Raw genomic sequence first — 144,179 nt, forward strand, 5'->3', positions numbered from 1 at the left:
GCCTCATTTCCAAAATATATAGAGAATTGACTCAAATCTATAAGAATACAAGTCATTCTCTAATTGATAAATGGTCAAAGGATATGAGCAGTTTTCAGATAAAGAAATTAAAAGCATTTCTAGTTATATGAAAAAATGCTCTAAATCACTATTAATCAGAGAAATGCAAATTAAGACAATTCTGAGATACCACTACACACCTGTCAGATTGGCTAAGATGACAGGAAAAGATAATGAGCAATGTTGGAGGGGATGTGGAAAAACTGGGACACTGATACATTGTTGGTGGAGTTGTGAAAGAATCCAGCCATTCTGGAGAGCAATCTGGAATTATGCCCAAAAAGTTATCAAACTGTGCCTACCCTTTGACCAGCAGTGTTACTACTGGGCTTATATCCCAAAGAGATCTTAAAAAAGGGAAAGGGACCTGTATGTGCAAGAATGTTTGTGGCAGCCCTCTTTGAAGTGGCCAGAAACTGGAAAGCACATGGATGCCCATCAATGGAGAAGGGCTAAATAAATTGTGGTATATGAATATTATGGAATATTATTGTTCTGTAAGAAATGACCAACAGGAGGAATACAGAGAAGCTTGGAGAGACTTACATGAACTGATGCTGAGTGAAATGAGCAGAATCTGGAGATCATTGTATACTTCAACCACAATACTATATGATGATCAATTCTGATGGACGTGGCCCTCTTCAACAATGAGATGAACCAAATTAGTTCCAATAGAGCAGTAATGAACTGAACCAGCTACACCCAGGGAAAGAACTCTGGGAGATGACTATGAACCACTACATAGAATTCCCAATCCCTCTATTTTTGTCCGCCTGCATTTTGGATTTCCTTCACAGGCTAAATGTACACTATTTCAAAGTCCAATTCTTTTTGTTCAGGAATACAACTGTTTGGTTGTGTATACATATATTGTATTTAATTTATACTCTTAACATATTTAACATGTATTGGTTGACCTGCCATCTGGCGGGGGAGGGGGGGGAAGGAGGGGAAAAATTGGAAAAAAAAAAAGTTTTGGCAATTGTCAACATTGTAAAATTACCCATGCAAGTATCTGGTAAATAAAAACTATTATTATTTAAAAAAAGAAAGAAAGAAAGAAAGAAAATAAAAACCTTCAATAAAAAAGTGAATATAACATGTGTTGATTATATTCAATCTCCATAGTTCTCTCTCTGGATGCAGATAGCACTTTTCATGCAAAGTTTATTGGAATTGCCTTGGATCACTGAATCAAGCCTTTCATTGTTGATCATCACACATTCTTGTCATTATTGTGTACAATGTATTCCGGGTTCTGCTTGTTTTGCTCAGCATCAGTTCATGTAGATCTTTCCAGGCCTTTCTAAAATCAGCTTGTTCATCATTTTTACAGAACAATAATATTTCATTACTTTCATATACCCTAACTTATCCAACCATTCCCCAATTAATGAGCATCTACTCATTTTTCAATTCCTTGCCCTCACAAAAAACATTTTTGCACATGTGAGTCCTTTTCCTTCTTTTATGATTTCCTTGGGATATAAGCCCAGTAGAGACACTGCTGGATGAAAAGATATGCAGTTTTATATCCCTTTGGGCATAGTTCCAAATTGCTCTCCAGAATGATTGGATCATTTCATAACTTCAACAATACATTAGTGCCTCAATTTTCCCACATCCCCTCCAGCTTTTATTATCTTTTCCTGTCATTTTAGCCAATCTGAGAAGTGAGAGGTAATACCTTAGAGGGTTTTTTAAAAATTTGCATTTCTCCTCGGCATTTTTATATATCACTAACAAAATGCAACAGCAAGAGATACAAAGAGAAATTCCATTCCAAACAAATGTTGAGAGTATAAAATATTTGGGAATCCATCTACCAAAGAAAAGTCAGGAATTATATGAAAAAAATTACAAAACACTTGCCACAAAAATAAAATCAGATTTAAATAATTGGAAAGACATTCAGTGCTCTTGGATAGGCCGAGCGAATATAATAAAGATGACAATACTCCCCAAACTAATCTATTTATTTAGTGCTATACCAATCAGACTCCCAAGAAACTATTTTAATGACCTAGAAAAAATAACAACAAAATTCATATGGAAGAATAAAAGGTCAAGAATTGCAAGGGAACTAATGAAAAAAAACTCAGAGGAAGGTGGTCTAAGTGTACCTGATTTAAAGCTATATTATAAAGCAACAGTCACCAAAACCATTTGGTATTGGCTAAGAAATAGACTAGTTGATCAGTGGCATAGGTTAGGTTCACAGGACAAGATAGTGAATAAAAATAGCAATCTAATCTTTGACAAACCCAAAGATCCCAAATTTTGGGATAAGAATTCATTATTTGGGAAAATATTTTTAAAAACAAAGGTTCTGACAAAGGTCTCATTTCCAAAATATATAGAGAACTGACCATAATTTATAAGAAACCGAACCATTCTCCAATTGATAAATGGTCAAAGGATATGAACAGACAATTCTCAGATGATGAAATTGAAACTATATCCACTCACATGAAAGAGTGTTCCAAATCACTACTGATCAGAGAAATGCAAATTAAGACCACTCTGAGATACCACTACACACCTGTCAGATTGGCTAAGATGACAGGAACAAATAATGACAAATGTTGGAGGGGATGTGGGGAAACTGGGACACTAATACATTGCTGGTGGAGTTGTGAAAGAATCCAGCCATTCTGGAGAGCAATCTGGAATTATGCCCAAAAAGTTATCAAACTGTGCATACCCTTTGACCCAGCAGCGCTACTACTGGGATTATATCCCAAAGAAATACTAAAGAGCGGAAAGAGACATATATGTGCCAAAATGTTTGTGGCAGCTCTTTTTGTTGTAGCTAGAAACTGGAAGATGAATGGATGTCCATCAGTTGGAGAATGGTTGGGTAAATTGTGGTATATGAAGGTTATGGAATATTATTGCTCTGTAAGAAATGACCAGCAGGAGGAATATAGAGAGGCCTGGAGAGACTTAAATCAACTGATGCTGAGTGAAATGAGCAGAACCAGAAGATCACTGTATACTTCAACAACAATACTGTATGAGGATGTATTCTGATGGAAGTGGAAATCTTCAACATAAAGAAGATCCAACTCACTTCCAGTTGATCAATGATGGACAGAGGTAGATACACTCAGAGAAGAAACACTGGGAGGGGAATGTAAATTGTTAGCACTACAATCTGTCTGCCCAGGTTGCATGTACCTTCGGATTCTAATGTTTATTGTGCAACAAGAAAATGATATTCGCACACATGTATTGTACCTGGACTATATTGTAACACATGTAAAATGTATGGTATTGCCTGTCGTCGGGGGGAGGGAATAGAGGGAGGGGGGGTAATTTGGAAAAATGAATACAAGGGATAATATTATAAAATATATATATATAATAAAAAAAAATAAAAAAAAATTTGCATTTCTTTAATCAATAGAGATTTAGGACATTTTTTCATATGACTAGAGATGGCTTTAATTTCTTCATCTGAAAATCGTTCATATCCTTTGACTATGAATTTGGGAATAACTTGTATTCTTATAAATTTGACATAGTTCTTTATATATTTTAGAAATGAGACCTTTATCATAAACACTGAATAGAAATTTTCCTAGTTTTGTGCTTCCCTTTTAATCATGTTTATGTGAGTTTTGTTTGTGTATTGAATCATTGTATTGCTGAGAATACCTAAATCATTCATAGTTGATCATGTTATGATATTGCTATTGTTTTGTGCACAATACATTTCGTTTTGCTTCAGCTCATGGAAGTCTATTTAAGTTCTTCTGAGAGCATCTTGTTTATCATTTTTTATAGCACATATACCATCATAATGGTAATACACATATTACAATTTATTTTAAGAAGGCTGATAACATACATTATATATATATACATATATGCATATATGTATATATATATATATAATAAGTAAATAGATTGATCTTAATAAGGCTTTAATGTTTTCTTTTATTTCTTCTGGGTCTTTTATGTCAAAATTTCCATTGAGTTTTGGTCTTTTTTGTTACAAATGTATGAAAGTCATTTAGTTCATCAACTATCTTTTTTTCCTCCCATTCAGGATTATACTCAATTTTGCTGGGCAAATTATTTATTCTTGGATGCTGACTCCAGGTCTTTTTAATCATATCTGTCACCTCAAACATTGGCACAAATTCAAAGCCCTGAACAATATTCGTCATGCTCCCTGTTGCCACTGTCTTGTCCTAGTTTCAGCCCCAGGCCAAGGTATGTTTAGATAAAATAGTAGACAGAGAGTTGGATCTGCTGTCAGAAAGACCTGAATTTAAAGTCTGACATCAGATGTTTACGAGTTGTGTGATCCTGAGCAAATCATGTTTAATTCTCTCAGAGCTGGTTTTCTCATCCATGAAACAGGGGTAATGACGGTGCTTACTTCACAGAGTTGTTGGTTTGGGGTGTGCTGGGACAGCTCTGCTAGAGCTGACTTTTAGAGATAATTGTTAAGTTTTCAGTGTTAGCAATTGCAACCTGAAAATTGACAAATGCTGCTCTTCCTCGCTGCCTTTCTCCCCTTCCTCTCTCTTCCCTTTCTCCTTTCCTTTCCTTCCCTCCCCCTCTCTCTGTCTTTTTCTCTGTCAGTCTATGTGCTATAAGAAAGAAAGAACATCATAATAACATATCATAATCTGTTCAGCCATTCTCCCAACTTCTCTTTTAAACTACCTTAGTAATAATAATAGTCCTTTCTTCCTTCCTTCCTTCCTTCCTTCCTTCCTTCCTTCCTTCCTTCCTTCCTTCCTTCCTTCCTTCCTTCCTTCCTTCCTTCCTTCCTTCCTTCCTTCCTTCCTTCCTTCCTTCCTTCCTTCCTTCCTTCCTTCCTTCCTTCCTTCCTTCCTTCCTTCCTTCCTTCCATATCACACTCTTACCTGAAGGTGCTCTTCCCCAAAGAAAGTAATGTTTTTTTTGTTTTTGTTTTTGTTTTTGATTGCTGAAATCTTCCAATGTATCTTGAAATTTACTGGCTACATTTTTTTCTTAAGGACTATGTCTTAAATCCACATCATTCTGGCTCTCATTAATTGGTCAACAATAGGTCCCAGGCCAAGCTTAGGATTGGCTTATGAATCTGATTGATTCAGAGTGAATGTAAATAGCAATAATTTCTGTTTTGGCCAGAAACCCTGAGGATCCTTCCCTCCCAGATTTTTTTATTGACTAGGTAAAAGAGGCCTTTTTTGGGGGCTTTATTTATTTAGACTTTTTCACTAAAGGGGCATTGTCTTAGATGAACTGAGATCTGGGAAAAACCTTAGCTTAAACAGGCCCAGATCTCCTACTATGTCAGGGGCCATCCCAGTTATCCTAATCTATATTTTACCACTGGACTCAGAGGGCTCTGGAGGGGATGAGACTGGTGACTTTGCATGGTTCATTCTTACTCAAACCCACTTCATTTACATGTCATGGTATCACATCCCTAACATCATAGTTCTCTTCAAGAATGAATGTTCTTGAATGCTAACAACAACAACAATCCAAGTCTACCACATTCATCCTAAAGTTCAGACTTTGCACCCCAAGTCAAGGTGACTTTGGAGCACGAATGTTCCTGTCCCACTTTGAAGAATGGGGAGCTGTGCAACTAAAAGGCCAGATTCCTCATGTAAGATACATTACACAAAGTATCAGATAAAGAGAATGTTGGCTAACTCCCCTGGCTTTTTTCCACAACTTTTAGGAAAACCAGATTAATGGGTAATAAGCTGCTCTATCTTAGATCAACCTGGCCTGTTGTGAGAAAGGGGAGAAACTGGTTAGTTAGGAGGCAGAAAAGCATCTTCATGGCCTACTGTTTGATCCTGACATTCTTGTAAGTGTCATCCACCAGAGCTTGAAGTGGGCTACCTCCTGAAATGGCCAGTCCATGACAGACTGTATTGGGGTTAATTGGGGGAATTTGTTCATGAGATCAAGTTCCTGGCACAGGAGAGCAGTAGTAGATCTCTACATCACCCTTAGGTCAGGTCGGATATCATATGAAAACAGAATAAAGAAGGCATGGGACCAGGGATGGACTGGGGACATATCCCATGGGATAAATAAGGTTACATCAGCTGCAGAGTCTTGTTTTCCCATTCTGGCTTTCCCTGTACATCCACCCCCTTACTCATACATTCTTTCCAGCAGCATCTTCTGCAAAGTTCCCTGAGTGATGTAGAAGTGGTTTGGTTAACATGGAGGTGTCAATGAACAATCCACTACAAGCACACATAAGAAATTACTAAAACAGCATAACCATCAAGAGAATTACCACAATTGTCACAATTCCTTTCACCCGGGGTCAAAGTAGTCAATGGCATGTGGTGATTAGTAAGAAAAGTGGATTTCTGAAGTTATTACAGGTTAGCTAGAATTCCGAACTAAGTTCAGAGACAAAAACATGGCTTGGGCAATTTTCCAACTTAATGGGGGTGATACAAAAATAGAACCAAATATAAAGTGAATTAGCATCATTTGACTGCCTCAATTTAACCCTTTTTGTCAATGAGAGATCTGTTGCTATTTTCCCTGATAATGTATGAACAAAAAGACTGACCAATCACAGTAAAAATGCCTAATGACAGGAAGAAGGTCTAAGATCATGGACTAATTTTAGGCACTAAATTTACATGACATCAAAGTAACTGAGAGAACTCAGATATATAGTAAAATAAAAAAATACAAAGTAATACAATAATAACCATTAACATTTACATCAAGTCTTTTTTTATTTTAGTAATCTACTCCCAATGTCAATTTAATCAACACATTTCATCTCCTATCTCAGATGTCCCATGCAGATGTCTAGTCTTTAAAAACATCTCTAGGACTTACGTGAACTGATGCTGAGTGAAATGAACAGAACCAGGAGATCACTGTACACTTCAACAACAATACTGTATGAGGATGTATTCTGATGGAAGTGGAAATTTTCAACATAAAGAAGATCCAACTCACTTCCAGTTGATCAATGATGGACAGAAACAGCCACACCCAGAGAAGGAACACTGGGAATTGAATGTAAACTGTTTGCACTACTGTCTATCTACCCAGGTTACTTATACCTTCGGAATCCAATACTTACCGTGCAACAAGAAAATTGGATTTACACACATATATTGTATCTAGGTTATACTGTAACACATTTAATATATATGGGATTGCCTGTCATCTAGGGGAGGGAGTAGAGGAAGGGAGGGAGGGAGGGAGGGGAAAATTTGGAAAAATGAATACAAGGGATAATGTTGCAAAAAAAAATTACTCATGCATATGTACTGTCAAAAATTATTATTATAAAATTAACAAAAAAAAATCTCTAGGACATTCTGCAATAGGTCTTGTTCTTGGGACAACTCTCCTTTTTGGTAGATTTGCTTCTCTGGTTCTAAGTTGGCTGTAGATACTCCTTAGATATTCTTGTCAAAATGTTTTATAAAACATATCTCAATGAAAGTTGGTACAGCTTTCCAATAACTAATTCATGTGGTAAAAACTAACTCAAACATTGTTCTCATCTTATCAACAATAGTTATAAGAAAAATATCAAACTAGAGACTTATGGTTCACTTGAAATCTCAAAGAATTTAAGTTTTTACACCCCATTAGAATCATATATATTTGATATATATTATTGTCTGATCTTGTTGCTTTCTCAAAATTTTCCCATTCCAATTAATTCCAATTCCTTTAGGAGGACCAGATGCTATTAAAGACTTAATCCTATATATGAAAGTATCTTTGCAAATAGATGCTTTCTACCCCTAGGTTCAATGGTTACACAAATGAATTTACTTATAAGAGGCTGACTTTACTCCAATTGTAACAAAAGTACTTAGAAGGGGATGTGTGGATACACTAAATAATAAATTCCCAGTTAAATATAGACAAGGGTATATAGCAAATGAATTGTCTGTAGTAAAACATGTTCACTTTGTTCACTATATCCAAATGAAATAGACATTACCCAACATTATTCTTCAATAGGATCACTGATTAGAATAAAATTCAATTCCTTAAAACAAAGCAGATGTTTCTTACTTTAACCTCATACATCAATAAGTTTATATCTTTGTTTCACAAGTTTTTAATTTTTAAAATTTTTGTCCAACTACCCCCATAGCATTCTGAAAGAATGAGATACTTCAGGAAGTTAATTTTATATACACGACTATTTAACACTAGTTACAGGCAAATGACAAGTCCAAGTACTAATTTGCTTAGTTGTTTGAGATGTGGAGTGGCTATACATTCAGACTAAAATTAGTAAATTCTTACATAATAGCATTGTGCTCCTATTTTCTACTGACCAGCTGCCCTGATGATAGAAATATGTTATAAAAGGAAAAAGTAGAGACATGATTGTAACAGCATCCAAACAAATCCTCCAGGCCTAAGACTAAGGGCACAGAATGACTCAGCTCATGTATTCCAGGATGAAGAGCATCCTTAACTCCAACTGATTTCAGGTAAGAGTCACAGCTGAGTTTTTGGTCCAGCCCATCATACAGCAAAAGTTCTGTCTCTTTTATTGCCAGACTTTTGATTAATCAGGTGGGAAATATTCCAATTCAAAATAAGTGATCCAATGGGGAAACTGAGTCAAGAGGATCCTACTCTGGGCAATGCTAAGGTCATCCCCTCATTCTTTTCCCCAAGTTCACATTCCCTCTGAATAACTTTTAGCAAGTCTCTCAAATGGGGGATTTCTAATTTAATAATCCATCAGAAAAATAAAAATAAATTTTAAAAAATCCATCAGACAATTATATCTGAATTCAAAACTCAGAATGATATCCATTACAGTCTCAAAAAATTTTACCTCAAATAGCAAGTTTCACTAATCATAATGTAGGGCTAGACACAAGTATTATAATTCTCATGGTGTTGCACTAAGCAATTAAAATTTATTAGGAATCTGTCTTTTTCTCTCTTACACACACAAGTTTTTACTTAACATCTTATTCTTTCTTTTCCTACTCAAGTTTAAACTCATCCTGGTGTAAAGAACATAGAAATCACTTCTGTATTATAAACAAACTTGTAAATTCTCAGTAACCTAATTTGTTGGGTTTTTTTTTTATTATTAGCAAATAGGTCTTGTTTTGTGATATTTCTTGGGTAATATTTATCTCTCCAACTCAAGAGTTGTCAGAGCTAGTCTTGGTATCTTATTTGCCATTTGCCTCCCCTTCACTAACAGCTGCTTTAGAGTCCATGACCCCATGAGCATCCATTAGAAATTGGACCATATCATTATTGCCTTTCCCATGGTCCACATTTTGGTGAGGAATAACCAGTTTTGATTGCCAGTCTTTGCAGTTCTAGGCTGGATTCACCTGCTAGTCCTTTCTTGGGATGATGGAAGGCAGCGCCATTGGCAGGGGTTGGGAGCTTTGGCCAGGATCTTACAAACCATTCCCTCTCATCAGTGGTACATCACTAGGGGTTTGCTTGTGTAGTTGATGATATCCTTAAGCGGGAGGAACCCACAGCTGTTTGAACTTTGACCATTTTGGACCATTCTTTAAGAAGGGGTTGACAGAGCAGGGAGTCCATTGTCTGGTACCAACTGGAGTTTCTTCCTGGGAACAAATCCTTCTGGAAGCTTAGATCTATGATTTGGTAGCAGATATGACCAGTGAGCTGCCTTTTCCCATTCTTCCACTTTCTGATGCTCTTCCAAGCATAGACCTGTCACTCTCCAGGGCAGAATTCCTCCATGGGAGCGAATAAACTGACCAGCAGGAGGCCCATGGAATTACACTTGTCTTTCAGATTCCAATAGATAGGGCCCTGCCCAGAGGGCAGGCTCTGTTGACACTTGGGAAGTTTCCATGATTCAGCCTTTAATAATAGCTGTCTTCCCTTATTGGAGACCCTGGATCAGAGACCAAGTGTAATCAACCTGAGTAGACCCCTCGAGGAAACCTTGGAGCAGCTGCCCATATCCAGATACCAGTACTCTGAGGGTGGCCATTGTGAAATTCACCTTGTTTCATAACTCAAACAAGTTCTTTCATGGGGCTGATGACCTTGCCCAGACATGATTTCAAGAAACCTGGAAAATTTACAAATGAGGGGATTCTACAAGGTCTTTTCTATGTACCTTTTCCCACAAAGTAATTTTTTTTCCCCATAATTTTTTCCAATCTCCATTGAATCTAATCACTCAGTAATGCCTCTGATTGACAGTATTTTTCCCAAGCTACTGCAGCTCATTTATCTGGAAGTTTTCAGAAGGGCTCTGGTTTGCTCTTTCTGCTCCCTTAAATAAGTTTCTCTTTTTGTAGAGAGGAAATAAGATAGTTCTTTAAATTTAAAATGAACAGACCCTACAACACATAAGGTAGGGGTCATATAATTTACAGCAAAATTTATTTTGTTTTTTTTGTTTTTTGTTTTTTTTTATTAAAGCTGTTTATTTTCAAAGCATGCACAGATAATTCTCAATTTTCACCCTTGCAAAACCTTGTGTTCCAACTTTTTTTTCCCCTTCTATTTCATGCACCTCTTCTCCAAGACAATATCCAATATATGTTAACATGTGCATTCTTCTATATATATTTCCACAATTATAATTCTGCACAGGAAAAATCAGATCAAAAAGAAAAAATGAGAAAGAAAACAAAATGCAAGCAAACAACAATTAAAAAAGTGAAAATTTTATGTTGTGAGCCACACTAAGTTCCCACAGTCCTCTCTCTGGGTACAAATGGATCTCTCCATCACAAGACCATTGGAACTAGCCTGAATCACCTCACTGTTTAAGAGTCATGTTTGTCAGAATTGATCATTGTGCAATCTTGCTGTTACAGCAAAATGTCTAATTTCAAGTCATACCAACTTTAAAAATTTTTCAACTGATCTCATTTTAACTTTAGTTTGTAAGATTCCTTTAAGTATTTAATCAGCTCTTCCAATCAAATTCAAATACTTTTTGATTGTTTCTTGATGTACACAAACTGTGTGTGTGTGAGAGAGAGGAGAGGAGAGAGAAAGAGAGAGACAGAGAGAGACAGAGAGAGGCAGAGAGAGAGAGAGAGAGAGACAGAGAGAGAGAGAGAGAGAGAGAGAGAGAGAGAGAGAGAGAGAGAGAGAGAGGCACAGAGAGAGAGACAGAGAGACAGAGAGAAACAGAGAGAGGACAGAGAGAAGAGAGAGAGAGAGAGAGAGGAGAGAGAGAGAGAGAGAGAGAGAGAGAGAGAGAGAGAGAGAGAGAGAGAGAGAGAGAGAGAGAGAGAGAGGGTGGGAGGGAGAGGGGGAGGAGGAGGGAGGGAAAGGGGGAGGGGGAGAGGGGGAGAAGGGGAGGGGGGGAGAGGGGAGAGAGAGACTGAGACTCTCTCTCTCTTGAACTTTGGTGTGAAAACTTGGGAACTCCCTCAGAGAAGCTCTCCCCAGAGACCTGCCCTAGGCAATTAATATAAGTGATTTCATTCTGTTATCTGGGTGGGACTGGTTGAGTCCAGGACCATTCCTACTTAACCCCAGCTGGAGATTCCAAATTTACTGAGTGGAGATTAGTCCAGGGACACTCATTCAATTCCAAGATTCTCTAATCTGATTCCAACCTAAACTGTTCCCAGTCCCCACTAAGAGCTACCCATATAACAAGTTTCTTCAGCTTAATCCCTTGCAGAGGGCTAAAAGCAGGAATCGAACCAAGGAACCTCTCTCTCTCTCTCCCCTTGCCATAGCTGTGACCCTCTGCTCGCTGAGAAGACATTCTCTTTCCGTGCTATTCCCTTTTTATTTCTCTCACCTATTTCCCTAACAGGACCCTACCCATTCTTTACCTCTCTGTTGGATTTCTCTGCTAGATCTTTACTTCTCTGTCGGGACCCTACCCTTAAGAAAGTCAGCCTGTAAAAGCTGACTTCTCAGTTCTAATAATAAATTCTTTTGCCAGTTTAACTTTTGGGTTTGTAAATTCACGTATGAAGGACCTGTGCCAACCAGAATGGGGTTCCCACAACTCCCTGCCCTGAGCCAAACCCCATCAGTTTTTGGTTCCCTGATTGGGAATCAAGAGGAGTGGATCTCAGTTGGTTCCCTGACTGAACCCTGAAATCTGGACAAAGTAAAAAAAAAAATCTTTTCCCCCCCTTATTCTGTAATGGATACCCAAACACCCTGGGTAGGTTGTTGAAGTCCCAGGTTTGAGCAGAATTCACTGGGGACGTTTCCTTGGAATTCCTATGTTCTGACAAAAGGTCTACTTTTTGTTGCTCTCTATCTCTAGAGATATCTAGAAATGGATGATGTGCTATAGAATTTGGGGAAAACTAAAGCTTTTTCCTTTCAGAAATGAGACAGAACACCTCTGCTTCTAAAAAAAAAAAAAAAAAAAATTCTTCCTTAAGTAGCTTGAGGAAAACCTCAACACTTGAAAGCTTAAGATGCCAATTAGATTTGCTGGAAGGGAATCAGACTCCCTCCATCTGGCCCTTCTAGAGACAAAGGAGCCTTCTTTTGTATGTCACTGCAATCCTAAATCCCTTTTTCTCTCACCTGAGCTGAATCCTGGAACTTCCAAGGATTCTGATTTTAAGCTCTGCCCTCTTGCAGAAACTGCCAAGACAAAGCTCGCAGACACAAAGCTCCCCGAGACTGAGGAGAAAACCTGGCTATTCCGGGGATCCCAACCAACTCTTTGAGGGGTCCAAGGCCAACACTTGGGGGATAAACGGAGGAAACCAGAGGAGCCAATTTTGGGCCCTCATGTTTCTCCTACTGTGTTGTTACAAACGGCTGTTGGCTCTTTAACTCTCTCTCACCTGAACTAAAACCTGAGACTCCCAGTTCTTTTCTTCTCCTCAGGCAACTTCTGCCTCCTGAGAAAGGCACTCAGAGCAGAGGTGCCTCTTTAATGCAAATCCCTCCCAGACTGAGGCTGGGAACCCTAGAGGTTCCTGCAGTAGGTATTATGGAATGTGTCCGAGGAGACTCCAGGCCCTGTCCTGAGTTTGAGCAGGCGGAGCACTGGAGGGGTGCCTGTCCAGTAAGACAGTCAGCACCTGGTGGGCCCCCCGACAACATTCTGCCTTCTGGCAGGAATCTGGGGTTTGGTCAAGTTCTCCCTTGTTCCATCAGCCGGACACCTGGCAGCTGGTAAAATGGGTGGGGTTTCTTCACTCTCTGGCACTCTGGTCTCTCCACCCCTCCCCCATAGAGTGGGGATGGGAGGGAGGGGGAGTCAGGATTTTGAGATCTCTCTTCTGCCTAAACCAGCTTGGTGATTTTATGGTGAGATTGAGGAGCCAATTCTCTTCTCAGACTTTCAAAAAGGAATTTTTTTTTAAAGCACAAACTTTTAGAGACAGTTAAGAGTTTTGGAGAAACTTAACTGCATTCTTATCTCGATCTGCAGCTCTGGCCAGCAGGGCCTCGGCCATCCTCCAGACCCTGCCCCACAACAGAGGGCAGTGGCTGTTTTTAATTGAAGAAGCTTCAAAATAAACCCTGGGATAGCCATTAACCCCGGGGTTGAGAGCATTTTTAAAGGCTAAAGACATCAGTGGCTTAGTAGGAAACCTAATTGACACCCTACACTCTAGGCTACTTAACACTTTTACTATAGAGAGAACTTTTTGCTCCCAGCATTTTCTCTCCTACTTTTCTTTGGCTTTCTATACCCCTGCCAGCAATTAACTCCTTAACTACCTTCAGCTGGGGAGCTCTGTGGGCAGTGGGGGCATTCAGCATTGTCAGATGGGCTGTCAGCATTCTTAAAGGCAGCCCACAGACAGGACCTGATGCGTTCCCTACAAAAGGCCCCGTTCCTGAATGTCACCATCCCCTCGCTGGATAACGCCCCACTTTTAATCTGCTCCCGAGATCTGTTTTCTCTAGGCTTCAAGCTTCGGATTCTCAACTGCCCTTCAGCCTGGAGAACATGGGACGACTGACTGGCACAAACACCCCTTAAATACCCTGCTGCTGTTTTCAGACCTCACACCTCCCCTCCTGGCATGAACCCCAAAGGAACTAGGGACATCTCTATGACACTCTCCAACTCAAAGAAGTTATGGAAGTTCACCCTTTATCTCAAATGAATTTGGGGTGACTGCTTCAGGGGGGAAATGATGAGAGGGGAGCCCCAAAACTCTCACTGTCTCGGACTTTGGTGGGAAGCTTGGGAAACTCCCTCAGAGAAGCTCTCCCCTGAGAGTCCTGCCCCAGGGAATCAAGACAAAGTGGTTTCATTCTGTTATCTGGGTGGGATTGGTTGAGTGCAGGACACATCCTACTTATCCCCAGCTTGAGTTCTAGATATCGAATGCTATTGAGTTGGAGATTAGTCCAGGGACACTCATTCCAAGATTCTCTATTCTGATTCCAGTTCAAACTGCTCCCAGCCCCCACCAAGAGCTGCCCATATAACAAGCTGCCTTCAGCTCAATCCCTTGCAGAGGACCTAATTATGCCAGGGAAAACTTTCTCTCCCCTTGGCATAGCTGCCACCTTCTGCCAACTGAAAAGGCATTCTCCTTCAGCGTTACTCCCTCTTTATCTCTCTCACACCTATTTCCCTAACAGGACCCTATTGGCCTCTCTGTGGGGATTACTCTGCTAGATCTTTACTTTTCTGTCGGGACCTGCCACTAAGGAAGTCAGCCTGCAACATCTGCCTTCTCAGTTCTAATAATAAACTTCTTTTGCCAGTTTAACTTTTCGGGTCATTTATGAAGGACCTGCCCCAACCAGAAGGGGGTTCCCACAACTCCCTGCCCTGCACCCAACCTCATCATGTGTGTATGTGTGTGTGTGAACAGGAAAGACATTAATTAATAATAGGCAGGCAGTTTCTAAGAATCAGATTTGTTCCAAAGAACAAGCTTTTCCCCCTTTCCCCTCCATTCACTTTGAAATTTCTCAGACCAGTCCCTAAATCTGCCTCTTGGTAATCATGCAAATACAGGCCATTTCCTGCTAGAGCTTCAGATTACAGGGCTAGTTTATTTTCATCCCCCTCTTAGAGTCCATGAAACTTGTTTTCAGTCCCCAAATCCTTTAAAACCTTCAAATCCTCTGTTCAGTTAGTGCAAACAGAATATTACTTTCTTACCTTTCTATCCATTCTCTTCTCATCCCTAGTGCTTAAATTCTCTCATATATATATCCTTCTAGTGGACATTTAAAAACTGCACGTAACATTCTGATCCAACTCTTTTGCTTTCTTTTACCAATCATATCCCAAATAATCTTCATTTGGTATTTTCCCTTTTTCTCTTGTCTACTTCTCCGATATCAATCAGGAAGGGAAACAGACAGACACAGACTCCATTTCTATGTCTTCTGTACCATCCTCTGAATCTTCACCTTTATTGCTGTCCTCCCAGAAGTGTCTTGCCTTAGCATTCCATTTTTGGAATTTTACAATTACTCATACCTGCAGTCAGGACAGTTTGCTCCCTCCCAGGTGAGTAAAATAACAGGAAAAGGTTTCTAACACTTCACTTTCAGCTTCTGACCTATACTTGGCAGCTCAACACAGACCATCACAGTAGCCAGCCAAAGGAGCAACACACCATCTGCTCTCCTAGCTAATGTGAGACACTCTAAATTTTTTTTTTAGGTTAAACATTTTCAATTCTTCTAAACATATTTCCATATTTGTCCTGCTACCCAGGAAAAACCAAATAAAAAGGGAAAAAACACAAGAAAGAAAAAAAAAACTACTAACGACAAAGGTGAAATGTGCTTTAATTCTCTCTCTGGATGCAGATGGCTCTCTCCATCCCAAGTCTATTGGAATTGTCTTGAATCACTCCATCACAGTTGATCATCACATAATCTTGTTTCTGAGATACTCCAATTCTTTCATGAAGCAGCACAAGCCAAACTACAGTTTTCCAGGAGTTCTGAACTCACCTAGTCAGCACAGCTGGGATTAGCTCAGCCGTTGGGCCATCCCTCCGCCCATGCCCCACTTGGAGATTCCCCCTGGGCCCAGGGCAGGTGTGGCGCACTCCTCTGTCTAAGGATCTGGGGACCAGCCCTGGGATTATCCCTGGGTAAGGTCTCTCCCTCTAGCCCCATTTCTTTGATATGACTACATCAATTGTGTGTATAAAAACCGTCTGAAAGAACAGTCTGTAACAGAAAGCAGAGCAGTCCAGCCCAGAATGGAAGTAAAAAGATTTTAAGGGGATTTCTTGGGGGAATTTACTCATAAAATCTAGTCGTTGGTATGGGAAGGCCAGGTAGGATATTATACAGAAACAGAACATAAAGCATGATACCAGGGATGGATCAGGGGCTCATGCAAGGGTATTTGAGCTTCTTTGCTGTGTATATAAAAGGGAATTTGCATTAACTGTGGAGCCATAGGTCAGCTTTTCAAACTCCGACTCCCACTGGGTACTTCCTTTTATGTTATAATTGGGATGAGTGAGGGTGTTCCTGGGTATCTTCGCCTGTCTAGGGTCAGAACTAATGGTGTGCCAGAAGCCACAAAGAGCCCACCAGGAGGGCTGGAGAAAGGCTACTCAAGACCTGAGCTAAGAGTAAGTCTACTATCCTCAGAGACCAAGGTGATGTGGGGGAGAGTCTTGGGGGACAAATTTGAATAAAATATCTTTTTGTAAAAGTGAACTGACGTTAACTAGTGAAACAGAACTGGGGTGCTTGTCATTTGTACCGATTAGTGGAGGAACACAGCCAATGGGGACTGTAGCTGATGATAGTAGTGATGAGAGATTCACAAATCTCTCAAAAAACCCTAAAACCCTTAGGGGGGGAGAGGTGGCAGCCTGGCTCTAGAATGATGTTTTAAGAAAAAGAAAATAGAAGGGGACACATAAGCTATAATATTACTGCTACTATATTGCTAAAAATCAATATACATTTTAAAAAATGTAAATAGTTGGATTTGTGTAAGCTTTTGTTTGTTTGCTGGAATGTTTACTTTGAGGACAAAGCCTGGTCTTAGTTATATTTTATTTTCTCAGTTTATTAATTGTCAGCTACAGGGCAGGCAAGTCAAGCCAAGTTTTCAAGATTTTCAGATTCTCAGGTATCCTGAAAAAAATATCTTTCTCAAATTCCAATTGGTTCAAGCCCCTACCAGCTAGGTCCCCCTCTTTCTAGTGGCCTAATGACTATCCCCCCAGTTCCAGTTAGCCACTTAACATTGAAAAGCTTTTATAAAGGAATACTTACTACAAAGATATAGGTAAACAAAATTTTCCCCAACATTGCAGAGACATGCTTTACCCTATAATGTGTCGGTCTATTGGAGTGGGATTGGGAAAGATGAGGCTCAAAAATTTAGTTCAATTCCAATTTAGCAATGGTCCTATTAATTTCTTTTTTCTTTCTTTTCTTTTCTTTTTTTTTTTTTTTTTTGGCTGAGGCAATCGAGGTTAAGTGACTTGCCCAGGGTCATAGAGTTAAGAAGTGTTAAGTGTCTGAGACCAGGCTTCAGGGCTGGTGCTCTATCCACTGCGCCACCTAGCCGCCCACTGGTCCTACTAATTTCAAGTTCAAAACTGGCATCTTTGCCAGCTTCTGCTGGGCTGAAGTTCTGGACCCTTGTGGCTCAGGGCATTGCTACTGGCTGACTGAAACACTCACCCTGGATTCCTGGACTGCTAGATCCTCAGGGCTTCCACTTCTGGTCCAGATCAGAGCCGGGTCTCTCTGAACATGGAATGAGAAAGGGCAGAGGTCCAGGCCCATTTCTTAGGGCCCAAATGGCCTCAGGAAGATGGAGGCCCTCAGCCCTTCCCTCTTATTACATGGTATCACCTGTCATTATTGCATCTTTTACTCTCAGCTGCAAAGGCTGAAGGTGATCTGGCTCAGGATATGTTCCTCTCAATTTCACAGAGAGTTAACATGGAATATCTGTGCATGTTCCAGTTCTCGTGATTCTTTTGGAAGCGGGTCTCTAGCATCCTCCACGTGGATGACTCCATATTAACTGATGATCACATATGTATATATATGTGTATTAATTGGCTTATTTTTTAGTTGCTTAGTTATGTCTTTTTTTTTTTAGGCTGGGTTAAGTGACTTATCCAGGGTCACACAGCTAGGACGTGTTAAGTGTCTGAGGCTTCATTTGATCTCCAGTCCTCCTGACTTCAGGGTTTGGTGCTCTACCCACTGCAGCACCTAGCTGCCCATGTCTGTTTTTTTTTATGACCATATCCAGAGTTTTCTCAGCAGAGATTCTACAGTCATTTGCCATTTCCTTCTCCAGTTCTTTATAGATAGGGAAACTAAGGCAATCAGGGTTAAGTGAGTTGCCTAGAGTCACACAGCAGGGAAGTGTTTGGGGCTGGATTTGAACTCTGTCTTCTTGGCTCCAGCAGGTGTAACATGCCCTCCTGGCAGTTACAATTACCAGTCTGTCCTAGGCCCAACAGAGTACCTTTGACCACTGACCTTTGCAGTGTCAACTCTACCCGCCTCGCCTCCTCTGAGGCCTTCAAAGATCTCTGCCCACGATTTCTTGAATAGTAGTTTAATAACCGGTAGCGCGCTCAAGAACAGCCACGTGTAATCTTAAAAGCCTTTATTATACCTACTCACATAATGCCCTGACTGATGCCCTGACTTGTTGGTTCCCGAGTGAACACCTGGTCAGAAGACCCCCGTGTTCACTACCAAAATCCTTACCTCTTTTGGCTACCTATCTCAGCTTGGCCACCCAGGCTAGGAAGCCAGGGTAAAGAGCGCCAGGTTAAAGAGGGCGACTGCTGCCTGCAGTGGGCTTACATAGGGCCTGTGAGGTCACACACACAGCCAATCAGCGAGAGAGTCACCCATTACAAAGCTATCTCAACGTGGCCAGGATCCCGCCCAAGGGCAGTCCTAATATCCACAGAGAATACTTCTGGGCCACTCAAATCTCCTGTTGCGCTGTGGCCGCCCATTTAAAGGGCCCTTACAAGTACCAGTGCTCTATCCCCTGGGTCACCTAGCTGTCTTAATCTGCTGACAGATTGATGTCTTTTGTGTAATAATCATATGGTGGAGACATGAATTCTTCAATTTAGGGACACAGGATGTCTGGCTGTTTCATGAGCAAGATACTCCGGCTCTCAGCTCTGGGCATTTTCTCTGGCTGTCCTCCACACTTAGTATGCTCTCTCTTACTGACCTCCCTGATTTCCTTTAAGTCCCAGTTAAAATTCCATGTTTTAAAGGAAGCCTTCTCTAAACTCTTTTAATTCTAGACCTTCTCTATGTTAATCATTTCTGATTTATCTAGTAGATAGCTTGCTTTGTATATATTTGTTTGCATCTTGTCTTTCCCCTTTAATTTTAAGCTCCTTGAGGGCAAGGATTCTTTTTTAGCACTTTTTGAATCCTTGGAGTTAAGCATAGTGCCTGATGTTTAATAAATGTTGACTGATTGAATGATTGGTGAGAAGGAAAAATTGTTCTAGTTCAGATTAAGCTATTACCCCTCTGGATTGATGAAGAATTTCTCTCCTCACTACCAGCCATCAGAAGTGGCTTTCATCCTGAATCTCTCTCCTCTGAAAAATGTAGTATACCCCCAGATCTTAAATCTCTGCTATAGATATAATCCTAATACTACAGAAATTTATTGGAAAAAAGAACAAAGATATGCTCATCACTCAGGCATATGTCCTCCTCCTTCCCACAAAAGTGGAAATCGGTCTCTTCAGGTTATATCGTTCTAAATATCCAGTTATACTTTTTCTCCTTGTGTCTTATTACTTGGTGTCCTCATACTGAGATTAAATGGATTCTGTGCCATGTTTTATTGGTCCTATTTAAAGTTAATTGATTTTGTCCTGGAACTGCCTTAGTCATGATTCTTTTTCTTTGAACTTTGTGCAGAAATTCAGCTGGCCTGTAATGAGTTAAGTAGAGAAACCGGTTCTCCTGTTAATCACTGTTGTGTTCTTGCCTCAAGGAAATCTGCTGTCCCTGAGGGATGTGGGTGGACATGAAGGAGTCTGCCCTTCGAGGTGCCGCTCACAGAAGTCTCTAAAACAAACACACCTTTCTTGGTTAGGAAGGGGCTGTTGTTAGCCCTTCATTCCCAAACTCCAGCCAGCCATATGGTCTGCCAGGTCTCACCTAGGAAACCAGTCACACGGTATTCGAGATGTTCCTGACCCCACCTACCCTATTCTGTATTCTCCCAAAAAGCATAAAAGGAGAGCTGTCCTTGCTGGGGGGGCATTGGCAAATCATCAACCCCTTCATTAGGGCTTGTGTTGTTAACAAACTATTACATCACTTGGAGAATTTGTGCCCCAGTCTACTTTATAGAGCTTCACTTGTGGCAGTAGAGACCTACCTGTATTATCTCCTTCCATTAGAAACATGCTCCTTGTTTTTCTGTTTGTATCTTCAGGCCATAGTATAATGTTTTGCATGTAGTAAATAAATTTCTTTTTCACTTTTTATTCATATATGAGAGGGGGAATAAATAATTATTATGGACTAGGTACAAAAACTGTACTCAATACTTGGCACATTAGTCCATCTGATCCTGTTCTGGGATGTAGATGCTATTATCTCCATTCTATAGTTGAAAAACTAAGTCATACAGAAGTTAAGATACTAGACCAGATTCATGTAGGGTCAGGTAGTGACAGAGCGTCTGAGGCTAGATTTGAACACGGGACTTTAGGCCAGTGCTGCATCTGTTGCCCCACCTCCCTGCTTCCTGTCTATCTTTGATGATATCCTTGTCTACAGCTTATCACCCCTTGTATACCCCCATCTTCCTCTCCACTGCACTTTGAGGGACCTTCCATTTCAGTTCTCCAGAGACTATTGAAGATAGTCTGGTTGACAAAAATCAAGGGACCAATGCAGGTAGATGGATGTGATCTAGTGGTGAGACACTGGCAACAACTGCTTAGGATGGCAGACGGTGACCGGAATCATTGAGAGTACCCCAATTCAGAGAATGTTGGTGACATTGTTGCCCCCCCAAACTTTCACTGGCTCAGATTAAAAAGTGACTGGGGAATAGTTAACACAATAAATAAAAACACAATAGGACATAGTGTTAATGTTTCTTCCCTAAGTCAACATGCTGCCAGCAGGGCATTATCTGATTCTAGTTGCCCTTGTTTTTATTCGACTTTGGTGCCCTAATGACATTACATTTGATTCACTAGAAATATATTGGAGTATTTCCACCTTCTAGTATGTTGCATATAGTAAGTGCTTAATATTTGTTGAGCTGAATTTAATTAAATTAGGATCCTAATATAAATTAGGATTGGATTTCTTAATCACAAAATATTAATTTTATAAATTTTTAAGTATAATTAGAGAAAATGCCCAAATTGAGAAATGGAGCATCATGTTTAAGGAAAAGCAAGGAAGCCAATTTCACTGGACAGAAGACTTTGTATTGGGGGAGGTATATGGAATAGGTGGTTTTTTTAGGGGTCAGGTTATGAAGGGTTTGGACATCAGTATGGTGACTATGTGAGTAGAAAGGAGGACATTTATGATATCAACATTTCAGGTGTGATGGAAAGAGACCTGGACTGGGTGTCAAAAGTCTGAGATTTGATTCCATCACTTAGTAAAATTAAGGTCTCCGTCTGCACCAAAGCTAGAGGATAATAGCTTAATTTCAACCAGCATAACTTCCCCTTGCCACTATATTATTACATAGTTCAGAAAGAACTCCCTTTTTTCCTGTCAGATGCTTATGTGATGAATTTCTGCATGTCCACATGTTTAGAGGTAGATGGCACAGTGGATAGAGAGCCAGACCCGGAGAAAGACAACTTGATAAGTTCAAATCTGGCCTGTGACTCTGGACAAGTCACTTCACTTGGTTTGCCTGTTTTGTTATCAACAAAATGAGCTGGAGAAGGAAAGGTGAGCTGTTTCAGAATCTTTGCCAAAAAAAGGGAGTCCCAAAGAATCAGACTCCACTGAAATGAAGAACACAACCACAATGGATTTAAGATCTATCTCAGTAATGACATTGTGTTTCTTTATTCATGCCCCAAAGGGGAAGGTAAAAGAATTTCAGTGTTGGACAAGAGGGAAACATGGATCTTTGGGTTCTTCTCAGGCAGTGTACAGATTCTGGGATCAAACAAATAGAAGTAATTTTTGGGAGCACAAGTTTGTGAGTGGGGCCAGTTCCTTTGTCTGGGAGGAACTTCCCCTCTATAAAGATTATTTTCCTATTGGCCTGGTTAACTGGAGAGGCCGTGAGCCCTATTAGCTTTATGCAGAGGCTCCCTCTAAGGAGCAGGTTGGAGAAGCAGAGAGGGCAGCAGTCAGAGGGTTGAGTTTGGAGTCAGGAGAACACCTTCAAGACCAGATCCAGCCTTGACACTGACTAGCTGGGACCCTGGGCAGTTCACTTAACTCAGTTTGCCCCAGTTTTGCCATTTGCAAAACGAGCTGGGGAAGGAAATGGCAAACTTATTCAGGGTCTCTGCCCAGAAAATCCCAAGTGGAGTCAGAGTCAGACAGCTGGGAGAGGACTGCATGAGAACTAAGCTCACCTCAAATCCCAGTAACTAGCAGTTTTACCCAAAAATGCATCTGCAAAGGAACAAGACCAGCAGCCTTAACCTACATTCTGTTCTACCCTGTCCTCCCCACTCCCCCTGGTTTTCCCTTTCTCTTTTCTTCTCTATTCCTCTCTTTCATTCTCTTTTCTCATTGTGGTAGCCTGAATGCAAACTAATATCTGTAGCAGGGACACAAATTTGATTTTGAGACAAAAAACTTCTGTGTGGATGTGATTGTTTTCAAGGCTTCAGTTATCATAGTTGTAAATGAATTAAAATAGATTGAAACTCAATGATTCAATGTTAATGGATGAATGACTTCCAACATTAAATCTATGGTCCTATAATCCTATGAACTAGAATAAAGCCCAGTTGTTACATGAACTTTTTTTTTTTTTTTTTTTTTTTGCTGAGGCAATTAGGGTTAGGTGATTTGCCCAGGGTCACACAGCCAGGAAGTGTTAAGTGTCTGAGACCAGATTTGAAGTCAGATCCTCCTGACTTCAGGGCTGGTGCTCTATCCACTGTGCCACCTAGCTGCCCCATGAAATAGGGAGCTTGGAAAGAGGCTTGGAAAACTAATGGATTTGACTAATGCATCTCACAGAAAATATTAACTAGTATGTTAACTCCCTGAAAAACAATGTTTATTGTGTTTTTTGAAGATGGCCAACATAGATATTTGTTTTGCTTAATTACACATATTTATTATGAAGGTTTTGCTTTTAGTTATTTTCCAATGAGAGGGGTGGAAAGAGAAAAACATCAAATTTTGTTAACTGGAAAAAAAAAATCAAGAGAAAAAAAGATGTCTGCACTGATTGTCCTCATTTTCTCTCATCTCCCTTTTCACTTTTGCAATCTGGGTTTCTGATTTCATCACTTATGCTATTGAACCTGTACTCTCCAAAGTCACCAAATTACCAAATTGAGACCTTTTCTCAGTCCTGACCCCCCCCCTTTTTTTTTTAAACTTCTCTGCAACATTTGACACTTCCCAAATTCTGCTACCTTTGCAGTAAGAGCATGGTGGAGCAAATCAAACCTTACACATTGACTAGCTGTAAAACTGTGCACATCACTTAACGTTTGCTTGCCTCTATAACCCCAACTATAAACTAGTTACAATAACAGCCACTTCCAGAATTGTGAAAATCAAAGGGAATTTCACACAGGTGCTTTATGAATGTTCCCTTCCTCACATTCCCCTTTGGTCCACTGGTGACATTTACACTTCTCTTTTGACTTGTCTGGCTGCTCCAATACTCCCCACCATGCATTTCTTCATAGAATTTCTCTCCCACATGTATTCTCAACATACGTTACCTCACCCCCTCTTTTACCTATCTCTGATAGGATGTTACAGAAGGTATACAAATCCAGTCACATTTAGGTCATAGATCTCATTTCACAGTCTTATTGATAACTGAGAAGTCAATTTGTCTCCTTAACTTAGGTTCATCCTGTCATTACCATATTATTCTAGACAACTGAGATCAGGGACTTTTTAAAGTGGGGAGCCCTCAACAGCAATTCTCCTACACCATAGTTTCTCTATGGTAGCTAGCTTGGTGGACACCTACAGGCAACTTTCTTCTTACCTGAGCCGCCTCAGGATTTCAAGCTGTAGGACACAGGGACGAGGTAGTATTGGGTTAGCAGAAGGGAGGGGATGGAGAGACTTGACAGACTATGGTTAGAGAGGGGAATTTTAGCGCTTAACCTCTGTGGAGGTTAAGTAATAGTGAGAACTAAGAGTTAAAGACTGTTTGGCTAAGGCAGCTAAAGGGTGTTGAAGAGACTAATGAACTAGGAAGTCCAGGATACATCAACATGAATAGTGAAGCCTTCAAATGTGAGGGTAGAAGTTGAGGTGAAGAGAACCAAATGCTATTAGATCATCTTTGGGGGAAGGCAGTGCTTTAAGTCTCCAGGGCTTAGTACAGTCTTTGACACATAGTAAATACCATATCAATCTCAGAAATTTTGTATAATTGATGGGAGAATGAGTTTTATATTTGAATGTCAATAGTGGAATGAATGACATATAAGATACCCATATCATTATATTTATTGCAATTCCAAACCCAAAGAAGGGCAAACAGACAATCCTCTGTTCTATTTCCAAATACTGAAAAGTTTTTTCTATTGCAGTGTGATATACCTCAGGTTAACTACTCAAAAGAGACTGTGTTCAACTCAATAAGTTTCTATACAATCCATTTATTTGAAATGCCAACTATATGTAGGATAAAGTCAGTGTTACATGCTTTTCAGTAACAGTAGAAAAATAGAACCAGTGAAAACCTTTGTACAACTGTAATGGTACTCAAAAGAGAAATGTATTGTTTTACAATGCATCACACAGACTGGAATTCAAGTTTGAAGGTACCTAAATAAAAATACTATATATATATATATATATGTATATTTTAAAAAAACACTATGTACAATTGAAGCGTAAACAAGTTTTACAAAGTACTGGTTATGCAGGTTGTAGAAAACACTTGCATAGGACATGAAATCGGTTTAAGAAAATTTTCTGAGCCTTTAACATTGAAGGCACTTGACTTTATACCAGTAACAGCACAACACCAAGAAATGCAGTATTGTAGAATATCCCACCTCTCAGAAATATAGGTGGGTTACTATATGCCAACTGTAGATTTACCTTCTTGATCTTTCAGGTACCCCACATCCATGGGCAGGTTTTCCCACCACCTGCACATTTTGAAACAGATACACGGTCATGAACAGCCACACAAATGATGTTTCCACATCATGTCTAATCTCTTAAAAAGAACCACATAAAGACAAGCAATTACTTTCAAGAATTTTCAAGACAAATAGAATACTTAATAAGTATCCTTTCTATTACAAGGGCCACAGCATCATACTATTCAGATTATGGAATAAATGACAGGATTTTTTTTTGGGGGGAGGAAGGGGTTGAGGGGAACAAAGGGAAAAATCAATTAAGGGCTTGCCAATACAAAAATTATAAAATAACTAGTGTTATCTATGGGACAGAAATGATAGTTACAACTTCAGAAAAAAGTTATTCTTAGGCCATTAACAAAATAAGAAAAATACTTTTAAGCAGTGTGTACTCTAACCACTTTCATGTATATTTGTGATGAGATTTTAAAATAATTAGTAAACCATGAAGAAGGGAAATTAGCACCCATCATGCTACTTTGTTTAAAAAAAAAAAAAAAAGAAAGAAAAAGAAAAAAAGAAAACAAGCCTTTCTCCTTTTGAAATCAATATTAGATTGAAATCTTAGAATTCCTAAGCCATTTCATGAGTGCTTCAGGAAACACAAATTTCTCTCTTCTTTGCTTCCCTAAATGGGTAAACTTAAATTTCTTCTGTAATTAAAGTTTAATAAAGAATAGTTATTAAGCAAACTGAATTCTGTGTCTTTGGAGATTGAGGTATTAAGAGATTTATTAACCTAAGTTTCTGTAGATGGATAATGTCTCTCCCTCCTCCTCATTACAATGTTTCCAGTTTATACAAATACTGTGCCCACTCAAACTTTAGTGTAAAACCTCTCCAATAAAACAAAAAGAAAATCCTACAAAAGAGCACTATGATAATAAAAAGTGAACAAAAACTCCAGGAAACTCATACTACAAGAATTTCAATTGTTTGGCAAAGTTTCACACATAATTTCTACAAAATGACTTAATTACAAAGAGCTCCTAGCAAAGCCCTTAATGTGTAAGTGATAAATGAAGTGTTGCAATAGTTTAGACCCAAGATTTACTTAGGGAAAGCTTATGGGCATAGTGTGAAGACTATATTATGCCAAAGGTTTAAAAATATTAAGTTCCACAGACAATTTTTATGCCACCATACATTGCCATTTACCCCTAATGATTGTTTAATAAAATTACAAAATTAAACTAAGAAGGAAACAAATACTAACAGCACTTTCAGGAAGGTAGTATTTTTTTCTTCCACAATGAGAGCAACTCTAGTTGTTTACCCATTCTTTAACATGCTATGAATATTGAAAATGGAGATTGTCTGATCGGCCGATTGTCTTATGAAGATCTGTATTTTTGTGATTTGGTTATTTCAAAATGCTTTTGTATCATATAAAAATACCACTGTCTGTGGCCCTTAAATATACACTGTTTTTCAAAAGCAATCTTTTGCAGTAATCTCATTTATCTTATCACAGCATACAAAGATTTAATAGTTGTGTTCAAAAGCCATTGGCACACAGCTATTCAATTTATTCTACAAATTACATACCATAAAATACAGCAAGATAACTGATAATTAATCTAATAAGACACATGCATCACAGACATAGTATCCTTCTGCATGTTATATCACTCTATAGTACCATACACTAAAGCGGTTTTTCCCCATATGAATATTTTAGTCAGTTATTCAAACTAATTCTTAGCTGAAAATGTATATTTTTTAAAAAGTAAATCAAATATTGAGCAGTGGTCATTTCAAAATAACTTGGGTGATGTGAAAATAAATTTGTATTAAAAGAGAATGTGCAGGTTTCTGTATTAGCCAAAATAATACATAATCTGAACGGAGATAAGATAAAAAAAAAACAAAAACAAAAACAAACAAAAAAACAAAACAAAACAACAACAACAACAATAACAACAAACCATCAGGGAAATGGAACTATCATTTGCATTACCAGTACAACTCGGGTCTGATTCAGAGCAGCTACTAATAATTGTATCCAACTGATTAATGTCAATATATATGAATATACACTAGAGAATAGACTGGAATCACTAACTCCTGTTTTTTGATTAAAGCCAGACTTGTTGTTAGACCTCTAAAGATTATATCATCTACTACATGGTTTAGACCCTTAAGACAATTAACTGTTCTAATTATGTAAAAAAAAAAAAAAAAAAAAAAAAAGCCTGTAAGGCAATGAGTAGGTCTACTTTATAAGTAGGTTAGTGTTTCCCCTGGACCTCTCAAATGAAATATATAACATGACTTAAATCAAAACTTAATAGGAGTAGTCAACTAGACAGAAAAACAACTTGGCAGCGTTTTAACTGGGTATAGTATAAGCACGTGTTCCTGTCTTTGTGACTATCTAATGTTAGCATTAAAAAATGTCAAGAGATATTCCTGAGTGTACATCCACAGGGTATAGCAGGAAAAAATCTGCAGGAAGAACTACAGTTAATCAGGAAAAATCAGAGCTGTTGTCACCCAATAAAAATGTATGTACTTAAAAGTGCATGTAAGTCATTTACATGGTAGCTTGTAAAGGCCTCCTAGCCCTGCATAGTTTAAGAGTGAGTGTGAATGAGTGGATTCATATTTATAACATATTATATGATGGAATATTCAGGAAGCCTCTTTTATTTATCCAAATATTACTGCTGGATATGTGTATGTGTGAAATACAAAACTGACACAAATAATGTTGAAGAATTGATTAAAAAACAAAACAAAACAAAAAAACCCTAAAATACCAGTTTATTTACATGGAAGGTTAGGGGGAAAAAACAGTCCTTAGCTCATGTACTGCTCTTCCTAGGGAGAGGATCTTAAAATATCCTATGTGCTGCAATAGTTTGGTAAATGTCCAAACCAGCATCCCCAGAGGAGTTCAAGTAGGACATGTAGTGTGTGATTTTTTTCTTTTTTTTTTCCTTTTTTTTTTTTTTTTTTTGGTGATTTAAAGCATTATGCATCACACAATTTCCTTCACATGACATCAAAATTCATTAGACATACATTAAAAACATTTAAAAGTACAATATGCTTATAAACATCAAATGACATCCTTAAGACTGAAGCCCTTTTATTTGTTCCCCATTAGGCAGCAAGACCACTGAAGGCAATAAGCAATCATCTCACCCCTCTCAGCTGAAGAATTTGCGCTCAGAATCAGAAATCTCGTTAGCAGCGTCTCATGTTAATCTGACAATTTCAATGTTTCAAAATTGGAAGGACTTTGATTTGATTAAGACCCTATTTAGTGAATTTCTCACCTATTACTTGAATTTACAGCAATTCAAACTTACGCATTCACACAGCAAATAAATTAATAGTTTTAGATTGGGCAAGAAAAAAGCTTTTTTTCTTCAGCATTCTTCACTAAACCAGAAAACTTCAGGACCCTAGGTGGACACTAGCTAGAGATACTAGCTCCCACGACTTATTTAAAAAAGGATGACAACAGATTCTTTTAGCAGAGACTGACCAGGCAGATTTCTGAACTAAAACTACTACTAAAAAGAGAGGAGCATTTTGATGTGCTGTTCTTTGGAATTCCTATAATTAAAAAATAAACACATTATAACTATTTCATAAGAAAATACATTTCAGTGTGCAACCCATTGCACATGGAAATTGGTAGGTGAAAGGTAAAATGCAAAAGAAATATGAAAATACAGTCCTTTAAATGTGGCAATAAAGTTTAACATGGTGATACAAAAATTAACATGAGTAAAATAAATGTACAGGTGCAAAAACTCTATCAATTTGTTTTTAAAAAAGTGCCAGCTTGGTTTCTCTTAAAAGGCTTCCTCAACACAACTGCTCAAAACACAAAATAAAACCAGATGCAGCATTTATAAAAACAAACAAACCCTCATAGCATGCTATGTCTAATCAAGATTGTATATACAAAATCTTGAGCAAAATAAAGTGAAACTGAGTTATCTGCTGGCTTAAGAAACTTGTCTGAAAGTTGTCTGGTTGTGTCATAAAATGGGATATTTCACATCTCAGGCACAGACCATTTGGAGGTTACTTTTAGAGAGCAGACTTTTTGTATAAAAAGTCTGGTTTGCTTGGAGACCTCCTTCCTCTGCTTACTGAATCTTCCCTTTCCAACTCTGTATTTCTCTGGGCTCCATGTTCCAAGGACTCACTGTCTGCCAGTCTCCTCCTGGACCTCTCTTCTGGAGTTTCAGAGCTACATGCAGAGAGTGAAGTTCTATTAGAAGTAAGCCCATATGTCAAATCAGTTTCCATTTTTGTTCGTCCCCTGACATGAGCTGGACCATTACTTGGATTTTCCTGGACAGCTAATGCCAAATCCAACCGTTGGGGTGGTTGCTCTACAACATCAAGATGTACTGGCTCATTCTTTTGTCTCTGTTGATGCCCATCTTGAGAAAGCATATATTCTCTCCTAGTTTCTTCTTGCTTTTTAGGGGAGATCTGGTTAGGTAGATATGCTGACTTTAAGCCACTTGGTGATGCCTTACTGTGGCTATATAAATCTGGACCAAAATATACACCTTGAGGAGGTGAAGGGGTGTGCCTGGTAGGAGCTGGAGTAGAAGGTCTGCAAGCAGCATTTGAGAAATCATAGAAATCGGGGTATTCTTGTTGATTGTCTCTAACATCCGTTTTCTGTTCTAGTGTGTGTTTCTTTCGAGAAGTGTTCATGTGCCTCTGCTGGATACATGCTATGTGCTGGGGAGGTCCCGGTCCTACCTCGGGCACTGGCTGGCTAAGCTCAGTGTCAGCAGCCAGTTCAGGCAGTCTCCTGTCCTTGAGAGAGAGCGTCGACACGCCCATGGCGATATCTGGCATCAGCTCATTGAGCATCGGCTGAGTGCACTGAAGGAAAGAGCAAGAAAAAGCCCAAAGAAACAATCCCATTAGAACTAATCTTAGTGATGGTAGACACTTCATTTAAGCTGTCTATATATTTCAATTTCTTTTTCTGTAAAATGGGAAACTTGGCTTAAATGACCTCTAGGGTTTTTTTCCAATTCTAAGATTCAACAATTTATATTCTACTATTCAAATTTATTCAATTTTATGACATTGATGGAAAAATGGGATTTGAATTAACTTGTGAAACTTAATTATGATTCTATGTTCTAGAAAGAATGACTTAAATATAGTAGAATTCTTTTATAGGTTTAGAACTGGGAGGAAGACTGATACATTACAAGCTAATCATATTGTATCATGTTTTTTCTGTGTGTAGTTTTCTTTTATAGGGCAGAGAATCATATTTTTTATCCACTAAATATTCTAATTAAATTTGTAAGCCTAATAGTGAGCCACGTTATGATGTGGTATTCTATCAAATATATTTATAACCACCTCTTTAAATAAATTTTACTGATAATGTGGCAGTAAAAGTCAATACTTAGAAAAGTTTTCCAAGTTTTCCTTATCATATGACCTTTTAAAGTAAAATCAATTAGACTATTACAGTACAAAATTTTAAAAGGTCTCATTTTTCTCAAAACCTCTGACAGTCTCAATTACTTTAAATTTTCAAAGCAAATTGATCATGCTGATGAAAAAAGCATGCCTGAGGATTTAGATGTTTTAGAAGGAACAGTTAAGAGAAAGTAAGGTCTTTTGGACAAAGAATCAAAGACATATATTTTAAATTAATCTTAAATCACATCCTTCTGAAGTGTAAGTAGAGAATAGATTAAATTGTGCTTAAAGACCTTAAGGAAATAAAAATTTTAAAGTGCAAACGAACAGATTATTAAAAAAAAAAAAAAAAAAAAGCAATTTTTGCTCCTTCTAGGTCAAACTGTAAAACTTACTTTTCTTTAAATAGGAGCAGGAAACTAATGACCCTCTTCTAACTAAATGCATCTTATTTTCCTCTCTTATTTTTCCTTTTCTTCCTTCTTTACCCATTTCCTTTCTCTTCTTCTTCCTCTCCCTACTAGCACTTCTGAGCACAGTGTTAGCCTACTAAGGGTCTCAGAAGGACTGTTAGCATTTTTTACATCTACCCTTCAGGACGTTATTTAACATGACTCACCACTTGCTTCTCAGCTGTCATCACTGTTGTGGATGCAGTGACTGTTTGTCTCCCTGATCCTGTATTGTTAGTGCAGTCGGGTGGTTCAGCTTTGACACCAGGTAAATAGACTGGGGGAGGAACAGCTTTGGGAGCTGTTCTTGTATGAAACAGCGAATGGTTGCAAGGATAAGAAAAAGAACGTGAAGGATGTTGACTGGGGGCTCTTTGCTTCCAACCAACTTTGAACTGGCTGTGAAGTGGAGTAGCTGGAGGATGGTAGGGGGGTGGTGGAGGAGGCAAGGGTGGATGAAAGGCCACAAAATTGTCTAGATCTGTAAACATGGTTTCTGCAGTGGGAGTACTGTTAACTCGACATCGCCCAGACTGTTTCACAGTCAATAGTGGACTTTCATCCCCAAAACGTTCATCAGGAAAAAACTTGTGAGGATTCTACAAAAGAAAAAAAAAAAAAAGCCAAAAAATTTCTGGTAATTACTAGACTTCTTAAATAGCTTTATACATCAAATTATAAAAATAAACAACTTAAGGACATTTATTAGGCACTAATAGAAACACAAATCAAAAAGCACAAAACTATCATAAAACAAGCAAAACAAAACAAAAAGATTTTCTAGGTCAAAACCCTAAGAAAAAGTATCAAAAGGAGGTGTATAAAGGGACATTGTGTGGCAGGATACTCAACTCCTCCTCTCCCCACAAGGTCAATTATACTGAATATTTTGGTAAGCAAGCCAGCTGTTTTGTTGTAGTTGCAAGATCATAAAAGAATGCTGAATCATTAAAAAACAAGCAGTTTGCATTCCAATATAATCTTTGCAAAGATAACAAGACTAAGATAGTACAAAGTTATAGTAAAGAAAAGCACAAAATGAAGAATGTCCCTAAAACTCTCTTTAAACTGAGCACTCTGACATATATACTTCAGAATGACATAAGAAAAACACAAATATGTTATTTGCTACCAAGTTCTTTAACTGGTTTGAACTAATATTTTGATAAAGTATAGGAATGCTGCTCTTCCGAATTTATTTTTTAAAATTTCCAGTGTACAACTTTTGTTAAAGTTTCACAGACAAATATTAACAGACTATGTCATTAAATGAACAGGAAACCATAGAGCACATTTAAGATAAAGCACAGACCCTCCAAAAGAAATAAGGAGAATGAGATGTAACTACAATGGAAAGGGAGAATGTGAGCAGACTAATAATATTTATGCACAGGGGAAACTCACTGACCAACTTAGGTACTGAAAAAGCCTGGTGTTGGCAAGAGTGATTTCAAATATGATTCAGATACTAGCTTTGTCATCTTTGCATAGTCATATAACCTCAACTGTGAAATGGCAAAAATATTAGGCATTTCTATCAGAACCAAATGAGACAAAATTTGAAAAGTGTTTAGCACAGTGTCTGGCACAAACATAAACAGAAGACAGAAGCAAAAGTGAACGTAAAAGTGTAACACTGAGAACATTTAGAATAGAGTTAAGAATGCTGAAATTCGGAGGAAGGGGAAAAAATGTTAAAGGTGGTACTGGGGAAAGGATCAAAGAAAGAACTACTTAGCATTTAACGTCTTTTATTTTTCTCTACCAAGTAGGTTGAGCTTTATATTGGAAATGATAAAACAAAAGTAGTTTACCAGGTCCAGTGTTTTGAAAGCCAGTAATTATGACTGCTGAGCCACTGTCAGAGACCTCTCAAAGAATTGTGGAGGAAGGACCACAGGACAGAAAGGCAGATGTCTCAAAAAAGAAGAGTATGTACTCTGTAAACTACAAGCTAGACATCTTGACTTTAATTCTCAGCAAAGCTAAAAGTACAGTGAGTGAATATCAAAAAAAGGCAATAGTAACCAGAAAGAGCTTCATCAAGACTGGATCAAGCTAGACTAACCTGATTTTCTTTTTTGACAATGTTACCAGACTGGAAATGTTAAAGATATAGTTAACCAATGTTTTAGAAAAGCATTAAACAAAGTCTCAGAGGGAGATGTGGGGCTAACACAACAATAGAGCAAGATGGAGTCAGAACTGAATAGTTATATTAATGAAATGAAGTCACTAGTAGAATATTTCTAGAATTTGTGCACAATCCTATATTGTTTAATAATTTTACTACTAACATGCATAAAGGAATAGAAGGCATTCTTTCAATTTTGCTTAATAATACAAAGTTAGAAAGAAACTAATACATTGGATGACAGATTCAGGATCCAAAATGATCTTGAAAGGTTTAGGATCTTATGTTCCAAGGTTATTGTAAGAATAAAGTGACGTAATATTTGAAAGCTATATAAATACAAATGATTATTTTAACCCTTTTTAGCTTGATAGAACCTTTTGAAGCTTGAAATTCAATAGCATTATTCTTGAGATTTCAGGTAAATCTCCAAAGCAAAATCACCCCACAAATGAGGACGCAGTGGCAGTTTCAATTGTTGTCTTTTAGGTAAATTAATAACTTTGCTGCAGTTAGCTATGATATCTTTATTCTACCACATGACAGAAAAAACATATAAAAACTATGGTTTTCTAGGAAGGCTGCCTGAAACTTATACAATAATTACCATAGTTTCCTATTTTAAAAAATAACTAAGATATTGCTTTCTACCTGCAAAAGCTCTGCAGCAGCATCTGCGAGACCAAACTCTCGCAATACTCTAATCTGAATTTCATAACTGACAGTAGCGCCTTCTCCACAGTTTAGAGCATATGCTCTTTGCACTTGCTCAGTGTGACGTAATTCCTGCAGACGTTTGACCATCTCTTTCATAACAAGGAGACGAGGAACTGAAAACAGAAGAAAATTGGCATAATAGTCACATATTTTACATGAATTCTCCATTCAAAAAACAGCCAAATCTGATTATATTTTGTCACTTACAGTAGGTAAAAAAATCAAACAAGTATTTTTTTTTAATGTGGATTTACTTCTTGAGCAAATACACACACACACACATATGTATATATATTTTGGAAAATGGCTTCTTAATTGTGGTATTACTTGTCCAATCAAAACATTATAGTTAGATTCTCATTAGTGTGAATAATGAATCTTGGGAAGTGGTCACATTATTCAAATTTGCCCCATATGTTTTCATTGATCTAGAACCATTAAAATACTTTACATAATTGTAACTTTGAATAATGTGAATTCAAATACATGAGACTACTTCAGAGGATTCAGGATTCATATGAATCAGAATCTAGTTGGGTTTTTTTTGGGGGGGCCAACTTCTAATTATATGTTTTTATTAAAATGTGAAATACATGAACAATTAATTTCTGGGTCCAGTTCTACATCTATGATTCCATGAGTTATGATTTTATAACTCATGCCAAACAATTACCATGATTATATCTGTCCTATAAAGAATATAAAATTTTAAAAATAGATTTGGTTATGAATCAGGCCTTAAAATAAATAGGTATACTCACAGCTGTAGAACTACCATTCTACAAATGAATACCAAATGTCACTTGATCCCCCAAAGAATGTAAGCTCTTTGAGCTAGGGACAGTTTTGGTTGTTCCTTTTATTTTCATAGAAAATAACAATATCTGACACAATGCAGGAACATTATAGATGTTTGAGCACCTAAATATTTATGGAAGCCAACAACAATACAAAGGAAATTTGTATAGTTTAAGAAACATAAATGAGTTTCAAAACTAGTTTGGATAAACTTATAATTCCAGGGAATAAAAGTATATGCTGTCACAGCTAATTGGATGGAACATCTATCAATGTATGGAAACTTTATGTGCCTAGGAATATATTCTTTTGATTGACATCCTGGATATATTAATACAACTGTAATTAACTTCTGTTAACAGAAGTTATGTGCCAAAGATAAAAGCAACTTGAGCCCTCCCCATGATAGGTAAAACAAATGACAAACCCCAAACCAATGACCTGAAGCATCCCAATTCCTAAACTCCCTCAGTATTCTCCTCTTACTTTTCACCCTCCTAGCAGCAGACTATGTACTAGCAGATCCTAGGATCTGACATAAGCCTACATCAACACCCATCCCTGCACCCCATTTTCCCCTTCCTCTTTCTAAGGTCAGTCTTGAGTTTTAAAAGTGGGCAATTTCACTAAGGTTAACAAAATTCATGCTAAAATTAAAATTGGGTAAAGGACAGAATAGAAATAAACAAATAAGTTACATATAAACAGTGACGTGTAAAAGCTTTACCTGGAATTTCATTGGCTACAACTGAAGGAGGACTGGACTGGTTACTGCTTATTTGCTGGTGACTGATCATATGACAACACTGTGGTACTGCATTGTTTACCATATAAAGTGTGTCAGGAACATTGGACATTCTAACCATCCGTAATCGAACAAGATCTGTCTGTTCCACCATCATTTCATCTAGTACTGACTGAAATAAATCATTCAAAATGAATCAGAATTAATCGAAACATTATCATCACTTAAAAAAAAAAATCATTTTCTGGCAGGTAATTACCCCAGTTATATAAAAAAGGTAAAAAATTATTTTTAGTTTACAAAGTTTAACAACTTTACTAAAAGGTGAAACCAGCCCAATTTCTTTCATTTTAAAATAAATCTTTTATATTGGCTTAGAGAATAAAATTTTAATTCTATTTTTTCTTCAAAGACGAGCTATAACTTGAGAATTTGAATACCAATTAATGAAGGAATAAAAATAAAATTAATGAATAGGATGTATAATAAAAATAGGATCAATCATATTTTTCTTCCTCCTTCCCTTTCCCCACTCCCTCCCCTAGCCAGCAAGTAATCCGACATAGGTTAAACATCTGCAATTCTTCTAAACATATTTCCATATTTATTGTGCTGCACAAGAAAAGTCAGATCACAAAGGAAAAAAAAAATCAAGCAAGCAAAGAACAACAAAAAAGGTGACAATACTACATTGTGATCCACATTCAATTCTCACAATTCTCTCTCTGGATGCAGATGGCTCTCTCCATCCTAAATCTATTAATTGACTTGAATCACCTCATAGTTGAAAAGAGCTAAGTGCATTTGATAATAGATTTAGACCTAAATGTAAATTTAGAGGCTCCCTAATCTTCAGCCCCTTCATTTTCTTTCCTTTCCTTTCTGAGGCAATTGGGGTTAAGTGACTTGCTCAGGGTCACACAGCAAGGAATGCCTGAGGCCAGATTTAAACTAAGATCCTCCTGACTTCAGGGCTATTGCTCAATCCACTGCGCCACCTAGATGCCCCAAATCCCTTCATTTTCTAGATGAGAAAGCTGAGGTTCTGAAAGATTGATTGATTTGCGCCACACAAGAAATAAGTGATACAGCCAGGATAAAAAGCCACACAGCCTTTGACTCCAAATGTAAAATGGTTTCCAATATCATTGCACTACCTATAATTTGTCAAATGGAAATTCTCTTGTCTCTTTTGATAATATAATGCTAATTAATACGTATTGAGAATGATTTTTTATAAAAACACAAAAAATGTACTCCCAAATATAGTAGTATACTTTTGTACTTTGATTTAGAAGGCTTAATGACTAATATTTAGAGGTAAAACTTAGTCCATGTTTTCTATTCATTAGTTATTTCATTTTATTTTTTATTATATTTTGTCTATAACAACTACTAATAAACTGAAATTCTTTCCTAATTTGAGTACTTATTTTGGGAATAAGTGATGGGGGTTGAGGCCCCTTTAAGATTCCTTTCTGAGTTCCAACCCCATCCCATGGCTGAAGAAGCTAGAACTCTAGATTCACAAATCCTGGTCAAAAAGCACCCTTTTTGAATTCCAATGATATCCGGGCTCCGACTGGATCTGAGCTAACCAGCCCCCACTATCTGCTCAGGTTTCCTCAACCCCCACAAACAGCTTCTTCCTTATCTAAAAACTCATTGAATTCTATTCAATGCTAATACCCTGGCCCAAACTAGCCAGGAACATGGGGCTCCACCCACCTTCAAGATTATAAAAAGGGAAACCCTTCAAGTCCACTCTTTGCAGGAACCCCCCCAAACATGGTATCCTTCCTGCCATGTAAGGGTTCCTGTCCGCCCAGCAACCACCTCTAGCGTTGGCGTCTTTCTACCTTTATCCTTTACTTCCAAAACTCAAATAAATCTTTTTTTATCAATCTAGGTTTTCGGGCCTGTAAATTCCTTTACAGGGGACTCTGCGCCGTCACTAGACATCATTTAATTATGTATCCTTGCGCCAAACCAAAAGGGGTTCCTCCCCTTTCCTAATTCTCATCATAAGGAATTACCAGTAGCTTGCTTTTTAAGGAAAACTTCACAGACAAGTATTAGCAATATATTTCTAAGTTTAACAAAGGAGAACATACTGAATAGGGAACCTGCTTCAGAATTAGGAAGACCTAGGTTCAAATACCATCTCTGATCCATGGTGACTATGTGATTCTCAGGAAGCCACTTACCTTCTTTGAACCTTAGGCAACTCTTTTTTTTCTTTTTAATTTAAATTAAAGCTTTTTAGTTTCAAAACATATGCAAGGATAATTTTTAATATTCATCCTTGCAATATTCCAAATTTTTTCCCCTTCCTTTTCCCCACTCCTTCCCCTAGATGGCAAATAATTCAATATATGTTAAACATATGCAATTCTTTTATCCATATTTCTACAATTATTGTACTGCACAAGAAATATCAGATCAAAACGGGAAAAAAATGAGAAAGAAAACAAACTTAAGTAACTCAAGTCTATGTAAGCTTCACAGAAAGGGGAAGAAAGATTTGCACTAGTGGAAAAAAGTTCTTCACTGGGAGTTCTCTATACTAATTAGTGAAATTACATGTACAATTTTTCAAAAAGAAACATTTTCTCTACTTTTGCATACTAAAAGACAAAAGAACTTTCTTAAAATTTAATTTTCTTAAAGACAACAAATTTACAAAGTAACTAGAGTTGTAATTAGAAAAAATGGTTTTTGAAAAATCACCCAAGTATTTATAAAAGCCTAATAGATTAAACTTTTAAAATTAAATATTTCTACAAAGATTTTCATTACCTTTGCTTCATCAACATAAGGAGAGAATAGTCTTGGTCGAACATATATTCCAGCATTTTTTTGTCGTAACCATGCATTTGACTTTCCACCTTCAGCTGTAGGTAACATATCTGATGGAGGAGTACTAATCAAGCTTCTCTTCAGCTTTTTAAAAAGAAAATTAGAGACTTCGATAAATTACAGATACTGTAAACATACTATATTAACTGTTTTTGAACTACCGAAATGATTCAATATTCAACCACGTATATTTAAAAATATTTTTTAATAAGCAAAGGATACAGGTTAAAAAACAAACATATCCCAAAACAGTTCTTTGGACCTTTGTTTTTTCCTTCAAATAAGAAGGGAGCATACTTTTAAAATGAAAGAAGTAAACTCTTAAGCAAAAAATGAACTGGAATAACAAATAGAATTTAATTGATACTCACTTTTTTTTTTTTTAAATGAATCATGAATAAACCCAAAATTTCTGTTTAAAAAAATATTGAATTGATTTTTGTAACTAAAAACAAATCTATTCGATTAAACTATCAGAAGTTTCTGAACCAAAATATAATTCTATCTGGTTTCAGTCTGATTTAAACAAACAAATCCTCTGCTCCTCCAACCTTACTAAGGAGTCTTTGTAAAATATGAGTTTTCTTTCTTTAGTTTAATTAATTTTTTTAAAAACAAAAATTAATTATCTTTCCCTTCCACACTCCTCTCCTCCAAACAGGATTAAAGAAGAAAAAGAAATCATTGTACTATAAATGCATAAATTTTTATTTATTTCAAAACTTGAAAATGTTTTCTAAGCCATAAAGCACCACAAATTGGGTGGTGGTAGTAATAGTAGATATATAATAAATAACAACTGATATTTAGGTATGACTTTCCAGGTTAGGTCAAGTTTTAGTATTCATTAATTTTGAATTGAGAGCATCTCAGAAATCATCTAGTCAATTCCTACATCCTTCTTAAAAATAATTTATTTAATATTTCCTCCCTCAGTTAACATTCAAAAGAAAAAGAAAATTTTTTTACATTTGTTTTTAAATTTTTTGAGTTCTAGATTCTTTCCCTTATCCCTACCCCCAATTAAGAAACCACTTGTGAAGTTATGCAAAACATTTCCATAAAAGTCAAGTTATGGGAAATAACCATAGATCTTCCACACTAATTAAAATAAAAAAACCTCAAGAAAAAAAAAAAAATCTGTATTCTGACACAATTAATTCCTTCTTTGGGTAAGAATAGGATTTTTCACTATAAGTTCTTCAGAATAATCATGGATTATTATACTACTGAGAACAGCAAAAATCATTTACAGCTGGTCATTCCAGAACACTGCTATTACTTTGTATATAGTATATTTCACTTAGCTTGAGCTCATGGAGGACTTTCCAGGGTTTTTTGTTGTTTGTTTTCTTCTGAGAGCATCCTGCTCATCATTTCGAACAGAAGAATAATTTTCCATCATAAACACACATTACAGTTTACTGAACTATTCCCCAATTGATGGGCATCCCTTAATCTCTAATTCTTCTGCCTTGAGAAAAGAGTCGCCATGAACATTTTTTGTACATATAGGAAATTTTCCTTTTTTTTTTTGCATCTCTTTTGATATTCATGTCAAGTAGTAGCCTTATTAGGTCAAAGAATATGCATTAATTTATAGCCCCTGGGCAGAGATCATATCTTTTGATCATTTATCAACTGGGGCCTTGGCTCTTATTTTTTTTTTTTTTTTTTTTACAAATCTGACTCAGTTCCTTCAATTCAACTACATCTTCAGATAAGAAAATTGTGGTACAGAAAAGGAAAGTGATTCCTTCAAAATTAGAGTCAATTAACAGTCAGGATAAAAACTTTTATCTTCTTATACAGAATTAAAATTTTAAATTAGAGACAAAAATGGTAATAACATTTCTTTCATTTTTTAAACTGATCTTACTCATTCTTGAATTAGAACTTGAACCTTAATATACCATAATACATTTATATACAACATAAAGCATATTCAAGTTGTATTTTAATTGATTATACTAAAACCTATGATCCATAGGAGTAAGAAGAAACAACACACACACACTTTTTCCCCCTGCCAATGAATGGATCAAGAAGAAGAAAACTGACTTACTGCATCACTCAGGACTTCACTGTTCATAGGTAAAATATGTTCAATTCGGACAAAGGGTAATAGAGAAGAAAGTATTTCTCTAAGTTCCTCAATGTCTAGGTCTCGCCTCTTCACACCTCTCTTATTCACACTATGAGCAGTACCACTTATTAAGTTCGGTTCTGTAGGAAAGAGAGAGGAAGAAAATTAAAGTAGTATTAAAGTAAATCAAGGTTTTCAAAAGGTGAGATTTATATCTTTTCTAGGGCTTTTATGAAAGAACATAACTTTTAAAAAAAGTACAATGAAGTTTTTAATTTACAAAAAAAAAGTTAAATACAAAGCACCACAAGATGTTAACACATGTTAGCACAAAGAGAAAACTTAATGTGAATAGTAAAAACTTAAAAGTTCATTTTATATTTTATGCAGATTTTGTTTCTTTGTTTTCATTTAGGAAAATAAAGGGCTCTATCAATATAAAAAGAGAAAGAAAAACCAGGTTAGAGTTTTCTCTTCCCCAATGCCCATTTCTGTATCTGAGTTTTACTGAAATGGAAACATCATGGTATGTTTAAATTACTTGAGAATAGAGATAATTGTGTAACCAGCATCTAGCTCAGTGTCTGACACTAGGTAGGTGTTTAATAAGATGCTTTGGATACTGTACATGTACGAAAATAATTCTTAATTTGCCATCACTAATAAATATTTAATATTAGTAAGATATACATTAACCACTTGTGCCAACTGGAACAAAAACGTCTTTATTGATACCCCAAATCATTAGACATGAATCTCAAAATGTTTATAGGATCTCATTTCTCAAACTTTAAACTATCTATTACTCTAAATTGTTCCTTCTTTCAAGTTGTCTATGACACCACCATTCATTCACTGTTTCTAAATTTGGGGTTATTTGACTCTTTAATTTTCAGATGGAAAAATAACTTCTAATGATTTCAATTTTGTAACGTTACAATTTGTCTCACTGCTACCCCCTAAGAAAGGTTTTCAGTCTCGAGTTCCAAAAGGGTCCATTGTCTCTATTGTTACCATTCTTCTTACCATCTATACTACAAATTCCTGAGGCATTACCATTTAGTCTATCATTGCAGTTACAGGACATTCCTGGGCAGTGCCATCAGCCCTGTTGTACCTTCCTCTATATATTATTTCCCTAAAATTAAATATAAATTCCCTAAAAGCAGGAGCATAGCTTTTCTATTTACACCTCAAGTATGGTAGGAGATATATTAAACTCTATTCCCAAGAAAGTTAGGCTAGTTTTTCCTTAACAACCTTTTTCTTTGAAACCATTCATCAGTTTCAAGGGGATAAGGATACTGATTGCTTAAGTACTAAACAGTTATAAGGAGCTCCAGGAAATCTTAGATGTTTGCTAAAATTATGAGAGGCAACTTAGGCAAACTCAATGGAATCAATTTGAGATATTCTAAATGTATATCCTTTTTGAACGCTATTCTTTTACTATGGTTAAGTAAATCTCCTTTTCTTAACTATCAAATGTCCAGTTTTGTTCCAATATCAAATATAAACTACCAGTAAGTTCTGAACAGTAGGCACATTAATACTTAATAAATGCATTTTTTTCTTTCTGCAAATTACTCCCAGAAGCTTTTTCTTAAAGAAAAACAAACAAAAAACTAAAAAACCCACCAAACAAACAAAATAGATTTGGTTATGTATCTCCTGTGCTAAAAAATATTCGGTGCCTGTTATTGCTATTCAAGTAGTCGAGCACAAGCTCTTTTGCCTGGTATTCAAATCTTTCCACAATATGAAAAAATCTTATTAGCCTTTCTAGTCTCACCCCATATTACCACCCGACACATTTTGTTCCAATCAGACGCTTCAAGACATAAACTATTCTCATACAGTCCATGTCTTAGCTCATACTGTTCATCTATTTATTCCTGCTCCCTTACTTTCAGCTACGGATATTATCCATTTTTAAAAGATGCCCTCAAATACTCTCTCCCCCAGGAAACATTCCCTGCCCCAGAAATCATGCAGCACTGTTCTGGAATTTTTAATGTATTTATTGGAAAGTTAGAGATATATAAATATCTCTTTTTCCTACTAAGCTAAAAGCTCCTTTAATGACAGAAATGATATCTTAGTTGAACTTTGTTATCTCCACTAGTGCATAGCATAGTGATCTACAGATCACAGATACTTAATGTAAAATGTGAATATTATTTTATGAACAGAACTCTTTGTTTTATAAAACAGGATATGGAATGCCAATTTTATCTAGTTAGGAAAAAAAGGTTGCTCTTTCCTCATCATAAGAAAATGGGTATTCCATGAATACCTGAGGTTACAAAATTCAAGGGAGGTTAAAAAAAAAAATGAGGCAACAAATTTGGGAAACTTTGTGTTTTTAATCTACAAGCATGCTTTTTCTTTTCTTTTGCTGAGGCAATTGGGGTTAAGTGACTTGCCCAGGGTCACATAACCAGAAAGTATTAAGTGTCTGAGGTCAGACTTAAACTCAGGTCTTTCTGATTTCAGGGCTTGGTGTCTATCCACTGCGCCACCTCGATGGCCTGGATGTGCCTCCCCTCCCCCCTGCCCCAAAAGGGGAAATATTAATTAATAGGATCTTTGCCTCTCAAGGTTTTGGCAAATAGTAAAATCGTATTTTATTAGTATGTTGGATAACTATGAGAGGCATTTTTTTCTTAAGAATCCTTAATATGAAATTGTGGCAAGTAATCTAGCGAATGTTTTTTGGGGGAGGTGTAGGAGTGGGGAAGAAAGAGAGGTTTGCTGAATTTTGACCTAATCCAGATCCTGGTAGTTATTATTTACTAATACTCAGAACACTTTTCCTCTTTTCTCAACAACTTCACTGCGTGATTCAGTTTTCCTCTCTACTCCAACTCCTTCTCTCATTCTAATGGACATTTATCTACCCTATCTGTTCTAATGTTCTTTAACATACAATTTATTCAACATTTCACCTATTCCATTTTAGCAATATACACACAGGGATGGGTCATACCCTTGACTTTGCCTTCACTCATGAGTGTTTATGTTCTTATTCACTAAGTCTGAATTTCCATTATATCTTCATAATCTTTTGATATCTCCCTGACCCATTCCTTCCAAATCTACTTATGACCCTTAAAGTGACCCCTCTAACTCCCATCACTGTACTAGGCTTTCACTACTACTCTGACTAGCCCTTTCCAGACTTGACTTTTAGAGAAATTAGTTCAATTCTAAAGTCCTTGATTCCTTTGTCCTGTTGCTGCTGATCATGTCTTGTCAGGCCCCAAACTTGGATTATTTCTGCTGTCTTTCTCCTTTGCTTTTACTTCTACCATACTAAAAGGGAGAAAGTCAAAAAACTTCTGAATGGGCCCACTATAATTTTATGCTAGCTAATCTCAAATGGGATCTGACTTCAACAAAACAATCCTACTGCTCTTGTAACAGATTCCTTTAAATATCTCTTTCCTTTGTGATTATTTTAGGTTTGTCTGTTGTCCTTCTAATTTTTAAAATGAACATGTGGTTTATTAAACGTCTTTTTTTCTTTTGTTAATGTATGCTTATATGGATGTGATTTTTTTCCCCTCCTAGCATTGCTTTAGCATGCTAGAAATTTTAGTATGTTCTCTTTGGTATTAGTATTTTCTTTCACACAATTAGTTTCTATGATTTGTTCCTTGACTCACTCATTAGATTTCATTGTTAAGTCTTCATTTGGGTTTATGTTTTTTATGTGTTTCCTAAACTGATTATCCTTTTTATTGTGTTAGGCTTGGTAAAGGAAGTATTTACTATACCTGTTTTTTTTAGTCTGTTTGCAGCATTTTTGCATCTTGCTGGGTAATCAATTTTTACAAAAGTCTGACATGGTGCCAAGGAATATGTGTGTTTTTTTAACAGTCCCATTTAGAAGATGCCATAGGTATTTTGGCTCTAGCTTCTCCAGCCATTTGTTTAATTCTGTATTTTCATTAATTTTTCTGCTAGATTTATCCAAAACTAAGGACAATGAAATCTCTTGATATTATTCTATTAATAGTCTTCTTGTAGAGTTCAGTTAATTTTTTTCTTAATAAATTTAGAAATTAAGACATTTGCAGCATTTAAGTTTAATATTGCTTTTGTTGTCTATGGTTCCTTTCACCATAATTTAGTTTCCTTTTATATTAATGTGGTGAATGACTTATTTTTGCTTTGACTGAAAGAGGATGGCAACTTGTTTTTCTGGAGTTACCTGATCTAGAGTAATTTTTTCCTTTATCTTCTCAATTTTATTCTGTGTATTTATAGGGTGACTTTTTTTTGTTTATTGTTTTTTCTAAGCAACAGACTTGTAAAATTTACTTACTCTTGTTTTATTCAATTGTTTTTAAGCCCATTCACATTTAAAATTATGAGTTAGGTTTGTATTTTACATTATTTGTATTAGCTCTCCCCTGCTCCCTTTCCCCCCCAAATAAGTTATTTTTGTTTTTTCTCTTATTTTAGTTCAATCTACTTTAAGGCAACCTTATTCCCAAAACGTCTCTCCCCCACAACTTTACCCATTTTCCCCTCCCTATTTGTTACCCCTCTTTCCTAAGCATAACTCGACTCTTATTTTCTTTTGATCTAATTATTTAATTCTTCCTTTTTTTCCCATTTAAGTTAAGAAGTGAAGTAAAATGCTTCCTTTCAACTTGCTTTAGGCTTTTAAAATTTTCATTTTCTGCATGTTTTTTCCTCAAAAAAATTTTTTCTCCACTTTTTTCTAAAAAGGATTCCCCTCCCCCCTCATTATTTTTATTATTTAGCTTCCCTTTTAGTCTATGCTTTTAATTTTTGATTTATGGCCTTTATACTTACCTTGGTCCTTCTTCAGTCTCTATTACTCATGGAATTAAAGCTTCTGAGGTATCTATTTTGGGTTTCTTCTTCTACACAAAGTTTCTATGTTATTGCCTTGTAATCCTTCCCTTTACCCGCTTGTTCTTTTTTTCTGTTGTGCCTCACTCTAAGAGATACAATTCCTGCAGGTGACAGAGAGAATATTGCCTCATGGTAGGAGTTTTTCCTATATCTCTAATTGTGCAGTTTATTAATTAACCTTTGCCCTCTCTATGGTAATTCCCCCCCCACCCCCCCATGCCATGAATTCACTTGCTTTGGTACATGGCCTTCCCTTCTTCTGTGTGTCAGCTGTCTCAAGAATTTTAATTCCTCTTTTCCTGAGGTAGCATGGATGGTTTAAGGACTAAATCGCAACAGATTATACCCATTTATAGAATATCTCTTTATAGGAGTATTTATCAGTGATATGTCCTTTCACTACTGAAACAAGATTTCATGATTTCTTTCTGTTTCCCTCCCCATCCATTTTCCGGTAGGTTCTCTTCTTCTTGACTGACTGTAGGAGTTATTTTCTGTTGTTAATCTTTTACTTGATGATTATGGTACATCATAAATTTCCCCTCTATCTTTTTTTTTTCTCCTCCTCACTTTTATGTGCCATTTGATTCTATAATTTGAGCCTCATGAACAATAGTTCACCTGTAGGTGAGAGTGTTTTAAGGATCAGCCCATGTGTCAGACTTGTTTCTATATTATTACTTGTGTACTGATTTTTTCCCCCACCCATATCTCCTCATGTAATTTTAGAAAGAAATCTCTTAATGCTATCTCTGTTGTTATCTTCTTGTATTTAAATGCTGGATTTGTTTACCTTTTAAAATATTTCTATCTCCTGGAATAATTGCAAAGCAAAAAATCTGTTCAGGTCTGATTTTCTTTCTAGGAAGAAAAAATTAAAAATCTTTTATCATTAATGGTTAAGCCACCCTAGATAACATTTTGAGGTCCTTTGCTCTTCTGAACATATTACTATATTCCATCCTGCAGTTTCTGATGAGTACAGAACAATTTTGTGATATTTGAATTTCTTTTATATTTGAAGAGCTTCTTCCTGCTTGTTTGCTGAATTTATTATCATGAAATTGTTAAATTTAACCATTTTGTGTTTTGGAGTTTAGAACATAAGTATTTTTCTTTTTTTCTAGAGGTAATCTGTGAATTCTTTCATTTGGCATTCTTTTCTATATTCAAAAATATTTTCTTATGGAGTTGAGGATGGGTTTTTTTGGTTTTTTTTGACTCAATCATATTTTTCTGAAAAATTGATTTAAAATCCTTAAATTATTTCTAAACACATCCTTGTTTGAATCAGTTTTTACTTGTATGGAGATGATGTTTTCTTCTAACATTATTGCCTTTTTCCTTTATTTATTCCAGATTGTCCTTTACTTCCCAAGCAATTATTATCTCTTTTGTTCCTGTGGTGAGATGACACACTGGATTCAAAATTTTCTATTCTGCCATTTCTCCCCCGCCCTGCTCTGTAGTTCATAAAATTCTGCTTTCCCAATTTTATTTATTTTTTAAATCATTCTGGAACACACTGTTGTGGTTCCATTCTCTGTTGGGAATACACAGGGTTCTATGTCTCATTAGGTATTGATTAATTTTCCTTTGTTTTGATATATTTAGTCATAGATGCATGGACTTTTTTACCTGATTCCCTTTTGTTATCTTCTCTGTTGATTTACATTATGAGATTGGGCCTGATGGACTGGAGCCCACTATGATAGCCATTATGATGGTCTCCCCTTAACAAAAGCTGTAAGTTTATAGAACATATTCATGAAAAAAATAGACAATAATATTTTTCAAAGGTTAGTACAGCTGTGTCCCCTTAATAACATTGTCAACTACTAGTTTGTTTTTCTTCCTGATAATAAAGCCCTAAAATATTTTCTCCTATTGATATGGACAGTGGCTAACTGCAAGGGGAATACCCAGAATCAAAGTTTAAGAACCCAGTCTTGGAACCCATGTTGGAGCACACTCTCCTCCCTCAGTGGGAGCATAACTTCCTGCTGGAGTTGATGAATGGACCTATGTCTCTAAGTTGCTCAATGCAGTGCTACCCTTACATGAGTTGTATTCTGTTAGTGTCTATGTCTGAGTTATATACGGAATTCCCCCCCCCTTTTTTTTTTCCCCTTTCCACTCTTCTCCATTTTCTGGAAAAAAAAAATTGCATTGAACTGATTCTCATTATTTCAAATATACTCAGCACTTAAATTAATTAAAAGATTGTTTTCCCCAATGTCTCTAATGTATCCATGGGTTTCTCCTTAGACATAAACTGGATACCTGGACAAGGATTTACACCTATTGACAGCTGCACTCACAACACTGAGGGAATATGATAGTGTAAGCCCAATCATAAAAAGCAAAGATTAGTAGGAGAACTCTATGTCTTTCAGGAGGGACTTCTTTATGCCAGAAGACTGTTACAAAAGTTTATTTGTATGCTCAAGATCTTTAGCAAAGATTTCCTTTTGAGAATTGGTAATTTTAGTTTCTTCCCCCTTCTTATATTCCCTTATTGCTCACTTTCAGACTACTTTCCCTTTAACACAGGTTTCCTTGAGAAGCTATCTTATACTTTTTTTTTTTTTTTTTTTTTTTTTTTGCCATAAGGCAACTCACATTTCAGTAGCCTGTCTGTCCCAACTGACTTCTGGGAGGGGGAGGGACACACACAACTGGCCACAGCTAGATAGTGGTCATTCTTCCTCAGGCATGATGCAGTGTCACATAGTTCCCCTCATTCCCTCTCCTGTATCCTCCCATACTTCTCTCTGTTCCTCAGTTTTGTCTTTTATATCACACTTCTAGCCTGGATAAGCTTCTGCTTGTTTTTCCAAACTCTAGGGGTAGAGGTAGAGTTGATTTCTTTTGTAAACATATGGGTTGATTTGTGCAGCTCTGCACAAAGTCAGATCTAGAAAAATGTCTAGTACTCCATCTTATTGGTCATGTGACTGACTCCTCAATCCCACCTAAAACAACAGTTGTTCCAAACCTTTACTTGTCTTCCTAAGCTTTCCATGACACGATTATCTTCTGTCTACTGAAAAATTTACTGTATACTGTACTGAAAAAATTAAGGCTACCTACCTATCCTCTTTCATGATTTCATTAGTTCCAATGAGTTTAACCATCTTCTCTCTGCAGGTGATTAACAAGATAAAGATCTATCTTGAATTTCTCTCCTCAGGTCCAATTCCAAATCACCCAAATCACCAAGTGCTTGAAATGGATATTTTGATGTATCTCAAACCCAATATATCCTTAATAGATTATGCTCTACCCTCAAACTCCCCTTCCCAACCTCCTATTACTTTTGAGGATATTACCACCCTTTTTTTGTTGTGCTCAGTTGTTTTAGTTGTATCCAACTCTTCAGTGACCCCATTTACGGTTTTCTTGGCAAATATACAGAAGTAGATTGACATTTCCTTCTCTAGCTCATTTTTATAGATGAGGAACTGAGGCAGACAGGCTTAGTGACTTGTTCAAGGTCACATTGCTGTTAAGTATCTAAGACCAGATGTGAATTCAGGAGGAAGAGTTTTCCTTATTTCAAATCCACTGCCCCATATAGCTGTCCTTACCATTCTTTTAGTCACCAAGTTTTGCAATTTTGGTATAATTTATGACTTTTCTCTCTTGATCACTCCAGATATTCAATCAGCTGTGAAATCTTGAACATTCTTTCTCTACATTATATCTCACATACTTCAGGAGTATGTTCTTACTTCTCAGGGTGGGAGTGGGGATAAGGGAATGGAAATGCATGAATACACTTTTAAGTTTAAACTAAACTATTATTTTCTCTATCATTTTCTTAAAACAATGAACAAAACACTAAATCATATCCTTACTTGTAGTTTTTGCTGATTTCCTTGTCTAAATGTTTACATTGAAAATTTAACAAATAAGTCTTTTGTGAACCAGTATGAGCTGGTTCCAATGTACCTTTCTCTTAAATAATGTAATTATAGCTAATATTAACATAATCACCACCCTAGTTTTGGTCCCTAGACACTTATCCTTTGTTTGGATGTACAGTTTTGTGATGACCTTCCTCCTCAAGGGACTCTCCACTTTTCCACACAGCTGCCAAGGTGGTTTTTCTAATGTGGTCTGATCCTCTTCACTCAATCTCTATCTTTATATTGGATGTTTCCTGTGCCTAGAATTTTCTGCCTCCTAATCTCTGATTTATAAAATTTCTTGTTTCTGTAAGACCTAGGTCAAAAGCCATAACCTCTAGGATACTTTTCCTGGTTCCCCCACCCTTTCTAAGGTCACCTTTCACCTTTCATAAGGTTATGCTTTCTTTATCTTGTATGTTCTGATTTATATATGTTGTCTCTGCTGCTGTAATGTAAGATCCTTGAAGGTAGGAACTGTATTTGCTGTTTCTTGTTTTTGTTTAAGCACAGTGTCTGGATATATATGTATTTAACAATACTTGTTTATTTGTCTAAGAGATTACACGTGGGATACTACTTGCTTTAAAGGTGAATTAACAGATATGAGACTCAGTTTCAAATATTCAGAAAATGTTGACTATACATAGGTGATTACTTTTAAATCACTCTAGAATATTCTCACAGTATATCTGAACAAGGAAATCAATAATTACTTGATCAAGAGGATATATAGAACTATATACAATAAACTCATAACTTGTCAATTACTAAATATAGCTTACCAACCTGCCCATCACTGAAAACAAAATAAATTCCTCTATTTTCTGACAAATTCTTTGTAATGGACAAATATATTAGTACCTATATCAAAGATTGATATAAAGCATTAAATGTCAGTATACTTCTGAAAAGAACAATAGTTATTTTATCAGCATATTTTCTCAAAAATAACAAATAAACAAAACCAAGAAACCTCTTACCTCTGTCTGCAATTCTTTTCATCAACTGATGCTCGCCCCATTTAATAAGATATTTAAGGATATCTTGTTCACTTGCCTACAATGCAAATATATAGAGTATTTTCATCTAAGTGAATTTCCTTAAGAAATATCCTTTCTACCCTTTTATGACATACTATACTATTGCAGAAAAAAAGAAATGAACAAAAAGTCAAAATTAAAACAAAGATAAAACAAACATTTTGAGAAAATAAAATCAATTCCAGAAAACAAATGTATAGAGAGTAGAAGAAAAATGGTCCACATAGCCAGTCACAGTTTTAACTGTTACTGGTGACTTTACTTTTTTCATCTTCAGTAGCAGAGACTACATTCCAAAAAGGCATCCTAATATGATAATTGGTAAAAGGTTCTTCACGTACTGGATGTTTAACAGGTGTAAGGGGCCTTTAAATGGGTGCCACAGCGCATGGGGAGATTGAGGCCCAGAAGTAATTTCTGTGGATATTAGGACTGCCCTTGGGCGGGATCCTGGCCATATTGAGATAGCTTCGTAATGGGTGACTCTCTCGCTGATTGGCTGTGTGTGTGACCTCACAGGCCCTATGTAAGTCCACTGCAGGCAGCAAGCGCTCTCTTTAATCTGACGCTCTTCACCCTGGCTTCCTAGCCTGGGTGGCCAAGCCAAGATGGATAGCCAAAAGAGGTAAGGGTTTTGGTAGTGAACACGTGGGTCTTCTGACCAGGTGTTCACTAGGGAACCAACAAGTCAGGGCATCAGTTAGGGCATTATGTGAGTAGGTATAATAAAGGCTTTTAAGATTACACGTGGTTGTTCTTGAGTGCGCTACGGGTTATTAAGCTATAGATTCAAGAGATTGTGGCCAGAGACCTTAGAAGGCCTCAGAGGAGGCAAGCCGGGTAGAGTTCACACTGCAAAGGACAGTGGTCAAAGGTACTCTGGTGGGTCTAGGAGAGAATAGTAATTGTAACTGCCAGGAGAGCACGTTACAAACAGGAATGTACCAAAGTTGTATGATTTATTAAAAGTTCAAACTATTTCCCAATTTCTGTACTTTTTAGGAAAAGCGACCCATTCCAAGATCAACTATCAAGAATAACAGACTATTCTTACCTCTGACATACCTGCATGCCATTTGTACAAAGTATCAATGGATCAAGAACAGTGATCCTCAAACTTTTTAAATAAGGGGGCCAGTTCATTGTCCCTCAAACTATTGGAGGGCCGGACTATAGTAAAAACAAAAACTCACACTCTGTCTCCGTCCCTCAGCCCATTTGCCATAACCCAGCGGGCCGCATAAATGTCCTCAGTGGGCTGCATCTGGCCTGTGGGCCGTAGTTTGAGAACCCCTGATCAAGAAGTTACTGAGCAGAATTTTCAATATGCAGATATGGGGCACAAATAATGAATGACAGATTCAAGACCACTGAATAGTTGACTAACAAGGCAATTTTATAGACTGAGTATAAATATACAGCAAAAACTCCCAGAGAGTTTACTATAAAATTTCAATAAAATTAGTAAAACTAGTTAGCAATACAATGAAATGGTATGTATGTACTGCCAATATTAGATAGGGTACAAGGAAAAATAAAAATTTGAATATTTGTTTAATCATTACCTACATGGATAAGAAAATTTTGTTAATAATACAAACTAAAAGAATTAGTAAGATAAGGCAGGGCAAAATGAAATTTGTTTATTTTAGCAAACTAGAATGTATTGGGAATTTCTGGTATTAATTGATTTGGTCACCTTTATCTATCCTAAACCAATAACAATCATATAATTAAGCCTAAATCTTTCTACTGTCTTAATCCTGGTAATTTATGCTACTGAAAAAAAATTTCTACATTATTCTAAAAATAGGAAATTGCTGGGTATGTAGAGCAATAATTGAGTACTACAATTCCTTTTAGGGTTACATTGATCAGATATGTTTCTATGCACAAGGCTTTCCTTTAGCAATAGAAAAAATACTCTCCTCTTTTGTAAAAATTTGCTAAGGGTATCTTTGTTAGTTAATGATAGCTTGTGGTGCAGAGAATATCTAGACAATATTCTAATCCAGGCCTTGCCACAAAGCAAAACATTTTACTTTTCTAGGCTTCTTTTTCCTATCTTCAAAACAAGGATGGTTGGACTAGACTGTTTTTCTAGTCCTAAAATTCTAGTTATTGCAGGAGAATGAAATTAGGTAGGGTAGGACAGTTTCTGAAGTGAAATTTATAATGGTAAGAGAATAATTAATTACCTGTAAGTAGTCAGATTGGATAGCAGTCAGAAGATGGTCTTTATTGAGTTCATAAAAAACATCCGAAGTCATGACTTGAATAAATTCCTCACAGAGGAAATGTAAAGCTTGTCTGTGCACCCACTTAGAGCCATAAGGATGAGAACTCCACTTGAGGATAGCAATTAAGGTATCTAATGAGATGCTCTCAGCAATAATATCCTCACAGCCTAAAAGAAAATGTAAATATTTATTACTGATCATAACTATACTGGTATTATATATAAAAAATACAACCTTTAGAACTGATAATAGCACATAAAACAAAAAGTATCAATTAAACTGAGTAGATTTCATTGCTTTAAAATGATCAGAAAAGTTTATCTTGTTCAAAAGAAAACAAAAGAGGGAAGAGAAGAATAATATTTTGTATCAAGAAGGTAATCTCCTATCTGGAAGTTCACAGATCTGAGGGCAAAGCATATCATAAAGTATTTAACAAAAATAAATTAGCCTATTGGGAACATACTTCAGAGTGTTTGGTTATTAAGAGAAAATAGATGATACTTTATATAAAGGAAATCTTGGGGAAAAAAGGATCACATCTACAACAACTGGAGGAAGATAAAAACTGAGCATGATCAACTACATATGCATATACCTTAGTTTTTAAGAAAGATCTCAAAAAGTTCTGAAAAACAGGTTAAGACCTCTGATTCAAAGACTTATTTTAATTTAAAATATTCACTAAATGCCTTCTTTGTGCAAAAATGCAGTACAAATGCTACAATGAAGAATATATTATCCCTGTTTTCAATAGGTCTATAATCCAGTAGAGTTGGTAAAGATAATATTTACAACACAAGAATAAAATATATGCTATTAAAAGATACAAAGTACAGTTTTCTAGAAATTTATAAGACAGACTGTTTCCAGCTGGTGGGAGGAGGTCACATCAAGTTTTAGGAAAGATTAGATATTTAGGTTTTGAAGATTTTATAGGCAGAGATGGGAGAAAAGAATGATAAGAACAAAGGCACAGAGCACATGCCTGAAAGCCACTGAATGATCATTTGTGAAAAGCATATGCTCTATCTTGCTCAGGGATTAGTGTGAGATAAAGCTGGAAAGGCAGAATGGAAACAGAGTCATGGGCAGAATGGAAACAGAGTCATGAGGTAATGATTTCACTTTTGGGGATGTTGGCTTTCTTGACTGTTCATCATTTACAATCCTCCATCTGCAGCTCCTAGGCCTTCCCTCACTTTTAGGCTCAGTTTAAATGCCTGAAGCTTTTCATGACTCATACAACAGCAGGCTTGTAATCTCCCTCTGACCCCCAATTGCTATGTGTGTGTATTTACATATGTGTATACTGTACATATTTCAGCCAGTAAATAAGCTGTTAGGGCAGGGACTGTTTTCATTTTTATCTTTATATCATTTATGTCTAGCATATGGTCTGAAATGTAATTAGCACTTTAAAAATGCCTGTTATTTTTATTATCTTATATTTATATTTTATTATATATTATTTTAAAAATGCTAGTTGTCTGAATGGGAAGCTACTGAATTTTTTTTCTAGCATGGATTTAAAAAAAAAAAAAAATCATCCCAGAACATTGCTATTACTTTGTATACAATACATTTAATTTTGCTCAAGTTCAGGGAGAACTTTCCAGGTTTTTCTGAGAGTACCTTGCTCTTCATTTCCCATAGAATAACAATGCATTATAATCACATAAGACAATTTATCCAGTCATTTCCCAATTGATAGGTATCCCCTTAATTTCCAAAATTTGCCCTGAGAACTGCTACATATGCATATCCTTTTTCTTAAAAAACAAAAACAACCCCCCCAAAAAAAACCCAACAACACTTTTTTGGGATTCATAACTAATAGTGGTATTGTTAGGTCAAAGGATATGCATTATTTTATGAGTCCTTTGGGCTTAGTTAATAACTCTTGATCAATTATCAGTTGGGGCTTATTTGACTCAGTTCCCTCTATGTTTGAAAAATGAGACCTTATTGAGAAACTTGCTTTAATTTTTTTTTTTTGTTACAATTGCTACTTAGTATTCGTTTTTGCAATATTTTCTGTTCCAAATTTTTCTCCCTTCCTACCCTCCTCTCTTCTGATGAAGTTAGACAATTCGATGTAGTTAATATATTAAGCCACTAAATTTATTGAGAAGGCTATCAAAATGAGGGCATCAGGAACAGTAAAGAAGGGACAAAGGCAAAAGAAAATTTGGAGAGAAAATCTGAGACAGTGACAAAATGAATTGAGGATGAAATAAGATGAAATAAGTCAAAGACAAATTTAAGCTTTAAGACTGGATATCTGGGGGCAGCAAGGTAGTGCAGTGGATAGAGCACCAGCCTTGAATTCAGGAGGACCTGAGTTCAAATCTGGTCTCAGACACTTAACACTTCCTAGCTGTGTAACCCTAGGCAAGTCACTTAACCCTAGCCTCAAAAAAAAAAAAAAAAAAAGAGACTGGATATCTGGCATCACTGACAAAAATAGAAAAGATATGAGAAAGAGCTAGTTTGGGATGAGGAAAGGAGAAATATGACATTGGAAATGCTAGTGGGAAAGTCAAATTCAGTCGTCCTGCTAAAAATACAGAACTTGGAGCAGCTAGGATAGATCACTGGCCTGAAGATGGAAGGGAGCTGAGTTAAAATCTGGCCTCAGACACTTCCTAGCTGTGTGACTCTGGGCAAGTCAATTAATCCCAATTGCCTCTGGAAATAAATAAATTAAAAAAAAAAATGCAGGACTAGAGCTCGGAAAAATAGGTTGGTATAACAGACAGTTAAGAGGCAATTGGAAATAAGGAAAGAGCTAAATAAACAAATCTGAAAATTATCTGCACAGAGATAACTGAATAGCTAGGAGCTAATAATATTACTAAGGGAGAGTGTGAAATAGAAACAAAGCTTTGGCAAAAACACCCATAGGTATAAGGCAGGATCTAGTAAAGGAATGGTCATACAGAAGGAGAACCAGATGAGGGAATCCAGAAGTGGTTTAAAACTGTTAATAGAAATATGGAGATAAGAAGCCAACAAAAGGACTGCAGAATATTAATAAGGTATAGCACAGCAAATCAGTTGAGATTCCATCCAGCAATGATGAGCAAAAAAAAAGAGGAGTATATACAAGACTGGGTAAAGGCAAGATAAGAGAAAATAAAAGGGTGAGGGATTCTATAATAGTAGTAAGTACATCCTGGAAATGATTATGGAATCTCTAAGCTGGACAGCAATAAAGAAATGAAGAACTAGAAAGAAGCTAAAAGACTGGAGAATATAATATAATAAAAACAAAGGTTCAGCAGCAATGGCAACCCCCCGGCCCTTCACAACATGGAGGCTGTGATTAGAAAAAGGAATGAGATCTTGGGATTGAAGAGCTGATCATTAGGTCCAAAGTCATGGTTAAGTTAGGTAGAAGAAATAAAATTAAGGAGGTTCAGGATTTAGGGCATTAGAAGAGACCCATCAACAAGGATGCTATAGTCAAAAAAAACAAAACACTACCAAAAAAGACTGCAAGCAATAAGATCTAGAGAGGAAGACTAAATTAGATGATAAAATATATAATTTGGATTTGGAAGTCTACATATCAAGATATACAAGAACTATATGAGAATCTAACAATGAAATATTTTACAGAAATAAAGACTGAAATAATAAGCAGAAATATTAATTGTTCATGGCTATATCGAGCTAATAAAATAAAAATTATGATACTCTCTAAATTAACTTATTCATTCAGTGCTGTAACAGCTTGGCCAAGGATTTTTTTTTTTTAAATGGAGATAGAAAAAAATCAAGTTTAATAAGAGGATCTAAAGGTCAAGAATTTTAAAGCAAGCAATGAAAAAAAGGAGAGAAAAGAAAGCTAGCAGCCCTAGTTTTCAACTACTCATCTTCTGAAAGAGTTGATGGATCTCAAATAAAGAATGGAATATTATACACCTTTTAGGCATAATCAAAGTGAACATTTGTTTTGCTGGATTATGTTTTTGTTCAAATTGAGAGTATAACCAACTTAAATTTAAGACTAAGAAAATGACCAAAAAGATCACAAAGAGAGCAGACTCTACAGTGTAGCATGACACATCTAGGTTTTGGACATGGCCAATGTGGAAATTTTTTTTTGCTTGACTGTGCTTTTTTCCCCCTCCCCCAATGAGAGAAGAGAAAGAGAAAATACTTTTGTTAATTAAAAAAACAAAACAAAACAAAACAAAACAAAAGCTAGAGCTAGATATCTAAGGGTTTAAATGCCAGAAAAATTTTAATTTTATCCCAGACACAAAAAAACCTCAAGAGCCACCAAAGATTCATAGGGAGACAAGTGAAATAGTCCTTAAAGAGAGGGACTGTTTTATATTTTCATGTATTTCTATCACCTAACTGGTAAGCACTTTACAAATGCTTGTTGATTGAGCAGATTTGGTCTGATGTAATGAAAAAATCTACTAACAAGCAGATATATTCAACAATACCCCTCTCAAAAGATACCTCTAAGCAAAAGTGACGTGACTAACTTACGGGGGATATTGTAGAGAAGGTTCCTGGTTCAGATGTAGGTGCAATAAATAGCTTGTGAGGACCCTTATAATGATAACATTCTATGGTTCTATGAATGTAAGCAATTAACAATCTAGTCAAGGAATATATCAAGAGATAAAATGAAATAAGCTTTATCAAAAAAGGAGGCTCAAATGTTCAAGCACGGTTGACTGATAATGTATTAGTGATGCTTTAGTTATTTCTGTTGCCGGGGGCAATTTCAAAGATCCCTTACTGTTCTAAGAAAAACAAAATTAGACTTACATAGGACATTAATCTATAATATTAGCTAAAATGCTTAGGAACAGATTATTAATACAATTTGCAGGTCACTTGCCATGCAGATTTGTTAAGTTATGACTACAAAAACTATTTCCTTAATCATTTTGTCAATAATGTGACAACAGATTGAAATGATTAAATTACTACTTCCTAGGCTAGGCTACTCTTCAGACAAAAGATATCACTAGGCTCAACTTTAGGCCATTCCACCTTAATAGAATCTAAGAGAGGTTAGGCTCTGGTCTAATAGCTTTCGTATCTTAATATAACATTGGAATAGTACTTAATGGAAGGAAGAGATGACACATATACATAAAAAAAAAAAAAAGATAATACAATGCCCAAATTATATATGTCAAATGAGGAACTGTGAAGAGGTATTTAATTTTTAACTACTGTTTTATAATCTTTAGTTCTGACATTTGGTTGTGGCTCAAGATCATATTGTCTCTCTTGGAATCCCTGTTACTGTGTTAACCTGGGGGAAACCACCTGAGGCAGATTCAAATGAATACACATGTTCTCAACTATTATAGGAATACGAACACAGAAATGTGAATTGTTTAAGTAAGGAATATCACCAGATAAGAACACTGACTGTTCTTGACAATTGTGGCTTTTAATGACACAATAGCAAAATGAACATGTTTGAGTCAGTCCCAGTTCTTTAAATCAGAAGAAAACAGCTTAGCAGAGAGATGGGCAATATAGAACTATCATAATGAATTGAGGCAAAACATATACCTTTTTTTTTTCATTTGCTATACTTGATAATTGTTGGTTTACCTATTTACATATATAAATGTATTTATTTAAAATTTTAGGTAACTTATTGATCTGAAAAAATTTGATAATTTCTGTAAATTTCCCCTTATTTAAGAACTTCATTTTAACAAAGAAAAAGTTTAGTAAAAATAATCAGTACATTGATTGCAAAGAACAATGTATACAATGTATACAACATTCTGTCCTAGAAGACTCTTGCACTTCTGCCAAGGCATGTTTTATTGTCTTCCTTCATGGCACTCTTACAGTGTGGCATAGAGAACAATATGCATATTGTTCTCTTGCTTCTGCTTAATTAATTCTGTACCTACTGACAATACATTTTCCTGCTTCTTTGCAATCCTAAAGCTCAACACTTCTTATTGCACAATATATCCTGTTGATTAATGCATCAATTCAGCCATTCACCAACAAATGGTTGGCTGTTTAATTTCTAATTCTTCACTAACATAAAAAGTGCTACTATGAATATATAAGACCTTTGTTTCTTTTTACATGTTTATAGGAAACATACCTCAGAGTGAAATAGTCCAAGTTTAGTCACTTTTTTAAAAATCGTAATCTCAAATTGGCATCCAGAATAGATGAACCATTTCACAGCCCCACAGACAAAAGGAATGAGTGTGTCTGTCTTCACATAGGCTCAATCTTACCTGACTATTTCTGGTTTTGGATTCTCTTTACCAATTTGCATTATATAACATGAGATCTCAGAGCTGCTTTAGTCTGTATTCCTTTAGTTATTAGTAATTTGGGGCATGCTTTTATGTAGTCACTTATGATGTTAAATTCTTTTGAAGAGTATATAAACTCCTTCTTATTTCTGATAATCTCTTGGAGAATACTTTTGTTTATAAATTTGTGCCAATTGCATATATACGTATAATCATGCGCTCTCTCTCTCTCACACACAATTTTATTTTAATCATCCAAGATCCATCTCACTTTCCTATCTCTATACTCTATTTGTACTTGAGAAAATAAAAGCAAAACCCTTCACCAAAATGTCAACTTTGTTTCCACATATATATTGCTCATTGTTTTCTGGGCCTTCACCTTTTTTCCATCAGGCAATGGGTAGCATTTAATTGGTATTTCAGTATGAAAGTATTCCATCACATTTATATACTGTAATTTATTCATCAATTCTCCAATTTATGGGCACCCCTCAGATTCTCAGTTTGCTACCTCAAAAAAGAAATACAAATACTTCTGAACATTGATTTGTTTAGGATTAATCCCTCTTTTAATCTACTATCCTTCTAATTCCTTTTTCTATTTCTTTTTGAATAAAATATACTTTTGTACCTGTGTGTGTGTTTATGTAATTTTCCTTCTTTTGACCAATTCAGATTAGTGAGGTTCAAGGGTCAGCTACTCCCTGATACATCCTCCTCATTAGCTTACAAATGTACTTGTGTACTCTTGATTATATGAGAAAATTTTTCCCAATCTTCCTTTTGCCCCATCTCTAGTATATTCCTTTCCTTAAGAGCATCAAGGCATAACAGGATTTCCCTCTATGAACCCTGATAACATTAGAATGTAAGCAGTTAGTTTATCTTTGCTTGGTTCTCTACCTTGCTTCATTTGTATCTATTTTAATATGTTTCTCTTTCTTCTTGCGTTTCAACTTCAATGTTTTTCCACAGCTCTGTTCTTTTTTATTCTGTAGTCTGGTTGTTCTGGTTGTAGTCTGTTGTAGTCAAGCTGTTCTTGGATGTAAACCTATGTATTTTGCTCTCTGGAAGATCATATTCTAAGTATTTCACTCCCTTATAATGGTTACTGCTAAATCAAGAGTGATCCTGACTATACCTATTAGCAATTATTTTAGATTTTATTCTCCTCCACCCTAGTCTTTTAACTGTGTCCATAACATTACTTGTTGTCCTATGGAGTCATTGGTTTCTCTAATTATCAGGGAGTTGTGTTATTTGGACAAAGTTTTATATGCCTTGTGCCAAGCTATTAATTCCCTTTTCAACTTTTTCTTCCATAAATCTAATTTATTTTTCTAATATCATAATTTTATTATATATTTATTATACTATATATTACATAACAATATATATTTTTATTTTATAAAAACATTTTAAAACCTCTTTTTGAATTATTGTTTCATTATCTTCCAGGTATTCAGGTTTTAAGTTTGTTTCCAACTTGTATTTTTCTCTAAGTACTGTTTATTGATATTTTGAAGTCATTTTCTTTTCTTCTTCTTCTTCTTTTTTTTTTTGATTAAGGCAATTGGGGTTAAGGGACTTGCCCAGGGTCACACAGTTAATTAGATTTGAACTCAGGTCCTCCTGACTTTAGGGCTGGTATTCTATACACTGTGCCACCTAGCTGTCCTGAAGTCATTTTCTTCTTTGTAGTTGTATCATTTTTCAATTAGTTTTTTGTTTCATTTTTTTCCTGATTACATATGTATGTTCATTTTTTAAAAAAAATGTATTTATGAATGTTGGGAGAAAAAAAATCAGAACAACATGACAGAGAAAAATAAAAGTGAATCATAGCACGTGTTGATTCAATCTCTATAGTTCTCTCTCAGGATACAGATGATGTTTTCTACATAAAGTTTATTGGGATTGCCTTGGATGACTGAATCACTGGGAAAAAACAAATCTGTCATTGTTGATCACTGCACAATCTTGCTGTTACTGTGCACATTATATTCCTGGTTCTGCTTGTTTCACTCAGCATCAGTTCGTGTAAATCTTTTAGGCCTTTCTAAAATCAGCTTGCTCATAACACTAATATTCCATTACTTTCGCATGGCCATTCAGCCAGTGTGAAGGAGTTTTTAATTTTAAAATTAATTTAATTTTTAATTTTAAAAGCACTATGTGGAGAGGAACCCACTACAATGCTTCCCCATCACTTAACCATCCAAATATTCCCCCCCCCCACTCGTATCCTTTTCTAGTTCTACTTTCACTGATTTTGTTTGTGCAAAATCTTTTTTATCTTAGATAACTGGAAAATCTGCATTTTTTCTTTTATGATCAATTTTTTTTTATTGAGAACTAGTGATAAAGTTCTAATTTGTGACAATGTTTTAACTAAATGTGGACCATTAAAATTATTTTAAGATAAATGCCACATTAATGTTTCTATCTGTTTCACTTTATCTAATTATATGCACATATAAGCAGTTACTACTCAATGGGAAAGGTTTTGAGTATGAGTCTCACGATGAATATTTTTCTGTTATCTTAAGACTGGCCTAGTTAAAGTCCAGAAAGTTTTATCACTAAAAAACTGAATATCAAGTGACAATTAATTGGAAGTATAACGAATGAAGACTATGTTTCCTAGGTCATGAAGAAGAGGATGGTGATCAACAGGCTTTCCCACTGATAAAATCAAGACTTCTTGAAGTAAATAAAAATACTGATAATCTCCAAACAAAAAGTTTTCTTAATCATTAATTACGAATAGATGAAGATAGAGGAGTAAGATGTAACCTAGGATTCATCCATTCCTTACTACTTCCAAAAAAAAAAAAAAAAAAAAAAAAAAAAAGGGAAAAAAATAAATCCCACTAGCAAGTGTCTAGCAAGTAAGAGGAACTTAATAAATACTTGTTGGACTGATTGATTTTCTCTGTAGCAGTATATAACTTAAAAGGTTACCATTAGTACCTCAAAATCCATCATTTGAGAAAGCATCAAAAGTTAATAGGGTAACTAAAAAACAAAATGAAAATAAATTCTATGATAGTGGGGGGGGGGGGAAATGCCTAAAATAAGTAGGGTAGCTATATGTTGAGAATATAGATATGCAATACACAGCTCTCACATTCAACTGTTATCCATATAATGTTAATAGAATTAAAGAAATGACTCCATCAAGAAAAAGAGAAAAAAAAAGAGTTGAGAGTATACCTGCACTACATACAAGATTTCAAAAGTAGGCTTTTTCTTTATGGTTAGAAATAGATACTTAAGACCAAGACCTATTTTCTGCAATTGGAAAACTTTTTTCTTATAGGATCACAAACAAATCCACGATGATCACTCTCTTCACTATTATGTTATAAAGTTTTATAAATGCAAATTATAGGATCAGAACAAAACAATGAAATTTAAGATACAAACAATGGCAAAGAAGAGATAATACAGTGGGAAGAGTGGGAACAAATAAGTAACTTTGGAGTTAGAGGACCTGGGTTTTGTATATTATTTCTGATACTATCAGTGTGACCTTAGGCAAGTTGCTTTTTCTAATTGGGACTCAGTTTTTTCATGATATAAGAGGATTTAATGGCCTCTGAGATCCTTGATTTTATTATTTTACAAAATGATATAGTAAGAAAACTCCAGAGAACTAGAAAATATTTCTTGTCTTTAGAGAACATGATAAGATTTGGAATAGGCAATTCTGGTTTGAGGATCATGTTTCTTAATTTTATTCTTATTTCCCAATTTCTGTGATCCTTCTTTGGTCTCTTTGTAAAGTCCACTAGATTTCTAATTACAGAAACAAATATGTTGAATTTTGAGTTCTGCTTAAAGTCCTTATAGATTTTATTTAAATTTCTCCATTAGTTTTTGCCTCATCATTTTTAACTTAGATTTCTACAATAAACTCATAATTGCCTTCAATCTATTCTATCCGACTTCCAAATTGATAACCCTAATATATTCACATGACGAGTCTTTTTCCTTCAAAAGAAACTCCTTCTTACCTCTAAAACAAAATTCAAAATCCTGCACTTGTTATTTTACAATTCAGATCTTATTACAATGGAACACATCATACATTCCATACTCCAGACATCAAGCATATCATGCTTGCCGGCTCCCATTCTGCCTTTGAACATTCCATAACTGGTACGTCTTTCCTCTTTACCTCTGTATTTTTTAATACCTAACTCCCTTTAAATTTCAGCGTAAATAGTACCTTTTATATGAAACCTTTTTTGATATTCCAGGTGTTTGTGTTCTCTTTTTCTACTCAGGAATTACTTTATATACATACATACACATAACACATTCATACCATACCCCTCTAAATATTTACATTCTTGAAAGCAGGGTCTATTTGGAATTGAGCTAAATGTGACAATTCTGGGAAATTTTCTTTTACTTTTTCTTGAAATAGGGTATCTATGTTATTTTATCCTCTCTTCCTATCTCCCAAATTTTCTGGAATTTCAGTAAACTTGGGATTATCATATTGTGACCTGTCTTTTCAGATTTGCTTCGTGTGTGTGTTTATTTGGCCTATAATTTAAAGAAAACTGTGAACTTGACAAACAAGCAACTGTTAACATTTCCATGTACAAAGTAGAACAGAAAAATGATCTCAACCTCTATCATGCACAGCTTTACAAAAAAGGAGAATACAATAAATTTAACATAGTAGTATTAATGCTGCATAGTTTACAAATGTTAGATTAATATCTTTTTTTTGGGACAATGTCATCATCATTACTGTTCTCCAAGTTAGGCATAATTTCTCCTATTCTCTTTTCTAGCATCTCCCCAACAAATGAATGATTCATGATCAATTTTCTAGGGTTGTGATTGGTCAGTGTATTGTTCAGTCTTCTTAATTTTCAATTCACGTTCTCTGATGTGGGCCTGTGATTTCATTGGAAGAAACTCTTACTGAAGAACTTCCTCTGACCAACGTAGATCAGGTTTTGCTTTGCAACTTATAATCTTACTAAGCCAAACTGCCTTGTCTTTATGTTTTCCAAGAGATATGCAGAAGAATGACTCAAGTCTATATTTCAGTTGTGCATTATATGTTTTTTATTAGGGGATATGGGTGTGTGACACACATATGTAAATAGGTTAACTTATATATACATATCAAACTAAATCTCTTCCTATTCTAAGGAGGGGTAATATGTTAGAGAACAAGAAGTCACTAAATATAGGATGGGAGTAGAGGGGTAGAGTTCCACAGAAAGGGAATAAAAGTTCTTAAAAAAAAAACAACAAAAAAAAAAAAACAGGAAAGCTGGGGGCCCTAAAGGCAAACTCCATGAGTTTGTTAAAACAATTACTCTGTCATTCATGAATATTTACTTTCATTATCTTAGGATAATAGTTTCTGATCTTGATGTAGCAACAAGTCCCTCCATAAAATAACATGAAATAATATAAATAATTGCTATGTTGTGTTCATTGTTTCATTGTTACTAGATCAATCTAATCTATCTTCTCCAATGTAATCAATTTAGAACTGAAAAGATTTGAGATCCAGAGACTTTAAATGACTTTGCTTAAGATTACATGGAAAGTAACTGGTAGAGCCAGGATCTGAATGGTGGTTTTCTGACCCCATATATTCTTTCCTATGTACAATACTGCCCTCCTGAGATAAAGGAGGAAACCTTCAGGGAGTCACTCTGTTACTTAAAAACAGGGATGAGGTAGAAAGAGGCATGGGGCTGGCTTTCTGGTATTCTGTCTAGCCCTGTGATGTGAAGGAGGTTGTCTCTGGTGCTTACTAGCTGCCTCAGAGAATGTGCACTGGGAATAGCATGTTACTCTGGCCCTTCATTTTGTAGAGAAATACTGGTTATAGGAAACAGGTAGGACTGCTATAAGTGACCCCCTCCCATAGCTGGAATGCCCCAATCCTTTCCTCTTGCAGCTAAGGTCTCTAAAGAGAAAGGCAAAAGAAATGACAGCTTAAATCATGAGAATGGGCTCACTAAATGAAGAATAAAAGAGTAAAAATACTCTAGGCTAAGATCCACTATGTAAACAATCATGGAAGAAGGTACGTATGTGTGTATAATATTTTTAATCTATAGATGGAATAAACACACAGAAAAAAATCAGATGTAATAGAATTAAGTATGCAAAGGAAAGAGGCATCATAGTAGAATGGAAAACTGGATGTGGGATTTCAGAAATTTTAGTTAAGTTCCAGGTCTCCTATCCACTGCTTTTTTCTCACATATTAAGGTTAAGATAATAATATTTGCACTTACTTGTATAGTACTGATATGTGATCACTAAGAAAATAAATATAAATAATTTTGCAGCATTAAAGGACCATACAAATGTGTTTCAGGTGAAGAACTTTTTCTTTATGCAAAGAAGCTGCATAAAGGACATCATCAGAGAAATGTATGACTGAAAAAAAAAAGTTGGACCCACCAAATGGCAGGAGTGATATATATTCCCACCTTCCTGAACTGTGGTTCACAACCCCAAATCAGGTCTTATAACTGAATGTGGGAGTTGTAAAATTATGATTATCAGTAAAGGTTTGATTTGCATACCTATTTTATATACCCAGTAAAAATTTCTAAGGCAAAAAGAGGTCACAGATGGAAAAAAATTCAAGTAGCTTTTGGTACTACCTGTGTGACTATAGGCAAATGCCTTAACTTCCCTGGGCTGCCTCTTCTGAAAAAATGAAATTACTGTACTAAGTTTTCTCCGAGATTCTTTCCAGCTCTACATCTACAATACTTACTACAAAAAATAATTAGAAGGCAATCTAGAGAAGGGGTAGGAATTAGAAGCTGAGAGGATAGGAAAAGGCTGCAGTCAGATAGTTACATAAACTAAGTTCAAGATTCTAGGAGGAATAGGTGAGGGTAACATGCAGCCCACCATGAGGGGCAGCCCATACAAAGGCAGGGAGAAAGGAAATGAAAATGTACCAAGAACAGCATGAGTCTCAGTTTGTAGAATATGTGAAGGAAATTATTTTATAATAAAATTGAAAAGATAACGTGCAACCTGATGGAGAAAGGCTTTAAATGTTAAAAGTATTTGTATTTAATCCTGAAGGTAAAAGGGAGATTGTGAACCAGGGCATGGGTGATCTGAATGCAAAGAAGGTAATGGATGCAAGCAAGGGATTTTGTGGAGGGAGATTTGACAACTAATTTAAAGTAGGCAAAATGGAGAGTGAGGAGTCAAGTTTATGAATCCTAGTACTAGAAAGATGCCCTCAATAGAAAGCAGGAAATGATCAATAGAGAAAAAGCACTAGAATTATGAAGAATCAGAAAAGGCTTCTTATAGAAAGTAAGATTTTAGCTCGGACTTAAAGGAAGCCAGAGACAGAGAGAAAAAGAGAGAGGATATTATAGGCATGGGGGACAGCCAGAGAAAATAGTTGGTATTGAGAGATGAGAGGCCAGACTTTAGTCTAGAAGCGAGGGAATGGCTAAGATTTAAGGCAGACTAAAGAGGTAGGAAGAAAATATGGTATGAAAAGCTTTTAATACTAAGCAGGGGTTTTGTATTTGATCGTGGAGGTAATAAGAGGCTGAAGTTATCGAGTAGGAGGATGATAAGATTCTATCTGTGCTTTAAGAAAATCACCTGAGTGGCTGAAGGGAGGATGAACTGGAATGAGGAGAGACTTTGTGGCTGGCAGACTAATCAGCTGTCTATTGTAAGGTTTGAGGAGATTGTCTATCCTGGTGTGGAAGCAGTATTAGAAGAGAGAAGGGAGCATTACCAAGAGATGCTATAAAGGTTATATAGACAGGTCTTGGCAACCTATTGAATATGGGGAAGGGAAAACAGGGGTGCACTAGTGAGACAGTAAAGAGTTTAGGATGACACCAAGATTGTGAGTCTGAGTTCTGAAGAAGAATGGTAATACCTTTATAAAGTAATAAGAAAATGGAAGGGGGGAAGGTTTAGAGGGAAAGAAAATGAGTTCAGTTTTAGACTTTTTTTGGGGGGCTTAATTGGGTTAAGTGACTTGCCCAGGATCACACAGCTAGGAAGTGTTAAGTGTCTGAGACCAGATTTGAACTCAGCTCCTCCTGACTTCAGGGCTGGTGCTCTATCCATTGCACTACCTAGCTGCCCCCTGGACATTTTGAATTTAAAATGTCTACAAGGTATCCAGTTCCATATGTCTAGTCAAAAAGAGGGAAGCTTAAAAGAATGATGGATTTGGGGAATGATGATCAGTTCCGTTTTGGACTTGCTGCATTTGAGATGTCTATAGGACATCTTTTCTGTGTCTGATAATTTCTCTCTACAACTGATGTAGGAGCTCAGTAGAAAGACCAAGGTCATTTATGTTTGAGAGCACATCCTTAATCAACCACCTCTGAAAGTTGGACTTTCAAATTCAAGCAACTATAAGTCAAACTATAAATAGCCTTGGGCATGATTTAATAGTAATGTGAGAATTAGTCTCAGATTTTACTTGCAAACAAGTATCTAGCAAGTGATTACAAGCTATGAGAATTTTGTTAGAATAGAATTGCTTACTAATATCAGAGCATCTTAATTATTTCAGTTTAGTATAAACTTTAAAGTGTTATGTAAAAGTCATCTGTTATTGATTACACTTTTCAATTCTTTGTCAAAATGTTACTGACATATGGCTTTACAGTGGTTTGCAACATTATGTCCAGTTTTATTAACTCATTTTAATTCTTTATTTGGTGCTATTCTGGTGATTGTAATGGTCTACTTTAGTTTGTATCATTGAATTTTAAAAAAAATGATTGCTATACTATTCATAACAAAATTCCTAGAACTTATTTTTAAATATTGTTGCAATTTTAGAATAGTCTAAACAATATTGGTTTGATTGCACTGTTAAATGAGTTGGTTTTAATTAAAATTCTCTTAGTGTTGAGTTTAAATAGTAAGGGGAAAAGCCTGCATTGTTATTTTTAAAGTGCCCTTATGGAAAATAATAGCTGTTAATAATAACATGATTATTATTTATAAAAAAAAAAAGACTAAGGCAGAATATAATGTGCGTATGAGTACATCTACACAAAGATAATTAGACTCATGAGAATTACTGAAGATACCAAAACAGAGTGTGTAGAAGAGGGTCCCAGATAGAAGTCTAGGGCTCTATCCACAGATAAAGTGTGAGATAGAAAAGAGAAATCAGCATTATAAAAACTCAAGATAAGAAAGAAATTCAGGAGAATAAGATAGTCAATGACATCAAATAATAAACAGAAGGATTAAGGAATAACTCTGAAGAGTGCAATTTTGTACCCACAGTCTCCCATATTCTATCATATCTTTGTATTCCCAAAGGCTTCCTTCCCACACTACTTCTTCCTTTTCTCTGCCTATTGTAGTCTTTCTCTTAAAAAGTCCAGCTCTGGAGCAGCTAAGTGATGCAGTGGATAGAGCATCAGTCCTGAAGTCAGGAGGACTTGAGTTCAAATCTAGCTTCAGAGACTTAACACTTCCTATGTGACCTTAAGCAAGTCACTTAATCCCAATTGCTTCCCAAGACGGGGGAATTGGGGTGGGAGTGGAGGGGGGGAGAAGGATAAAGAGAAGATCAAGCACCAAATCTCTGTCTTACAAGAACTCTGCTCTCCCTAGCTAAAAGTGATCTCTGTCCTTATCATCACATGATTTTAGATTATACTTATTTAAGTACAAATCATAGAATCACAGAATTTCAGGTTTGGAAGCAACCTCAGAGATCACCTAATTCAATTGGGACCCAAAAGTGTTTACTCTGTTACATATCTAGGCATAGTATTTAGCCAGTTTTATATACTTCTTATGGAAATTAGGGTGTTTGAAGGAGAAGCCAATTTTATTTTTCATTTTTGAATCTTAGTTTTTCAATAGAGTTTAAATATTTCCTATGCTAATCTTATATGACTTTCTACTACATCTCCCTTGCAAATAAATATGTTTTACTGTAGGCAAAAATAAGCAACTTCAGCTAAGCAGATCTTAGTTGTAGTCAATTTTGTCACTGCAAATTTTTATCTCTCTGGCCTTGTGAATTTTTAAAAAACTATCATACTTAGCTATCCCCATGTCATGGTTACAAAGCAGCATGGTCACTCTATTATAAAGACAAAAAATATAACAAAAGACATTAGAGGAAATTATTTTTTTAGCATCTTGCAACAAGGTTATGCATAATGCTTATCTTTACCTACTTTAGTTCATTTTAGTTTTGTCATTTGATTTGGAAATTATTTCATTTCTAATCACAATTAAAAGCAGAAACAATCCAGATTTCTTTTGAATGCTAGCATTCATCTTGAGTAAGAAAACAAGGGCAGATTTTATTTTTATTTTGTTCTTAGAATGAGGGGGTTTTGTCTACTATATTTCTTTATTTTTTATTATTTCTTCCTTTATTTCTACAATTCTTCTCTCTCTGTCTCTCCCATCATAAGCCTTCAATTTTTATTTATTTTAGGAGATATGGGAAAGAAATGACAAAATAATGAATCCTGATAATTTGTAGAAGAACAGGATTAACAGTAATTCTAAATAACATGCAGCACTGTGAAGTCCGAATTACCTCCCTGTTGACTTCAGGATCAGCAAAAGTCCTTGGTCTTTAGGGGGAGAAGTAAAGGAGATGGACGAAACTGCCACATGCTCTTCTGATCTCCCTTCTCGTTCTCTTCTAAAGTGACTCTGGCTTGTCTTACTCCACCCCCTAATCCTCCTACAATTATCTGTATACACCATGGGTATGTCTAAAAACACTAGTTACAAAAATCAGACACATAACATTCAGCATTTGTATCAAATAAAATTTAACACTAAAGCCAAATGTGATGACCACAGCATTGCTCAACATTGATGCTATACTATGAATTTTCTAAAGATAATGTTTAAATTTAGATTTATGTTTAAAGGGGTATAAAAGCTTTTACTAAGCAATGCCACTAGTTGGGGTTGTTTTTTTCCAAAGAGATTTTTTTTTTTTTAAGGACCTATATGTGCAAAAAATATTTACAGCACCTATTTTAATGGTGGCAAAAAGTTGGAAATCCATCAATGGAGAAATGGATGAACAAGTTGTATATAATTGTGATGGAATACTATTGGTATATAAGAAATGATGAGCAGAATGCTCTTAGAAAAATCTGTAAAGATTTACATGAACTGATGCAAAATAAAATAAGCAGAATCAGGAGAACACTGTATACAGCAACAACAATTTTGTATGATGATTAATGGGGAATGATTTAGCGATTCTTAGCAATGCAATGATCTAAGAGAAGTGAAGGACTGATGATGAAAAATGCTATATCCATCTCTACAGAAAGAAGTGATAAGAGTCTAAATGTGATTGAAGCATACCCTCTCTTTACTTTACTTTTCTTGTTTTGTTTTGTTTTTTTGGTCTGTGCTTTCTTTCACAAGATACCTAACATGGAAATGTTTTACATGACCGCATATGTATAACCATATCAAATTGCTTAAACTTTCTTAATGAAGGGAAAAGATGAGAGGAAGAGGAGAAAATTTGGAATTAAAAAAAAAAAAAAAAAGTTAAATAGCTTTTTTTACATGTATTTGGGTAAAAATAAAGTATCAAGTCATTAAAAAAGATGTTTCAAATGTGGCCTCAGACACTTAACACTTCTTAGCTGTGCGACCCTGGGCAAGTCACTTAACCCCAATTGCCTCAGCAAAAATAAACAAACAAAATAAATAAATGAATAAAAAAATATAACACTGAATTGAATTCAGACAGCTTTCTTTCATATAAATCATTTTGGATCCATCCCCTCATTTAAAGTCCTATTCTGATGTCTCAATCTGGGATAGATATGATCCTGGGCTGCAAAGGGCTGAAACTCAATGTACTGGGGTAAGACAATCCAGCATTTGAGGTTAATTACTGATTGGACAATACTGTATAAGAATATGCTTGGAAAATGATCCCATCCATTATCCTGTGCTGGCCCAATCGTTTGGTGTATACAGATAAATGTGGGAGGGGCTAGAGGTGCAGTGAGAGTAGCCAGGGTCACTTCTGCAAGAGACACAAAGAGGTGAGGTTGCAGAGATCCCACATGTCCACTCTCTTCACTTCTACCGCTGAAGACCAAGAATAAAGACTTTTGCTTATCCTGACTCCTGCTGATTCTGAGGTGTCTGGGGTCCTAACGCAGTCGCCACACTAGGTGGTCAAAAGTTGACAGGTTTGGTCATATTTGTAGAAAGGCTTGAATTTGACTAAAGCACAGCCAAATGTCTGTCATTCAAGAAGCAGGGTGGCTAGTATCAGAAAATCTAATTCTGTAAGTTGACCATTTGGCAATGAAATTTTTTTTTTGGCTATAGCAATTTCTTAAGATCTCCTAAGACCAAAGGGGGGGTGGGGGGTGGGGCGGGCTGGGATCCATATTGGCAGTAGGAATGCTCCCAATGATAATGATAAAGTCATGAAACTTTCAATGCATGCCTAAAAATAAATTAAATTCATATCCATTTAGAAAAATATTGTTTACATTCTCATAGGCACAACAAACCAATGATTTGCAGAATCAGCAAAACATTGTGTTTAAGTTAATCAGAAGAAAGTGTGGAATCTTCTGTTTGACTTAAAACACAATGAATTGCTGATTCTGCAAATCTGCTGTTCCTGAGAATGTAAGCTTCTAGGCTCTAGAGTAGTTATTTTTAAAAGTATTTTACTGAGTTAGTTTCACTAACTCAGAGTATAGTTTCTATACTCTATATTGCTTTAATGCCTTAGTGTTTTGAGTATACCTTAATAAAAGGGATTTATAGTTAAGAGGGAAAATAGATCTAATATAATGACAAAATTCTCTTATAATAACATGGCTAATAGCTAACAGTTATATAGTGATTTAGGATCTACAAAGTGATCTTATTTATCTCCAAAACAATTCTGAGGGATTTTAGATTTAATACTATCTTCATTTTACAGATGAGAATATTGAGGCAGAGAGAGGATAAATGACCTGTATGCCACAGAGCTATTTAGTTACTTGAAGGCAGGTCTTCTTGACTCCCAAAGTTGATAGTTCTATTCATGTAGTCCATGTAAGTAATTTTAAAATAAACATGCTTATATTAGGGAGAATGGTCAAAAATATTTGGGACGCATGAGTTTGGAATCTTGAGAAGTTAACTGATTTGCCCAGTATCATACAGTCAGTATATGTCAGAAGTGAGGATTGGATTAAAGGCTTTCTAGTTCTAAGGCCACCTTTCTATACTCTGTTATTTCTCATTTTAGAGAAAAACAAATGAAAAAAGATAAAGGAAATAATTTTACCTAATACCAAAGCTTACATTAAATAAAATATAAAAATGAGTGACATTTATGATAAATACATATAAATAAATAAAAGTAATATAAAATACTTTACATCAGAATACACACACATACACGCATAGTTGATATTCTGGTGCTTCCTCTGCAGAGCTGGGTATTTTAGCACTTTTGTGATGGCTCTCTCACTCCCCAACCACTGCAGCTTACTTAGTTAAGGTGATCTAATGTTTAATACATCTATTTTCTTAAAATGGATCATATTGGTATGTTTAGGGAAAGGATATCAGAAAGAAACAATTCAGTTTCTCAAAATATTAAAAGGTAATCCAAAGGAAGAAAAAAGCTTTTGACTGAATAACTACCATTTTTCATTCAGCAAATCTTGTAATAGTGAAAAAAAAAAATTTCAGTAAAATTCATCATTAAAAAAATTTTCACTTTTATGATACTATCAGATGAATATCTTTAAAACTGTTGCATGTAAAATGTAAAGTATGTAAAATCTTACATAAAAGATGGAACTTAAAAGTCTTGTAAAATCAAGCTTTTCATTCTATTACACATCTTTTAAATGTACTTGTTATTTAATCTACTTTAAGAAAATGTGAAAACATACTAGTGAGTTTTCACAGACAGCTTAAGTAAATGTCCTATGATTTGGTATTTTCCCCAGGGGGGGTGTGGGGAAATCAAGAATAAGTTTTTTGCATGTTGTAAAAAATCATCACAGCTATTGGGGAGTTAAAAGGGGAGGGTGATAATGATGAAGGGTAAAGAAAAAAACAAATGACAACTACCTATCCTTAAAAAAACAAAAACAAAAAACCCCCACCTCAAATAAAAAAAGCAGCAGTCCATGGGAATTATATTACATATACAATAAAGAAAATTGGAAGATATGTGTACAAAACAGAAACACCCGAAATTGTTGAAATAGCAGTCAAGATTTTAAGACTATCCATTAGTGTTATATCTTAGTTTGCTATATGCTAAGACATTAAATACCCCAGTTGAAACAAAAAGAAAATAAAGGAATTATTAAATAAATAAAGGAAAAATAATATAAAAATATAAATACAATAAATAAAACACATATAAATATAATAAAATAATAAATAAATAATAAAATTATAAATGAAAATAATATACATATATATATATAAAGAAAATAAAGGAATTATTAAATAAAGGAATTATCAAGGGTCCTTGGTCAAAACATTTACCAAGTGCTGTAGCTAAGTTACAATTTTATTTTAAATATTATTGTAATTTGAGACTTTTTCTCATTTTTGAAAATAGCAAATTGTAAATGTAAAAATATTTTGGTTTTACTCTTTTATTTATCTGAAAGACTCTAGAAATTTAATACTTTTATCTTTCTGATAATGATAGAAACCAAGTTTTCTTACTGTGCCTGTGATTCCCAATTTTATTTTATGGTAGAATCTACTGAAGTAACTTTTTGCTGAAGAATTAAAAAAAATACTGTTCTATATTCCTCTGAAATAGAAACATTTCAGTACTGATAAAGCTTTAATTTCAGGAAACTTCAAAATATCACATAAATTGTGGAAAGTTAAAAAAAAAAATGTTACTTTTAAAGCTAATAATAATAATGAAAATTAAAATACTTATATTTTAAGCCTATCCATGAACAAACTTGCTTATCTACTTTTATTTTTTCAAAATTTTAAGTCCTTTTAAGGGGGATAACTTTTTTCCTAGTGTTACTGATATCATATAACATCAGAGCTGGAAATGACTCTGGAGAACAATATAATCCAACATACTTACAAGAGGAATCCCATATCCAAAAATGCCTGATAAGAAGTCATTGTCCGTCTGCTTGAAGACTCATTATTTATAGAAGATCTCATATGTTATACCTAGCTTCTAAACAATTTGTAGTTGTTAGAAATGCTTACTCTTATGGAGACAAAATTAGCCTGTCAACAACTGCCAACCACTGCTCCTAGTTCCTATTTAGGGCATTTCATCTCAATTTTGTTCGTGCATAATAACTTGTCAGCATAATATGATTATTCCTATTTAAGAACTCAAAATAGCCTAATTTTAATAATGTCCTTTCATTACCAATCTTACCACAAAATTTATTTATAATCTCTTAAATTTATGATGGCAAATTTGATCTTATTTAAACCTCTGCTTCTTTAGTGCTCTCCCACAGATGTCAACTAGAGCGGTTTTCAACTTTTCCAAATACTACATGGTTAAGGACATATATCTAATCTTTTTTGAAATTCAAGACACTCTAAGTTCTATGGAATGGCATCAAGTTTTTATTTTCCTTCATCTATTCATATATAGAACTAAAAATTTTAACAACATATCATAAACTTTCATTCAAAATCCTTTTGGTATAGATAAAAGATGGCGGATACTTCTAGTATGGCCCTTTGTCCATAGCAGGTGTTCAAATAAATACTTAATCAACAAGATAATTTTTTTTGAAAATTAAGTTTAAACTTTAGGTTAGATTGGTTCTAATTATTATAAATTAATCTGTAACACTAGACTGGATCAAGATATTCCCTTAAAAAGATACATTAAGTAATGATTTAGCTTAAAATATAAACAGGTAAGGGCCACAGACATGTTCAAGAAGTACTATAACAAGTTTTTGGATCTCTGGATATGCTGTACTTCAGCTTTCTTTTGAAGCTAAATATTCCCCACTGCTTAGTAACTGACACTTTAGAAAGTGTACCTAGCGCCCCACTCAGCCTTCAGACTACTTCAGATGACAGTCAATAATAGATGACCAGACAAGTATGTCCCAAACAATTTCCTGAACTATAGAGTTCAATATCTAAATAAGAAAGAAAAACACATGGAACTACTGAGTCTGCCACAAATCCTTATTTCAAGGAATATTTATGGAAAATTAAATATTTCATACCTTGTGCAAGCATGTTAAATTCCAAGAACAGTGCTATGTGATAAAGTTCCATTGCTTCTTCAGCCCTAGTCAAATTTGGCTTTCCTGCTACCAGAGCCTGAACTTCACTCAGACTCCCCACAGAAGGGCTGCAGTGCAAAACTGAGAGGTCAACTACATCAGTATACATACAGTTTAAAATAACTTTAGCATATTTTTTTGGTATGATGGACTCATCTAGTATAATTCTAGTGGGAGTCCGCAACGTTCGGTCTGTAATTTCTTCACCAGTCCGTATCCTCCTTTGTAATAAATTTCGAAAAAATGGGGACCGTGCTGAAATAACAGCCTTGTGAGCTCTAAGTTCTTCATCTAAACAGTTCTGATTTCCAACAAAAGCTTCAACTAGTTCAGAGTCTGACGAAAAACTGAGGACCACATCATAGTAACACATATAATCAAACAGTCCACGCATATCTACATCAAGGGAATTCGGTGTTCCAAATTCTTCGGTGAGCTGCACTAGAATATCGACATTCTGAAATCTTGAGTCCTCTACTCCAAATTCTCCTGTGTAGAGATAGTGTAACAAGGCAGAGAACATGGGCATATCTATACCTGCTGTATTGATGTCCATTATTATCTCTGCTCCATACTCTGGGGAGGAAGAAAGCAGGGTCTTAAAGAATGGACACCTTGCTGCTAAAATGGCCCGGTGTACAGGAAAGCAAGTTTCTTGAAATATTAAGTCTACATCTGTACAATACTTGTACTCATAAAGATCAGCCATATCTTTTTGCAGTGTTCGAGCTTCTGGACGGGCCAAGCTGGCTTGCAGAGAAAGCTCCTTTAAGGCTGACGTTCCCTCATATTCCTCTACTAATGCATTGACATCTCTTACATCCCACCCTGATAGGAGTTCTCGCATCTGCTTAGCGTGGTCAGCAGAGCGACTGGATTTCCGACGTTTAATAAATTTCTTCTTGAGGGTGGCAAGGCCAGAAGTTTTCTTTTTCTTGTCTTGTGGCTTCTCATGGCCATGGTCAAGACTATATAATTTTGATTCGCATCCATAGCCTTGATGAGAATAGGATGATGTTCCTAAAGCAGAAAATGAATAATTAATGAAAACTGTCTTCCTCTTTCTTTTCAATAGACTTTTCGATTATCTTTCATAATAGAATTCAAATTCCTTAAAAGCAAAAATTTTTTTTTTTTAAATTTTAAAAAGGAAACCAATTTTGGATTTAGTAGTAGCACAGTGGTATTTTTTTGGGGGGAGAATGTATAATTCACTTTCTACCTCTTTTGTAAGGCAGTAGTGATATCTTTTATTCAATAAATCAACATATTTCCTAATCTGTGGGCAGATACTATTGGGTTGACTTTCAAGGATCCTGATTATATTTTAAATTTAAAATTTAAACAGCTCTACAATGTGCAACTAGTAAAGAGTTCATTTGTGGGGTCATGTATATGTAGATAACATAACCAAGTTTATTTATACCATTTTAACCATTAACAGAGATTTTCACAGTATAAATGTGGCAATGATGACTTGCAATTGCAGTGAAAATAATCAAAATGAACGGCCAGCTATGCTGTAGCAGTCTAGTTAGTGTAAAAATTATACAGACCAAAGAAACCTCATTCTTGAAAAAACAAAACAAAACAATCAAGAAGACTTTTTAAAATATTCAAACCTCATCTATTAGTCTCTGCTAAAAACAGTTCTACTAAATTCACTAAAGAACACTGTTAGAAAAAATTGATGAAGTTACCTATAAATGTTTGTTGGGCCTGTGAATTTCCCCCTACCCTTGGGGAACACGAATGGGGATAGTTAGATGCATTAGCACCCATTTTCTTCAGTCACTCAGGCATTTCACCTGCTGGCTCTTCAGAGGACAATCCCACAATCCATTTTGAGCCTTCAACCCTGGATCCAAAAGTCTCTTTTCATCCATTTCTTAAAATCAAACAAAAAGCATTACATTCATTTTTACAAAAGTATATTTAAAATTGCACTTGAGAGAAAATATAAACATTTGCTGGAAAAAATGCATAAAGTTGCAAGTACCTGTACTTGGGAACAAATTATGTGTATATAATTTATAGTATAGTTACAGCATTATAATATAGAAAAGGCCTAGAAGCTAAAAACAAATATATAAGTAAATCAAAGTGATAAGTTGTTGCTAACTGCATTTTTTAAAGTTACAAAACAAATGAATGTTAAGTTAGTGAAAGAGTAATGAGTTAAACTTGTATGGATGCATTTGAAATTTCAGGAAAAAATTTTACTTGATCTAAAAATAAATAAATAAATAAAAATTTATACGGCTGTATAGAAAAATGTTCCCTAAAGTCCTATGGCCCCCCAACTGAAAACATTATAATTCCAAGCAATAAGGAAAATGCTTAAGAATTTCTAGCCATAAATAAAATTTAAGTATTAATAATAGATTTTCATATACACATTTATGTTTAAAATAATTCTTCATTTATGTCTTTAGGCTTTTTATTAGAAGAATTCAGGAAAGTAAACAATATTCAAGAGGGAATTTTGAACTTCTGAACTCTTTGTGTTACAGATGTTCTATAAGAAATCCTATGCTTTTAAAACCTATGATTTTACTGATGCAGATGCTTCTTCCAGAGAAAGATTACAAAAACTCTATGTTTGGGCAGTCAGCTGCTCTTTGAAGTTAGTTAGACGCAGAAATTTGAGCCTCTCTAATTTAGCTAGGATGCTCTTCATAGAATTAATAAGTCTTGTCTCCAAAGCCTTTCCAGAGTTGGTTGGATAGCTGTCAAGAACCTGCGGTCTATTCCACATGACATCTAAATAGGATTTTAGAGACTATCAACAGCATATATTTATAATGCTTAATAATTATATAATTATCCCCACTTTACATAAATATACATAACATTATATATGTATATTTTAAATTAGGAGTACTTAGATATTTATATTCTTCTAAGTTATTAAGGTGATTTGTCTCAAAGGGATGCTATTCCTGGGAAATAGAATGCATTTTTCTTGATAGGACTACTATTTCCCTCAGTACCCATGTTGCTATTTCTAGAATTATTTTCAATTTTTCTTTTGCTATTCATATCTAATTAGTTGCAAATAATGATGATGATCATCTTCTTTCCCTTCTTAACGCCACCACTTAGAATCCTTGGCTCCTCTCAAGGTTCAGTCCAAGTACCAGCTCTCATGGGAGAATTCCTGCAGTTGTCAATGCTGTTTCAAATTTACTTTTTGTTTAATGTATATATTTTAACATATGCTATTTCCCCATAATAGATTATAAGTATTTTGAGGGCTAGGACTATTGCTTTTGTAACCTCACTGACACAGTTCCTGGCACATAATAGGCCATTAATAAATGCCCATGGAGTTGAAGTAAATTAACAATCACAAAAGCTGATTACATATACATATAATTACAAATTTTTGTGGAAAGCTATTATTCCCATTTTAAAAATAAGGAAACTAATACTCAAAGAAATTAAATGAGTAGTCGATGCTTACATAGCTAGTAAATGTCAGTCAGAATTTGAACAAACTTTTCTCACTTTAAACTAAGGGCTATGATACAATGTTGCATACTTATATCCATCTAAATATACTGGTGAGTTTAGAGAATATTAAGGCTAATTCTTTCCCCAAAACACAAGGAAGCTGGCTCCAAGACTTGATGGGCTTAAAGTTTAGGCTCAAAATAAAGCTAGGCAGAAGTTGAGGAAGATTCCTGTTGCCTAAGGATATAAAAAAGACCAAACCAAGTACAGAGTGCCCTTCAGATTTGGCAGATATTTCAGAATTGTCATTTGCCATATTCTGCTCTGCTAATCAGATACATTTCTATTTGGAGATTAAGGAGGATTTGCCTAACCAAATCAAATGCTAGTATCACTATTAAGTATCTTTTCATGCTATGGCTAAGTAAGCTTCCTTTTTGAACTACTAAACATTTTATATCTTTTTTTTTTTTTTAAAATTAATTTTGAAACTGAACTTCCAGAATACTGTTTCAGGTTTGGCCTTCTACCCATATCATGAGGATGACTGCTATATCCCAATGGCCTTCTCTTAATTCATGACTCTTCTGACACCTTGATACTATTGACTGCCTTCTTTTCCTAAACAGCCTCTCCCTTCTAGTTTTCCCCTGCTTCATTCCTGTTTCTTTCTCTGGACTTCAAAATTACACCCTTATTGCGGTTCTCACCTTGGAATGTTCTCTTCGCAAGGCTTGCTTCCTTTCTCCTATTGGTGGCCTGAAGCCTCCATTTTGTGAAGGGAACCAACCTAGATTGCTTTCATTCCACTGCTGGCCCTATTCTGGACTTTTTCTGGACCTTGAAATCATATTCCTCCTGACCATGCCTTCATTCCTTTTTCTCTTTTCAAGTTTCTTTTTGCCTATATTGGTATCCTTAGCACTTAACCAGTCTTGGCACATAGTAATATAATATCCTTTCTTCATGAGACACTAATTCTAATTCTCTTTCCAATTTTCCTTTGTTATATCTTTACTGATGTTATACTCAAAATCATGGTTATCTTCTAAGAATCAGTCTTGGGCCTTCTAATTTTGTCATTCTACATTACCTTGCTAAGTGATCTTATCTTTTCTCAGAAGTTCAATGAACATTTCTCTGACTTAGCCAGGAAGATATTTCAAACTTAATATGATCAAAACTGGATTCATATTCATTTACTCTCTTTTCACAACTTTTTAAATATTACAACTTTCAAAGTCACTCAGGTTTGCAAAATCGGCCTCTCACTTACCCTATATAGTCAGTCTGTTGTCACATTTTTTCATTTCTACCTTCACGAGATTCCTAGTATATGCTTCCTTATCTCCATTCATAATAGCCTCTACTAGGGTAGAGTCAAAATGTCAAAATAATCTTCCCATTTCACTCTTCCTTTTCTAGGAGAAAGGACAAACAACAATGTCACCCTACTACTCAATAAATTTCAGTAACTATCTATTACTTCCAAGATCAAATATAAAGTCCACTATTGGGCATTTAAAGTTTTTTATAAGCTGGTTCTTCCTACCGTTCCCATCTTCTTATACTTTATTTCTCTTCATTCAATCTATAATTCAGTTTCAACATTTTGTTGAGTCTACCTTTGATCACCTTTTATATTCATTTCTTTCCACTCACATGGCATCACATTTTATTTCAAGTTATCTCATTTCTTGCCTAGACTATTTCATTAGCCACCTAATTGATCTCCTTGTCCTTCCTCATCCATTTTTCAAACAGCTGCCAAATTGATATTCCCAAAGCACAGATCTTTGTCATTTCTTTGCTCAAAAAGCTTCAGTAGCTTCTCTACTGATTCAAAGATAAAATGAAAACTCCTCTGGCAATTCAAGTTATTTACAATCTTAACTCCAATTCATCTTTAGGCTGATTACACATTACTTCCTTCCATGATCTATCCAAGTCGGTCTATTTGCTATTCCTTGCATATGATACCCATTCTCCTAATATAGTTAGTGCCTTTTACAGGCTATCCTCCATGCTTGGAATATTCTTCTCACATCTGCCTATTGAAGGAAGAAGGAAGAAAACAAGCATGTGTTAAGTGCTAACTATATGAAAGGTACTGAACTGAGTGTTTTAATATTGCTTGATTTGATCTTCTTAGCTTTAGGAGGCAGGTGCTATTATTATCCCTAATTTTATGGTTAATTAAAATGAAGCAGGCAGAAGTTAAACTACTTACCTTAAATTGTACAGTAAGTATCTGAGATTTGATTTGAATTCAGGTCTTCTTAAATGTTAACTTAATCAGCCTCTATCCATTTTATCTCAAAATCTCTAATTCCCCGGAGATTCCTGATCCTTCCAATTGTTTAATTCTCAGACCTGCATACTTCCCCAGACTTCCACTCACAATTACTTTCTGTATATATTTTATTTGTACATTTGGTTTATACCATACTAGGGCGAGGATCTTTCCTTTTTTTTGTTTTTTTATTCCTAGTGTCTAGCTGAGTGTAACTGCTCTATTGAATACAGGCTGAACCAAAATGAATACACATAGCATGCAAGACTGAGGCAAAGTATTGAGGGAGCTGTCTATAGAATGGAGGCAAGTTGGATTAGACATAAAACTGGGCTTCTCCCTCCAAGAATTCTCAATTCCCACAAAAAAAAAAAAAAAAAAAAAAAAAAAAAAAAAATTCACTAAAGCTTTGCATATTTCACACCACAGTATCTCTACATATGTTGAATTAATTCAAAACTTTTTTTTAACTTACACCACACACGCAAAATTTCACATTATATCTTTGTCAGAGGAAATCTTGTAATATACATAAAAAGGATTCCTTGCCCTTTCCCCCATAATTCCAAATATAAAAGAATGTCTTACTACTTTCTGGCTGTATTCAAAATTTGAAAAAGAAAAATGAAAGGTTTGTGAGAAACAGAATTCGGTCAATGTTTGTAGACATTGTAGACATGAGAAATGCATCACAATTACTTTTCAGGAATACAAGTAACCTAGTAACCCAGAAATGGCAGTATGACAAATAGAATTTCATTTATTCAGCAAAATATGACTGAGTTCCTACTATTTGAAAACTACTTGCTACTAGGAATGAGAAAGATTTAAAATCATTAAGATGTAATTAGTATCCACAAGTTTGCTATGCAGGAAAGATACTTTATGGAACAAATAAAATATAATAAAAAATAAAGTGTGACATAAAGTACCATAAGAAAGTAAGGTCAAGTTCTATTAAGGGGAAAATTTGAGCTTCATGATAGACATAGAATTTGAACCAGATTTAAAGAATGAGTCCTCATTTTAATAGACAGCAAGCATTTTAAAAAGGCTTTATCATCCCAGTGATAAAGGGATTAGAGTTGAAAGAACAGAGAGAATGATATAAGCTAGGCAAACAAGTTTAGGTTATCTCCTTAAACAAGCTGAGTGCATTTTGGCTGAGACAAAACAGTTACTTCAGGGAATTTTTTGTTTTATTATTTTTGTTTTGGGAGAGTAAAGGAAGAATGTGAGAATATACTCTTTTGTAGTAAAAAGTGAAAGAGCTTGTAGGAGACAAAGAGAAAGCAAAGATGTTAAAAGGGATAGGCATAAGAAGAAAACAGAAGTTTTCAGATGTGAAGGAGGTGAGCTAAGAGAGAATATATCAAATCAGAGGATCAAAATTTAGAGCTAGAGATCATCTAGTCCAACATCTTCACTTTAGGGATCAAGAAACCCAAGGCCTAATTCTTTTAAATAACATAAGGCCATGTAGGGAGTGAATAGCAGAGCTAGAATTTAAACCCAGATTTTCTGGGTCCAAAGACCAAAGTCTGTCTACTATATAGCCTTTCTAAATACCAATATTCTTAGGAAGATTATCAATTGAGGTTGGGAACTGGCAGGTTAAGATTTAGAAATGAATAGGTTATGGAACTTCTATTGAGGCTTATGCAACAGAGAATATGGAACTTCTCAGATAACTCAGGACGAATAGAAGTGTGCCACAGTTCTTTAAGAATGTCTAGAATGGAACCAGCTACAACCACCAAAAGAACTCTAGGAGATGACTATGAACCACTACATAAAATTCCCAATCCCTCCAATTTTGTCCGCCTGCATTTTGAATTTCCTTCACAGGCTAATTGTACACTATTTCAAAGTCCGATTCTTTTTGCACAGCAAAACAAATGTTTGGACATGTATACATATATTAAATTTAATTTATAATTTAACATATTTAACATGTATTAGTCAACCTGCCATCTGGGAGGGGGGAAGGAGGGGAAAAATTAGAACAAAAGGTTTGACAATTGTCAATGTTGTAAAATTACCCATGCATATATCTGGTAAATAAAAACTATTAAAAAAAATTTAACTCAGGCAGTTACAAAATTGGAAGTAAAATCATTTAAATAGTAATGCTTTGTGGAAAAGCAGATTTTTCATCTTCTTACATATCAAAGGATTTCTCTCCTTTCACCCAAATGGTACTGATTTTGGTTCATTTATTTGCTTTGTCTTTTATTCATTTAGCAAATATTAAATATTCACTATGTATAAAACTTTAAAAAACTGTTAAATCTAGAATATGTTGATACTGGTAACAAATAAGCTCTACAACAAAAGTTTACAGCTATATTAGGGGGGGGAAAGTATCAAAAGAGACTATTAGGATGAAAGGGACAATGATAACAAAAGGGAAGACAAAACTATTAATTTTGCTATCTATTTTCTCCTGTAACTGACTTAACTTCTCTTAAAAATTTGGATGCTATACCCTTTGACCCAGCAGTGTTACTACTCAGCTTATACCCCAAAGAGATCTTAAAGAAGGGAAAGGGACCTGTATGTGCAAGAATGTTTGTGGCAGCCCTCTTTGTAGTGGTCAGAAACTGGAAACTAAGTGGATGCCCATCAACTGGAGAATGGCTGAATAAATTGTGGTATATGAATGCTATGGAATATTATTGTTCTGTAAGAAATGACCAGCAAGATGATTTCAGAAAGGCCTGGAGAGACTGACATGAACTGATGCTGAGGGAAGTGAGCAGGACTAGGAGATCGTTGTATACTTCAACAACAATACTGTATGATGATCAATTCTGATGGATGTGGCCATTTTCAACAATGAGATGAACCAAATCAGTTCCAATAGAGCAGTAATGAACTGAACCAGCTACATAGAATTCCCAATCCATCTATTTTTGTCCACCTACATTTTTTATTTCCTTCACAGGGTAATTGTACACTAATTCAAAGTCCGATTCTTTTTGTACAGCAAAATAACTGTATGGACAAGTATACTTATATTGTATTTAACTTATACTTTAATATATTTAACATGTATTGGTCAACCTGCCATCAGAGGGAAGGGGTGGGGAGTAAGAGGGAAAAAGTTGGAACAAAATGTTTTGCAATGGTCAATGCTGAAAAATTACCCATGCATATGTCTTTTAAATAAAAAGCTATTAAAAAAAATCTGCCCATATCTATGGGAAACAGAAGCAAAGTAAAAATAGAAAGACTCCACCATAAGTCACTGTATTAAAGAAATTCCAAATTGAAAATGCCCAGGAACAGCAGGGACAAAATCCAGCGGTTCTAGTTCAAAGAATAAAATTGTATAAAGTCAGGAAAAAAAAGTTCAAGTATCAAGAACCACTATCAAAATTATAGTACAAGACTACGATTATAATACTGAAGGAAATCTTAGAATATACAAACAAGACAAAAGCGAAAAGAAAAAGGCTCACAACCAAGAAATATCTATCTTGGAAAACTACAGGGGGGGAAAAACAAAGGAATTAATGAAAGGCTTACATTCTAATCTCTTTAATTTGAGGGAGAATATAAAGAGCCCCTTCAAAACTCCATTCTTCAAAGATCATAGAATCCTTGAAATGAGGGCCTGGGTATAGTTTTGTTCTATTTTGTTAGTTTTAAAAGAGGAAATAAAAAGCAATACACTGGATAAGGAAGAACTTAGCTATAATTAAGGTGCACCAGAAGACTAGCATATAAACATGGAGAAGGATTCATACTAGACTAAATAATGATTGAGAAATTTAAAGAAGAACTGAAGTAAAAGTGAGAATAGATCTGTACAAAAAAGGTCTGGGGGAGTAGTGGTGACCATTAGACAGGGAATGGATTAAATAACTATGGTATATGAACTTACTTTATTGATAGATTACTTCAAAGAAATCTTTGTAGTATGATACCAATGCCAAGTTTAGTGAGCAGAATCTGGAAAAACAAGTTTTACAAGGCTAAAAACACTAAGTAAAAACAATTCTGAAAGACTTAACGAACTCTTATAAACACAATGACCAATGACTCCAGAGGAATTAGGATTAAGAATGTTATTCACATCCTAAGAGAGAAGTGATAGATTTAAAATGCAGAAAAAACACATCCATACAATCACTATGTTAGTTTTGCTTATTTGTTTGAAGGGTTGTTTCTACCAAATCCCCCTTTCAGTTTTTAATTAAAGGAAGTTAAAGAGGAGGACTAGTAATAGTGGTGACCAAAAAATGACTACTAAAACACTTTTTTAAAATCATAGGAAAACAGAAGGAAGTTGCCAAGATCTCACAGCTGTTCATGGTAAGGCTGAGGCTCAAAACCCAACCTTGATTACAAGTTTTTGGTTTTTTCAATGATATCACAACATTGTGTTCTTTCTCTGTTCTTTAGATCTACTATTTTATACTGATGATTATCTCAAAAACAAATCAAGCCAATGTAATTAATAAAATAATTCATAATTACTTAACAAGGTTATATAGAAAGTACTTCAAAAACCTAAAAGCACAAACACATGAAAACAGTTTCTGCTCAACTATATTATTTGGTTTTTCTAACACCTTTAATTCTTTTTAGAGGTACAATTCAGCAGAACTGAAGATGTAAAAGTCATTTCTAAAAAGAGAAAATGTGCTAAATATAAGAAGCTATTAGCAAATACTTCCTCTGAGTTGAGTTACTGCACTCTCAGCTTGAGTGTGCCATATATCATTACATATAATTCTGTCTGTTTTATGAATCATTATTTCTTATGAAATCCTTGAAGCTGAGGCTATCATTTCTTCTATGCACTTAATCATATTATCATTTGTATTTTAGTCACTTATATACATATATTTTCTCCAATACTTAAATACATTTATCAACTACTCTGTGAGTGATACATATAAAACTCAAATAAGTGTTCTGTTTCAATGTTCTAGGAGTCAAATCAGAGAGCACATGAAGTTCTATGCTAACCTGCCCTTTATCAATTATACATGGAAGTAGGCAATTTACCCATTCGGCAATCTCTTTAGTATAAGTAACTATTTTAAAAGGATTACACTCATGGATCAAAGACTGTCATTTTTCACAGGAGATACATCTCCTGTGTCCAGCATAAAGTCTCATAGTAGCCACTAATTAAATATTAGAGGAACAAACTCTACATATATTTGTTGTAGTTCCTATTATAATATAATTTTGCCATTTAGTGATGGTTTTATTCTTTACTTTATCTCTTTATTTACTCTTTATCTTTTTTGTCTGGCACATAGTAGATTCTAAATAAATATTTGTTTGACTGATAGGTTACTGTCAGAATCAAATGAGGGAACATATATTTGCAAATTATAAAGAGGTATATCACTTTAAGTTACTATTAACCTTGAGAGGGACATCTTGAATTCTTGTTTTTAGCTCTTTTGATATATAAGTTTAAGTTTTTGTGTCATATCTCACCCACCAGAACCTTATGTCCCTTCTTCTCTAGGCAAAGCTTCAAAAAGAGCCTTGTACATAGTAGGTACACAAATATTTGTTCATTTGGATCTGCAAATATTTATTATAAAATGAAAATATAATTTATAATTATATCTCATTGCTTTCTTTCCCTCCACTTTTCCTTATAATTTTCCACTTTGTGAAATATTATTTCTGCTACTTCCCTTAAATGACTTGAAAAGGTTAAACTAATGCTTTGGCTGGAGGTTATTTTATAATTTCTAATACTTGGGAAAGCTCCTAGAAATTTAGGGACTGGAGAATACCTATCTTTTCAATGTTTTTTCTGTCCCCTAATTTATAATTTATTTTCATTTGTGGGTTAATGAAAAGTTTTATAAAGGCTTTTATCAAGGCAAATAAACATGACATTTCAAAAAACGAATTCTTAGAATGTATGTCATAGTATGTAAGTTTTCTTGTCTTAACTTTTTATGTCTCATGTTCTTCACATTAAATAACAATGTTGGGATAAAAAGATGATCTTGAAGGCATTATGATTTCTAAATTTCTTTGGGAAAAATTTTTAAAATTTGAGTAAAATTTTGGTAGGTCTTTTTTGAGGAGTAGGGAAATTTACTAAAATTTTTCTTATTTTGAATAATGACATATTTCCATTTTAATAGTGCAAACAAAAAGGGGGAAATTAGGAAAAAATGGTAAGAAAGACTAACTACTGCCTGAAAAATCATAAATTCTGGACTTTTCAACTAAAACTCTTTATGTTAAAGGGGTACAAAGAATTCATATAAATTTTTAACTCTCTCCTACCTCTTACATTTCAGAGTAGTGTGAAAGAATAGGGATTAGCTAAAAAGCTGGTAGCAGGAATTGTTTTAACTAGATAAAAATGTAGAAGACCTAGAAAAGGCACAAATAATTCATTTGATTTCTAATTAATCAAGAAAAAACTAAGCAACTTTTGTATACTTTTCAATTCAGGTTAAGATTTTATATGATTTATCCATATAAGATGAGATGCCTTTTAAGCTGTCATTCTGGCAAAAGAATTATTTAATAAGGCCTATTCACATTTTATATTTGCCTGGTGATGAGAAGGTATAGGCAAGCTGTGTGTATCATTAAATAACACAAAGCTAAAAAGGCAGAAGTGCATGTGGGTAGGGATGACGTTCAGGGGATACTTGTGACTATGCAATATCCATCAGGCTTGCATCATTCTTTATTTTCTACATTTACTATTTTTCTAAAGATTCTTTTCCTGCTTCTGACTTCTAATGCAAGAAAGACCATGCTCTCCTCTACCCCCAGGACTCTTCTTCATCACTGAACAATTGGAACTGGTCTGAATCATCTCATTGTTGAAGAGAGCCATGTCTCCGAATTGATCCTCATATAGTCTTGTTGTTGCCATCTATAATGATCTGGTTCTGCTCATTTCACTTAGCATCAGTTCATGTCAGTCTCTCCAGGCCTCTCTGAAATCATCCTGCTGCTTGTTTCTTATAGAACAATAGTATTCCATAATATTCATATACCATAATTTATTTAGCCATTCTCCAACTGATGGTCATCCACTCAGTTTCCAGTTTCTGGCCACTACAAAAAGGGCTGCCATAAACATTTTTGCACACGTGGGTCCCTTTCCCTTCTTTAAGATCTCTTTGGGATATAAGCCCAGTAGAATGTGTGCCTCTTATTCTAAGGAAAATAAATGCTCTATGGTTAAGGAAAAAAAGGGAGGGGCAGTAGATAGAGCACTAGCTCTGGAATCAGAAGGAACTGAGTTCAAATTGGCCTCAGACACTTGACACTTTCTAGCTCTGTGACTGGACAAGTCACTTAACCCCAACTGTTTCAAAAAGAAGAAAAAGAGGGAAAAAGAAAGAAAGAATAAAAAAGTAAAGAGATATTTATTCTCAAAGGGTTGAAAACTTTTGAAAATACTTTGGCCACAATAATCTTAGAAAGGGACATAGGTAGATTCCAGCTATAAACTACTATTGACAATCCTGAAAAACTCATCATTCTCTTCCATAAAATGTTCTGCTTAAACTAAAGTTCCAATGTTTAATCTTAGCCATAAAAAATAATAATAATAAAAAATTGGGGGGACAATTTTAGAGTATTAATAATTTTAAAGCCAAATGAAAAATTCTATAATGTCAAAAATTCAAACGCTAAATATATGGATCTAAGTAAGTGGTAAGAAAGAAGTTGACTGGTGGAAGAGAATGATAGAAGAGCATACAATACACAGAAGCAAATAAGCATAGTAACTTTGTGTTTGACAAATCCAAAGAATTCAACTATTTGAGGTAAGAACTCAATTTGCAACAAAACTAGTAGGAAACCTGGAAAATCTGGCAGAAACTAGGTTTAGATTAACACCTCACACTGTGTACCAAGATAAGCTCACAGTGAGTACCTGACAAAGAATGACATTATAAGCAATTAGTGAAGCATGAAAGAAATAACTTATCACATCTATAACTACAGGAAGAATTCATGACCAAATAAGAGATAGGCAGGTTCCCTAAAACTAAAACCGATAATTCTGATTATTTAATATTAGAATTTTGTGTGTGTGTGTGTGTGCGCAAACAAAGCCAAAATTAGAACAAAAGCAGAGAACTGGGAGAAAAAAAATCTTTTATAGCAAAATTTCTGATAAAGTTTTCATTTCTCAAATAAATAGAAACTAAACCAAATTTAAAGAAATGTCATTACCTAATTAATAAATGTTCAAAGGGTATGAACAATCTGAAATAGAATGAAAGCTATCAACAGTTAAAAAAATGCTCTACAATTTGGAACTATGCCCAAAAAGTTGTCAAACTGTGCATACCCTTTGACCCAGCATTGCTGTTATTGGGATTATATCCCAAAGAAATACTAAAGAGTGGAAAGGGACCTGTATGTGCCAAAATGTTTGTGGCAGCTCTTTTTGTTGTAGTTAGAAACTGGAAGTTGAATGGATGTCCATCAATTGGAGAATGGTTGGGTAAATTGTGGTATATGAAGGTTATGGAATATTATTGCTCTGTAAGAAATGATCAGCAGGAAGAATACAGAGAGGCTTGGAGAGACTTAAATCAACTGTTGCTGAGTGAAATGAGCAGAACCAGAAGATCACTATACACTTCAACAACAATACTGTATGAGGATGTATTCTGATGGAAGTAGAAATCTTCAACAAAAAGAAGATCCAACTCACTTCCAGTTGATCAATGATGGACAAAAATAACTACACCCAGAGAAGGAACACTGGGAAGCGAATGTAAATTGTTAGCACTACTGTCTATCTACCCAGGTTACTTATACCTTTGGAAGCTAATAATTAATGTGCAACAAGAAAATGATATTTACACACATATATTGTATCTAGGTTATATTGTAACACATGTAAAATGTATGGGATTACCTGCCATGGGGGGGGGGAGGGGAGGGAGTGGAGGGAGGGAGGGGATATTTTGGAAAAATGAATTAAAAAAAATAAAAAATAAACAAAAAAAAAATGCTCTAAATCATTAATAATTAGAGAAATGAAAATTAAAACAATTATTCCAGCTCATCATACTTATTTGATTGGCTAACATGACAGTAAAGGAAAATGGCAAATGCTAGAGAGGGTGTAGAATAACTGAAACACTCATGCCCTGCTAGTGGAACTGTGCACTATTCTAACTATTCTAGACAACAATTTGGAACTACATCCAAAGGCCTCTATAACTATGCATGTGCCCTTTGATGCAATGGATGCTGCTCCTAGATCAAACTCAAAGGGAAAAGATCCATATATAAAAAAACAAAAAACAAAAGAAAATATTTATAGCAGTTCTTTTTCTGGTGGCAAAAACTGAAAATTAAGGAGATATTTGTCAACTGGAGTATGACTGAACAAGTTGTGGCATATGAATACTGTAACACTATTTTGTTGTATGAAAAAATGAAGGGGATGATTTCAGAAAGAAATATTAAACTGATGCAAAGTGAAGTGAGCAAAACTAAGAGAACACTAAACAATAACAGGAATGCTATAATGATAATCAATTGTGAAAGACTTAGCTACTTTGATCAATACAATACAGGATAAACAGTATGCAAAACTTGTAGTAGAAAATGTTTTAAAGCAATTCCAGATAATTTTATTTTCCTCCCCAATAAATAACCTATCTGTACTTAGTATCAGATCAAGTGCTAACTTAATCTTATTTTTAAATTGAAAATTAAATTAGATACTAAGAGCTCATGACTTTTTTATTATAAATGTGAGAATTAAAGTAATTCTTCAAATAAATGAATAATTTTTGATAAAAAAATATAGGGATACTCTTTTCTAACATATGCTAAACTTTAAAATGTGAATTCTCAACACAAACTTCCATTAGCATATATTTACAAAATGATCCAACTTTATGTCAATAAGGTAAGGAAAAAAGCTGATTTTGTTCATTTTACTACCTATACATACTGTCATTAAGAGCTCCTCTGCTTTTTTAGGACTCAAGATATAGGCCAAGTACTTCTTGTTTCCAAAGCTATAAAATACAATCGCTGTAATATATCAAAATCCTAAAAAACTGAAAATGGTTATTTTAGGATCATAAAGGTAGAAGGGAACAATCAAGAATTGTCTAGTTCAATCCCTTTATGAAGAAAGAAACAAACTGAGATTTGAAAAGTAAGATGACTTGCTCAAAGTCAAACAAGTAGTAGAACTGGGTAATGAATCCACTGTTCATAGCACTATCATTTTTCCCTCACTTAAAAAAACCCCCCAAAATTCTTAAGTCAACTTGGATTTATTAAGTATATAAGTGCTAAATGCTAGGGATACAAAGAAGAAAAAAACAGTTCATAAGAGCTCAGATCAATGGGAAGACAGACACGCCCACAGGCAAACACACAGACACATACATGCACACGATTATGTGAATGATAGATTGGGGGCAATCTCAGAGGCAAGTCACAAAGATTAAAGAGGACTGGGAAAAGCTCAGAAATACTGTATATATTTTGAGCAAGTCAATACTCCTTCAGTTTTTCAGATAACTAAAAACTATTTGCCTGAATATCTGGCTTTAAGTGGACAGATTTGAGAAAAAATATTGTTAAGAGGAAAAACATTTTCAAATTCTATAGAATAGTAGATTTTACTTATTTTGGACCTAAAAGCATTCTCATTCAGGAAATTAATATTATACTAGTCTTAAAGGCCAGAAAACTTATGGGACATGAACAAAATTTTTCCCCTTTGCTCTTTCCCTAAATATAATGTTACTTCATTTTATTAATTCTTCTGAGGTAACATTATAACAAATACACAAAAATTTTAGTTCCCGATTTTTTTCTTTGAAACTTATAAAGTGGTGGCAGCTAGGTGGCGCAGTGAATACAGCACCAGCCCTGAAGTCAGGAGGACCTTAGTTCAAATGTGAGGCAGACACTTAACACTTCTCACTTCCTAGCTATGTGACCCTGGGCTAGTCACTTAACCCAATTGCCTGGGGGGGAGGGGGGGAAAGAATAACTCCCCCCCAAACCTCTCCAAACCCAAAAAGACTTACAAAGTGAAAAGACAAATTATAACTTTATAATGTCATTGTTAATAGCCCTTTATACCAATTTCTAAGATGGAAAGCTAGAGCAACAACAGCCCTGAATAAGAACAATTACTTTTCAAGTTGTATCTTATTTCCAGTATCTGTATTCTTTTGGGTATCAAATATTAATGAACTATAAATGATCTTTAAATGAATGGAAAAATATGGAATGTCCCCTAAATTTTTCTAGCAAAACCAATGAAGCAAGTTTCAAATTTGTCTTAAAAAAAAAAAAAAAAAAAAAAAAAAAAAAAAAAAAAAAACCCATCTGAAAAAATTAGGTTTTATATGGAGGCATAATGTCAATTATTTTAAAGTTTAGTTCACTGTTTAGTTTGGAAAAGGAAAAAGCAAGAATATGTTATCTTTTGCAATTACAGCAAACACATGGGACAGATGGGTAATTACTACTATTGAGTCAGGTAAACCACTCTCTTCTATAGGGAAAAGGAGCTGGGGTAGACATCAGGAAAACAAATACAAACCTGAGGGCAGGGATGGATCAGGAACCAGGTCTTCTTAAAGATGCCAAAAATCTAAAAGGGCACAAACAGAAGTTGGAAGTGTGGGTCCAAAGTAGATTTCACATTACATTAGATTATGAGGCACATTTCCAAAAGCTTTGGGGGCTTTGTCTACTGAAATTCACCTTCCCTTTGTAAATACTAATATTACCCACCAATGTTGTGTTCTAATACATCACTCATTGATGTATTAGAGTGCCCCATTGCTATTCTGGTAAGCTTCTGAGTTTGGAAATAATACTGTTCCCCAGAATGCTGGAATATCATTAATGGAAAGTTCTTTCACCTGAGGACCTCACCTCACACTTCTTCCCCAAACTGAGGGTATTCACTAAGTGTTCCCCATTTCTCCTTCATTTCATGTCACTCAGATATCATTCCTTTTCCTATCTCTTTCACTTCAGTTTCAGTGAAGAGGGGCTTTCTTCTTGCCAAAACCAACTTCTCTCCAGGGAAGTTACTGATCCCATCCCTTACCAATCTTCTCTAGTAGACTATAGTTCATGGATCATTTCTATGTTCTTTTCTATCTTTAAGTTCTCCCTAACTAGGACTCCTTCTCTGATGTCCATAATACTCTCATACCTCTCTTATCCTTAATAAATTCTCATTTGATCTATTACTATTTTTCAGATCACTTTCCTGAGAAAGTAGTATACATTTAGTGCATTCATTTTTATCCTCATGCTCTTCTAACTCCCATATACTATAGTTTTTCAATTTTATCATTTTGTTTTTTTCTAAAGCTAGCAATGATTTCTTTCTCAATTGCCAAACCCAACAGCCTCTTTTTAATCCTCATTCTTCTTGACATTACTGCATCATGATGACATTGTCACTTTCCCCTATTGAATACTATCTCTTGAGTGTTGGTGATGTTGTTCATTCCTAGTTGTTTTTCATCTATGCTGTTCCTTATGCATGTTATTTTCACTGATGAGTGTTCCAAGGTTCCAATCTGGGTCCTCATTTTTGCTGCTTCTATTCTATCTTGGTGATTTCACCAGTTCCAATGGATTCAATCATCTATATATGCAAATAATTCCTAGATGTAATATTCAGCCCCATTTTCTTTCCTGACCTCCAGTCCTGCCTTTTGCATCTGCCAGTAGCTACCTTAAAATTAATATAATCAAAACAAAACCCATTATCTGCACTTCACTTCTCCCTATTCAAACTATTCCTCTTCCCAACTTGCTTATTATTATACTACTACCACTATCCATATTACTCAGGTCACTTGTCATCCTCAACTCCTCACTGTGCTATTATCAGTTACCAAATATTACAATTTCTTTTTCTACAACATCTGTCTTGTATAAACCCTTTTCTTCACTTGTGAAACCATGACTCTCCATTTGGGCATTCCTACTTGGACAAGTCTTCTAATTAATCTCTCAATACATCCTAAGTGATCTTTCACATAATGCCAAACTGATTATTCAGAAGCATAGATCAGATTATGTCAACCCCCAGTCAAACCTCAGTGGCTCTTTTGCTTTGGGGATTAAATATAATACCTCAGTTAAGTATTTAAAGATCTTCATAAGCTGACCTCTCATATACCTTTCTAGTCTTCTTATATTTTATTCCTCTCCATGTACTCCGATTCAGCAACTCTGTAATTTTGCACTAGCTATCTTTTGTACTTTGAATGATTTACCACCACACCTCCAACTCAAGTTTCCCTAGCTTCCTTCAAAATTTGGCACGAATTCCATCTTTTTTCAGAGGGTCTTTCCCAGGCCTTCCAGTTACTAAAGCCTTCACTTTCAGATGTACTTCTACAACACAGAATGTAGCAGGTATATACTTAAGTTACTTACATGTTACTTCCTTCATTAGAATATTAACTCCTAGAAATCAGGATTGGTTTTTTCCCCTTTGTATCTGTAACACTTAGCACAGTGCCTGGCATATTGTACAGGCTTAATAAATGCTTGTTGACTTCATAAATAGCATTTATTAAGGAGCAAAAAAAGGCTAAGTGACATATTAGATAGAAAAATCAGACTCAAAGGCAGAAGTCAATATTTATTAAGCATCTATTATGATAGGCAATGTATGAAGAACTGGGGATACAAAAAAAGACAAAAAAATAGTTCCTGTCCTCTAGGAGCTCACAATGTAATGAGGAAGACAACATGCAAATAACAGTGTGACTGAAACTGAAGATCACAAACAGAATGAAGGCACTAGCATTAAGGAGGAGGTTCTTACAGAAGGTGGAGATAAGGGAGAGAAATCTGATATGAGAGAAGTCAATAAAAATGCCCAGAGCCAAGAAATGGAATGGTATGTGTGAGAAACAGCAAAGAGGCCAGTTTCACTCCGTTACTGAATATACATAAGAGTATGGTGTAAGAAGAATGGAAGGCAGAAAGGACTCAAGTTACAAAAAGCTCTTGAAAGATAGAGGGTTTTATCCTTAATCCTGAAAGTAACAAGGAGGTGCTGTAATTTACTAAACTTGGGAGGGATGTGTGTGTGGGTGTGTGTGTGTGTGTGTGTGAATTTGACAAATGAGGAGAGAGTACAACAGGGAGAGAATTTAAGCAGGGAAGTTACAATAGTGCAGGTGTGTGAGGTGATCCCAGTAGACTGCCCCAGAGTGGGGGGTCGTTTCAGAGAAGGCACATGTATAAGAGATATTGTGAAGGTAGAATCAAGACTTGGCAAGTTATTAGAATGAGTGAGAAGATGACAACAGATTAACAGCTTAGGTGACTAAGATCTGGGTTCAGTGTGGTCTGATAAATATTTACTGTATGATCCTGGGCAAGTCACTTGAATTCGCAGTACTTTATGGCAATTTTCTAATACTGTAAGTTAGTGAGAAGATATATCAGCAGAGGGAGCCTGTCTCTATTCATTCCAGTGACTTAGCACCTTGTAAGAATCCTAACAGGGTCTAAAAAGAAATCAAGAGTTCCAAGAAACAAAGGTAAAAAGACAGTGCAAATCAAACATGAATTACAAAGGAATAAGGAAAGGAAATGAGAGTGTGCAGATCAAGTGGGACAATGTAGCTGTACCAGAGAAGTGTGTTAAGAAGGCTGAAAGGACAAAAAGAGCTAGGGTGTGAAGGACTTCAAGTGAAAAACAAAAAAAAGATTATATTTGATTCTAGAGGTAGTAGGGAGCCACTAGAATTGACTGGGTAGAAAGATACAGGAGGTAGGGCTAACATTAGCCACTCTTAGTTCAGGCTTGATATTGGGGTGAAATGAAGCATTGGAAAAATCATCAACCATTTAACAAGAGGATAACTGCTGTAACACAACAAAGCAATGGACTTAACTTTTCTGGACTTAGTATCCCTTGTCTGTATTTGAAATCATATATCTATATCTATATCTATCTATCTTCATTATCAGAATAAAGGTAGTGAAGGACATGGTAATTCATGATCTTTAGAAATCTACCACCTCGGAAGAATCCTAATTGCATTCAGATGAGATCTTTTTATACTTTAAAGTGATTAGGAAGCTACTTTGAGGAAGTTGTACGCTATCAGGTATTATCTCCTTTAAGGAAAAGCTAATTCTTTTCCAAAGAGGAACCCAAACCTAACCCATGTTGTGGGTAGGAGAGGAGGAGGCAGAAAAGCTATGTTGGGGAATCACTGGTAAATAAAAGTCCTCTCACAGAAAATAAAGGAAGACAAATTAAGAGATTTACCTCTCATAGTTAAGATATGCTAAAATAACACGATGTGAATGTACCATATATTTTAGATGTTAAGCTTTTATTTGCCATAATTTTTCCCAATCTCTCTCTTTTTTAAATTATTCTTTTGGTTATATAGAAGATTACATTTTAATGTATCCCCCCCCCCCCCACCTCCCCGGGGCTGGGGTTAAGTGACTTGCTCAGGGTCACACAGCTAGGAAGTGTCTGAGATCAAATTTGAATTCCGGTCCTCCTGAATTCAGGGCTGGTGCTCTATCAACTGCGCCACCTAGCTGCCCCTTTAATGTATTTTAAAATTTAATCCCCATCAATTTCTCCTTCCTGATGAACTGGGGGAAAATCTTTTCCCATTCTTCCACAACTGTGATAAATAACTTTTGAATTAAAGCCCCCCCAAAAAATGTTCAGCTATAGGTACTAAAATTATTTAATTTAAATGGAAGCAGTTATTAAGCAAATTTAGTTATCTGTCTTGACACTTAATGAAATTCTACACTATCTAAATTAATTTATAGATTTAGTGCTACACTAAGTACAAAATAATACCAAAATTCATTTGGAAGAACAAAAGATCTGGTAGTTTTATAACTCGTGGTCCACTAAGCCCCCACCAAAGAAGTCCAAGGATATATTTCAGGATACATGTGAAATTAGATAGGGAAAACAAATTACATTTTTATTTTCATTAATTTCTACTTGAAATTTATAATTTTTTTCAATTATGAATGTATAACAAACATTATTTTGAGAAAGATCCATGGGCTTTTTTTTTTTTTAACTAAATTGCCAGGGTGCACATGATACATACACAAATATTAAGAAACTCCAGCTAGAATTGCGAGAGAAATAATGGAAAAAAAAAATTTTTTTTTGCAGGAATAAAGGGGAAGGTAGAAGAACATAATTAGATTTCAAATTATATTATAAAGCAACAGTCACTGAAGCTATTTGGTACTTGTTTTAAAAAAACAAACAGAAATGTAGATCTGTGGAACAGAAAGACGCATGATGTAGAAGTAATGCAACAGAGCAGTCCAATATTTGATAAATCAAAAAATACAAACTCCTTATGTGTGATTAATACTTTGGAAAAAAAACTAGAATGAAGTCTAGCAGAAACTGGCTTTATAGTATTGTATTCAATACAACAACCTTTAAGTGGATAAATAAGAGGTGAAGTTATGCAAAATATTTTCATAAAAGTCAAGTTATGAAAGAAAATATAAACCTCCTATCCTAATGAAAATAAAAATCCTCAAGAAAAATTAAGTTTAAAAAAAGAGAGAGATGGAAAGAGAAAGAGAAAAAGCATCAATGGATAGAATTTTTCATCATAAATCCTTCAGAGAGTCATGGACGATTGTACTACTTAGAATCACTCCAGAACATTGTCATTACTTTGTATATAATTTCACTTTGCTTAAATTCATGGAGGACTTTCCAGGTTGTTTGGGGATTTTTTTGGAGAACATCCTGCTTATTTCCCACAGAACAATAATATTCCAAAACAAACATATGCTACAGGTTAATGACCATAAATAGGCATCTCCTCATTTTCCATTTTTTTCCCCCTTGAGAGCAGCCATAAATATTTTTTATACATATGGATCATTTTCCTTTTTTTTTTTTTTTGGTGGGGGTTGGGTGAATCTTTTTTGGTATTCATGTCTAGTGGTAGTGGTGTTTGGTCAAGAAATATACATGAATTTATAGTCCTTTGGGCACAAATCATAATTCCAAAAAGGAACCATCTATCAATATTATGTTCAAGACAATAGTTGAAACTGAGAGAAATGCAAATTTTATCTTTCAAAATAAAATTTTATTTTTTCCAATTAATAATTTTTTCTTCCTTCCATTCCCCCATTGAAAAAAATAAAAATAAAACACTTGTAACAAAATCAATAATCAAGTAAAACAAATTCTCACAATGTATTTTCCATTCCATACTGTGACTGGCATCTCTGTTAGGAGATGGGTAGCATGCTTCACATTACCCTGCAGGAATCATGTTTGGACATTTCAATGATCAGAGTTCGTAAGCCTTTCAAAGTTTTCTGTCTTCACAATATTGTTGTATTAGTCTTCTGTCTCCACAATGTTGTCATGGCATCAATTATTCTCTTGATTTTGCCTACTTCACTCTGTATTGATTTACCCCTATCTTCCCAGGTTTCTGAAACCATCCCTTTTGCCATTTCTTAAGGCACAAATGTATTCTATTACACTTTTGTCATAATTTGTTTAGCTATTCCCTAAATGATGGATGCCAATTTCCAGATACAATAAAAAGAGCTGCTATAAATATTTTTGTACATATGGGTCCTTTTTTTTCCTTTCTTCAATCTCTTTTAGATTTAGATCTAATAGTGGCATCGATGGGTCAAAAAGTATATGCAGTTTAGTAATGTTTTGCAGAGTTTCTAAACTGCTTTCCAGATTGGCTGCACATATTCAAAGTCCAATAAAAATTCATTTATGTGCTTGTCTTACCACAGATTCCCTAATATGTCATTTTCCTTTTTTGTCAATCTCATGAGTATAAGGAAGAAATTCATCATTGGATTAATTTACATGAAAATGCAAATTAGAACCACATTTTACCTCACATATCTCAAGTGGTAAAGATAATAAAGGACAGAAATGGTCAATGGTAAGAGTTTCTATGGGAAGACTGATTCTTCAGTGGCTCTATGAATTGGTCCAATCATTCTAGAAAATAATTTGTAATTATAGAAGAAAAGTCACTAGAAAGTTCAGACTTTCTACCCTAGCAATCTCACTCCTGAATAGTTAAAAGACATCAAAGATTCCACATGTTTTAAAATATTAATAGCAGCATTATTTGCAGGAGCAGTCAAAAACTGGAAAGTGTTAGTCATCAAATAGAAAACAGCTGAACCATTTGCACAATATAAATTAAATATAGTGTTCAGTAAGAAATGATGAACATAAATTCACAGAAATAAAGACATATGTTGATATAAAGTCAAATAACCTAACATTATAACCATAAAAAGAGATATTAACAATATTAAAAGGCTGATGAACTTTGATTTAACTGTAACAACCAATCTTGATTTCAGACACAAAAGGAGGCAAAAGATAGACCCTGCTCTCAAGTAGCTTAGAATCTACTGGAAGAGATAACATGCAAATATATTCAAAGCAAACTATAAACAGGATAAATTGGAAATAATGAACAGAGAAAAGGCACTAAAATTAAGAGGATTTAGGGAAAGCTTCTAGTAAAAGATGGGATTGTAGGTGGAAATTAAAGGAAGCCAGGAAGGTAAATAGAGTATAGGAAGAACAGCATTCTAAGCATGGAGGAGTATCAGAAAGAATGCTGGGCCCAGAGATTGAGAATCTTGAAGAAGGCCAGTTTCACTAGATTAAAGAGTATGTGTCTGGGAGTAAGGTATAAAAAGATAGGAGAGGGTGAGGTCATGAAGAGCTTTAAATGCCAAGCAACATTTTGTATTTGTTCCTGGAGGAAAGAGGAAGCTCCAGAAGTTTATTGAAGGGGAGGGAGGGAAGAAGAATGGTGACATGACTGTACTTGCACTTTGGTGGCTGAATGAAGGATAGACCTTGAATGGGTAGAGACTTGAGGCAAATGGATCCAGTAGTAAGGCAATTACAATGTCCAGATAGGAGTGGTGAGACCTGCATTAGAGAGGTGACAGTGTCAGAGAGGGGACACCAGAGAAGTTGCAAAGGGGAACCAGACAAGTCTTAATAGCAGAATGGATATGGAAGAGGGAGGGGAAGAATCTGGAATGCCCACCTGGATTGCAATCCTGAGAGTGTTAGAAGGATAGTATAGCCCTCTACAGTAAACAGGGAAGGTAGGGGAAAGAAACAGTGTGGGGGAAAAATAATGAGTTTTGTTTTGAGCTTACCGAGTTTAAGATGTCCTTTGGATATATAGAGTAAGATGTCTGAAAGGCAGTTGGAAATATGAAACTAGAAGTTAGCAAAGAAAATGGGCAGGATCCATAGGAGTTGAAAAAAAGCAAGACATGAATACAGAGGAAGAAAAAAGGTCTCAGGATTGAATCCTGAAAGACATCTCTGATTAAAGGGTGTGATCTGGATCCAGGCAAAGATAAAAAAATAAAGGTGAGAGAGGTTAAAAAACAAAAAACAAACAAACAAACAAACAAACAGCAACAACAACAACAAAAAAACAGGAGAAAGTGGGGTTCCTAAAACCTAGAGCAGAGAGTAAAAAGGAACAGAGTAATCAACAGTGTCAAAAACTGCAGAGAGGTCAAGAAAAATGAGAATCAAGAAGAGACCAGAAGATTTGTCAACTAAGAAATCATCAGTAATTTTGAAGAGAGCAATTTCAGCAGAATGATAAAGTCAGAAGTTGGATTATAAAGGATTAAGATGAGTGGGAAGAGAGAAAATGTTAGCAATTATATAGATGATGTTTGTGAGGAGTCTAATTACAAAGGGCAGAAGTGATACAGTACAGTAATTAGAAGGGGTAGAGAATTCAACTGAGGGTTGTTGGACTGGGGAGATATGGACACATTTGTAGACTGCAGAGAATTAGCCAGGAGAGGGAGAAAGCTTGGAAATAAGTGAAAGAATAGAAATGATAAAGGGACAATCCAGTGAAAGAGATTGGGTGGAGTGGGATCCTTTAACAAGTGTTAGCCTTGATATGGAATAAGGCCACTTCATCATGTGAGAAGGATAAAGGAGGATAAGTGGCAGAAGGCACCTGAATGACAAAATGAGGAAAAGGGGAACAAAAGCAATCTCATAGTGAATAGTCTTAGATTTTTTTCCTGTAAAATATAAGGCAATGTTATTAGATGAAAAAGTAAAGAGGAAGGAGACCCACGGGAGATTTGAGGAGAGATGAAAAGATTTAGAAGAGCTGCTCTGGAGAGTAGTATAGTGAACTGATAAGGGAGGTACAGAAGGATTGCCTAGCAGCAGTAGGCTCAGTTAAGGTTGTATAATATAAATTTGTGGTGGACCTAGTCAAAATGGTCCCATGATCCTGCCCCTGCCCCAAACCCCCTTCATTTTTGTGTGTAGCTGAGGTGGAATGGAAGAGTAGCTCATGAGAAATGAATAGATTGAGAACTGAGTGGTTAGGGTATTTGAAGGAACTTTGGCTCGAGTGACATTTGGGGGCTGGTGGACATAGCATACATTTATTCCACATGCTGTGTAGAAGGGAATCATCATAAGCTCCATTCAACTCCAAGCTAGCTGATCTTTGGTACTAGATGAAAGGGAATGAGAAAGAGTAAGCTATACCAAGACTAAATATTTCACAATATTTTACCTCTTGGACCCTCTACAACAAAAGAAAAAACTTTCAATTGTTTAGATTAAGGTAGAATGGGATTTTGAGGGTACTCATTCTAGATTAGAAACAAATTCATGGATTTTCCAAGTCTGGGACTAGGATATTAATGGGAGTCATAATAACCACGGGCACAAAAATATATGGATGCATTACTAGAACATGTCAAAGTGATTAATAACCATCCTAGACTCATTTAGGTGTTCTTTGACACAAAAGAGTTACAAAGATTCTTAATTTGGGATCTGTGAATCTGTTTTGTTTTTTAATTTTAACAACTAAATTTCAGTATAATTGATTTCTTTTCTTATCCTATATATTTTATTTTATGTACTCAAAAACATTATTCTGCTTCACCAGAACTGTCAAACATGGTTTATGACACAAAAATGGTTAAGAATTCCTGGTATAGATGGTATTAGAATATTCTACCCCTGTGCCTGCCACTCCAAAGGCAATATATCATTAATCTCTCCAAATTTTTCAAGTTTTGTTTTTTCTCTCACAAAGCAAGGAGGTGACTCAATAGGAAGCTCTACTGGGAAAACTTAATAAAAGTAAACTTGGCCTTGGTCATAGTGCAGAACATGGAGCTCAATGAATTACATACACCAAGTACAGTATACTTTGATTTATCTCTGTCCCTTCAATGAAAAATCCTACGAAGACATGCTGACTTAGTTATTAAATTTTGGCAAATTACTTAACCTCTTTGGTCCCCAGTATGCTAATCTTTAAAATGAGAGGATGGATGAAAAAATCTCAAGGGCTTTCCTTGGCATCGGTAAATCATGTTTTTATAAGGTAGTTAAAAGTTTGGAGCTCCTCAGCTCTAGGCTACAACTTAAGGCCTCTGGAGCCCTCTGCTGGGGGACTTGCAAGATAGCAAGCAGCCTAACAATTGTTGGCTATAGGTAAGCCTAAATCCTGCATTACCATCTTTGAATACAATTATCTATCTTTCCCCCCTAAACCAGAGACCTGCCAGGGATCCAGTGTCAGTGAAGTGACAACATGATACAATAAATCTTACCAAGATTTTAATCTGTCATACTAATCTGTGTTCCCTGTCTACCTGTGTGGTCCCCTGCTTTTAGATCAGCAGTGAGCTCTAAAAAGTAAATCTTTCTCATCATTTAAAGACAAAAATTTAGAATTCGAAAATAAACCAACTTTTACAATAAAAAAAAAATTCTTGCAGTTAAAAAAATCCAACATCAATTGCTTTTGTCACTTAAATTGTTACTTTGGTAGAATCTCCAATTTTATCTATGTATAATTATCTTTTCCATTAAGGTGGACTATTAAAGTTTTACATGCTTTCTTATGTTTTTTTGGAAATGCTACATAAGAGATCTATCTATATGCTGAAAGCTTCTATTTGTTATAAAGACTTCGTATACAACTTGCTTTTCAAATTACCATTAGCATGAAACAATTCTGACAACAAAAATCAAAGAAACTGGTTTTTGTCCGCCCCTCTTGTACAGCCTTCGAGTTACATTTCTAATTTTATTAATAGAAAAGATGAGAAGAAACAATGGCAATGATCAACTTCAATTTCTACATTTAAGTATTTGTCTTTCAATATAACCTTGACAGAGAGACAGAAGAAGAGGGAAGGATAGAAGGAGGCATGAAGGGGAAAAGAAAAAGGGGCGTGGATGGGGGTGTTTATATATGTGTTCAAGTACAGGTTTTGGAGTCAAGAAGCCCCTTACTCAGCAGTGTATTTAACCTTTGGGTGCTCCAAGACTAAATTACAGAGCAATTACTGAATTGTATAGGATAAGGGATTCTTTACTAAGGGCTCATTCTACCACTGAATTCTTAGGTCCTCACAAAAAGAAGCAAACAAAACCCAACACTATTTAATGTGGCTTTGTATTTCATTTCAATGTTAAAATGAGTGAAAAATTCTAATTGAAATTCGTACTGCTTAAATCAAATAAATATGTGCAAACACAGTATATAGCTATATCATTTCTGCAGGTCACAATAAAGAATTAGCTATATTACAAAGTTTGAGTTAAACTCACTATTTTCATACACACAGAGACACAAATGATGTAACAGCTTCTATATTTTGATCCAGTAATTTGACCAACAGCAATTAAAGTTTAAATTAACAATAGAATCTGGATGCTAGTTAGTACAAGATGTGTTGATATGTAGAAAAACCACACAGAATAAAGCTAGCTAGAAAAAAAAGCAGTGCTCAAAAAAGTGAACAAACTGTTTCCAAGCATATAAAAACAAAGGTGCTAAAACGAAGGTTTGGTACCAGAAGAGATCTCAGAAGCTAGCTAGTGCACACTATTCATTTTACATGTGGAGAAACTAAGGCCTAGAAAGGTTCCCTAAGGTCAAAGAAAGAATTATAAACTTTGTAAATTTTTATTGTTATTTTTTTCTTTACAGTTGTTTCAGTTCATCATTTAAAAGTCTCTCACTCTCTCCTCTTCATTTTTATTGCTACCATCTCATTATTTTAAGCCTTCATTAGTCTTACAGGCTAATTGATCTCTCCCCCTCTATCTATTCTCTTCATTTCCCAATCAAATTTGTAGTTATCCATCAGGTGAAGAAACCACTAAGGTATAGAAAGATTGTTAGGATCTAAAAGCAAAAAGTGAATGGAAATAAAAATGATTCTTTAAAATACTGTATGCCATTCCTCCAATGATACAAGAAGCTCCTAGAAAGAAGATTTGTGTCAAAATTTGTGCATCCCACTTAGAATATCACCTAATAAGCAGTAGAATAAACAGGATGTATTCAATACTTGTTTCAATGACTATAAGCTTCCCAAACACAGAAGGAATATTCTATCTCAAAGTCAGGCAAATGCCAGTTTCATCTTTTATTAATTTATTTTTGTTGATCAACCTATGACTGGCACCATGTAAGCTATATTTCTAAAGAAACTTGCTATGACTCAGCACAAATAAATATGAAGCTAGTTAGTGTAAGCTAAGAGAAATGGGTATTGCATATCTCAAAATTATTTGAGGACATCTTATAATATTCCACTAGGGCCACATGTTTAAGAGTTCTTTGTAGGGAGTAGCTAGGTAGTGCAGTGGATAGAGCACCAGCCCTGAAGTCAGGAGGATCAGAGTTCAAATCTAGCATCAGACACTTAACACTTTCTAGCTGTTTGGGCTTGGGCAAGTCACTTACCCCCAATTGCCTCAGGGGAAAAAAAATTGTAGAATGTAAGTGATGTTGGATTCTCAAAGCCAGTACAAGTCCTGGCAAATGCCACCAAACTCTGAGGACCAACCTGGTGTCAAAGAGCCTGGTAACTAAGTTTTATGACCAGAGCAAGGCACAAAAGACCATCTGTTTAGGTATAGTGAGGTCTGTGATTTGTGTCAGTATTCCCAATGATGAATTAATTCTATTTTAAATACTATGAAGAGATATACTTTAAATACTAGAGGAAAATCAACTTAGAACTGTTTTTAAATGTTAGGTCTGTGGAAAGGCATACACATTTGTGTCAAGTCTTAGTTATATCAGGCTTTATCTTTAAATAATTAATGTTTAGGGCCTTTATAGACTACTGAATATCAAAGGTTAATTGATATTATGGTATGGTTTTAAACACACACACACACACACACACACACACACACACACACACACACACACACACACACACACACACTCTCAAAACACTATGCAGCTATACTTGTGAAGTTATAAAAATTTTGAAAGAAAATTAACTTAATTTTTAGAAAATCCAGGTGAAGAAATAAGCTTAATAAAAGAGCATATATACACATCATTAGTTACTTCAAATGAGTGTGTGTTTTTTTTCCCCCACTCTTGGTCACAAGGTGAACTTCTGAATTAAAAAAAAAAAAAGTCTGTTCCATTTTCAAGTTTTCTATTTGCGCACACACACACAGACACACACACACAGAAATATCAAAGAAAAGTAGTATTTTAAACACAAAGATAAGGTGGTGGAATGGAAAGAACACTGTAATGGAGACCTGATTTTAGTGCTTGCCCAACCGACCGGACCGCCAGCCAGCTCTTCAACCCTAAGCAAGTCCCAACCTCTGGTTTACTTCATGTGTAAGATGAAACGGGTGTACTAAGGATTTCAGCTAGTTCTAACATCCTGCCATGTACCTATCACTCTTTCACATATTCTTAAAGTTTGGAAAGCTCTTCTCCCAGTTCTCCGGAGAAAAAAGTCACCAATTCCATCAAGTTAAAATATATAGTTGATATTTGGGAACAAAAGATGACGATTCAGTTAACTGAAAATGCTCAAGACCCCGGGGAAAGAGGCAAATTCTAGTCACGTTAGCGCTCTCAGCACGGCTCTGAGTGTTCAGACAGACTGCCGAGCTTTTCCTCCGTAAATTAGGCCTAAAAGTACCTATCACCGTGGTATATTAGTGCCTGGATGCTAACACTAAGAGAAGGAAAGAGCAGCAGGCGCTTTCGGGGCTCTTCCAGGAATGGTAGGAAAGTTCTCATTCCCTGGACGAGCTGGGATCCTAGGCTGCCGAGACCGTGAAAGACTGGAACATTAGCCGTACCTCAAGTGCTCCCTGGCTGCCCTCAAAGCTTCATCTGGATTCCTCCTCCTTCCTCCCTCTCCCACCTGTCAAAACCCAGCTCCAGCTGGACCCCCCAGCGGGGACTCGAGGGGACAACGATCCAACTTCTACCCTCCTCCCGCCCCTCCTAGTGTCCCAAGGACCACCTTTATCCGGAGAATCAAAGAAACCTTCCGGGGTCCACACCCCTCCCCCAGCCCTCGCGCTCATCTCGGAAGACCGGACTTCCACGCTCGCCCAGCGCCCCCTCGGTCTCCTCCGCCCCTAGACCCCGAGCATAGCCGCCGGCGAGAACCACGCTCCCCTCCATCCCCCAACTGGAGCCCCGGACCCCGACAGCAGCGAGCCGGGCTCGGAAGGGAGCGCCGCCTCCTCCGCTCCGATTCTGTCCCGCTCCCCTCCCCAGAGCCCCGCTGCTGCACGCCCCTTCGCCCATCCCGGACGTCCAAGGCGCCCGTCGCCCAACCGGCCCCGCTCTCCGCCTCAGCTCGACCGAGAGAGGACCCTTACCCCGCAAGCTCCTCCCGCCGCTGCCGCTGCTCCCGCTGCCGTCACCCCCGCCGCCGCCGCCGCCGCCTCCCCCAGCGCCGCCGTCCGCCCCGGCGCTGGCACTCCCGGCCATCCTCCTCCCGCCGCCGCCGCCGCCGCCGTCGCCCTCTCCGCTCCAGTCACACACAGGCTCGGGATCCGCGACTGCTTCGGGTTCCCCTCGCCGCCATTTTGACTCCTCGAGAGAGAGCGGGAGGGGCTCACTCGGCGCGGCCCTCGGGGCGCCTGCGCGGCGCTGCGGAGCCGGCCGGGAGGGAGGGACTAAGAGAGAGGTAGAGGCCCCTCGCCCGGTTTGCCCGTCGCCGTTGCCGTCACGTGGTGCGACGCTGGCGGGCGCGTCCCAGCGAGGGGGAAGCGCGTTCTGGGAGCAAAAAGGAGGCATCCAGGGGGCGGAGAGTGCTTTCCAGGGAAAGGGAAGAGGGAGGCGTGCGGGAGCCGGATGGCGGAACCGAGCTCTTTCTTCTCTTGCTTCGTTTGCAGTCTGCGCTCGTCACGAGTTGGCTTCTCTAGGCCGAAAAGTAGAACGTTGACTGAACATTAGAAAGACGCTCCCCGCTTTGTCCCCGGAAGCGCTTTTCCGTGATCATTCATTCATGAAGTGCAGGATCCCTAGTCAGAGTGCCTTTCCCTGGAAAAGTGACTTTTTTTTTTTTTAAGGAAGGAATTCCGCTTTGGAATTTTCCTAGACAGATTTCGACTGCCGTGATTTTTAGGCACCTAGCTATGTGTTCCGAGAGCGCTCTAAAAATACATTGTTGTTAGGTGGCTGTCCATTTGCGTGTGAAAGAACCAAGCATCTGAGGAGAAAAAAAATTAAAACTTGTTTTTAAGTCTAATCTGCATTTTTGGCATATTTCCCCTCCAATCACTTTTTAAAATTTAAGCAAAGAACAAAACGATAAAAACGTTTTCAGATTTCAGAGATGTGAATGCTAATGTACAGTGAAAATTTTAACAATCAACAATCTTACAAACCTAGTGGAATTGGCTCGGGTTTGCCTCAGGAGAGCTGAAATGGCCCAATCGGGACAGAAACCCAGACCTGATTCCAAGGTCTACGCTCTTTACATTACACGGTGGAATCTTTCCTTGTTCGGATAACCTTGCATTTGTATGCATTTAAGACTTTAGAATTTTCGAAGGTTCTGTTTTTTTCCTAGACACCCACCTAAATAAACATCAAATTCATAAAGAGCATGAAATTATAGACTGGTTTTCTCAGTGACACCAGGAGATCAGTGTAGGAGCATAATTCTTCATGATTCAGAACTCAAAATGTGCCTAATTTTCCCTCAAACACACCTTAAAAATTTTCTGTTTCCTTTGGTTAGAGTGTTGTTAATTGTGACCTGATGGAGAGAGCTTAATTTGGGTCAGAAAGACTTCTGTTTGGACTGATTGTATGATCCTGGGAGCATCACTTAAATCTCAGTGTCCCATGCAATTCCCCCAAACTGCAAGTTGCCAAGCAGGTTTTGATCTGCATTGGGAAAACGAAGGGCTTTTTAAATGAGAGAATTGTAGCTCTGGCCTAAAACAAAACAGAACAAAACAGTAAACCATTCCAGGTTCTCCCAGCTATTAGAGCTTTTCTCCTTTATGGTTATTTTCCATAAAATATTTGTACATATTTTATATTTTGTTAGTCATAAACATTTATTAAGCACCATGTGCTAGGTACTAGGGATACCTGATGTGCCTTGAAGATACAAAAATAGAAAAAAGACAGCCGCTATACAAACAAGATATTTGAAAGATAGATTGCAGATAGTAGAGGGAAGATGGTAGCGTTAAGGAGGACGGAGGTGGGATCCAGGAAATGTTTTATAAGAGGTGACATTTTTTGCTGAGATTTGAAGTCAGTGAAGCCAGGAGGTAGAGATGAATGAGAGCATCCTATTGCATATGGAGGATAACCAAGGAAAATGTCTGGAATGAGGATATGGGGATTCTTGTTTGAGAAACAGCAAGGAGGTCAATCGTACGGGGATGTGAAGTGTAAGAAAATTGGAAATCTTTGAATGCCAAACAGAGAATTTTGAATTTAATCCTGAAGGTGGTCGAAGAGTGGAGCTTTTTAAGTACACTTAAGGAAGTTCACTGACAGCTAAGTAGAGAATGGATTGAAAGGGAAAAAGACTTGAAACTTATGATAGAGAGTGGGAGAAATTAATATTAATTATTAATTTGTGACCCACCCTTTTCCTTCTATTTCTGTTAAAACCCAACTCCTAATAGTCTCTTCCTAGTCAGTCTCTTGAAGGGCATGGGTAAGTAAGTGATAAGATTGTTTCTAGCCTTCAAAGTACATGCTTATTAACTTTGGGTGGAACTTTGGGATACCCAATTTCTATGTAAACACAATCCAGCTATATACAATAGAATAAAATACAATATATAATAATAGAAATAGTATCTATCATTTACATAGTGCTTCAAGGCTTGTAAAAAGCATTTGAACATATTTTCTTATTTGATGTTCATAGTATCCTTGTGCTATTATTAAGCGTATTATTATCCTAATTTCAAATCTGAGAAAACTGAGAAAAGATAAAATAGGCAAACTAATGCATTGTTGGTGCTACCATTCTGGAAAGCACTGCAAATAAGGTGACTAAAATTTTCATGGGGAGCATGAAACAAGTGGGATGTGAGCAGGAAGCAGTGGTACTTCTGTGAAACTTCAGATACTGGTCAGATCAAACCAGGAGACTAACCCCAACCTGACCTGAACAAATTATTGCTGTACAATTCTTCCTCTAATTTATCTTTCTATTCCTTGAGAATATGGAGAGTTGTTGAGAGGAAGGGAATCAATGGTTTAATAGGTCAGGCCTCTCAAGGTAAAGTGGTAGGTTAGATTGAAGATTGGAATGCATAAATTACCTATAGAACTTCTAAAGAAAGTTTACTTAGCCAAAGCTGGAGAAGGATATTCAGGGAAATGAAAGAATATTTAACTAGAATGCAGCATTGATTCAAATTATACATCTTCTTGGCCTCTGTATTACTCATGGTGATCTGCCAGTCAGAAGCAGGGAATAGAAACAGGAAAACAGATAAGGTATCATTAATGGATGTCAAGGTGGTACAGAGGCTGGAATGCTGGGCTTAGAGTCAGGAAAACCTGAATTCAAATTCAGCCTCAGATATTTACTACATGTATGACCCTGTGCATATCATTTATCCCTGTTTATCTCATTTTCCTTTCTGTAAAATGAAATGGAAAAGGAAATTTCCATTCTAGTATCTTGGCCAAGAAAACCCCAAATAAGGTCACAAGGAATTGAATACAACTTAAAACTAACCAGCAACAAATATATGTCAAGAATGGGACTTTTTGCCTTTTTTTTCCCTCCCAATCAAAACCTGTTGCAGAAGAGAACTTCTAGTGAGGAAACTGCCAATTCAGAGTATTAATTGTACTATTATAGTTTAAGAAAGTTGCTGAAGATACTAGGTGATAGTGATTTCCTTAAGGACACAGCTAATATATATGAGAGGCAGGACTTAAACCCAGCTTTTCATGAATCTGAAATCAAGTCTTTATCTACTATACCACAAGAAAGTGAACATTACATACCCTTCTTTTGCTGCTACCATTTCATGGGCTGCTCTGCAGACAATGACACTTGTGTGATTATTGATAATTCATACTACATTTGTTCAACATGTCTAGATAAGGACATATTGCTCATCTTGAAGCATCTGAAATACCCCAGGAGGTTTAATCTTATTTTTCCTTCAATGAAGACCCAATTGACTATACCCATATAGTTTTAAAAATTTCACTAAGATCACTAAATTTTACAAACAAATTGTCTTTTTACTTTCTTTTATGCTAATAAACTTATTATATAACTAACCACTTAAAGAGTATCTATTACTAAATTATAAAGAATGGACATGAGAGATTTATTTCACTTTTCTAGTTTCTAAAAATTAGCTCTCTGAATCTAAAACCATGGGGAAGTAACAGAAGTTGGAGATAAATAATGAAATACTACACCAGATTATAATCAATTCTATGCAAGATATATGAAGGCATCTGGTATCCCCAAACAACCAATTGATGACTTTAAAAGCAATCCATATGATTTTTGAATGTGAGCCAAGAGAATACTCTGAAATTGATATAAAACAGGTTCTAATAACTCAAAATAACAATACGCTATCAAATTGAATTGCTTTTCTGAAAAAGATATCTTTCTGTAAACCCTTGTAACTGATGGGGGTGAAACCTGGTCTTCTTTAATCTGTAAAATAATCACTCTGAAATTGTGTCCCTTTTGATTCCTGGCCTCCCAGACTTCAGAGAGTCTAGAAGAAGGCATATTTTCCAGGCTGGGCTTTTCTAAGGAAAATCACCTCCCACCCCCCATTGGTAGCCGGATCCTCATCCAGGAAGCTTTCAAAGTTCAAAGAGCTCTGGGTCTGATACTGAGTGGCTTGAAACTCCAAGTATCTAGGCTTAGGGGCATTGGCTTTCTTTTCAACTGGGAACCTTAGCCTCAGACTTCTATAAAGGACAATTCTGAACTCCATATTTTTGCAGAATGTCCGAAGCAGGAACCTCTCTTCTTGGCATAGTTACCTGCCAGGACTCCTGCCTATTGTGAAGAGACCTTCTTCTCAGTGAAAACCTTTTGTTATTTCTCTGCTAGGATCTTGTCACTCAGAAGTCTGTCTTCCTAGCAAAGCTGGCTTCTGTCAATAATAAACTTCTTTTTTGCCAGTCAAACTTTTCGGGTTTGTGAATTCTTTCACATTGGACCTGCACCTCTGACCAAAAAGGGGATTCCCACAACTCTCTGCACTGCCACTAACTGCAACAAAACTATTGTGAATCAGTTTCTTTTTCTGAAGAGGAGAATAGAACTTTAAACATCTTAGAGATCACACTTAACACTTCCTTTCTGTGTGACTCTAGGCAAGTCACTTAACCCCAATTGCCTCAGGGGAAAAAAAAGTGGTGTAAAAGTGAGTAGAGCATTGCTGTAGTCAAGGTGATGCGAAAAATATTTCTTTGTATATAGTTTACCTGTGAGGATTAATTCTGATGAAATTTGAGATTTTGAGAACAACCTAGTTAAGGTCCTAGTCTTAGTGGGAATCAAGAAATATAGACTCTCATTTCAATATCTTCAAGGAAACTTAAAGCTAGAGAATTTTATCACTCACTGATTAAAAAACCCTGAGGTTTGAATAGAAGGCTCATTGGAGTCAGCATACAGCTTTTCAGTGTTTGTGACACCCTGTATATAATACTATCAGGCGTGATGCCATAGGCCTTACTCTGTAACCATTGATGTTTGGGAGGAAGCCACTGCTACCTATTGAATTCACACAATCACAGAACCACAGCATATAAGTGCTAGAAGGGACTTCATTGTTCTAGCCCAAAAGAATCCACCCCATCACTTACCTACTAGTGGTCATCTAGTTTTTTGCTTAATGAGGGAAATGCTTATGAGGGAAAATTCACTGTGTAACGATGCAGCTAAATTGTTGTTGTTGTTGTTGTTTGAAATTAAGCCTAAAATGACTTCTTTGCAACTTGCACACAGTGCTGGTAGATCTGCCCTTTGGGATAAATAGAACAAGTCTAATTTTTTTTTTTCCCCTCATATTACAATCCTTTAAATACTTGAAAACTGTATCATGGATCCTTTTGTCTTTCCTTCAGACTAAGTACTTCCAGTTCATTCAACCAATCATCATATGACATGTATTCAAATACCTTCATCATCCTGATTATCTTCCATTGGACAATCTCCAGTTTATTAATGTCCTTAAATGGTGCTTAGAACTGAACACAGTACTTTATATTAGGTATGACTAGGACAGAATGTATCAGGAATATAATCTCACTATTCCTGGAATTTATATCTCTCTTAATGCAACCTAAGATTGCATTAGCTTTTTAATTTTTGGCTGCAATATCACATTGCTGGCTCATATTGAGCTTGCAATCTACTAAACCTTGCCAGATTCTTTTCAGAACAACTGTTGCCTATCTCTGCTTTTTCCATCTTAAGTAGTTCTTTTTTATATACTTAAGTGTAACACTTTACATCTACCCCTATTGAAATTTATCTTATGACATCTAGCCTTATTTCATCTTTTGACATGTCTTGTGACATGCAATGCTACAGTGCTTAGAGTCTAGCCTATTCTGATCCTGATTGTCATTCACTGTTAACTACCACTCTCAGTTTTATAAATTCTGCAAATTTGATAAGCATATCATTTATACTTTTTCCCAAGTCACTGATAAAAATATTAAACAGCATCAAGCCAAGTATAGATCTCTGAGGATCTCCACTTAGAATCTTCATTGGAAATATTCTGCCATTGGAAATATTTTGACATTAAGCCATTGATAATTACACTTTAAATTCAACTATTCAACTGGTTCAGAATCTTTCTGATTGTATTACCTAATCTCCATCTTCTCTACAACAATAGAAAGATATTAAATAGGAAATAGGAATATATTAAATATTAAAAGTTTTATCTAAATATGAAATAAGATATTACTTTATTAAAAGCTTTGCTAAAATCTTGGTAAACCATATCTGCATCATTTCCCTCATCTATTAGATTAGAAAACCTATCAAAAAAAGGAAATGAAGTTATAATGGCACAGCCTATTCTTTCTTTTAATCCCCCCAATTACATGTAAAAACCATATAAGAATTAATATTTAAAATTTTTGAGTTCCAAATTCTCCCCCTTCTTTCCTCTTATTCTCCTTCCTCCCACCCTTACCTCCTATTAGAAGGTAAGTATTTTTTGATATAGGTTATATATGATATGGCCTATTCTTGATGAAACAGTGCTGATACTGTTACCTTATAACACCTTATAAGTGAAGTGTTACCTTCACTTACCTTTCTAGATGTTTGCCAACCATCTCTCAAATGCTGCTTTTTATGATTTTCTTAGGATTTGAAGTCAAGTTTATTAGCCTATGATATACAAACTTTTCTTCCTATTTATGAAAACTGGGACATTTGCTCAATTTCAATCTTGTAGTACCTTTCCCATTTTCCACAAGTTTTGAAATATCACTGATGGTAGTATTGTAATCATATCTACTAGTTCTTTCAGGACCCAGTGATATAGTTCATCTAAAATAGGTGACTTGAATTCATCAAAGATCATTAATTGATTTCTTACCATCTCTAGACTTATTCTGTAGATCATCACCCTGTAGGTCATTTTTTGTTGTCATTTCTAGTGAAAGGGCAATTTTACTTTGCAAAGAAAAATAGAAAGAAAATGATAACTACTTTTTTTTTCTGCTGTTCATTCCATCTACCCCAAGCTAAGACTATCCCTTCTCTGAGCTTCCTTTTTCTGATAAAATAACAACAACCCCTCCAAAAAAAAAACCTCAACCTCTTTTTGTTGCCCTTACCTTCTCCTTTTGGCCCCAACTCATTTCTGAGAGTTAACATCATGACACTATTTTTCCAGGACCAGTATTTCTTAGATTCATTTTATATTACCCATTCAAATTTCTATCTATATAGTTAAAGTCTAAATGCTTCAGACAAATCCTATTTTTTTTCTTCAAAGGATATGTGCTCTTTTGTGTCTGCTGTATTTCTCTTGAACATCTCCCATGCTTCTAGGGATAACCATTTTAGTCATCCATATGGTTCTGTCTACTTTTCCTCTGAACTCCCTGAACAATGTTTTCCTAAAATGGTATATCAAAAAATACTCATATTTTTCTTCTCTATCACCAGATATAAGATGAAGTGATTCCTTTTCCCAAAGTTCCCATTATTATCATTCTAGTAACCAGTTCTTCCTATTACTGAGACAAACTGAAAACAGAATATCCTCTTTTTGGCTGCTTTGCCTTTCAAAGAATGAAATTATCATTAAGACAAGTCAAGAAGTTATTCGCTGCTTTGTTATTGGTAGCATATGTCTAGATATTGAAATCTTCCATCACCACTATCATGTCTCAATGCCAGGCTGGATATAGTACAGCCAAAATTCTCATATATTTCTTTCTAAGTGTTCTGTAGTATATATATATATATATATATATATATATATATATATTTTTTTTTTTTTTTTTTTTTTTTTTCAAGATTCCGCCTACCCCCCCCCCCCCCCCCCCGCTGGGGTTAAGTGACTTGCCCAGGGTCACACAGCTAGGAAGTATTAAGTGTCTGAGATCAGATTTGAACTCGGGTCCTCCTGAATTCAGAACTGGTGCTCTATCCACTGTGCCACCTAGCTGCCCCCTCTGTAGTATATTTTAATGACAAATCAGTTTTGTTTTTCTCTTTTTTGATCTCCATCCAAATATTTTCCAACAAGCTTCCTAACTTGAGTTCCTGGATATCCTCATATGAATATAGCTTCTTAACTTACAATGTTACCCTTCTTATTTATCCTGTTTCTTTTGAAAGTAATACCCTTCTAGAGCTATAGAATATATATCTATATTCTATATATTCTATATTCTATATATAATATATATATTATATAGAATATATATTAATATATAATATATTATTATACATATAATATATTATATATTAATATATATATTCTATATATATTCTATAGATATAATATATATATCTATATAGAATATCTATCTATCTATCTATCTATCTATAGAATATATATATATATATAGAATATAGAATATATCAGGCATCTCATTAAGTTTCATCTCATTAAATCTTAGCAGTACCTATGAGATATCAAAATTTCTCCCTTGAATTATTATTATTTTTTGTTTCTTTTTTCCCTTTTTTAAAATTAATTTTTATAATAACTTTTTTTTGACAGTACATATGCATAGGTAATTTATTTATTTATTTATTTTTACAACATTATCCCTAGTACTCCCTTCTGTTCCAAATTTTTCCCCTCCTTCCCTCCACCCCCTAGAAGGCAGGCATTCCCATACATATTAAATATCTTATAGTATATCGTAGGTACAATATATATGTGCAGAACCGAATTTTGCTGTTGTTAGTGTTGCAAAGGAAGAATTGTATTCGGAAGGTAAAAATAATCTGGGAAGAAAAAAAATAATAATGCTCACAGTTTACACTCATTTCCCAGTGTTCCTTTTCTGGATGTAGCTGATTCTGTCCATCATTGATCAATTGGAATTGGATTAGCTCTTCCCTATGTTGAAGATATCCACTTCCATCAGAATACATCCTCATACAGTATCATTGTTGAAGTGTATAATGATCTCCTGGTTCTGCTCATTTCACTCAGCATCAGTTGATGTAAGTCTCTCCAAGCCTCTCTGTATTCCTCCTGTTGGTCATTTTTTACAGAACAATAATATTCCATAACATTCATATACCATAATTTACCCAACCATTCTCCAATTGATGGGCATCCATTCATTTTCCAGTTTCTAGCCACTACAAAAAGGGCTGCCACAAACATTTTGGCGCATACAGGTCCCTTTCCCTTCTTTAGTATTTCCTTGTTCTCCCTTGAATTAGGACCTCTATTTCTTTTTTTTTTTTTTAATCTAAATTTTGGGTATTTGTGTATAGCCATGAAGCCTTGAGTTTTAATAGTGACTCTTTCCTTGAATTTTGTCTCTTGTGAATTTCTAGCTACTATTCACCTTCCATCTTTATGGCTGCTCTCTAAAGTATCTAACTTGGGGATATATGTATGCATATGATACATACAAATAAATATAAATGTATATATAAAAAATCTTGCCTAAATTGCAAGAGTTAGGAAAAACAACTGTCCCTATACTCTTTGTTTCTCACCCATAATTCATAAACTTGATCAAGACTTCAGTTTTATTCCAATAGTGTCATTTGTACCCAGCTAAATCACCAAAAGTGTGTGTATGTGTGTGTGTGTGTGTATGTGTTTGTGTGCACGTATGTGATTTGGGGAAATCTTCCATGTCTTCAATACGTGCTCTAAGAGATCACAGATTATTGTGGTCTGGAATTTCAGAAGATGGAATGTATAGACCTGAACATTATACACATTGCTTTGCTGAGAGATTAGGGTTAAGGATACTTACTTTAAATATTTGAAGGAAGAAAGGAAACAAATTTATTAAGCAGTTGCTATGTTCCAAGCACTGTGCTTGGAAGCACTGAAAACACAAATACAATCAGAAACAAAGATGGTCTTTCTTCAAGTAGCTTATATTCTAATAAGAGAAAGAAAACACAAAAGAATACTTGAAAAATTGGGGTAAGAGGAGAGGGGAATGAAGGTACCTAGCACAAGAGTGTGATTTCTATGTCCAAAAAGTTAGGAATGGGGCTTGGAGGGGAATGAAGACAGGACAGTCTGAACCCCTTCATAAAATAGAAGTTTCAGAAGAAAATTACCATTGGAGAAAGGAAAAGGTTGGCCTTGGGAAGCAATATTCCAGGATGAGCAAGCCACTGGGATAGTAGGATGCTCCAAGTAAGGAGATCCCCAAGCTCTGGAGGAATTCTAGGATAGGACAGCTATAAAGTCATGATTTTTGAATTCCAGAGAAAGACAGGAACAGGCAATGACCTGAAGCTTACATGTACTCTTAGGAACTCCAGCCAGAAAATTCTTGCTATCAAGTTTTGTTATTCAAAGAAAGCATATATACAAAGCCATCTCATGGAAATTAGGTGAAAGATTGGGTAATCTCCTGGCCAATAAAATGACTCTTGAGAATTATTGACATTTTGAAGACATGATACTTCATAACCACATTGGAACATGGGGACTTGTAACATGCCCCCCTGGTAGTTACAATTACCAGTCTGTCCTAGGCCCTTTGACTACTGACCTTTGCAGTGGCAACTCTACCCAGCTCACCTCCTCTGAGGCCTTCAAAGGTCTCTTGCCACAATTTCTTGAATAGTAGCTTAATAACTGGTAGCGCACTCAAGAACAGCCACATATAATCTTGAAAGCCTTTATTATACCTACTCACATAATGCCCTGATTTAATGCCCTGACTTGTTAACTTCTTACCTCTCATGGCTCCATCAGCCTGGCTCAGCTACTCCAGCTTAGGGAGCCAGGTTAAAGAGAGTGACTGCTGTCTGCAGTGGGTTTATATAGGGCCTGTGAGGTCACACACACAGGCAATCAGCAAGAGAGTCACCCATTACGAAGCTATCTCAATGTGGCCAAGATCCCAACCACTGTGCAGTCCTAATATCCACAGAGATTATTACTTCCTGGGGCACTCAATCTTCTGTTGCACTGTGTCGCCACCCAGTTAAGGGCCCTTACAATTCCCTTCTCTTGTTTTGCAGGAACTGCATCCTTACAGGGACTGTGTAAGAAATAGAAAGTTAAATAGATAATGGTTTCTGAAATGATCTATTCATCAATTGCAAATGGTCAGTTAGTGATCTATTGGGAGAGGCTGTAGGAACAAAATTTGAATGAAGAAACTTCATGTTAGTATTTTTTCCACTAGTGCTTTATTTTTCAACAGTTATATGTAAAAAACATTTTTTAAACATCCTTTCCCAAATTTATTTAAAGAAACAGAATGAGAAAAAAGTAAAACAGAAAAGGAATACAAGACAAAAATGAAACAAAATAAAAGAGAACATTTTCATGAACCCAGCAGAACATCAGGGAAGATTCAAAATATATAACAACAAATACTAGTTCAAGAAAGTATATATATATTAGTAGAATAAATTATGAGTATCCATCTTTACTTCCTTATAAATTGATCTTTTGTTTTCTGCTGCACACTTTTTTTACTTTGTTCTCTTTCTCCCTTTCTTCCCCCTTTCCCCCCAAGCTATAGTTAAGAAAGGATATATTTATATATGCATAAATATATACATATTTATATGTATAAATATACATTTATCTACATTCTACATATATATCTACATTTACATATACACATACTTATTTTCTATCCCTGCTAACCCTCCCTTGCTACTTAACCTACTTCTACCCATGAATCCCTCCCTTGTCTTCTTCCATCTTTGCTTCCCTGTCTACCCATCACTCTCTCCTTATTTTCTTTATAGATTTTGGAGGTGCTACATCCTTCATAGAATATATATATAATCTTACCTATTTAACCCATTCCTGATGTGAGTAGGTTTTCATAACTATGACCCCACCTCCCCCCTCTAATGCATCTGTGTCTATTCTTCCTTTGCTTCTCATTTATGTGACATAGTTACTATTTTTAACTCTGCCCTAATCTTTCTTGAGTTGTTGTATTGTTAATGTCAATCTTAAACATATGCTATAAATTTCCCATATTAAAAAATAGAAATAATTTATCCATGTTGAGTTCCTTGAAATTGATCTTTGATATTGGCTCATATTTAAATTTTCTATTAAGTTTGGGCTTGGTTGATAGAAAGTCCTGAAAATCTGCAAGTTCATTGAATGTCCATTTTTTCTCATTCAATATTATAGATAATTTTGCTGGATATGATATTTCTGGCTGTAGGCCTACTTCTTTTGATTGTCAATAGATATGATTGCAGGATCTGTGGTCTTTTATTGTGGCTGCTGATATGTCTTATACAATTCTAATTGTATCTCCAACATATTTGAATTTTTTTTCCTTGTTTCTTGTCCTAGGGGTTTCGAAATTTAGTAATAATGTTTCTATGTTTTTTTCATAAAGGATATCTCGTTTTAGTGGTGGTGGGTGGATTTTTTGTATTTCTACTTTCCTTTCATGTTTTATCACTCCAAGACAATTTTCTTGGATTATTTCTTGCATTACTGCATTGATTTTATTTATACAAAGCATTTTTAATTTAATATAACCAAAATTATCCATTTTGTATTCAGCAGTGCACTCCAGTTCTTCTTTGGCCACAAATTTGTTCCTTCTCCACAGATCTGAGAGATAAATTACCCTTCATCCTTCTAATTTGATTATAATATCACTCTTTATGTCTAAATCATGAACCCATTTCGACCTTATCTTGATATAAGATTTTAGGTGTGGGTCATTGCCTAGTTTCTGCCATTCTAGTTTCCAATTTTCCCAGCAGTTTTTGTCAAGTACTGAGTTCTTATCCCCAAAGCTAGTGTCTTCAAGTTTATCAAACATTAGATTACTATAGTCATTGACTGTTTTGTTCTGTGAACCTAACCTATTCCATATGCATGTGTTTTGAAAATAAAAAGCTTTAAGAAAAAACACTAGAGAGCAAAAACAAAAAGTTTGAGTTCCAGATTCTTTCCCTTCTTCCTCCCTATCCAGTCCCCATCCCCCACATTGAGAATGCCAACAATTCAATATAGGTTATATATGTATGGTCATGCAAAACATTTCCATCTAGAGTCATGTTGTGAAAGAAAACGCAGGACTCACCAAAAAAACTTTCAAAAAATATAAAGTTTTTAAAAAAGGATGCTTCAATCTCCATAAAAATACCATCAGTTCCCTTTGTGAGTATGGATAGCATTTTTCAATATAAGTCTTTGTTTTGGATCATTGTATTGCTGATAATATGTTATTCACAAGAATTGAGTATATATATTATTCTCTCTTTGAGCCAATTCAGATGAGAATAAAGTTCACCCATTCCCCTTTACCTCCTTTCTCTTCCTCTACACTCTGAAAGCTCTTTCTTGCTTCCTCCGTGTTATAATTTACCCCATTTTATATCTCCTTTTGCCTTTCTCCCCTCTCCTACTTTCAATTTTACTTTTTTTAAAGTATTGTCCCCTCATATTCAACTAACATCTGTGCCCTTTGTTTATATTTACTCCTTTTTCAGGATCTTGATAATGAGAAAATTCTTATGAATTAAAAGTATCATCTTCCCATAGAGAAATGTAAACAGTCCAGCCTCATTAAGTTCCTTATGATTTCCCATTTCTGTTTACCTTTTTATGTCTCTCCAGTGTCTTGTATATGAAAGTCAAAATTTTTTTTTATCCAGTTCTGCTATTTTCATCAAAAATGCTTGGAAATCTTTTATTTCATTGAGTGTCCATTTCCCTCCTTCCCCCCTCCGCCTTTCAGATTATAATCAATTTTACTGGGTAGGTGATTCTTGGTTATAATCTCCCCTGAACTCCTGAATATTATATTTTGAGTCTTTTGTTTATTTAATGTAGAAGCTGCTAAATCTTGTTATCCTGATAGTTCATTCCTTAAATCCTGAACTATTTCTTTCTGACTGCTTACAATATGTTCTCCTTGATGTGGGAACTCTAGAATTTGCTATAATATTCTTGGAAGCTTTCATTTTGGGATCTCTTTCAGAAGTGATAGGTGAATTCTTTCCATTTCAAATTTATCCTCTGGTTACAGAATTTCAGGGCATTTTTTCTTGACAATTTCATGAAAGATGCTGTCTAGGCTTCTTATTTTATCATAACTTTCATGTAGTCCAAGAGTTTTTTTTTTTTTTAATTTTTTATTTTATTTTATAATTATAACATTTTTTGACAGTACATATGCATGGGTAATTTTTTACAACATTATCCCTTGCACTTACTTCTATTCAGATTTTTTCCCTTCCTCCCCCAACCCCCTCCCCCAGATGGCAAGCAGTCTTATATATGTTAAATATATTACAGTATAATTTAGATACAATATATGTGTGTAGAACCGAATTTTTTGTTGCACAGGAAGAATTGGATTCAGAAGGTAAAAATAACAGTTTACATTCATTTCCCAGTGTTCCTTTTCTGGATGTAGCTGGTTCTGTCCATCATTAATCAATTGGAATTGGATTAGTTCTTCTCTATGTTGAAGAAATCCACTTCCATCAGCATACATCCTCGTACAGTATCATTGTTGAAGTGTATAATGATCTTCTGGTTCTGCTCGTTTCACTCAGCATCAGTTGATGTAAGTCTCTCCAAGCCTCTCTGTATTTCTCCTGTTGGTCATTTCTTATAGAACAATAATATTCCATAACATTCATATACCATAGTTTACCCAACCATTCTCCAATTGATGGACATCCATTCATCTTCCAGCTTCTAGCCACTATGAAAAGGGCTGCCACAAACATTTTGGCACATACAGGACCCTTTCCCTTCTCTAGTAGTTCCTTGGGGTATAAGCCCAGTAGTAGTATGGCTGGGTCAAAGGGTATGCACATTTTGATAACTTTTTGGGCATAATTCCGGATTGCTCTCCAGAATGGTTGGATTCTTTCACAACTCCACCAACAATGCATCAGTGTCCCAGTTTTCCCACAACCCCTCCAACATTCATCATTATTTGTTCCTGTCATTTTAGCCAATCTGACAGGTGTGTAATGATACCTCAGAGTTGTCTTAATTTGCATTTCTCTGATCAATAGTGATTTGGAACACTCTTTCATATGAGTGGAAATAGTTTTAATTTCATCATCTGAAAGTTGTCTGTTCATATCCTTTGACCATTTATCAATTGGAGAATGGCTTGATTTCTTATAAATTAAAGTCAATTCTCTGTATATTTTGGAGATGAGGCCTTTATCAGAACCTTTAACTGTAAAAATTTTTTCCCAATTTGTTACTTCCCTTCTAATCTTGTTTGCATTAGTTTTGTTTGTGCAGAAACTTTTTAATTTGGTGTAATCAAAATGTTCTATTTTGTGATCAATAATGGTCTCTAGTTCTCCCTTGGACACAAACTCCTTCCTCCTCCACAAGTCTGAGAGGTAAACCATCCCATGTTCCTCCAATTTATTTATGATTTCGTTCTTTATGCCTAAATCTTGGACCCATTTTGATCTAATCTTAGTATGTGGTGTTAAATGTGGGTCCATGCCTAGTTTCTGCCATACTAATTTCCAGTTTTCCCAGCAGTTTTTGTCAAATAATGAATTCTTATCCCAAAATTTGGGATCTTTGGGTTTGTCAAAGATTAGATTGCTATTTTTATTCACTATCTTGTCCTGTGAACCTAACCTATGCCACTGATCAACTAGTCTATTTCTTAGCCAATACCAAATGGTTTTGGTGACTGTTGCTTTATAATATAGCTTTAAATCAGGTACACTTAGACCACCTTCCTCTGACTTTTTTTTCATTAGTTCCCTTGCAATTCTCGACGTTTTATTCTTCCATATGAATTTTGTTGTTATTTTTTCTAGGTCATTAAAATAGTTTCTTGGGAGTCTGATTGGTATAGCACTAAATAAATAGATTAGTTTGGGGAGTATTGTCATCTTTATTATATTCGCTCGGCCTATCCAAGAACATTGAATGTCTTTCCAATTATTTAAATCTGACTTTATTTTTGTGGCAAGTGTTTTGTAATTTTGCTCATATAATTCCTGACTCTCCTTTGGTAGATATATTCCCAAATATTTGATACTATCGACTGTTATTTTGAATGGAATTTCTCTTTGTATCTCTTGCTGTTGGATTGTGTTGGTAATGTATAAAAATCCTGAGGATTTATGTGGATTTATTTTGTATCCTGCGACTTTGCTAAAATTCTGAATTATTTCTAATAGCTTTTTAGCAGAGTCTTTGGGGTTCTCTAAGTATACCATCATGTCATCTGCGAAAAGTGACAATTTGATTTCTTCATTTCCTACTCTAATTCCTTGGATCTCTTTCTCGGCTCTTATTGCCAAGGCTAGAGTTTCTAGTACTATATTGAATAGTAATGGTGATAGTGGGCAACCTTGTTTCACTCCTGATCTTACAGGGAAAGGTTCTAGTTTATCACCATTACATATGATGTTTACTGAAGGTTTTAAATATATGCTCCTTATTATTTTAAGGAATAGTCCATTTATTCCTATACTCTCAAGCGTTTTTAGTAGGAATGGATGTTGGATTTTATCAAATGCCTTTTCTGCATCTATTGAGATGATCATATGGTTTTTATTAATTTGATTATTAATATGGTCAATTATACTAATAGTTTTCCTAATATTAAACCAGCCCTGCATTCCTGGTATAAATCCCACTTGGTCATAGTGTATTATCCTGGGGATGATTTTCTGAAGTCTATTTGCTAATATCTTATTTAAGACTTTAGCATCAATATTCATTAAGGAAATTGGTCTATAGTTTTCTTTCTCAGTTTTCGATCTATCTGGTTTAGGTATCAGTACCATGTCTGTGGCATAGAATGAATTTGGTAGGACTCCTTCAATCCCTATTTTTTCAAATAGTTTACATAGCATTGGAGTTAGTTGTTCTTTAAATGTTTGGTAGAATTCACCTGTAAATCCATCTGGTCCTGGGGACTTTTTCTTAGGAAGTTGGTTAATAGCTTGGTCTATTTCTTTTTCTGAGATGGGACTATTTAGACTACTTACTTCTTCCTCTGTTAATCTGGGCAAGCTATATTTTTGAAGGTATTCTTCCATTTCATTTAAGTTATCGAATTTATCGGCATAAAGTTGAGCAAAGTAGCTCCTAACTATTGTTCTAATTTCCTCTTCATTAGTGGTGAGTTCACCCTTTTCATTTTCAAGACTATCAATTTGCTTTTTCTCTTTCCTTTTTTTAATCAGATTTACTAAGGGTTTGTCTATTTTGTTGGTTTTTTCATAAAACCAACTCTTAGTTTTATTAATTAATTCAATAGTTTTTTTACTTTCAATTTTATTAATCTCACCTTTTATTTTTTGAATTTCAAGTTTTGTGTTTGTCTGGGGGTTTTTAATTTGTTCCTTTTCTAGCAATTTTAGTTGTAAACCCAATTCGTTGGCCCTCTCTTTCTCTATTTTATGCTGGTAGCCCTGTAGAGATATAAAACTTCCCCTAATTACTGCTTTGGCTGTATCCCACACATTTTGGTATGATGTCTCATTATTGTCATTTTCTTGGGTGAAGTTATTAATTATGTCTATGATTTGCTGTTTTACCCAATCATTCTTTAGTATAAGATTATTTAGTTTCCAATTATTTTTTGGTCTATTTTCCCCTGGCTTTTTATTAAATGTTATTTTGATTGCATTATGGTCTGAAAAGGATGCATTTACTATTTCTGCCTTACTGCATTTGATTTTGAGGTTTTTATGCCCTAGTATATGATCAATTTTTGTATAGGTTCCATGAACTGCTGAGAAGAAAGTATATTCCTTTCTGTCTCCATTTAGCTTTCGCCAAAGATCTATCATATCAAACTTTTCTAGTACTCTATTTACCTCTTTGACTTCTTTCTTATTTATTTTGTGGTTTGATTTATCTAATTCTGATAGTGCAAGGTTGAGATCTCCCGCTATTATAGTTTTGGTATCTATTTCCTCTTGCAGCTCTCTTAATTTCACTTTTAAGAATTTAGATGCTGCACCACTTGGTGCATACATGTTTAATATTGATACTGCTTCACTATTGATGCTTCCCTTTAGCAGGATATAATGCCCTTCCTTATCTCTTTTAATTAGATCAATTTTTGTTTTTGCTTGATCTGAGATGAGGATGGCTACTCCTGCTTTTTTGGTTTTTCCTGAAGCATAATAGATTCTGCTCCACCCTTTTACTTTTAGTTTGAATGTCTCATCCTGTTTCAGCTGTGTTTCCTGTAAACAACATATAGTAGGATTCTGACTTTTAATCCAGTCTGCTAACTGCTTCCTCTTTATGAGGCAGTTTGCCCCATTCACATTTATGGTTAGAAGGACTAATTCTATATTGCTTGCCATCCTATTAACCCCTGCTTATGCTTTTCCCCTTTCCTTCCCTTTTACCCTCCTATCCAGTATTAAACTGGCAAACACCACTTGCTTTTCACAGCCCTCCCTTTTTAGGATCCCTCCCCCACCTTAAAGATCCTCCCCTTATTTTACCCCTTTTCCTCGAAATTACTATATTCCCTTCCCCTTAGCTTACTCCTTCCCTTTCACTTTTCAATGAAGTGGAAGAAGTTTCACCATAAATCGAATATGTCTATTGATACACGCTATGTTCATCTCCCTCCTTTCTTTCTCTCAGATATAATAGGTTACCTTTGCCTCTTCATGAGATGTAGTACCACCACTTTATACTTTTTTATGATATAATCTCCTTTCCACCTCTAGTTTCTAAGACAAATTGTACATATGTTCTTTACATATTTTTTTGACAGAAGTATAGTTCTCAAGATTTCTTTTTACCTTTTTTAGAAGTCTCTTGAGTTCTGTATTTGAAGATCAAACCTCTTATGTAGGTCTGGTTTTTTCATCAAAAATAGATGGAATTCATTTATTTCGTTAAATGTCCATCTTCTTCCCTGGAAAACGATGCTCATTCTTGCTGGGTAAGTTATTCTTGGCTGCATACCAAGTTCCTTAGCCTTTCGGAATATCATGTTCCAGGCCCTGCGTTCTTTTAATGTGGATGCTGCTAGATCCTGTGTTATCCTTATTGTAGATCCTCCATATCTGAATTGTTTTTTTCTAGCAGCTTCCAATATCTTTTCCTTTGTCTGATGGTTCTTGAACTTGGCCACTATATTTCTTGGCGTTTTGATTTTAGGGTCCCTTTCAGTAGGTGATCGATGAATTTTCTCAATGTCTATTTTACCCTCTGTTTCCAAAACGTCTGGGCAGTTCTCTTTGATAATTTCCTCGAAAATGGTGTCCAAGCTCTTTTTTCCCTCCCATTTTTCAGGGAGTCCAATTATTCTCAAATTGTCTCTCCTGGATCTGTTTTCCAGGTCTGTTGTCTTTCTGGTAAGGTACTTGACAGTCTTTTCAATTGTTTCATTTCTCTGGTTTTGCTTGACTCCCTCTTGGTTTCTCCTTGAGTCATTCATTTCTACTTGTTCCAGTCTGATTTTCAATGATGTATTTTCTTCACTCACTTTTTTTATATCTCTTTGTAATTGTCCAATTGAGTTTTTATCTTCTATGGAATTTTTTTCCATTTTGTCCATTTTATTTTTTAGAGAGCTGATTTCTTTTTCCAGCTCTCTAATCCTGTTTTCCTTGGAGTTGTTTACCTTTTCCAGCTCACTAATCCTGTTTTCCTTGGAGTTGTTTACCTTTTCCAGCTCACTAATCTTGTTTCTCAATGATTTGATTTCTTTATCCATTCTGTCTTTGAATGCATGGGATGACTTCTCCAGGCTCTCTTGCCAAGCTTCCCTTTCCTTTTCCCATTTCTCTTCCAGCTCTCTTGTGAGAGCCTTTTTGATTTCCTCTATGAGGTTCTTTTGTATTGAGGAGCAGCTTATATCCCTCCCAGGGGATACATCTGGGGACATTCTGTTCCTAGTCTCCTCAGCATTTGAAGTCTGCTCCCTCTCCACACAGAAGCTGTCAATGGTTAGAGCCCTTTTGAATTTTTTGTTCATTTTGTCAGAGTAGGAATCAAAGAAAACAAACTGACAAGAGAAACAATTGGTCTGTTTTGCTGGCGATAGGGCTGGATATTATTAATGGGCTTCCTCTACAGACTGGGGGTAGGGCAGCAGAGAGCCACTAACAGAACAGCAATGACTGTACTGAGTCTGCGCTCTGAGGCTCTGAGAACGCACTGAGTCAGTCCAGGTGGGGGTTGGGGGTGGCCGGGGTCTGAGAGACGCTGGCTTTCTGGGGTTTTAATCTTCACCTCCGGTGTTTACACCCTCTCTTCTGCTCCTGGCTTGCTGCCAAGATGAAGCATCCACACTGGGGCAAAAGCCCTTTTGCAGAAACGGCAGAGATCACACCCCTCCCCCTCTGGTCTGAGCTGTGTGAGCTGCCTGTCTTGCTCTGGCTGTCTGCCCTCAGTCTGCGCCCAGTCTGATTGACCCTCCCCCGAACAAACACAGACCTTTTCTGGCGACTTTCAAGGATGTCTTCTCTTGGTGATAATTTGTGGATTTCTTTCTGGGTCAAGCATTAAGTCAGAGGCTTGTCATGAAGTAAGTTCTGAGAGAAAACGAGGAGCTCAAGCAGCTGTCTGCCTCCACGCCGCCATCTTGGCCGGAAGTCCGTAGTCCAAGAGTTTAAAAAAATTATTTCTTCTGTATCTATTATCCAAGTCAGTTGTTTTTGGAATGGGGTATTTTACAGTGTCGTCTGTTTTTTTTTTTTTTTTCATTCTTTTGGTTTGTTTTATTGTTTCTTGATTTCTCATAAAAATTATTAGTTTCCATTTGCTCTATTCTAATTTTTAAAAAATTATTTTCTTAGGTTTAGAGAGACTTACATGAACTGATGGTAAGTGAAGTGAGTAAAATCAAGACAACACTGTATACAGTCAACAAAATTATGTGATGATCTATTCTGATGAACGTGTTTTTTTAAAACAGCAAGGTGATTCAGGTCAGTTCCAATGGTCTTGTGATGGAGAGAGCCATCTGTATCCAGAGAGAGGACTGTGTGACTGAGTATGGATCAGTTTTTTGGATTTTTTTTCTCATTTTTTTTTCTTTTTGATTTTTCTTATGCAGAATAAATGTGGAAATATGTTAGAAGAATTGCACATATTTAACCTAATTGGATTATTTGCCATCTAGGAGAAGGGGTGGGGAGAAAGGAGAGAAAAGTCTTATGAATGTTAAAAACTATCTAGGCATATGTTTTGAAAATAAAAAAGCTTTTAAAAGTAAAATAAAATAATTTTCTTCAGCGAACTTTTGTATGTCCTTTTCTGTTTAACCAATTCTACTCTTAGAGGAGTTGTTTTCTTCAGTGGATTTTTTTCCCATTTGGTCAATTCTGTTTTTTTTTTTTTTTTTTTTTTTTTTTTTTTGATTTGTTTTTGCTGAGGTAATTGAGATTAAATGACTTGCCCAATGTCACACAGCTAGGAAGTGTTCAATGTCTGAGGCTAGATTTGAACTCAGGTTCTCCTGACTTCAAAGCTAGTATTATATCCATTGTACCAACTAGCTGACCCTCAATTCTGTTTTTAGGGCCTTCTCCTCATTGACTTTTATATTTCTTTGATCATTTGGTCTAGTCTGTTTTTTGTTTTTGTTTATGTTATTTTATTCAGTTTTTTTGGGGTCTTCTTTACCATAATTTCCTTGTATCACTTTCATTTCCTGTCCAAAACATTCTTCTTTCCTATTTTATTTAATTTTCAAAATCCTTTTTGATATCTTCCATGGCATAAGACCAATTCATATTTTTCTTGTAGGTTTTGGATGTAAGAACTTTGATTTTATCATCCTCTGAGTGTGTGTTTTGATCTTCCTTGTCACCATACTAACTTTTTTTTTTTTCTTCTGAGGCTGGGGATAAGTGAATTGCCCAGGGTCACACAGCTAGGAAGTGTGTTAAGTGTCTGAGACCAGATTTGAACTCGGGTCCTCCTGAATTCAAGGCTGGTTCACTGTGCCACCTAACTGCCCCACCATGGTAACTTTCTATGGTCAGAATCTTTATTTGTTGTTTGCTCACTTTTCTAGCTTATTATTTGATTTTTAACTCTGTTAAAGTAGGACTCTGTTTCCAGAGTGGAGGATAAGTGTTCCAAGCTTCAGGGATTTTGTGAAGCTCTTTTTAAAGACCCATCTAGGGACCTCTTAAGTTTTCAGTTCCTCCAAGATGGTGTGATCTAAGAAGAGCTGTGTTTTCTATTCTCTGGATCTGTTAATGACCACAAGCACTCTTTTCTGCTCTGGAACTTTGAGGACAGTTGGTGCTCCACTGTGGCCACAAGCTCTGGTGTGCTAGCACTCCTGGCTACCCTGGTACTGCTGCCCAAGACTGTCACTCATACTGGAGTGTAGGTAAAACAACAGAGTACTGGCTTAATGCTGGCAAAGAAACTCCTGTAGTCTCCTCTGATCAGTTTTTTGGCCCCCTTACTGTCTGTGGGTTGAGCGCTCCAGAAGCTGCCTGCTGCTGCTGCTATTGATTCAAGGGTTCCCAAGTGTAGTTTGTGGGGCTACATGGCCCTGCCTGTCCTGGACTGGGTTCTACTCTCATTCCAGTGCAACAGATCTTTCTTGCTGACCTTCCAAGTTGTCCTGAGCTGGAAAATTGTTACACTTTGTCTTTTTGTGGGTTCTAATATTCTGAATTGTGTTTAGAGTCATTATTTAAAAGTATTTGAAGAGGTTTGGGGGAGAGTTTAAGAGAGTCCCTGCCTTTATACTGCCATCTTGTTTCCACTTCCATAGCATGTTAGTACCTTCTTGAGGCTTGAGGAACTCATTTAAGATTCACTCAGCCTCACAGGGAATTCTGTAAGAATTAGACAGAGGAAAACTGTATTCTGAGGCTCACCACTCAAGCTTTCCTTCAAGGGAAGAGAAGTCACTTATAAGGCTTCAGTTATTACAGAGAAGACTAGCAGTTAGCCTGGGCCATACAAAGCTAAACCTCCTTTCAACACAAAGGGATTGCACAGATTTAGGATGCAGAACTGTTAAGTAAGTTATTACAATAGTACAAGTCAGGCTTTGGTAAACAACCAGCCTGATATTATATATATATATTTAACACTTCATGGTTTATTCCATTGGAAGAGAAATAAGCCATAATGGCAATTTTACAAAAATCCCATATTTTACCCCATAGAGACCTGTGTAGATGTTTAAATAAATGGAAACAGCCTAAAGTCTTCAGCTCCCTTTGAAGGAAAATACATTTCTTTCCTCTTCCTGACCATAAATTTTTCTTCATTCCTTTTTCCACACAACATAAAACATGATCACTTTGCCTTCAAGGAACTTGTATTTCTTTTTTTTTTTCCCTCACCCCTTCCCCCAGAAGGCAGGTTGACCAATACATGTTAAATATGTTAAAGTATAAGTTAAATACAATATATGTATACATGTCCATACAGTTATTTTGCTGTACAAAAAGAATCGGACTTTGAAATAGTGTACAATTAGCCTGTGAAGGAAATCCAAACTGCAGGCGGACAAAAATAGAGGGATTGGGAATTCTATGTAGTGATTCATAGTCATCTCCCAGAGTTCTTTCGCTGGGTGTAGCTGGTTCAGTTCATTACTGCTCTATTGGAACTGCTTTGGTTCATCTCATTGTTGAAGAGAGCCGCGTCCATCAGAATTGATCATCACATAGTACTGTTGTTGACATATACAACCATTTCCTGGTCCTGTTCATTTCACTCTGTATTCATCTTGCTGGCCATTTCTTACAGAACAATAATATTCCATAATATTCATATACCACAATTTATTCCTGACACAATACTTCTAGAGTAATGGGGAAAAGTGTTACATAAATAGACAAATGGGTCCCACAATAAAATTTCCCATAAGATGCCATATTATATGTTTCTGCATGGAACTCCTTTGTTTGGTCTTTAATTTGAAAGTTATCTGCCTGCATGCAGCTTTTGTATTAGGACAATTGCCTGTGACTGTTGTTTTTTTCTTTTTGGATAGGATCTAGGTAGCTCTTATGAAAGAACTTTCTCATCCGTGAAGATGAACGTTTATTCTGCAATTTGTAGTCTTACAGAGAGTTGTCTGGAATATTACAAAGTTGAATGATGATGGCAGGTCTGTTAGAGGCTGGGCTTGAATTATGGTTTTCTTCATTCTGTGGCTTGTTCTCAATCCATGATATCATACTTCACACAACTATGCTATATGCACAATAAGTGGATTTCTCTTTTCCTAAGTAGAGGTTTTTATGATTAGATAATTGAATTAATAAAATTATCCTTGGCAAGCTTGTTCCCCTTTTTTTCTTCTTTCACATCATTCATTTAACATAAAGGAAAGAAAAAAAATACAAAAAAGGTTGCTTAAAACCAGATTTAGACTTGCCTACGTGGAGCAAATGCTTAGATGCCATGGAGGTGGCCAGAGATTAGGGCAAGACATCTCTTTCTTTACCCTCTTCTTAGGAAGCAGCTAAAGACAGTTCCAACTAGACTCAATGAGAGAGAAGAAGACAGAGACTGAGGAAGGGTCACTCTTTTATTATATGTATTATGTATATAGTCATCTGGTTTTTCCAGCTCTTTCTTTCAGAGTGCATTGTAAACTTTAAAGTACTACATAGGTAGTTTGCCATTTTATTGCATTATGCTATATTACTGTATTTACACTCTACTTTTTGTTCTACTTACATGTTTTAAAAGTGAATTGAAGTCTGGCTTTGGAATGAAAATATTTGAGTTCAAGTCTTGCCTCTGACATAGGCTAGGCAGGTCATTTAATCCATTAAGGCCCTAGGCAAATTTTTAAAAGTCTCAGGAAAGTTGCCAATCTGCGTCTGAATTGCTAGGAGGAATTTCCACACAGGGAATTCCCCACATGGGTGAAATGACTGTTCACAGGTAGAACATGAACGTAGAATATCATCTGCCTGGCTTTTAACACTATCCCCAATCTGGCTCTGGGCTACCTTCCCTGACTCATGATTTCCATTTCCACACTATTTACACTTCCTTACCTCTGATTTCTTCTTCTTCCTGGGGTGCATTGCCTTTTTGTCTTTGCCTCTTGCCTTCTTTCAAAACTCATCTCAAGTTTCATTTCCTTAGGCAGTGGTTTCTAATTTCCCTCTCCCCCATTTTGGGAACTCCTTTCAACAACTAAAAAGATGTTGCGAACCCTCAAGGTAATTTAATATGCTACTATAATATTCTTTTAGATTTGTTCATTAAGTGCTTATAATAGTTATAATGATAATAATATAATGCTTCAAACGTGCATGCTTATTGTCACAGAAGAAAAAAATTATTTGTAACATGGGAAGACTTTCCTAAACCTCTATTTGTTAGTGCTTTCTCCTCAAATTATTTGGAATTTACTTATCTTTATAAATATTGTATACCTTCATTAGAATGGAAGCTTCTTTAATATCCCTTCTTGAAGGAACATTTTTTGTTTTATCTTTTGAATCTCCACTACCAACCACTAAAGGCCTTGCACTTAAGCAGTCAATAAATTTTTGCTCAAATAAATTAAATTGGATTACAGAAAAGGGCTGTTGTGGTAAAATGCTATAAATTTTATTCTTTTTTGAATTGCTATTGTTTCTTTTAAGCTTTTGTCAGGTGACTTTCTATATTAGAATTTTTGCTAAGAGTAGTTTTTACTTCAATGAAAAATGTGTTATGTGAAAGTCTGCTGGTCTCTCTGCATTTCTGATTCCTAAAACCCCACAAGATTTAGTTAGATATAATAATACATTCATTAATTCCAAAATATTATGCATCCAATATGTCCATGGTACTGTACTAAATTCTGGGAACTATTCAGTGATATTAATTGAAATAATATATTCAACAGAGCTTCAGGAACTAGATTTATCCATAAGTCATAGTCACCAGAATCATAAAGGAGGTATGGTGTAATGAAAAGAGCTCTGGATTTTAACACAGAATAATTGAATGGAAATGCTTGATCATTTTTCATACAGGACTGTTGTGAAGCTCTATTGAAATAATGTCTGTAAAGTGCTTTGCAAACCTTAAAGGGCTGTATAAATACCAACTGTTGTCCTTACTATGATGCTGTCATGGCTCTTAGTGACAGCAGATTTCCTTTTTAGTTGTGCATAAATCATCCCTTTAATAATACAGTCTAGATTTCCTCTAGAAATAGAAGTTAAGTTCATTGGCCTCCAAGCTGGCAGATTTTACCCTTTGTCCTTTTCTCCAAGTTTGTAGCACTTCTCCCATTTTTTATGTTCTTTTAAAGATCAATGACAAGTTACTTAACTTCTCTGGGCCTCAGTCCCTAAAATAAGAAGATTGGATGAGGATGTTTTTTAAGGTTTCTTTCAACACCAAATCTCATAATTCTAAAATCTTTCCATCATTTTTCATGTAAACAACTTTCTTATTATGAAATAAGTTATAAGAAATATAACTCCATATATATACTGATGTGTTTCTTATTGTTGCTAAATAAGCAATATTTATAAGCAATATTATGTCATGCAAATATAGAAATATAATATGTTCTGTAATGGGTTTTTACAAAAACTTCCTTTGGTTTTACTGTTTGAGCTTGCATGAGACATTTATTATCTTTATGCCAGCTGTGATATAAATGTAATAATCACTTGTAAATTGATTCCAAGTCTTCAGGTAAAGGAAACTTAGTTTTTTGAACCATAACTCTAATGCTTGTTATCACTGCCTTATCTTTGAGGCATTTACCATTGTTCATAAGAATTTGAAACTACCCATATAATAAATACAATTAAACAAACATTTCTCTTATTTTCAGTCATTTTCAGCCATATCCAATTCTTTATGACCCTATTTGGGGTTTTCTTGGTAAAGATACTTGAGTGGTTTGCCATTCCCTTCTCCAGCTCATTTTACAGGTGAGGAAACTGAGGCAAACAGGGTGAAGTGACTTGCTTATATGTGATTAGAGGTCTGATTAGTCTTCCTAAGCAAGGCCTGCCATTTTATCTTCTGTGCCGCCTAACTCCCTGACAAATTTTTCCCTAGCTCTTAAATTGTTGGAAACAACTAAGACTGAATTATAAGGACTCATCTCTAGGACACCTAAGGTGGTTGTGTTCCAAATTACACGTGGTATTGGAACTTTTCTGAGTGAAAATTATAGAAACATATGTAAAGATGAATTTAGATAAAATTCAGGTCTGGAACAGGGAATGATCATTTTTTTTAATGACATTTTTTTGGCTAGCAAAAAACCTTAATTAGAATTTCTGGGTTCCATTAAAAGTCTAAATGCTTTAAAAGAAAAGAAACTAAACATTTCATAAGAAGAGTGCTTAAATGCTATTTTTAAAAAGAGTCATAATAAGGCAATTTATATACAAGTGCATATGAATTCTATTATTTAAAGAAAGAGATACAAATTTTAAAGAAAATATTCAGTCTTAGTAAATTATTAATTATTAAGCTGATGAAATTTAATTCAACAACTTAAATGTCTATTGTGTAGAAATCATTGTATTAGATCCCGGGGATGCAAATATAATAATAATATCATTTTAAGACACTTGAGAAGAGATATATGATATATAGCTAAATAACCACATTACTATTATAAAATAGAAATGCCCCAAATTGCTAATTAATTCAATTCAATAAACATTCATTGAGCACCTATTAATTCATTTGTACTAACTATGCTAAGCATATAAAAAGATGAAAATGTAACTAACATTCCCTGTCCTAAAGAGTTTAAATCCTATTCTTGGAAGCAATTTCTACATGGTAAGCCTGCTTCTGGGAGTATCTGAAAATGTTTAATGTAGGGACCCTGTTCATTACTTTTCATGAGGTGTTTTTAGAAGTAGGTTCACTAAACTATAGAGGCTGCAGCTGGCAGAGCCAATTCTCTGTGCTCCTAGTGTTGTGGGCGTAGCCCCCTTTAAGATTCCTTGTCTGATCTACCTTTGGGACAAGATCTGGTCAAAACCACTCTTTTGTATTCCTAGGGGAAAAGATCCGTATCTGAGCCAGTTTGGGCTTGTACCCAGCCCCCCATCAGATCTGAGCTGGCTTGGATAACCCAACCCCCAACTATCTGAAAAGCCCACCAAAAATCAGGAATCAACCTGAGCTCCGCCCATTGCTTCTTCAAGCAGATAAAAAGCAGCAAAGGTGGAGTCGTTCTTTGGTCAGAGAGTTGAAAGATGCCAGGCAAGATGCTGGCATCAGAGACTCTCTGTCCCCACCACTGTTGTTGGTGTATATCTTCCTCTATCTAAAGCCTTTTACTAACCAGACCTTGGCCTTGCTTCCAAACCTGGCAATAAACATCTTTTTACCCATCTAGGTTTTTGCCCTGTAAATTCATTTACAGGGGACTCTCGCCACCACTAGACCTGATTTAACTTTGTATCCTTGCACTGAATCCTAAGGGGGTTGCAGGGGAGCTCCATGTGACTCCCTGTAACCCTAAATCCTGCCATTAGACCTCATTTAATCCTATTGAGATATATACCTCATTATTAGGTATTTACCTCATCATGTTACCTCATCACTAGGACATGGCTCTCACAGGATGACATACACAGATAAATACAAAGTTTCTATGTATGTCAATGCAAAATGCAATGCAAATGCAAAAACAGTCAATATTTTTAATTACCTACAATGTTTTAGCTATCTCTTAAGCACTTGGAGATAGAAGGAAATGTGAAAAATCCTTAACTTCAAGAAATTTACATTCTAATTGGGGAGACTAAGAAAATATCTAGGTACATGTAAATTATGGAATAGGTAGAAAACACTAAGAGAAGGCAGGATATTAGTAGTTGGCAGAGGTAGATGGAAAAGGAAGGCCTGCTGAAAATGGGATTTAACTTGAGGAAACTAAGAGGTGGAGGCGGCAGAGAATTCTAGGCAGGGAGAACAGGTAGTCCTGGAAAGCACAAAGAAAGGAAATATAGTAGATGGAGAGAGGCACATAAGCAACTCCCATTATCCCTTCTTCACCACAACTCTCTTATCGAAATTTCCATATATCATGGGTTATTGTTAGAAATTAAATGGGAATTTTTTGAAAGTTTTGTAGATGCCACAGATGAAATACAAAGGTCAGCAGATGACACAGAACCAGTAAGCAAATATGTAGCCCAATTTTACAATAAGGTACTGTAAACACCACCATAAAAAACAGAAAAAATTCAGACTTCTTCTCTGAAATGAAGAGAGAACCAAAAATTTTATGTAGATTTTCCAGATTGAGGGGTTACCAGGCTGCTAACACCCTCCTCCCTGCCCCATGTGGAAGGGATAGCTATATAAGTAGGCCAATAAATTTAGGTTGTAGGGCACATGGTAAAGGAGGAATGAAGTATAAAAAAGAGTGGAAAGATAGATAAGGGCCAGTTTATGGGGAGTTTTAAATGCCAAACAAAAATTTCTATTTGATTTAGTAGAGCAGTGGTATGAGAATCAGTATGGGATTCTTAGACTTAGAAAGTCACAAATAAACATTATTTGTGTTGTATTGCATTTTTATTTATTTTATTAAACATTTCCCAATTATATCCAGGTAAGAGATGCTGTTAAGGTAAAAATGAAAAGATCTGACAGTAGATTGGATTTGTGGGATGAGTGAGAGGGGGGAGTTAAAGAGGATACTCAATTTGCTTGCCTGGATAACTAAAAGAATGATGTAATCTTAAACATTAATAGAATAATTGAGAGGACAGTGTAGTCTGAGGGAAAAGATCAGTTCTGTTTTGGACATTGAGTCTGAGATATCTATAGGACATCCAGTTGAAGATGTGTATCTGTGGCTCAAGAGAGAAGCTAGAAATATGGATTTGGAAATCATCTTCATAGAGATGGTCATTGAATCCATAAAAGCTAATGGAAAGTTAATATAAGCTACATAGAGGAAAAAGAGAAAAAGGTTCAAGAGAAAGTCTTTCAGAACATCTGAGATTAATGGGCATGATATGTGTAGAGAATCAGCAAAGACAGAAGAATTGGTTGCAGAAAAAAATGCAAAAAGAATAGTGGGGATGATGGTGGAAGAAATCTGTTGGAAGAGTTATGAGGGAATGGGATCAAGGGTGCATGTGGATGGGTTGAATTTGGAGAGTTGAAGATACTCTGCTCTATCTGAGACCAGAGTATGAAGAAAAATAGTAAGATTTTACTGGAAATACTGGATTTATATGAGGTAAGGTGGGAGGAAGGAAGGAAAGTTCTTGATAAATGGCCTGAATTTTTTCAGTGAAGTATAAGGTGACAAAGCTATTTAAAGAGTGAGAGAGTGATAATAACTAGAAGAGGGAGAATCAGTAAAAACCTCATGGAAGAAGTGGCACTGAACTTATGCTTCAAAGGAATGTAAGTATTCTAACAGTAGGGGGTTGGAAGGGAGAGTGCTTCTGAGATTTGCTGATCTATTGTACAGTCATGGAAATAGTAGATAGTATATCATGGATAAGGACTAGAAAATATGTCAATTTGACTGAAGCAGAGAGTGTGGGAAAGAGCCAATATGAAATGATTTTGGGAAGGTAGGTGGTAACCAGGTTGGGGAGGGATTTTGATGTCAGAGAGGATGTTTTATTTTATCCTTGAGGCAAGAAGAAAGCCATTGAATACTTTCCAGTGGCAAATTGACACAATCAGATAATATCATTTTTGGGGGGAGGAGGCAATTGGGATTAAGTGACTTGCCCCTATCACACAGCTAGTAAGTATCTAAGGTTGGATTTGAACTCGGGTCCTCCTGACTCCAGGGCTGGCACTCTATCCACTGCTCAAGGAATATCAATTTTGTAATTATATGGAGAATGCCTCACAAAAGAAAGAAAACAGGGAGAACAGTTAGCAGGCTACTGAAATGGTGTAGACAACAAGTGATGATGGCCTAAACTACAATAGATGAATGTGAGAGAAGATAGATGCAAAAGATTTTGATGATAGGATTATAAAAATGTAAGAACTAATTATAAACAGACATTAAGGACTAATGAAGAATCAGTAATAACTCTAAAATTGTTGATCTGGGTTCACAGTTGTGAAAGCATGATTAGGCCATAATTCCTAAGAGAGAATGTTTGGTAATAGGATGAATGGGAAAAGGGGAAACCATTGCATCATATACCAATCTCCTAGCTTTGGGAAAAAAGAAGATGCCATTTATTTATATAAGGTCTTCTGCCTGGTTTCCAAAATAGAAACACCTTTTCTTGAGCTCTTCCTCTTCTGGGAAAGAAGAGAAATGAATTCTGTAATGTTTCCAGACTGCTGTCCTACCTTGGGGAAAGGAAAGTAACATTTCTTCAGTTCCCAGCATGTTTTCTCTGACCATAAAGGTCCTGAGAAGACTTTACTTTCAGGTAAAACTCCTCTGGACAATGAAAACCTATCTAAACTCATTTCTGAATGATTAACACAGTATCCCTTAGTTATACCTTCCTCAACCCATCCTCCATCATTCAAAACTTATTCTTCCTGCCCTATATGTTCTATTCTTTCTTCCCATTCTCAATCCCCTATCCGCCACGTACCACTCTAAAACTACCTACACTCTCCACTGTGCTCTCAGAAATGCCTCTCAATAGATAACAAATTTTCTTTCATCTTAAATCTTTTCCCTTCCTACTTCTTCCACCTTCTGGCTCTCCTTGGTATCTAGGAGATACCACATCACACCCACCTTGGTCTCTCTTTCTAGCACTGGCTGAACTTTCACTCATTCACCTGACTCACAGATCAGTTAGGAATTAGCACCTTCTTGCTCTCTATCACCACTTCTGGGTTCTTCCTCCGCTGCCATCTCTCAGTAACCTCTCCTCAGAGAGCCAGGAAATGTACCTATCACCCAATTAAAATTCTGGCAGATCTTGTCTACTGACCTCCTCAATGAGTTCAGCGCCGGCTCCCAGTCTTTCCTCCCCAATTTCTGCCGCATACTAGGGGATTTCAGCACACAGCCTGATATTCCTTTGGATTTTCTTAACTTCACAGTTCCTCAATTTGCTTGTTTCATACAACCTACTTCTCTATCCCATCTCAATTATACACATGGCTCACAAATGAACCACTTTCATGTTCATGAATTCTAACGTTTCCTTTTCTGATCACAATTTATTTCCATTTCTTATATTTTACTGAAAGAAATTAAGGCTATTCACTGAGAATTCACTTTCCCCCCTTTTTATGCATTTCACCATCATCCAGATGCCTTCTGCCACTATTTTCTCCAAACTTGCTTTACACAATGAACAGGCCCTTTTTTTAACCAAAGCAAACTCCACTTGCACAAATGATTCCATTGCCCCCTCTATGATCCTGATTCTCTTACTTTTCTTTAATGTTTTCCTGATCGCTGGGTGCTTTTCTTTTGCTTTTACAAACATGTTCATCTCTCTCCAGACCTTTAAAAACCCTGGTAGTGATTGTCATTTTTGTGGTTAAACTTCTTGAGAAAGGTACCTTTTTGTGCCTGTTGCCACCATCTCCATCTTTACCTGTGTCTCACATGAAGAGGTGATCCTCTTTGTCATGGCCAATCCTTCTACCTGCACAAATGATCCCATTACTTCCAGAATGCTCCAGAAAATTTCCCACTCTATCATCCCTATTCTTCTTCCATTTTCCTCTAGCAATAATGTGAGAAGCAAAATATCTTTTTGAAAAATTTTTTATTAAAGCATTTTATTTTTCAAAATGCATGCATGGACATTTCTTCAACATTAGCCCTTGCAAAACCTTGTTTCCAATTTTCTCTCCTTCCCTCATGCTCTCCCCTAGATGGCAAGTAGTCCAATATATGTTTTATATATATATATATATGTCCAATATATGCATACATATTTATATAATTATCATGCTACACAAGTAATATCAAATCAAACCAGTAAAATAAAAAGAGAAGCAAACTAAAGTGCAAGCAAACAACAACAAAAAGAGTGAGAATTCTATGTTGTGAACCATGCTCACTTCCCATGGTTCTCTCTCTGGATGTAAATGGCTCTCTTCATGACTGAACAATTGGAACTGGTTTCAATCATCTCATTGTTGAAAAGAGCCATGTGCATCAGAATTGATCTTCATATTGTCTTGTTGTTGCCGTGTATAACGATCTTCTGGTTCTGCTCATTTCACTCAGTGTCAGTTCATGTAAGTCTCTCCAGGCCTCTCTGAAATCATCCTGCTGTGTGAAAATGCCAGAAATCAGGCCAGATGTTCTGGCTCTCACAGAGAGCATGAAAAATGAGAGAAAAAAAGACAAAAAGACACTGGTGTTCTTCCAAAGTGAAGTCATAACAAGAATAGGGTCCTTTATTATCATTAACTGTGTCCTTAAATGCTTTCTAACCAATGTTGCTAAGAAAACACAAATGAAAACAAAAAGTAGTTAAATCAGTCAATGTATGAAGGGACTAGGTGAAAGTTGGATTCAAGGAGAAGTTTTAACACTCTCAGACAAACTGTCTCTCCTCCTATCTGGGCAGGTGGCTTATCATTCCTGCATATCCATTCCCATAATATCTTTTGCTCCTGAAGCTTCCCAGCCTTTCTGCTGGACAATGGGCAGACTGAAGCTCAGAATGACATAAATTACTGCAAACTGAGTGCAGATTGAGCAGGCCAGAATACATGGGAAAGTACAGCTTGGAAATAGCAAGCTATGCACAGGCCAGGCAGGTGTGATTACCTGGGAGGTCACACTGCTCCTCATTTCTTATAGAACAATAATAATCCATAGCATTTATATACCATAATTTATTCAGCCATTCTTCAATTGATGGGCATCCATACTGTTTCCAGAAACAAAATATCTTACCAAGAATTCCTGACTCATTGATGAATGCAGGAAAGGTTTATTTTACATTCTTGCAAAAATGGGTATATCCCAATTCCATAGAATTGAGAGCACACCAATAAAAGTCAGATAAAGCCTTTTCATGGTATTTAGTTAGCCTTAATTCTTCCTTCTGATGAGGTAAATATGAACGAAATGATGAGGTAACATGATGAGGTAAATACCTAATAATGAGGTATATACCTCAATAGGATTAAGTGAGTTCTAGTGGCAGGACTGGGGTACAGGGAGTTACATAGAGCTCCCCTGAATCACCTTAGGATTGGGTGCAAGGATACAAAGTTAAATCAGGTCTAGTGGCAGTGAGAGTCCCCTGTAAATGAATTTACAGGCCTAAAACCTAGATGGGTAAAAAGATGTTTATTGTCAGGTTTGGAAGCAAGGCCAAGGTCTGGTTAGTAAAAGGCATTAGATAGAGGAAGATATACACCAACAGCAGTGGCGGGGACAGAGAGTCTCTGATGCCAGCATCTTGGTTGGCATCTTTCAAATCTCTGACCAAAGATGATTCTAGCTTTGCTCTTTTTATCTACTTGAAGAAGCAATGGATGGAACTCAGGTTAATTCTTGGAAGGCCAGATTTTTGGAGGGCTTTTCAGATAGGTTATCCAAGGTTGGGTTGGGTTATCCAAGCCAGCTCAGATCCGGTGGGGGGGCTGGGTACAAGCCCAAACTAGTTTGACCAGATCTTGTCCCAAAGGTAGATCAGACAAGGAATCTTAAAGGGGCTATGCCCGCAACACTTCTGGATCTTGATCAATCAGGATCCTTTCCAGGTTACCATTCTCCCTTATAAGGTATGTAAGATATAATTTAAAGCAAAATTTGACCAGAACAGTTCTTCTTTGAGCTCCAATCCTTTCTTGTCAAAGAAGAAATTTCCCTTTTCTTATCACACAGCCAGTTCCTACCTCCAAGGAGCTTAGATTCTTCATTTTTATGGAGGAACATTACCCAGAGAGGGGAAGGACAGAGTTCAGGGGATTCCCATTCAAATCTAAACCTCCTCTCTTGATTATCCTTTGATGTCCTTGTAAGTATCAATTTTCTAATTTTAAGTTTTATTTCTCCAATTTAATTTTCATAATTGTGGAAACAAATAAATGCCCATCCATTTCTCACAATCAGCTTGTCTCATAGTTTTCCTCTTTTTCTTGGACAAATTCTTTGAGAAGGCCTTACATAATTGATGCCTTCACTTCCTTTTCCTTTATTTTCTTCTTAAATCTCTACAATCTAACTTCTCTTGCTTTTCCTTGAGCAAGATAATCCATCTTTGGACACTGGGCATTTTCACTGGTTGTTCCTATGCTGGAAATGTTCTCCCTCTTCCTCTCAGCCTCCTGGCATCTCTGGTTTCCTTCAAGTTTCAGCTGCACTCTCCACCTTCTACAGGATTCCTTTCCTATAATTCAGGATGACTGTATGATATGTATTGAGGAATTCTTTACTTTTCCCTTGTATAGATCTGTAAAAAATAACTAAATTGAATTAATATTGTAATGTTATTTAAAAAAATATATATTTATTTTTAGACCAGTGAAGAATTGTACAATTTAAAATTGTCAAAGTAATTTAAACTAACTTAAAATCTATTAAAAAAATAACACGAATTGTGTAAACTCCAAAAAAAATTTTTTTTTTTGGTCTGGAGGGCCTTTTTGATTTTTTCCAAGAGGGAAAAATCAAGGAATATTTAGCAGGATTATTTCAGGTGTCTTAAGGAAGTCAAGGGTGGACCAAAGAAAAAGGATTATAATATGTGCAAATTTAAGAAGGATAGGTTGTGAACCTAGAAGACCACTCTAACATAATTAATCCTGGTATATAAAGACAAGACTTTCAGGAAGCATTTATAAGTTAAAAAGTTTGCAGAGAGACATGCACTTCAAGGAAGGCTTTGAATAGCAGCCAAGGCTCCAAGTAAACAAGATGAGTATTTTTAAATATTCACACTTCTCAAATCAAGATTAAACAGTTGCTAACAAAATGTGAGAACCCTTAGATTACTATATTGGCTAAATTACTGAATGTTTCTCAAGGGTGTTTCAGGTAAACAAAGAATAAAAGGGAACAATAAAAGGAAAGTGTGTGAGAGAATAGGACAGGGTAATCTCAAAATGAATCACTATTTTGGATAAAAAGGTAATTCCAAGTTAAATAAACTTACAGTTACTAATATAAGACATAAAAGTTTTGCTTATAGCAATTTTGTTAGTTTGAACTAACACTAGAAATAAGAACAGGGGAAAATTCACCAAGTCTTGTTCCAATGCCTCATCTTGGCATGGAGGGCACTCTGAGCTCTTCTAAGAGTTGGATATGTCAGTGAGGGGCATACTCTGCAAGATTCTACTGGGTTGGGAAGGCTTCAGGTATGGTCTCAGCAACAGAATGATCCAGTTCTTAAGTAGAATCATGATAAGCATGGAAAAACTAACCACCAGTAGATTAATTTCTGGATGGTGCATTTTTTGGCCATGCTAACTCATGAAACAAAGAAAAGTACAAAATGGCCTTCTGTCCTCGTGACCTCCCTCCACTTCCCTATGGCACTCAAAGAGATATAGATTGAAAGTCAGAGAATGCTAATAAAATCACAGTTTTTCAATTACATTTAAATTTTAGTTTGTTTATAACTTCTGATTTTAATTCATATCTTTGAAAATGTTTTCTCTTTGATATAAAATCTGTGATTGATGAGGACTATATGATAATTTTTCATCTTTGATTCCCTTTTATTAATTTTTATTGTTGGGTCTCAGGGTTAACTCTCTTGCAACATTTGGTTAATTGAAAACCTGTCTTCTTACAACTAACCTTACTTGACTAAGATCTGACTCATAGAATAATAGCATTAATAACATTGGGATGTTATTCTCCTAATGCCATGTCTATATGTAAGAGATTCTTATAGAGGGTTTTTTTTTTGTTTTGTTTTTTTTTTTTTGTTTTGCTTTGTTTTGTTAATAACCTTTATTTATAGACTCCTAAAATAGCGGAGAGACCCACATTGTATGAGGACTAATTCACACTAGACTAAAGCCAAGCAAGGGATTGTAATTAGAGTAAGATACATTACACCAGTGATAGAAAATGCAAATAGAAAAGGATATCTGAAGGCTGCATGTTGACTTAGAAAACCACAAATATTATCCATGCCTTATTAAGTTTTTATTTATTTTATTAAATGTTTCCAATTAAGTTTTCTTCTGGTTTTGGTCTTGTGCCTTGAATTTGATATCACTGCTTTAGATTATGGGGTCTTGGGCAAATCTGACATTTCTAATAGTGGGAATTTCATGCCAATTTTACCAGAGCTTGGTAATCAGAGCTCTCAAAATGCTGATACAGTGCTTTGTGAATCATCACTAGGACTTAGAGTCTTACCAATTGCAAGGGCATTAAATGCCTTCCCCAAGGACTAATTCATGCATATTCAAAACAGAATTGTTTTACTAATGATTT

At 35.7% G+C, this 144,179-nt stretch overlaps 1 protein-coding gene and 1 pseudogene across 11 annotated transcripts; both read right to left on the reverse strand.

Annotated features, from left to right (window-relative positions):
* Positions 1 to 9,484: 9,484 nt before the first annotated feature.
* On the reverse strand, positions 9,485 to 10,036 carry LOC141553468 (large ribosomal subunit protein mL66 pseudogene; annotated as a pseudogene).
* A 14,711-nt stretch (positions 10,037 to 24,747) lies between these two features.
* On the reverse strand, positions 24,748 to 106,718 carry BTBD7 (BTB domain containing 7). 11 transcript variants are annotated; one of them, XM_074289676.1, is made up of 14 exons: positions 95,251 to 96,288; positions 92,447 to 92,497; positions 79,873 to 80,017; positions 76,841 to 77,028; positions 75,081 to 76,160; positions 52,523 to 52,731; positions 50,265 to 50,340; positions 40,460 to 40,620; positions 38,335 to 38,478; positions 35,518 to 35,707; positions 33,927 to 34,105; positions 31,309 to 31,740; positions 30,003 to 30,128; positions 29,340 to 29,475 (listed from the first exon to the last, which is right to left on the reverse strand). In XM_074289676.1, exons 4-14 carry the CDS (start codon positions 76,920 to 76,922, stop codon positions 29,470 to 29,472), a joined length of 2,685 nt encoding a protein of 894 aa, XP_074145777.1. In that variant the 5' UTR covers positions 76,923 to 77,028; positions 79,873 to 80,017; positions 92,447 to 92,497; positions 95,251 to 96,288; the 3' UTR covers positions 29,340 to 29,469. The 11 variants fall into 11 exon arrangements, 10 of the variants coding, with proteins under 10 accessions (XP_074145770.1, XP_074145769.1, XP_074145775.1 ...); XM_074289669.1 differs by lacking the exon at positions 95,251 to 96,288 and adding an exon at positions 106,607 to 106,666 and having other exon boundaries at positions 24,748 to 30,128; XM_074289668.1 differs by having other exon boundaries at positions 24,748 to 30,128; positions 95,251 to 96,280.
* Between the last annotated feature and the right edge of the window lie 37,461 nt (positions 106,719 to 144,179).

Source organism: Sminthopsis crassicaudata, chromosome 2 (assembly GCF_048593235.1).
Source record: "Sminthopsis crassicaudata isolate SCR6 chromosome 2, ASM4859323v1, whole genome shotgun sequence".
NCBI classification, from domain to species: Eukaryota; Metazoa; Chordata; class Mammalia; order Dasyuromorphia; family Dasyuridae; genus Sminthopsis; species Sminthopsis crassicaudata.

What these genes read in the sequence shown, in the direction of transcription:
- BTBD7 (XM_074289675.1), bottom strand. Translation starts at nt 76,922, where the DNA reads ATGGGTGCTAATGCATCTAACTATCCCCATTCGTGTTCCCCAAGGGTA. An exon ending in GGCCCAACAAACATTTATAG is followed by an intron (nt 76,161 to 76,840) that starts GTAACTTCATCA and finishes TTTCTGCTTTAG; the next exon opens with GAACATCATCCTATTCTCAT. An exon ending in GTGAAGTCCTGAGTGATGCA is followed by an intron (nt 38,479 to 40,459) that starts GTAAGTCAGTTT and finishes CTTTTTAAAAAG; the next exon opens with CTGAAGAGAAGCTTGATTAG.